The sequence below is a fragment of the Ornithorhynchus anatinus genome, chromosome 10, assembly GCF_004115215.2.
Source record: "Ornithorhynchus anatinus isolate Pmale09 chromosome 10, mOrnAna1.pri.v4, whole genome shotgun sequence".
Taxonomy (NCBI): Eukaryota; Metazoa; Chordata; class Mammalia; order Monotremata; family Ornithorhynchidae; genus Ornithorhynchus; species Ornithorhynchus anatinus.
In genome coordinates this window covers 46,659,374-46,760,818 of record NC_041737.1, presented here as the reverse complement: position 1 = coordinate 46,760,818, position 101,445 = coordinate 46,659,374, and the positions used below count along the sequence as shown (strand labels likewise).

The 101,445-nt window shown below is 49.0% G+C and overlaps 2 protein-coding genes and 1 non-coding gene across 5 annotated transcripts; 1 reads left to right on the top strand and 2 right to left on the bottom strand.

Annotated features, from left to right (window-relative positions):
• Positions 1–4,021: 4,021 nt before the first annotated feature.
• Positions 4,022–4,159, bottom strand: LOC114814823. The gene has a single exon (XR_003762620.1). It is a non-coding gene; the product is annotated as a small nucleolar RNA SNORA7 (small nucleolar RNA).
• An 18,101-nt stretch (positions 4,160–22,260) lies between these two features.
• Positions 22,261–82,278, top strand: TNPO3 (transportin 3). Of its 3 annotated transcripts, XM_029073341.2 has the most exons (24): positions 22,434–22,513; positions 38,505–38,631; positions 40,733–40,933; positions 48,917–48,990; positions 49,976–50,132; positions 54,388–54,531; positions 57,457–57,632; positions 59,214–59,352; positions 60,270–60,416; positions 61,221–61,328; positions 62,598–62,689; positions 64,462–64,601; positions 65,818–66,009; positions 66,965–67,056; positions 68,316–68,392; positions 69,847–69,907; positions 71,150–71,296; positions 72,297–72,413; positions 73,186–73,280; positions 74,666–74,822; positions 75,257–75,424; positions 77,638–77,750; positions 80,908–80,998; positions 81,889–82,278. In XM_029073341.2, exons 2-23 carry the CDS (start codon positions 38,569–38,571, stop codon positions 80,966–80,968), a joined length of 2,721 nt encoding a protein of 906 aa, XP_028929174.1. In that variant the 5' UTR covers positions 22,434–22,513; positions 38,505–38,568; the 3' UTR covers positions 80,969–80,998; positions 81,889–82,278. The 3 variants fall into 3 exon arrangements, with proteins under 3 accessions (XP_028929173.1, XP_028929172.1, XP_028929174.1); XM_029073340.2 differs by lacking the exon at positions 38,505–38,631 and having other exon boundaries at positions 22,261–22,513; positions 71,156–71,296; XM_029073339.2 differs by lacking the exon at positions 38,505–38,631 and having other exon boundaries at positions 22,261–22,513.
• Positions 82,279–83,820: 1,542 nt separating this feature from the next.
• Positions 83,821–89,523, bottom strand: IRF5 (interferon regulatory factor 5). Its single transcript, XM_001509583.6, has 8 exons — positions 88,583–89,523; positions 88,047–88,236; positions 87,100–87,161; positions 86,382–86,415; positions 86,001–86,273; positions 85,217–85,609; positions 84,887–85,005; positions 83,821–84,718 (listed from the first exon to the last, which is right to left on the bottom strand). The coding sequence occupies exons 1-8, from the start codon at positions 88,994–88,996 to the stop codon at positions 84,479–84,481; spliced, it is 1,725 nt and encodes a 574-aa protein (XP_001509633.3). The 5' UTR covers positions 88,997–89,523; the 3' UTR covers positions 83,821–84,478.
• Between the last annotated feature and the right edge of the window lie 11,922 nt (positions 89,524–101,445).

Below are 101,445 nucleotides of genomic sequence, written 5' to 3'. Positions count from 1 at the left end.
ACTCCTTATGTACCTGTCTCCATTGTGGGCTGGGAACTTGTCTAGTAACTCTGTTGACCTGTACTATCCCAAATGCTTAGTACAGTGCTCTGCATACAATAAGTGCTCAATAAATACCACTGACTGATTGATTTCTCCAAGCTCCAGTTTATTTTAATGTCTGTCTTTCCCTTTAAACTGTAAGCTCCAGGTGGGCAGGGATGTCTATCAATTCTGTTGCATTGTATTCTCCCAAGTGCCGAGTACACATTCTGCACACAAAAAGCACTCAATAAAAACCAATGATTGAATAAACTTTTAGATTGTGACCCCCTCAAGGGAAAGGGACAGTGTTTAATGCCCACCTGTGTATTCTCTCCCCCTGTTTAGTACAATATTCTGCACACAGTAAGGACTTAATAAATACTATTATTATTAAACTTGTATCTCCAGACCTCCAGATTCATGTTCTGCCACTAGGCCATGTGGCCTCTCTTAATCTCCTGGCTTTGGGACAGTCCTTCCCTGGCTCTCCATTCATTCATTCATTCATTCATTCTATCGTATTTATTGAGCACTTACTGAGTGCAGAGCACTGCACTAAATGCTTAGAAAGTACAATTCGGCAACAGAGAGACAATCCCTTCCCAACAACAGGCTCATAGTCTAGAAGGGTGGAGACAGACAATAAAACAAAACAAGTTGACAGGCATCAATATAAATATAATTATAGATATATACACATCATTTATAAAATAAATAGAATAATAAATACTCCTTGAGTGCAGCAACCAGTTCTGGATGACTTCTGGAGAATTCCTATCTCATGTGTTTGATCTCCCACCCCTGCTGGAAATTATTAGTGATAATTTATTAAGGATCAATTTCATTTCTCTTTCCCTGCACAAATGCACTGTTGGCAGTAAAACTCAGAGGGTCCTTGTGAAAGAGACTTCAGGAAGAGGATGAATCCTAGTCTAGAAATTGTTTCATTATTGTGCCGAACACTCCATCTTCTGAATTCTAGGACACCCAAACCCTGGAACTGGACTCTGGGAAGGAATAATAGAGGGATATGGACGAGTTGGCACACACTTTCTCAGGGACAGATGTTAATTTGGTGTCATATTTTTTGTCTTAAGTGACATCAGGCCCAGTATGAAGGGTGCAGAATGGTATTATCTGGCTCTAAGAGTGTCTGAAGCAGCTCTGCCCCTGGCATACTATCTAAAAGTTGGGAAGGCTGGCTTGGCATCTGCAGGGTTGGAAGAGATGGGCTTAATCTGTCAGCCATTCATTTCAGTCAAATTTGAAGGTTGATTATCCCTGGACCAATGGCCCCTCTTTCTGAAAGGAAAAATGTTTATCAATTCTGTTATATTGTACTCTCCTAATCACTTAGTACTGTACACAGTAAGCACTCAATAAATAAGATTGATTTTTTTGAAAAATGGGTGGGGAATTTCCTGCACAGGTGAGTCAGTCATACAAATAGAGGGTCTCGAATGTCTTTGCTTCCTGCCCAGCTCCTCTTCATATATATCTCCCTCACACAACCAAACCCACCTGGCCCCAGGGGAAGCAGATGCCAATATTCAATGACTCTCCTTACCGCTTCCCCTCCTCCCTTTGCCCCCTCATCTCCTCACTCCTATCCCTCTTTTTTCCTTTTTCTGCCCTTTTCTTCCCCATTTCATTTGTCCTTCCTCTCTTTTCTTCTTCTCTCCTTCCCTTCCCCTCACCACCCCCTTCTCTGCCTCTCCCGTGTGAGTAAGTCTTGTTCTGCAGCAGCATCTGTCAGGGTCCCTGGGCCTGAGCCACAGGAGTTCCATTAAGCAGATTCGAGCTCTGATTAATAGCAGGAGGTCAGCCAAGCCACACTGGCTGGCGGGAGGATACTGAGCCAAAGGATGTACTGTGCATGGGGGAACCTCTTGCCGCTAGCTGTCTGTCTGGCTCTCAACCAGCTGGTACCTTGGCCTTGGCTCTGGTCCTGGCCTGTAAGTCCCTGATGCTGAAGATCAGTGGGGAGGAAGCAGTTCATAGCAGAGAGAGCAGTGGGTCCTCCACTCTCTAAACCCTGCTCCTGGCCCACCCCCTCAGCCAGCTCTCTTCACCCGCTTTAGATGGAACTGAGGGACACCTTGGATATAGACTGTAATTTAAACTATAGATAGACTGTAAGGTCCTTGTGGGCAGGGAACGTGTCTACCATCTCTGTTACATTGTACTCTCCCAAGTCCTTAGTAGAGTCCCCTGCACACAGTAAGTGCTTAATAAATATTATTGATATAGCTCAACTCCAGGGTGGACCCAGAGTTCCAGTTGTCCCAGCACTGATTAACCTCTGGGCCAGGGATGCCCAGGGCTGACCCTCTGAGTCTATTACCTTCAAGACCCAGTTACCCCAAGGTTAGACTGATCCCTGGGAATGGGTCAAAACTACCATTTAGGCAGCCAGGGTGGCTTACCCCAGAGATTTAGGGGCTTGTCTTTTGTGGAAGAGGGTCATTCCATAGTTCCTGGGGTCTGGATAAAAAAAGTAAAGTAAAACTATGCTGCTTCCCTGTCAATGGTGGGAGCTGCTTGAGCATATATCAACCCCATTCTCTTACCTCTCCCTTACCTCCCACAAGGAGGACTAGATTGAGATGGCAGAGATCCCCAGAAGTGCAGAAACATGAGCTCGTTGTGGTCAAGAATTGTCTCTCTACTACTGCATTGTATTTTCCCAAGCGCTTAGTACAGTGCTTTGCAAACAGTAAGCACTCAGTAAATATGCCTGAACGAATGAATATGCCATCTCCTCTTGCCACCTCCTACTCACAGCTCTTCAAGTCTTGAGAAGCAGGGTGGCCTATTGGAAAGTGCATTGGCCTTGGGGTCAGAGGACCCGGGTTCTAATCCCAGCTCCGCCACTTGTCTGTCTTGGACCTTGAGATAGTCACTTCATGTGTCTGTGCCTCAGTTACCTCATCTGTTAAAGGGGGATACAGACAGTTCCCGATGTGAGACACAGACTGTGTCCAATCCAACTGTCGTGTATCTACCCCAGTGCTTAGTACCGTGCCTGGCACATAGTAAGAGCTTAACAAATACCATAAAAAAGTCTGTAAAGAGTGAATGGATTTTTTGGAGAGGGTTTTTTTCTGGTAGGCACATTCGGTTTTGACCACCATTTGCATTATGTCAAAAGCACTAAGCCACCAGAACCCTAGGGCCAGTCTGTCTGAGTGATTGACAGGCTGCATTTACCCTGCCTTTGGGGCTTAAAGCAGGTTCCACCTTGCAGCCACCAGTTTGGTCGCAGAAATTTTTTGTTCTGTGGATCTTTTTTCTTTCTCTCTCTCTTTTGGCCTTCCTGTGCCAGCGACAGTAGGGCTGGACAAGAATATCGAGCACCTGCATCTGGGTTACTGTGTTTATTCTCACCAGAAAATCTGCATTTCTGATCACCACATCTCAGGAAGAACATAAGCTGGAGTGGATTTAGGGAAGGGCAATTAAGACGGTCAGAGGATCGAGAAACTGATTTTGAAAGTCAGACCAAAAGAGTCTGGTCTGGAAAAATTAAGTCTAAGGGACATGACTGAAGTCTACAAAATCATGATGGCAGTGGATAGAGTGAATTCTGATGCATACTTTCAGAAGGAGGGGACACACACTGAAGATTCAAACCAAACAAAAAGAAACTGCTATTCATATGGAATTAATTACCACAGGAAGTTGTGGCCAAAAAAATATTAGTGGGTCAAGAGGGACTTGAATAAATTTATGAATGAGCAGTCCATAATGCACTACTATCCTGTAATGCCAACTTACTGTTGTCTTGTCTTATGCTGTCGAGTCATCTCTGACCCATAGCGACTCCATGGACACATCTCTCTCACCTCCATTTTCAATCGTGCTGCTAGGGTATCCGTAGAGTTTTCTTGGTAAAAATGCAGAAGTGGTTTACCACTGCCTCCTTCCACGCAGAAAACCTGAGTCTCCACCCTCAACTCTCTCCCATGCCGCTGCTGCCCAGCACAGGTGAGTTTTGACTTGTAGCAGATTGCCTTCCACTTGCTAGCCACTGCCCAAGCTAGGAATGGAATGGGTAGGCCTCTGCTTGACTCTTCCTCCCATAGTCGAGACCGGTAGACTATTGGAAACTCTCCAGGTGCGACATTAAGAGGGGCCAACTTACTGTACCTCAATTTCGCCCATCCCTCTGCTGATTCCTTGCCCACGTCCTCCCACCAGCCTGGAGCTCCATCCCCCTTTTTACCTGACAGACCACCACTCCCCCAACCTTCCAAGCCTTATTAAAAACACATCTCCTCCAAGAAGTTTTCCCTGACTAAGCCCTCATTTCCCCTACTCCTTTTCCCTTCTGCGTCACCTATCTACTTGGATCTGTACTCTTTGCACTTCATATTCACTCCACCCTGAGCCCCACAGCTCTTAGGTACATATTTGTAAATTATTTATATTAAAGTCTGTCTCCCTCTCTAGACTTTGCTCCTTTTGGGCAGGAAACAAGTCTACCAATTCTGTTTTATTGAATGCTCCCAAACACTTAATATAGTGCTCTGTACACAGAAATTACTCAAATGAATACAATTAATTGATTGACTGATCAGATGTTACAAGGTCCATTCCAACACTTAAGATGGAAGTCAAGGTACACAGAATAGAATCAGAATAATAAATCGGATGAACTGTTGGCCTGATTCAGTAAGGGCAATGCACATGGTCATATGTGTTGAACTCCTGTCTCTGAGTGATGAGAGTAAAATATTTTCAAGACAGAATCATAACTTGCCTAGGCAGGTTGCCTTTCTTTTTTGCCTTTAAATAGCTTAAGCCTACTAGATTATAAACTCCTCCCATAGCTTGTAGAATCCTAGAGGGCAGGGACTGTGGGTTTTACTTCCATTGTAAATTCTCTCAAGGTGCCTAACATATAGTAGGTTCTCAATAAATGTAATTAAATTAACTAAACAATGAATTAAATCATAACAATAGTGGTATTTATTAAACACTTACTATGTGCCAAGCTCCGTACTAAACCCTGGGGTAGGTAAAAGATAATCAGCTTAGTCCTGGTACCTGTCCCATATGGTCTACGGTAGAGGAAGAAGGGGCTATTTACTCTCCAATTTACTGATGAGGAAACTGAGGCTCAAAAGACTTAAATGACTTGCCCAAGGCCACAGAGCAGACAAGTGGTAGAGCCAGGAATAGAACCAAGGTCCCCTGTCTCCCAAGCCCTGTATTCCTGCCACTAGGCCACACTACTTCACTCAGACTCACACTTCCTCACCATGCATCCCAAGGGCAGACAGTTGCCCTGCCATCCTCCCCATCCTCCCCACACCCCCTCGGCAATGGCCTCATTAACTTGGGTCTCTCCAGGCAGGATTGATCATATTGGTACTTAATCCTCTCCAGTTTTCCAATTATTTATTCCCTGATGATAGCATGGGAGGCAGAGTGTGCAGCGAAGGCCTGGGCTCCACCTACCTCACCACCTACCCTACATTCTTCCCAGTCAGAGTGAGAAGTGTTTGCCTGCTGTCAGTCACAAAGTATGAACTCCTCATTCAATTCATTCATTCAGTCATATTTATTGAGTACTTACTGTGTGCGAAGCACTGTACTAAGTGCTGGGAGAGTACAATATAACAATAAATGGACACATTCCCTGCCTCCAGTGAGTAGAGTCCCAGACCGTGGCAGGTTCCACGCCACCTCTGACCCCTGGAGTTCTGGTCAGGAAGTGAGCTCCCCTTAAGACTCTGAAAAATGTCATCTGACACTGTCTCCTCGTTCCAGATCATTCTACAGCCAACAGTTCTGTAGGAGAGCCCCTCGTGGTTTGTCCTCCTAAAGAGGTGATTAATTAGCTGTTAACACAGGTGATCAGTGATAATGATAATAGTTATGGCATTTGTTAAGCGCTTACTATATTCCAAGTGCTATACTAAGCACTGGTGTAGGTACAAGATATTCAGGTATAGCACAGTCCCTTTCCCACATGGGACTCAAAGTCTGAGAGGGAGAATAGGTATTGCACCCCCATTTTATAAATTAGGAAACTGAGGAACAGAGAAGTTAGGTGACTTGCCCAAGGTTAGACTAGGGTTGCTGTTCATCCAGTCTTATACCAGAGAGTGCAGTTCTCAGTTGGTCTGGTCCCTGGGTAGTACTTTAAGGATGCAGCTCCCTCCAACTGAAATCCTACAGTCTCCTCACACTGACACTGCACTGACATGCCTATGAAATGCATGAGCTGGTAAAACTCGGCAGCTCAAGCTCATTAAATTGCAAGCTTCTTGAGGGTTTTTTTGGTGTTGTTTTGTTTTTGCTTTTATTGTACTGTCCCAAGACTTAATTCAGCATTCTGATACAGTAGGTGCTCAATCAATACCATTTATTATTCACTCATTCATTCAATCAATTGTATTTATTGAGCCCTTATTGTGCACAAAGCACTGTACTAAGCGCTTGGGAAAGTACTTTAATTAACAACATCAATTAAAGTAGGACTCATTGTTTTAGAACTTCATGGAGGCTTACCAACAAAAGTGAGTGTTCAAGACCAAAGGTTCATGATAGGTATATTTCCATATTAAAACACTTAAGACTAGGGGGCTTTACTAATTAGAAAAGTGCTCAGCGCTTAGAGCAGTGCTTCACTCATAATAAAAACACTCAGTCACCTTGCTCCCCTCCTATCTTACCTCCCTGATTTCCTACTACCACCCAGCACGCACACTTTGCTCCTTTAACGCCCTCCCTCTACATATTCGACAGAATATCACTCTCTCCACCTTCAAAGCCCTACTGAATTACAGTTCCTTCAAGAGGCCTTTCCCGACTAGGCCCTCACTGCCTTTTCTTCCACTCCCTTCTGCGTCATTGCCCTTATATTTGGATTTGCACCCCTTATTCACTCCTCCCTCAGCCCCATAGCATTTATGTACATAGGTGTAATTTATTTATTTATATTAATATCTATCTCCCCCTCTAGATAGGAAGGGCAGGAAACATGTCTATCAACTCCGTTTTATTGTACTCAAGTGCTTAGTACAGTGCTCTGCATAAAGTAAGTGCTCAATAAACATGATTGATCGATGATAAGCACTTAAATATAATAATAAATAACAATAATTTTGCTGCAGTAAGAGAATAAGACTAAGTGAGATGGAGAGGATGGAGGAGAAAGAAGAAAAATGATGAGGGTAGAAAGGTGAGAACTCTTCTTTCCCCCATATCACTCACTACCGGCTCAAGGACTCTTCTTTTTCTTATTCCTCTCCTTCCCTGTGATTCCGTGTCCCTTGGCTCTCCTGGCTGGCATCTCCCAGACTTGCTTTTCCAGATTTTAATCAGAACCAGAGAAGCAGCATGGCCTAGTGAAGAAAGCACAGGCCTAGGAGTCAGAAGGACGTGGGTTCTAATCCCTGCTCCAACACTCGTCAGCTGTGTGACCTTCGGCAAGTCACTTGACTTCTCTGTGCCTCAGCTACCTTATCTGTAAAATGGGGATTAAGACCGTGAGCCCCGTGTGGCTCGGGGACTGTGTCCAACCCAATTAACTTGTAACTCTCTACTCCAGTGCTTAGGGCTGGCACATAGAGAGGCAGCATGGCCTGGAAGTCGGAAGGTCATGGGTTCTCATCCCGGCTCTGCCACTTGTCTGCCGTATGATCTTGGGCAAGTCCTTTCACTTCTCTGCGCCTCATCTGTAAAATGGGGATGGAGACTGTGAGCCCCACGTGGGACAAGGGACTGTGTCCAACACGATTTGCTTGTATCCACTCCAGCGCTTAGTACAGCGCCTGGCACAGAGTGAGCGCGTAACGAATACCGATGATGATTATTATTATTTAAGCGCTGAAGACAGCTCCAGGCCCCCGTCGTCCTAGGCAGTTCTGCTTTTGCCCACTGGAGGGTGTAGGGCACTAGGCTGAGGCCACGGCCGGAGTTGTCGCAGGGTTGGATTTTTCTTGGGCCTTTCAGTTTGGGGTGATGGGGAGGGACCAAACCGCATTAGAGCGCTCTCCAAACACTAACCAGTTAGACCCACAGCTTCGGACTCGTATTCTACAGCGGGGGGGAAAAGGGGGAGCGTATCGATTGGCACAGTGGAAAGAGCCCGCGCTTGGGAGTCAGAGGTCATGGGTTCTAATCCCGCCTCCGCCACTTGTCAGCTGTGTGACTTTGGGCGAGTACTCTCTCTTCTCTGTGCCTCAGTCACCTCATCTGTAAAATGGGGATTAAGTCCGTGAGCCCCATGTGGGACAACCTGATGACCTTGTATCTAACCCAGCGCTTAGAAGAGTGCTTGGCATATAGTAAGCGCTTAGTAAGTACCAACGTTATTATTAGATCGATTGGCATAGTGGAAAGAGCCCGGGCTTGGGAGTCAGAGGTCGTGGGTTCTAAACTCGGTTCCACCACCTGTCAACTGTGTGACTTTGGGCTAGTCACTTCATTTCTCTGTGCTTCAGTCACCTCATCTGTAATATGGGGATTAAGACCGTGAGCCCCATGTGGGCAACCTGATTACCGTGTATCTAATCCAGCACTTAGAACAGTGCTTGGCACATAGCAAGCGCTTAACAAATACCATTATTATTATTATTACCGACCGCAGACCACAACTACCTCTAGTCAGTCAGTCGTATTTATTGAGCACTTTTTGTTGTGCAGAGCTCTGAATTAAGCGCTTGGGTGAGTACAATATAACAGTAGAACAGACACATTCCCTTCCCATGACGAGCTTAAAGTCTAGACAGGGGAGACAGATGTTAATACAGATAAATAAAATTACAGAGATGTACATAAGTGGTGTGGGGCTGAGAGGGAGGATGAATAAAGGAAACAAGTCAGGGTGATGCAGAACGGAGTGGAAGAAGAGGAAAGGAAGGCTTAATCAGGGAAACCGTGGTATTTGTTGGGCACTTACTATGTGCCAGGAAATGTGCTAAGAGCTGGGGTAGATACAAGCAAATCGGATTAGACACAGTCCCTGTCCCACATGGGGCTCACATTCTCGATCCCCATTTTACCAATGAGGTAACTGAAGCCCAAAGAAGTTAAGTGACTTGTTCAAGACCAATCAACAGACAAGTGGATGAGCCGGGTTTAGAACCCATGACCTTCTGACTCTCTGGCCCATGTTCTATCCACTACGATAGAGTGTTTTGCTGCTTCCTGTTTTAACCCTCTCCGTGCTCCACAGCAACCAGTGAACGGTGGACGGACCGACCCTGCTGGAATCGAGCTCTACTGGCCTGTGTTTGCCGGTTGTGGTTTGTATGGTCCACTGCTGCTGGCAACTTCTCATTTGCCTAATAGAGTACAGTGACTGTTACCCTCTTTTAGCCTGTTTTGTAGCCGGTACCCTCCTATTCTCCATCTTGGCTCTCCCCTCTCATTGGTGTTCATGTCACCTTCAGGTTTGGAGAGGAAATGCTTGTCATTTAGGGGAGGCTAAGGGATAATGATGATGAAGATGATGATAATAATAAAAAAAATTTCATAAGCACTTACTATGTGCCAAGCACATAATAAGAAGCCGCACAGCCTAATGGAAAGGAGGGACCTGGGAGTCCGAGGACCTCGGTTCTAATCTCAGCCCTGCCAATTGCTTGCTGGGTGACTTTGGGCAAGTCATTTAACTTTTGGGGGTCTCAGTTTCCTCAACTGTAAAATGGGAATTAAATACCTGTTCTCCTTCAAATTGGATAGACTTAATCCAACCTGATAAACTTGCATCTACCCCAGGGCTTAAAACAGTGCTTGACACTTGAGTCCTTAACAAATACCATTTTTTTAAAAAAACAAACACTGTATCAAGCGCTGTGGTAGACACAAGCTACTCAGGATGGACACATTCCCTGCCCCTCATGGGGCTGGCTTAGGATAGGACCCAGTCTATCCTAGGGCCCTACCAAATGATGAGCCTAGCATAGGAAGGAAGATCCCGTTCTTACACACTATTGCTGTGGAGAGGTAATGTGCCCAGGGAGAGAGGCAAGTTAAGAAAAGCCCCAAGAAATCAGTTGGTGACTAGACCCAGAGGATACCTGTGAAGCTGATCTGGAAACAAGAAACTCTAACACTTCCATGATATACTGGAGAGAGCTTGGTCCTGGGAGTCAGAGGACCTGCATTCTAATCCAGACTCTGTCAATTACTTGCTGTGTAACTTTGGGCAAGTCACTTAATTTCTCTGGCCCTCAGTTTTCCTAACAGTAAAATGGGGATTAAATACTTGTTCTCCCTCCTACTTAGACTGTGAGCCCCATGTGGCAGGGGGAATAGGTCCAAACTCGTTTACTTGTATCTCCCCCTGCAATGTTCAGAACAGTGCTTGACACATAGTAAGCACTTAATCAATACCATAACAAATCCTGTTCCTGAGGGTTGTCTCCAAGCCCTCTAATTTTGCTTGGCCAAACAAACCCTCCTGTGTTCCCAGGTTGACCTCCTCCACGTTTCCCTGGACATAGTGTTGAGAGAGAACAGCCCTGGGAGATCTTCCCCTTCTGTCCCCTAGCTGGGACAGGGGATGTTCTGCTCAGGTCAAATTCACCTTCTCCTCTGACCTTCTTCTCGGCTAAGACATCTCCAAGCTGCGTATATTTCCAAGAATCAAAGCAGACTGGGCCTTTTTAAAAAAAAATGTGCTAAGTGCTTAATATGTGCCAAGCACTCTACTAAGCGCTGGCATAGATCCAAGATAATCGGGTCCTGCATGGGTCTCACAGTCTAAGTAGGAGGGAGAAGAGGTACTGAATCCTCATTTTACAGAGGAGATAACTGAAACACAGAGAAGTTAAGTGACTTGCCCAAGGTCACACAGCAGGCAAGTGGCAGAGCTATGATTAGATCCCAGGTCCTCTGACTCCCATGCCCATGCTCTTTCATCTAGGCCACCCTGCGTCTCTAAGGCCCTTCCTGGTCAAGTTTCCAGGGCTGAATGCTGTCCATCTGCACAGTACTAGAATTCATCAAGTACAGGGATAGTTACAAAATAATTGGGTCAGACACAAACCCTCTCAGGTATCTTATCCCTATTTTACAGATGAGGAAACAGGCACAGAGAGGTTAACTAATTCATCCAAGGCCACACAGCATAGCAGTGGCAGATCGGGGATGTGCATCCAGATCTCCTGACTCAAAGCTCTATGACCTTCCTACTTTGCCACCCTGCCTCCAAGTACTGAGGTGCAGAAAGTTAGGTGGAGAATGTTCATGGCCATTATAAAACGAAAGTAAAATAGGCAAAATGAGGTAGATGATTTTCTCCCTCAAGTTACTTATGAAACCAGTGACAGACCCTTTTAATCCCCAATGGAATCCATAGTGCCGAAGCCCAGATTTAGGGAGTAGATGTGTCAGGGTTTCATCCTCTGGATAGGAAGCAATCAATCAGTGGTATTTATCAACTGCTTACCATGTGCAGAGCACTGCACTAGGTGTTTGGGAGAGTATAATACCACAGAGTTGGTAGACACATTCCTTGCCCACACTGAGTTTATGGACTAAAAGAGAACTTCATATTCCATGTGCAAAGGCTGAGAGACAAATGTAAGCGCTCAATAAATACTATTGAATGAATGAATGTGTATGTGTGTTGGCCTGGATCATCTTTTGAGACCTATTTTCTCCCCATGATTCTGTGATTCTTTTCCCACATCTGCTATCATTGGTTAAATCATGTAAATTGCCTCATCTCAAAGAGTGTAAATTGCTAGCAACCCTCTAGCAGGATGAAAGTCTCTTTCTCTCCTCTCTCTTCCTCTCTCTCCCTCATTAATCCCCAGTCACTGCTTTCCCATCTCCAGGATGTTCTCATAGCCTAACAGCTACATTCTTCCACCAATAGAGACTGGAAACAAAGCAGAATCTGGATTTCGAGTGACTTTATTGGAAAGAGCTCAGGGAAGTTGGAAAATAGTCAGGGCCTGAGAATAGTGACTTCATCACCCTGGAGTCCATGTTTTGGCTTCCCCTGACACCCCTCTTCCCTCCCACAAGGCACCCTGTAGTGTGTTTGGAGAGGTAGGTCTCCTATCTATGAGCCATACAGAACTGGCCCTGCTTAGCTTGCAGGAGGCTGGGACCATGAACCAAGCCAGGAATAAAACCTACCTCAACCGCTGGGCTCCCACGGATGGTCCCAGCTAGCACATTGGAGAGTGAAAGAAAGCTAGCAGCCGGCTGAGTGAGACTGTTTGTTCTAGAGATAGGGTTGTGAGGCTGGCTTCTCTGTGGCCCGACCTGGCAGATTCCATTCAGCTGAGAGGAGAACATCAGTGGGAAACCCAAGCCTTAGCCAGAAGGCTCAGATTTCAACTTCAGCCCAGAGGAGGCCTCAGATGACCAGGTGACCTCTTTCCCCACCCCCTTTCTGACCTAGCCCTTTCCTTCTGACTGGGAAAGCCTCCCATTCCTTATTGGGGCTACTGGGATAAAGCTGTAATCCCCGGGCTGGACTGTCCTTGAGACTAACTGGGCCTCTGTCTGATGGCTAGGAGGCTTGCCTGTACTTTCCTGGAGGAAGGGAAGAGAAAGGTAGGAAGCAGCAAGGCTCAGTGGAAAGAGCCTGGGCTTTGGAGTCAGAGGTCATGGGTTAGACTCCCAGCTCTGCCACTTAGCTGTGTGACTGTGGGCAAGTCACTTCACTTCTCTGTGCCTCAGGTACCTCATCTGTAAAAGGGGGATCAACTGTGAGCCTCACGTGGGACAACCTGATTACCCTATATCTCCCCCAGTGCTTAGAACAGTGCTCTGCTTAACAGTAGGTGCTTAACAAATACCAACATTATTATTATTAAGAAGGAAGGAGAAACTTCATCAGCTTCCTAATCCCACCTCTCTAGCGATATCAGGTGGGGCCACCAATCCTCAGAAATCCTGTTCTGGAAAGCTTCCCAAACAACTTCACATCCCGAATCTGCCCAGTCTCTGGGCTGGAGTTAATCCAACTGGATTTACTTCCTGGTTCAGCTCAGTTTCCGTGGTGATTGAGAGGAAGGAAAATGCTCAGGACTCATACATATGTCTGTGGATCCTTGATGACCTTTCCCAAGCTCTGGCCACTTTCTTAAGAGGTGTTTCTTTACTGGGTTTTCTGCCTATCCCTTTCTTTCTCCTCAATTTTGGGGGGTTTTGACTTAATTTCTATAGAGCACCCACTGCTGGGACTGTCTTGCTTTCTGATTCTCTTGATCTTGACAGAGAGCTAAGGAATTTGGTGGAAATAGTTTTGCTCAGGCCAGCAGCTGAAATACCTCAGGACTGCCCCCTTCCCCTTCACTCTTCCAGACATTAGCTTTGCCCAAAAGCCTCCAAAAGCCTCCTCACCTCATCCTGGACTACTACCTCCTTGCTGGCTTTCCCATCTCCTGTCTCTCCCTTTGCCGGATCCATCTAGGCAGTAAACTCTTTGTGGATAGGGAATGTGTCTACCCACTCTGTTATATTGTACTCTCCCAAGCACTTAGTAAGTGCTTAATAAATAAATAGCATTTATTGATTGATCATTGATTAATAGCAGGACAAATCAACTTTGTAGGACTGACTGCCTCATTTTGTAACTCCTCTTCTCAAAAATTTAAAACAGTGACTCTCAGTTGTGGCTATCATCTGACTTAAGCTCTTTTCCAGGTTCCAGGCATTTTACCAGCTGGCTCTCCCTTGGGTTATTAGAGAGAAAAATTAAAGATATTAGCTGATGGAAGACAGCTAGGTCTGGAGGAAAAAGCATGGGACTGGGAATCAGGAGACTCGAGTTCTAGTCTCAGCTCCACCACTTGTCCATTGTGTGACCTTGGGCAAGTCATTTAACTTTTCTGTGCCTCAGTTTCATCACCTGTAAAACAGAAAAGTAGCATGGCCTAACTGATAAAGCACAGGCCTGGGAGTCAGAGGACCTGAGTTCGAATCCCAGCTCTGCCACTTGTCTGCTGCATGACCTTGGGAAGGTCGCTTAGTTTCTCTGTGCCCCACTTCTCTCATCTGTAAAATAGGGATTAATTGTGAACCTCACATGAGACATGGACTGTGTCCACCCTGATTAGCTCGTAACTGTCTACCCCAGTGCTTAGTACAGTATCCGGAACATAATAAATGCGTAGACTGTAAGCTTCATGTGGGACGGGGACTGTGTCTGATCTGATTACCTTGTATCTACCCCAGCACTTGATACATAGTAAATGCATAATGAAAACTATTATTATTATTATTATTATTATTATCTCCAACAAGAGGAGAGCTGTAAGGAGTAGGGACAGCATTGGGGATAGCACTCTGGGATGAATAGACTAGCGTGGTGCTGATCACACCCTTCTCATGTTAGTATGTGAGGCTGATCCTTCTGCCTGTATATTCCAGTTTACAACATCAGCTTGGCCCAACCTTATTCACTCTCAATTTTCTCTCCAGAATCCATTCGCTTTACCTCAATCCCCACCCCCACCCAGGGACATCATACAGGAAGTCCAAATCACAGAAACTTCATCCCAGAGGAGTTCTCTGTCCCACAAAAGCTCAAAGGACCAAACATCAGGGTCATTTCAGGGTAGGACTGTTTGGTCTGGATTGCAGAGAGCCCTGAACCGAGCAAGTGGATTCTGGAACACTGCCACCATGCAGGATGGCTGAGAGGGAGGAGCAAGAGGACTGGGGACTTTGAATCATGAGTGAGATTGTTCCCGTCCTCCTCCCCCCCCCCCAATCCTGTCACCCCTCTCCCGTTGCCCTACTGATGGCAGGTGCTTGGAGTTCTGGTTCTAGGATATGCAGAGAGGTGAAAGCAGTGCCCACAGTGTTGGCCGGGACAGGGAGAGATTTAAGGCCTGAACTTCTTTTTCGATGGCATTTGTTAAGCATTTAATATGTGCCAGGAACTGTACTGAGCACTAGAGAAGATATAAGATACTTAGGTTGGACACAGTCCCTGTCCCACATGAGGCTCACAGTCTTAATCTCTTTTTTACAGATGAGATAACTGAGGCACAGAGAAGTTAAGTGATTTGCCCAGGGTCAGGCAGCTGACAAGTAGCAGAACTGGGATGAGAACCCAGATTATACTGAATGTCTTCTCTTCAACCTCCGTGATTCCTGGACCCTGTACCCCTTGTGAATGGCTTTTGTGAGCGTAAGTAGAGAACCGCCGTAGGGCCAAACCCCGATAGATGAGACTGTTTCAGCAAGGAGAGAACGTCCTGCCTGCTGCATGTTTCTGGGGCTGAAATGGTCCCCACCAAAGGCCAGTGGAGTCAGAACAGAGGGATATGGGAGAGAGACAGGAGAGCAGAGATTCCAGGATTTAGGACTCAGATCTTGAATTGCTTTCTATCACGCCACTGCAGTCTAGTCTCATTCATCCTTGATTTAACCTCCCCTGTCCAAGGCCTGGGGCTGCAGCCCCCAGCGAGCCCCAAGAGTGGCCACACTAAGAATGCATTACTGTTTGCCCCTGCTGAGGCTCTGGCCCGATGGACGGGCTCCAGCCCAAATATAAACCCACTGGATTTGGGCTGGGGAGCAGTTCGTTGTGAGACTTTTCTAGTGGGAACAAATCAGTCCCCTGCGATCCAGATAGAAAGCTCCCGGGATATTTCAGGTGGAGACGGATGATGGAGTTCTCAGCGGTTTCCAGCTCTTTCACTTCCTCCAGCCTTATGGTATTAGTTAGGTATTCTGCCATTCTTTTTTTCTTTTTCTCAGTATTCCTCAGGCCTCGGAGATCTCAGAGCTGAATAGTGGGTCCTGGAAGTTATTTTACCTAAGAAGATGAGAAAAGTACCATACTTTCCCACACAAAGGTGAGAAGCAGCCTGGCCTAGTGGGAAAAGCCAGGGCCTGGAAGTCAGAAGACCTGGGTTCTAAACCCATCTCTGCCACTTGGTTGCTGTGTGACCTTGGACAAGTCACTTAACTGTTCTGTGTCTGTTTCCTCAACTGTAAACTGGGAATTCAATACCACTTTTCCTACCTATTTAAACTGTGAGCCCCATGTAGAAGAAGAAGCAGCGTGGCTCAGTGGTAAGAGCCCGGGCTTTGGAGTCAGAGATCATGGGTTCAAATCCCGGCTCGGCCACTTGTCAGCTGTGTGACTTTGGCAAGTCACTTCACTTCTCGGTGCCTCAGTTACCTCATCTGTAAAATGGGGATTAAGACTGTGAGCCCCACGTGGGACAACCTGATCCCCCTGTGTCTACCCCAGCGCTTAGAACAGTGCTCGGCACATAGTAAGCGCTTAACAAATACCAGCAATATTATTATTATTATGTAAGGATAGGGACTGTCTCGGACCTGATTGACCTGATTACCCCACCACTTAGAACAGTGTTTGACACATAGTAAGCGCTTAACAAATACTGTTGTTGTTGTTGTTAAAGTTATACCTTCCTGCCGCAGTTTAGGAAACCAAACCTGTTTGGTAGCTCCATCTCCCTTATATGGCCCAGTGACAAGAGCACAGGCTTGGGAGTCAGAGGTCATGGGTTCTAATCCCAGTTTCGCCAGTAGTCTGCTGTGTGACCTTGGGCAAGTCAGATAACTTCTCTGTGCCTCAGTTACCTCATCTGTAAAATGTGGCTTTTTACATGTGGGACAACCTGATTACCTTGTATTTACCCCAGCGCATAGAACAGTGCCTGGCAGGTAGTAAGTGCTTAACAAATACCATAATAATCATTATTATTATTATTATACTTTTACATCTAACATGCTAGGATCACTTTTTAGGCCCCATTAGCACCTAGTCATGCTTTCTAGGTTTCTTCTGCCCAGTGAATCAGATTCAGGGATTCTCTTGTAGAGCATCACTGGATTGGCTTCGCATTTCATTTCCTGCCAATTTTCCAACTCCTTTGGTAGCAACTGGTGCCTTTTTGGTCTTCCCCAGCTGGGCAGCAACGCCTCCAAGTTTGGTTTTCTTAACATGCTGTCAATTCCCTCTTCCAGATTGTTGATCAAATTGTTCCCAGTCTTGATTTAGATAGCCCTAAATCTCTCTCAGTCAGCGTCACTGCTCATTTTTCTCCTGCCTGGTTTCTATCCTGGCAACTTTGCTCATGCCCCAACCCATTAGAATTTGTTTTTCCAAGTGAAAATTGAGGAAAGGTAGATGATTGAAGGCAAGACAAGATTTTTTTTTCAAGGGATGTGAACCCCAAATGGGATGATTTGGTGTTAGATGCAGCCTGTGCAACGTTGTTCTCCTGTGAAACTTTGTGCAGGAAAGAGTTTTTAGACTTTGCTGTTCCTCGATCACCTAAGCCAAGTGGAGTCAAACCAGGACAATGCTGTTCTCTGTTGGTAGGGGCCAGCAGCGGCTTGGTCAAAATGAACTGTATTCCTTTGTGTTGGGGCTGGCTTTTTTCAGATAAGAAACCAGGGCCCAGACTGATTAATTTACTTCTTTGCCAATTGTGGAGATGTGTATTAGGAGTCTGTTTTCCAGTCCAGGTTACATCAGTGGCTCTTTAGTAGCTGGTGCTTGTCTACTACTATAAGCACCATGGTTTGGTGGAAATAATAATAATAATTAAGGTATCTGTTAAGCACTTACTATGGGCCAGACAGTGTTCTAAGCGCTGGTGTAGATATGAGAAAATAAGGTTGGACACAGTCCCTGTTCCACAGAGGGCTCACAGTCTTCACCCCCATTTTACAGATGAGGGAACTGAGGCACAGAGAAGTTAAGCGACTTGCACGAGGTCACACAAAAGACAAGGGGCAGATTCAGGATTAGAATCCACGACCTTCTGACTCGCAGGCCCATGCGTTATCCACTACGCCATGCTGCTTCTCGAAGGGCACAGGCTTGGAAGTCAGGAGACCTGCATTCTAATCCTGGACTCATCACTTGCCTGTTGTGTGACCTTGGGACAAGTCGGTACCTCAGTTTCCTTACTTACAAAATGGTGATTAATTACCTGCTTTCCCTTCCCTTAAAACCGCAAGTCCTATGTAAGATAAGGACTGTGTCTGATCTGATTATCTTGCATCTATCCCGGTGCATAGCACATGGTGAGCGCTTCAATACCATAATTATTATTATTGCAAAACCAGATCTCATCAGGGAGTTGATTAGTTGAAAGAAGAGAAATGCTTCTAGAATTCCTCTCACCTATTTTGTAAGTATGGAGACTCCCTTCATTCTCCTGGGGAGGGGGGTCCAAAAAAAAGTAGGATTAATTCTCACTTCTTTTGAGCTGGATTAATTCTCAATTTCTAATGTTGCTGTGTTCCAAATCAGATGTAATTTCTGTCCAACAGAAGGTAAAGCAATTTCTGTTATCTGCCTACAGTTCTTCTTTAATGAAAGGCAGGAGTGTAAGGCTCCTTGTCACTAAGGGCGAGACTCATCAGAATAAAGGCTCCAGTTTTAGTAATAATGAACTTCACATCCCTCAGAACTGTGCTGCAACTAGTTATAAGGATTTCATTTGAACGAGATATTTGGTCTCCAGAAGTAGAGCGTTGTCAATAATTTTTGGAAATACTATCATTTAGGATGGTCTTGACTCTTTTATATTGAAAATGTTGGTGTTAGCCAGTAATCTTGATTTAAATAAAGCAATTTTAGTTGAAGAATGTAAGGCTATTACTATTTACTGAGATCCAGTCACATTCAGAAGAAAACAAAGACCAAGACACAGTCCCTGTCTAGCCTGCAGCTAAAAATATGGCAATTCAGCCCTGGAGGGACTTTTGTCTGGGCTGCCAGCTTTCAAATAGTGAAGTAGGGACACTCACATGATTGAAATCACACATCCTAGTATTCCTCAGATTAGGCCCAGTCTCCACCACAACTCTCAAACTCCCTCTACTTGGCTCTCCTTTCACCCAAATCTTCTTTCTTGTCAGACTCATAAACTTTTAACAAGTTTTCAGTGTTCCTTTTTGTTGTCTCTGCGGACATAAGACATGAAATTTCCTAGTACGCCGTGTGCTTCTGTCCTCTCATTAAACTCATTTCCTGCATCCACAGCCCACTGGAAGAATCTCTCTCAGATTAGCCTTCTGTAAATGGATCTCAGCAAGGGTCATACACTCAGTTGGGGTGTACACAGTGAAGACGATCAAGAAATTAGAGAAGTAGTGTGGACTAGTAGGGAGAGCACTGGCCTGGGAGTCAGAAGAACCTGGGTTCCAATCCCAGCTGGGCCGCTTTGCCCTTGACCTTGGGCATGTGACCTCCTCTGTGCCTGTTACCTGATCTGTAAAACGAGGATTAAAACCGCGAGCCCCGTGTAGGTCACGGACCGTGCCCGACCTGGTTAGCTTGTGTCTGCTGTGTGACCTTGGGTGAGTCACTTAACTTCTCTGTGCCTCGGTTCCCTCATCTGTAAAATGGGGATTAAGACTGTGAGCCCCATGAGGGACAAGAACTATGTCCAACCTGAGTAGCTTGTATTCACCCCAGTGCTATGTACAGTGCCTGGCACATAGTAAGCGCTTAACAAATACCGTTATTATTAATACTAGAGTGCCTGACATATAGGAAGCACTTAAATACTATTTTTAAAAAGAGAAATCAAGAACCGCTAGCAACTCTATTAAATGATGATGATGGTATTGTTAAGTGCTTACATGACCTAGTAGCAAGAGCATGATCTTGGGAGTTAGAGGTCGTGGGTTCTATTCCGGCCTCTGCCCCATATCTGCTGTGTGACCTTGGACAAGTCACTTCACTTCTCTGTCCCTCTGTTACCTCATCTGCAAAATGGGGATTGAGACTGTGAGGCCTACATGGGACAATCTGATTACTTTGTATCTACCCCAGCGCTTAGAACAGGGCTTGGAACGTAGTAAGTGCTTAACTTCCAAGCGCTTAGTACAGTGCTCTGGACCCAGTAAACTCTCAATAAATACGACTGAATGAGTGAAATACCGTAATTACTATTATGTGCCAAACCCTGTTCTAGGCACTGGGATAGATACAAGGTAATAATAATAATAATTATGATATTTGTTAAGCGCTTACTAGGTGCCAAGCACTGTTCTAAACTCTGGGGTAGATACAAGGTAAGCAGTTTGTCCCACATGGGGCTCACGGTCTTCAGCGTGGCTTAGTGGAAAGAGCCCGGGCTTGGGAATCAGAGGTCATGGGTTCTAATCCCTGCTCAGCCGCTTGTCAGCCGTGTGACCTTGGGCAAGTCATTTGACTTCTTTGGGCCTCAGTTACCTCACGTGGAAACTGGGGATGAAGATTGTGAGCCCTATGTGGGACAACCTGACTACCTTGTACCCAGCACTTAGAACAGTGCTTGGCACATAGTAAGCGCTTAACAAATACCAACATTATTATTATTAAGGAAGAGACGAGGGGAAGCCGTCGGTGGAGAACCGTTGAAAAGCACTGCGGGGTGGCTTAGTGGAAAGAGCCCGGGCTGGGGACTCAGAGGTCATGGGTTCTAATCCCCACTCCGCCCCCTATCAACTGTGTCGCTTGGGCAAATCACTTGACTTCTCTGGGCCTCAGTGACCTCATGTGGAAAAGGGGGAATTCAGACTGTGAACCCCACGAGGGACAACCTGATTACCCCAGTGCTTAGAACAGTGCTCAGCACATAGTAAGCGCTTAACAAATACCAACATTATAGCACTGTGCTCATAAGTATATATTATTTATTACCCTATTTATTTTGTTAATGAGGTGAATATCTCCTTGATTCTATTTATCTTGATGATGTCTTGTTTTTGTTTTGTCCTGTTTTGCTCTGCTGCCTCCCCCGATTAGACTGTGAGCCCGTCATTCTGCAGGGATGGTCTTTATCTGTTGCTGAACTGTATATTCCAAGCGCCTAGTCCAGTGCTCTGCACATAGTAAGCGCTCAATAAATACTATTGAATGAATGAATGAATGAATGTTTTGTCCTGTTTTGCTCTGCTGCCTCCCCCGATTAGACTGTGAGCCCGTCATGGGGCCGGGATGGTCTCTATCTGTTGCCCAATTGTCCATTCCAAGCGCTTAGCCCAGTGCTCTGCACATAGTGAGCGCTTAATAAATACTATTGAATGAATGAATGTTTTGTTCTGTTTTGCTCTCTGCCTCCCCCGTTTAGACTGTGAGCCCCTTATGGGGCCGGGATGGTCTCTATCTGTTGCCCAATTGTCCATTCCAAGCGCTTAGCCCAGTGCTCTGCACATAGTAAGCGCTCAATAAATATTATTGAGCGAATGAATGAATGCATGTTTTGTCCTGTTTTCCTTTCCTGTCTCCCCCGATTAGACCGTGAGCCCGTCATGGGGAAGGGACTGTCTCTCTCTGTTGCCCAGTTGTACAGTCCAAGCGCTTAGTACAGTGCTCTGTACACAGTAAGCGCTCAGTAAATACTATTGAGCGAATGAATGAATGAATGTTTTGTCCTGTTTTCCTTTCCTGTCTCTCCCGATTAGACTGTGAGCCCGTCATGGGGCAGGGGCTGTCTCTCTCTGTTGCCCAATTGTTCATTCTAAGCGCTTAGCACAGTGCTCTGCACACAGTAAGCGCTCAGTAAGTACTATTGAGTGAATGAATGCATGTTTTGTCCTGTTTTCCTTTCCTGTCTCTCCCGATTAGACTGTGAGCCCGTCATGGGGCAGGGACTGTCTCTCTCTGTTGCCCAGTTGTGCAGTCCAAGCGCTTAGCACAGTGCTCTGCACACAGTAAGCGCTCAGTCAATACTATTGAGCGAATGAATGAATGCATGTTTTGTCCTGTTTTCCTTTCCTGTCTCTCCCGATTAGACTGTGAGCCCGTCATGGGGCGGGGGTGGTCTCTCTCTGTTGCCCAATTGTTCACTCTAAGCGCTTAGTACAGTGCTGTGCCCATAGTAAGCGCTCAATAAATAGGATGGAATGGCTGATTATCACTGTGTCCCGGGTGGGGGGTGAAGAGAGAGGCCGAAAGGCCCAAAGCGGCCAAGGCCTGGAGGCGCCTCTTCCTCCTCCTCGTCCCCCCGGCTCGGGGCGGGGCGGGGCGGGGCGGGGCGGGCACTTCCGGTGAGGGGGGAAGGAGTTTGCGGCGACCCCGCCGGAAGTGCGCTGCGGCCCGGGTGTCCCCGCTTCCGGTCCGCCCGGAGCCGCGCTCTGCCGGGGGGCCGGGGAGGGGTGTGGGCGCGCGGGGCCGGGCCCGGTAGAGCAGATCGGCGGGGCGGCGGGCGCAGCGGGAGCCCGAGCCCTCCGTCCGGCCCCGGAGCGGCGGAGGAGAGGGGCGGAACCCGAGGGCCGCGGGGCGGTGTTTCCGGGCGGGGACGGCCTGCCGGCGCACCCCCCTCCCCGCCCCGGTAACGGCCGAGGAGGAGCAGGAGGAGGAGATGGCGCCGGCCGGGGAGCGGCCGCCGCCGCGCCAGTGAAGAGACGGGGCCGCCGAGCGGGAGGACGAGGACGAGCAGCCGCCGGAGCCGCCGCCATGGAAGGGGGGAAGCCGAGCCTGCAGCTGGTGTACCAGGCGGTGCAGGCGCTCTACCACGACCCGGACCCCAGCGGCAAGGAGCGCGCCTCCTTCTGGCTGGGGGAGTTACAGCGCTCGGTAAGATCGGGGGGCAGCGGGGGGCAGCGGGGGGCAGCGGGGGGCACCGCCCGGCACCGCCCGCCCCGACGCCCCACCAACTGCCCCGCCCGGGAGCCCCTTCCCCTCCCCCTTCTCTCCCCCCTCTTCATGACCAGGCTATTTCCCGGGCGCCCGCTAAGTGCCAAGCACTGTCCTAAGCGCTGGGAGACGCACGGGGTGATCAGGTTGTCCCACGTGGGGCTCCCCAGCCTTCACCCCCATTTTACAGCTGAGGTCCCCGAGGCCCAGAAAATTATAATAAGGATGGTATTTAAGGGCTTACGAGGTGCCAAGCACTGTCCTAAGCGCACGGGGTGATCAGGTTGTCCCACGTGGGGCTCCCCAGCCTTCACCCCCATTTTACAGATGAGGTCCCCGAGGCCCAGAAAATTACAATAAGGATGGTATTTAAGGGCTTACGAGGTGCCAAGCACTGTCCTAAGCGCCGGGGGACGCACGGGTGATTAGGTTGTCCCACGTGGGGCTCCCAGCCTTCACCCCCATTTTACAGATGAGGTCACCGAGGCACAGAGAATAATAATGAGGATGGTATTTAAGGGCTTACGAGGTGCCAAGCACTGTCCTAAGCGCCGGGGGACGCACGGGTGATCAGGTTGTCCCACGTGGGGCTCCCAGTCTTCACCCCTATTTTACAGATGAGGTCACTGAGGCACAGAAAATAATAATGGTATTTATTAAGCGCGTACTGTGTGCCAAGCACTGTCCTAAGCGCTGGGGATCACAGGGCGATCAGTTTGTCCCATGGGGGGCTCCCAGTCTTCTCCCCCATTTTACAGATGAGGTCACCGAGGCGTAGAGAATAATAATGATAATGATGGTATTTAAGGGCTTACTAGGTGCCAAGCACCCCCCTAAGCGCTGGGGGACACTCAGGGTAAGCAAACTGTCCCACTTGGGGCTCCCAGTCTTCATCCCCATTTTGCAGATGAGGTCACCGAGGCATAGAGAATAATGCTAATGGTATCTGTTAAGGGCTTAGTAGGTGCCAAACACTGTCCTAAGCGCTGGGGGCCATACAGGGTGATCAGACTGTCCTGCGTGGGGCTCTCAATCTTCAAGAAGGCATAGAGAATAATAATAATGATGGTATTTAAGTGCTTACTAGGTGCCAAACACTATTCTAAGTGCTAGGGTGGATATAAGCAAATCGGGTTGGACACAGTCCCTGTTCCAAGTGGGGCTCACCGCCAGAATCCCCATTTTACAGATGAGGTAACTGAGGCCCAGGAGAAGTGAAGTGACTTGCCCAAGGTCACACAGTAGACAATTAGCGGGGTCGGAATTCGAATCCACATCCTAGAGCCCGGGCCTGGGAGTCAGAAGGTCATGGGTTCAAATCCCGGCTCCGCCATTTGTCTGCTGTGATTTTAGGTAAGTCAGTTGACTTGTCTGTGCCTCGGTTCCCTCATCTGTAAAATGGAGATTGAGATTGAGAGTCCTCTGTGGGATTGGGACTGTGTACAACCCGATTTGCTTGTATCCACCCCAGAGCTTAGTACAGTGCCTGGTAAATAGTAAGCACTTAACAAATACCATAATTATTATTATTATTATTATTATTAAGGTTCCAGCCTTGCTGCTCCCCAGGAAGAACCAGGCCCACCCTCGGCAGCACCCCAAACTCCGCCACGACCCCCGATCTCTACTTCTCTTTAGACCGTAAGCTTGTCTTGGCAGGGAATGTCTGCTTATTGTTACATCGTACTCTCCCAAGTGTTTTGTACTGTGCTCTGCACACAGGAAGCACGATTGAAGGAGTGAATGAATGAATGCTTCCCATTCATAATTCTCCGTTCTGAACCCCAGATGTCCATTATGGACGGGGAACGTGTCTGCCGATTTTGTTATGTTGTGCTTAGAGCAGTGCTGTGCGCTCAATAAGCGCTCAGTAAGCGCTCAGTAAATCCCACTGTTAGATTGACCTTCATTTCCTGCACTTGACTTTGTTTCTTCCCCTCTGCACCCCTCTCCCTGGTCTAGCCCTCATAGGTTTCCCCTTTCTTTTTTCCGACAATCGGTAGTACTTATTAATCACCTAGTGTGTGCCTAGTGTGTAGTAGGCGCTTGGAAGAGAACAGTAGAGACAGCGGTCCAGGCGTTTTCAATCCAACTCCTCGATTGACCCCGACCCCCTTTTCCGATGAGCCGAGTCCCAGAGATCTCGACCCTTGAGCAACTGTTAAACGCCATGAGAAGGACAAACGTTACTCAGGTTGACATAATATTATTAAAATCTGTGCCATTTCCCCGGGTTTTGCTTTTTCTCCTCCCCCCCCCCCCAACATTCCGCCTTCTTAATTTTCCTTTAGTCCCTTTCATTTCTTGGTTCAAAAAGTAAATATTCCAGTCGGCACTGATGAGCTGAGTGTCTTGCTGGTACCCCACTACGGGGACGGAGAAGTGGTAAAAATCGAAACAGTCAAACATCCTTTCGTTAACTCGTATGAAAGCTTGGTGGAGGGGGTGAAGTGTATTTCTCTTGTCTCTAACCTAGGGATTGTTTGACCGTCGCTCATCCGTCCATTATATATCCATTATGCTATATTCAGCCAATGTGTAAGGAGTTTAGAGTCTTAATTTTTTATCAAGAACGTTAATGTTGAAAAGTGGTTATTAGGATGGACAGTGGTTTTTATTGGTGGTTTTTTTTTTCTCCTCCCCACCCTTTTTGGTCATTTTCCAGTACGTTAGCACCTAGAGTGCCGTGGCACGGAGTAAGTAGGAAAAGAACAGACCCTTGCTCGCTTTTGCTCCTTGTTAGCAGCTCTGGTAAAGGCTTGGTGGGGGAAGTGACTTGAACTCGTGATTAAAATAAGGTTTGGGAATTGTCAGTGGATAGGAAGTAAGCACAGTGAGCCAATGGGGAGAGCCTCGGAAGATCTGAATTCTATTTTTAACAGTGGGCACTTCATGTAGCCTCCCTTTTCTCATCTGTGAAAGAATAATAATAGTAGCCCCACCCTATTCCTCAGGAATGTCAGGAGGACAAAAGGAGTTGCTGATTTCTCTAAATAATATGGTGCATTAATTTTTTCCAAGGGGCTTTGATGTCAGTGTGTCTATTGTATTGTACTCTCCCAAGAGCTTAGAACAGTGCTTGGCACATAGTAAGCGCTTAATATCAACATTATTATTATTATTATTATTATTATTATTATTAAGCACCCAATAAATACAATTTGACAGTTATTTAATTTTTACACGCAGTTCCTATCTCCATAATTGTGGCTTAACTAGACCCAGCATTTATGGCATTTTATATTTTCAACTTTTGATGACTTCCTATCTGTTATTCTTGTGAAATAGTTCCTTATTATGCATAGAAAGAGTGAAGGGCTGAGGAATGCAAATGACTTTGCCTATAATGACAGAGTTGGAGTTTGCCCTCAGTTTGTTGATGAGTTCAGTGAACCTCTCAAGCTATGGAAAGGATGAATAAGTTGATAACTGGCAGGCAGTTTTGAAAGGTTTCTGTCAGCACCAAGGCTGTTTTTTCTCCTCTATAGAGGAGAGAGAGCACATGGCTGGCCTCGAGTTTTCTCGGGTCGGCTTCACAAGCAGAAGTTGCTTCAAGAAGAAATTGTCTATCTATCCTTCAGGAAATTATAAAAGAACTTTTTTAAAAAAAGTCAAGTCATGAAGCCCACCAGTTTTATTTCCGTGGACCTGTGACAGGAAGGAAACAAAGCTGCTGCTAATAAGCACTATTTTTGTGGGGGTTGGGAGGAGGCGGTGCTTAACAAGTAGTTAGAAGATGATTAATACAGATAGTCCCTGTCCCACCTGGGGCTCATAGTCTACGTACCCCAAGTGTTTTTTTTGAGGGTAGTAAACAGTGAAGTTGGGAATAACTTAAAGTGTGTGGGGATGGGTTATTTTCTTAGAGAAGCAGCATGATGTAGTGGATAGAGCATGGGCCTGGGAGTTGAAAGGTCATGAGTTCTAATTTCGGCTCTGCCCCTTGTCTGCTGTGTGACCTTGTGCAAGTCACTTCACTTTCTGGGCCTCAGTTGCCTCATCTGTACAATGGGGATTGAGACTGTGAGCCCCAAGTGGGATAGGGACTGTATCCAACCCAATTTGCTTGTTTTCCCCACACCCCCAGCGCTTAGTATAGTGCCTGGCACATAGTAAGTGCTTAACAAATACCATAATTATTATTATTGTTATTTTTTATTATTATTATAAATATAGATCAGTCTTTTCCTAAGTTAAGGTCTGTTCCTTGATCATTTTATTTAAAATACTAGCCATTTACCACCAAAGGGTAATGGGGCTCACTTAGAGTGTGAGCCCCATGTGGACAAGGACTGTGTCCAATCTGATTAACTTGAATCTACCCCGGTGCTTAGAACAGTGCTTGACACATAGTAAGTGCTTAACAAAGGTAATAATAGTGCCATCCAGCATTTCCTGTGCCAGGCCTCTTTGAAGTTTGGTCAATTTTCCTATAACGTGGAGGTTGTGTTTTAGAACCCCGTGTTAAAGAAAATGCATATTTTAGTCCTCGCCCCATGTGTGTTGCCTGTTGGATGGGCACAGTTCCATGTGTTTCCTACCATGTGGCAGTCTAACCAGTCAGTCCATTGTCTTGAGCACGTAATGTGTGCAGAGCACTGTACTGCGTGTTTGCGAGAGTACGTCAGAATTAGTAAGACATGATTTCCGACCTCAAGGACAGACCATGTTGTCAGAAGAGCTTTCCGTAATTGTCCCGCCATGTTACATCCCAAAACTCCTCGTGAAAATATACCTTCCGGTAGAACTTTCTGAATCTCGAAGAAATATTTCTTTGTTCCGATGAAGATTTTTGTTGGCTGTGTACTTATTGGGGCCGGTGCTGGCTGGATGGCCATATCGGTTTGAACAAAGTGGGATGACCTGGCTAATCAAGCCTCCCGGAGATGTAGGAAGCATTGGAGGGTTGGCCACTCTTCCACAAAATATAAACTGTGTAAACTCAGAGTGGACCAGAAACGTCTGTCTAGGGAAGGGAGGGTTAACAGAAAAGATAGGCAGGAAGCTGCTCTTTCACGGGAACAATGAAGCAGCAAATCAAATCAAACCGGGCCCTGGGGACTGATGGACCAAATTACCTTGGCATAGTGTGATTTGGTTTGGCTTCCGTTTCTTGGGGAATTTTCTCCCTCGTATATCAGATTACACAGGTTAGAGGTCATAGTATATCCCCTTCTGGATTCCTCACGTGCTTTTTTAATGGTATTTGTTAAGCGCTTATTATGTGCCAGTCAGTGGTCTGAGCAATGGGATAGATATAAGGTGATCAGATTGGACACAGCCCATGTCCCACATGGGGCTCACAGTCTTAATCCTCATTTTACAGATGAGGTAACTGAGACCCAGAGAAGTGAAGTGACTAGCTCAAGGTCACACAGCCGACTAGCGGTGGAGCCAGGTTTAGAACCGAGGTCCTGACTGCCATCAGGCCACGCTGCTACTTTCTCCCTTTAGAACTCCCGGCGCTTTCTCTTTGGACCTCTCCCTTTATGTGGGGGGGCCTCGGTTTCTTGGTTGGTGTGACTCTGATTTATCTTGAAATCCAGGGGTTTGAACGTACAATCCTGCTCCCCCGAGCCATGTGACCACCAAAACAAGACACACCTTTGAAAGCCAAGCTGCTTTCTCCGGAGAGGAGGAAGTACCCTTTCTTGCCCTCTCTCCCTCTTCCACCTCTCACTTGGGGCAGATTAGGGAGTGCCAGAAAGGCAAGCAGCCTGCGTATACGCGGCCCCAGCGATTGCATTTCTATTGCTATTGTAGTAGAGTCTTGCCTTGGAGCCCTGGTTGCTCAGCCTGGCATTCTTCCTGGCAGCTGGCTGGCTCGAGGCAGCTGGGGTCCTGGGCTAGGGGTGGTGGTCTGAAGATTTAGACTGTGCTGACAAGCTGCCAGGGACCGCCCCCCAGGGCTACTTGGAATTTACATTTCTAATGAGAAATGGGCACATCTGCGCTCTGGATCCGTACCTCTCGCTGTTGTCGGAGACAAGGGAAGAAAAGGTGTGGCAGCTGGTTTAGGCCATTTTGGTCACTTTTGCCTTCACCTTGCATTTATGAGGGGAGAAATTAAGAACTGCTTGGATGAGTAGAGCACTGGAGTAGGAAGGAAATTAGAAACAAATCAAGGGAACCATATGGATCCCAGATCCTTGAAGAAGGCAAAGAACTCTCCAGACTAAATGGTTAGCTCCCAGGGGGCAAGATCAGAGCTGGGCTAGAAGCCTCTGCTGCCCTTCGGCTGTTGGTTTGATGCCAGAGGAGGTTCTTTCTGTTTTTTTGGCAAATAGAAATATTGTCTGGTGTGTGCCAACCTGTTCGTATTTCTCAGAGGTCATAGTGTACTTGCAATACTTGTAGGTATCCTGTGATATCCCCGAGATTCCAAGATGAGGGAGGGTTATGAAGCCCTGTCTTTCATTTGAGTTTTTTTCTCCTGAGGGTTTTTTGGACTTGACCTATGATACTCTGACTTTCATTCATTCATTCAGTAGTATTTATTGAGCGCTTACTATGTGCAGAGCACTGTACTAAGCGCTTGGAATGAACAAGTCGGCAACAGATAGCACGGGGGACCAGAGGAGTTTAGTTGAACTGCCAGAAACCATAGGGGCAGTACCTGGTTTGCATAAGATGTGTCGATTCTGGTTGTTTTCCTATTTTAAAGCGATTGCTCCAGCGAAGTTCAGTCTTTGCCCCCATCCCTAGATGATGGTTTTGCTCTGGCCTGGGCTTGGAGATGCCAGTCTGAACCCTGGGGTTGCAGGAGATCCTGATATGCTGTGTTGTTCAGTTCGTGGCTCATTGCCAAGTTGGACTGCTGTAGGGTCTGACCAGGTATATGATTTGGTCTAGGACTCCGGGGAGCATCACGGACCCACCCGGCAGTAATTTCGGTCCTAACATATGCCCTTCACTGGCTTTTCACCTTAGGTCCTCCTGTACCTGGGAATGGTGACGTGGGATCCTTTTTTTGCCAAGTGTTCTGCCCTGCAACTTTTTGAGCAACGAGGAGACGACCGGTTTCAGAGATTCCAGTCGCCCAACTCTTGATCGTAGGCGACTGGTTCTCTGGGATTGAGGAGGAGCTTTGCAGGCCAGGACCTGAAGTCTTCTGAGCGTAGGTTGAGGTAGTGGCCTTCTTGTTTGTCCCTCCCTGGAATGGTGTCCTATCTGGTATGTCAGTCAGAAGGGTGGAGAATGATCTCTAACTCAGGATGTTTATTTGAAAATAAACTACTCAGAAGTAAGAGGCCAGAATTGGACCCAGATGCTTTTCTCTCAAGAATTCTTTTTTTCCTCCCTAAGGCAAGTATTTTTCCTCCTTTTCATCGTTCCAATTGTTGTGGAGATTGCTGTCAGAATCAGAGGTGGCTTCTGGGCTTCTGGCTCTGGAAACAAGCCTTGGAAGTAGAATTGGTTTGGCTTCCAGCTGCGTTTAGTTTCTCCTGCTGAGAGACTTTATGAGGGGCTGGCAACTTCCTTGTGATTCTTTTCTAAAATTTTTCCTCTCAGAATGGGCTTTTTGACCCTGCATCCCCTCTTTGTCTCGGAGGTGAGGAGGCCAGCCCTGAAAGTTCTTTAGTTTCAGGCCACCTAACAAAATAATGAAATTGAACCAAGAGCCCTTGGCTTAGTAACAGTCATCCGATCCGATTTCTTTTTAATGATACCTCCTCTTTTTTCCTTCACACTCTCCTTCGTCTTCCCACCAAATAAGTATCTGTCATCAACTGACAATCTGTTGTGTCAGACAAGCAGTGTCTGTTTCTGTGGTCTAGGTGGGACTGTTCAGAATTCCTTTTTCATTTCAGTCAAACCAGACCCACTCTGTCCTTATCTGGCTCGGAAGAATTGTATTTCCTGGGCTCAGAAAATTTTATCTTTCTAGCTTCAGGTCTTACGGTGCCACAGGACCCATCTGAGCCTCGAAGGGGTTAGGTGGGATTTTTTTGCTTTTTTTGTTCGGTATTCTCTGACCCCGTGCTCTGGAACCCTGGTTCTTGTATCGGGCATCCTGTGTATGGATTGCTGGGAGGCTCCTGGGGCCTTCCTCCTTGAAGGTCTTACTCAGTGAATGAATCATTGATTGGGTGGCCGGGGAAATTTCAGCCTCGAAGCTACTGCTGTTGGGTTCTTTGCCGTTCCTTGTTGGTTTTGTGAAGTCAGACTTTTCAAGACCGGTTGGCTTATTTATTGCTGAGATTTCTGGATTCCATTTTGCAGTTGAACCAGTGAGCTCCGTCCTAACCCTCAACTAAGTGTTCTAGCTAGTTGGCCTTAGTTTGAGGTATTTGGATAGGATTAATAAACAGCATTCACTCATCCCTTCTCGGTTCCTGGCAGCTAATGAATCTGTCTGCTTTCTGGGTTTATGTGTGTGCGTTTTTAAGGGTGTGTTCAGTGATTTCAGTGGAATTGGCAGTTTGAGCTATCCAGATAGAAATGAGTCATACAGAGCAACAGCGCGTCATTTAAAAAAAAAAAAAAAGCAAGAAGCTCTTTTCGCATGTGTTTGAAAGTGGATAATGAGGGGCTTAGGGGCAGCCAGTGAAAGGCTCGCTGGGCCAGAGCCACTGCACATTCACAGAAGCAGCCGTTTGAAAACCCGTGTAAAGGCTTTGTCAAGTGGACGGCCGGAATTAGATGGTTAAGTGGGAAAGATCCCCTAGTTGCAGTGCCTTTGAAACCCACTGCCATGAGGAGGGCTGTTGACTAGTAGCCACAGGGTTCGAGGGAGATGGCCCCTTGGGAAACGTCCAGGTGGGGAATTGGTGGCCCCCAGCCCAGGTCGGGAGAAAGGACGGCGAAGTGGGAAGGCTGGATGCTTATGGGGCCTCTAACTGGAGCACGTGACTGGGTTCCCCGGACATCTAAATGGAAGAGCAGCAGGCATGAGTACAGGGCAGGGAGCAGCATACAGGGCTCTTGGGTTCTTTCCAGCTGCATCGTTGGTTCCTGCTGGCGAATGGTCACATCTTTTGTGACTCACTTTTCCCTCCTGCAAAACGGGGACCAGCATATTTGAGGTCTAACCATCCCAACAGTCGATAAAGATCAGAGATCCGGGAAGGTGTTGAGCTCTGTCTGGTGAAGTGTGGTGGATAAGCATCAAGAATACAGCAGTGGACGTTATCTAGGGTATTTTCTGGAGATCTGAGATTTTGAAGAAGTTTTATTTGGGAGAGCGTTATTTGGGTCGGAATCAGTGGTTCTAAAACCAGGGGAAATAATTTTGATTTCTTATTTCTCCCATTGGTTCAGCAGGAAAAAATGGCTGACTCCCAGACACAGGTCATGGTAACTTCTTTTTGCCTTAGAGATTAAAGCGAGGTCACCGAGCCACCGGGTCTTGTAGGCATGGAGGCCCCAGGGTTAAGGGTGTTTTGCAAACCTCCACCACTGTTTGCATGTGGACTAGAGAATAGTAAATGGCACCTTGGTCTTTCTCTCACAACAATAAGCACTCTCCAGAGGGATTCTGTTAAAAATGCCAGCTTTGTAGTGATTTCACTTTGGCAAGCTCTAGCTTTCAAGTGGTGGCCTTCTCCTTTCTTCAAAGGTGGCTGTTGTTTCTACTCTTTTTTTTTTCCCACTCCCACCCTAAAAGCGAAGTGTCTCCTGGGCAGCAGGTCAGGCAGCACAAAGGAACAGAAGAGGATTTTTTTGTTTTCTAACATGGTATTTAGCGCTTCCTATGTGTCAAGCACTGTTCTGAGCGCTGGGGTAGATACAAGTTAATCAGGCCACATACAGTTCCTGTCAAATAAGAGGGAGAAGGTATTGAATTCCCAATTTTTGCACTTGAGAAATTGAGGCACAGAGAGGTTAAAGTGAGTTGCCCAAGGTCACACAGAAGACAAGTGGCGGAGCGAGATTAAAACCCAAGTCCTCTGACTCCCAGGCATTATCCACTAGGCCATGCTGCTTCCTAATCTGGGTTTGAACCCGAAGTATGAGCCTCTCTTCCCCTGGCCTGGTTCCAGCCAGCCCGGCTTTCTGGCATAGTTTCAAGATCTCTGCAAATCCGTTTCTCTCAGTCTCGTGGCCAAACAGCCACATTGGGGTCCCCAGAGCTATAAGTCATGCCCCTCTGCTTCTCTACTTTTTGGAAGACTTGGAGTTCTTTACTGATTTTTTTCCCTGCAGCCAGGGGCAAATAAGTGCCTCTGTTTCCCCATTTTGAAAGTAGAGATCGTACTCGCACATGAAGATGGCACAGAAAATGTCCTGTTTCATCTCGGCTAGGACTTTGAGGTTCACCTAGGCAATGCAGCAGTCGTGATGTTTTGCCACCTGTAACCGGTTCATATATCCTCATTAGGACTTTCCAGTTTGGCCCCTTTCAGCAAGTTTCTGTCCTTTGGACAGTGCTAAGTGCTTAGTCCAGTGTTCTGCACACAGTAAGTGCTCAATAAATGCCATCGATTGACTGATTTGCATGGCTACATTGTGATCCACCTCTGAAAAATGCTGTGACTGGAAATGCAGCCAGCTCAGCGAGGCCTCCAGAAAAATGAAATTCCATTTTTTGTGGGTGGGAAAAGTGTGTGGACCAGTGAAGCTCAAGCTATTGAACATTTGTTTGTATTTGTTAATTCAGGGTGAAGCACTTAAAAACAGTGCTTTGCACACAGTCAACCCTCAGTAAATCAGTTCCCTTTTCTGTGCCTCAGGTACCTCATCTATAAAGTAAAGATTAAGACTGTGAGTTCCATGTGGGATAGGGACTGTGCCCAACCTAATTATTTTGTATCTATCCCAGCACTTAGTACAGTGCCTGGTACTCAGTAAGTGCTTAACATCATTTAAAAAATCCCGCTAACTGACTAAAATTAGGTCTTTTTTCTCAACTCCTTCTGTTCCGTATTTGCTTCATATTCTTTTTTTGTTTATGTTTTTAAAGGTATTTGTGACGTGCTTACTATGTGTCAGGCACCGTGCTAAGTGCTGGGGTAGATATAAACTTATCAGGTTGGACACAGTCTTAATCCCCATTTTACAGATGAGGTAACAGGCACAGAGAAGTGAAGCGACTTACCCAAGGTCACAGAGCAGTCAAGTGTCGTAACTGAGATTAAAACTCAGGTCGCTCTGACTCTAAGGTCTGTGCTCTATCCACTAGGCCATGCTGCTTCTCATTTTCCACTCAGATCCTGATTTCAAGCATTTCAGGATCAGATATTTGTCCTGAGGAAAAGACAGCCATACTTTTGTCTCTGACTTGAAGCAGCCGCGAAGCCTGTTTATTCACTTTTGCATACACTGCAAATAATTTCTAATGACTTTTGCTTTAGAAAGAGATTCACATAAGGAATTTGGATTTGCAGATGTTTTATCTTTTTTTCTTTCCATGTTTCTTTGTGCTGGCACACTTGAAAGGGTTTAGTTCTTGAAGACTTGTGATTAAGTTAGCACGAGAGTGAGGATGGGTGATGTAAAAACAGCGGTGTTTGGGTGTGTATGTCTGTAGTATAAAATGGGTCAGATTCTTTTTTTCTTTATCTCAGGTCTAAGAGCCTTTGCATTTTAGAGTCCAACATGTGCAGCAATAGATTTTTGAATGGGACCGGCAACAAACCCAGGCCTAGATGGGCCAACACTGGCCCGAGCTTTACTCTCTGTCTCTGAGAGTTATTTTTTCTCACGCTCTCATCCTGTACCTGATTGTGGCACCACGGCCTTGTCTAAAAACAGTGTCCCCAAAGGTGGGAATGGCCCTTGCTCTGCAGCCCAAGACAGAAATAAAGAAGCAGCATGGCCTAGTGGATAGTGGATACTAGTGAATACAAGCCTGGGAGTCAAGGACCTGGGTTCTAATCCTGGCTTCACCAATCACATTTATTGAGCACTTACCGTGTGTAGAGCTTTGTACTAAGCACTTGGGAGAGTACATTATAACAGAGTTGGTAGACACAAGCGGGCTGAGCCTCTGCCCACAATGAGTTTATAATCTAGAGTATGCTTTGTGACCTTGGGCAAATCATTTCACTTTTGGGCCTGTTACCACATCTGTAAAACGGGGTTTAAGACCGTGAACCCCATGTAGATCAGGGATTGTGTCCAACCTGATGAGCTTGTATCTATTCCAGTACTCAGTACAGTGCCCGGCACATAGGAAAACATTTAACAAATGCCATAAAAAAAAAAGAAACATAGAGAATAACTTCTAAAATCCAGTTAGAATTCTGGCCATCACAAAGGAGACCAGCTTTGGATCTCCATGGCCCAGAGCTTCAGCTTTTATGAAGGAAAACCCATCTCTGAGACCTCTTCTAAACCAGAGAGAGATTAAGGTCTGTCTGTAGTGAGACCAGTGACAGTATTTGATTTGATTGTTTAGTTGCAGGGCTGTTTTGAAGAAGGAGGAAGAAAAGGGAAGAAGTCATTGGTTCATCTTCCAAAGCTGTAATGTTTTTGACAGCCCCAACAAGCTTTGGTCTTCAGAGCAGGATTGGCAGAGAATTAGATTGATTTCCATCCTGGAGCAGCCTCACTTCTGTTTCATTAACTCCCTGGGTATGAGGCATGTTAATTTGATAAAGATGTTAAATGGAGTCCATTAGAGAGTCAGAAAGCAAGTGTTGTGAGGACAGAGGAGGTCAGGAGATGGTTTAGCCGGGTCACACCTGGGGAGTTTTCAGTACTCTACCAGTCTCAACTATGGGAGGGAGAGTCGAGCAGAGGCATATCCATTCCTAGCTTGGGCAGTGGCTAGCGAAAGACAATCTGCTACAAGTCAAAACTCCCCAGTGCTGGGCAGCAGTGGCAGGGGAGAGAGTCGAGGGCAGAGTCTCAAGTTTACCAGGTGGAAGGAGGCAATGGTAAAGCACTTCCCTATTTTTACCAAGAAAACTCTAAGGATCCACTGCCAGACTGGTTGCTGATGGAGGTGGGGCTTCCCGGGAGAGATGCGTCCATGGCATCGTTATGGGTCAGAGACGACCCGATAGCATAAAACAAGAGTAGAAGAAAATCTCAGCCTGGTCCCTTTCAGGCGTGATAGATGCAGCGTGGAGTGGCGGGCGGTGGTGAGATCTCTTTCTTTCTCCATCTTCTCAGTGGTGTATACATATGTTTATATTGCTGTGCAAGTGAGAGTTTTTGTTGCCATAACGTCTAGATAACATCTTGGCTTCTCCCCCCCCACCCTCCCTGAAGATTTCATATGATGTTTTATGATCATTAAATAGGTCTTATTATAGAGCTCTCCATTGTTATTCCCTGGGTGCCTGTCCAGGATAAAGTAACAGAAGGAAAAAACCCAACCTTTTTAAATGTAAGTTGAGGTTTGATCCCCGAGGAAACCTCCAGGTAGAAGAGGCAAGAATTCTATTACTATGACTAGCGCAACCATTATTATACAGTATTTTCAAGGCTGTAGAGTCACAGAAGGGAGAATGTGTCCTGAATGATTACTGGGTACCTTCCTTAGCTTCTCTCTTTTCCCATGGCTCCTTCTTCACCAAAGGCCAGGGTCTCTCTACTTTGCCATCTTTCTGCAATTCCCTGGACCCCCCCCCCCCCCAAATATTAGTCTTCCTTTTCGTCTCCTCCTTCCCGTGTGTCACCTTGAGCTGGCTCTGCTTACTCCATTCACTTCCCCAGTTCACTGTGCTCTTCTCATCTCCTCTACTTCCCCCTCCACCCTGACTCCCTCTGGCTTGCTACCGCTTTGCCCATACTTTCCCAGCTTTCTCTACCATAACTACTGCAGTGGTAAGACCTATTTTTATGTTTTAACCACCACCGTTCCTGCCATCTTTGCTGTCAGACAGCGTGCCTTTGCTATGAAAATGAAGGAGTGTCTGTGCTGCGGGGGAAGGGCAAAGCCAACTTCCCTAACATTTTACTCTGCTGCCTTGTATTAAAGACGGCCTCTTCCCCGGCCACCACCTCATGTGAATCTGCCGTGGCCACCATATGCCTCTCTTCACTTACCTCTCCCTCTTGCTACCACCATGTTGTCTGTCTATTGATCTGAGCAGGCACCATGAAAGAGTTACACATTTTACAGTGGTGTTTATTGGACTCGTTAGACACTCTTCAGCGAAAAGGGGCCCATTTCCCATTGCGAAAAGAGCTTGCTTCCTCAAGACCCTGGCCACGTCACCCTATCAGCCAACTCGGTAGCCATGCCTTTATCTGAAATTTGTCTTTCCGTTTTCAGTTATTTAGGTGTTTTGGGCCTCAGCTTCCTCAGATGCGTAATATAAAGTGGTACAGGATCCCCAAGTCAAAGCCTGAAATATATCTGCTGTTATATCTGGTGTGATTGATTTTAGATACCGAAAGGGGATTTGAGAGGAAGAGTGAAGGAGTGAGCCCTGTGTATTTTTGGGTCAGGATAATTTTCCAGATTTAATTGGACAGTTTAGTTAATTTAATAATGACATTTGTTAAGCGCTTACTATGTGCAAAGCACTGTTCTAAGCGTTGGGGAGGATACAAGGTGATCAGGTTGTCCCACGTGGGGCTCAGAGTCTAAATCCCCATTTTACAAAGAGGTAACTGGGGCACAGAGAAGTTAAGTGACTTGCCCAAAGTCACACAGCTGACAAGCGGGCTGAACTGGGATTTGAGCCCATGATGTCTGACTCCCAAGCCCGTGCTCTTTGCATTTAGCCACGTCTGGACTGGCCATTTTTCAGTCTAGAGGAGTATAGATTTGTTAGCAATCTCCGTGGGCCTACTTGGTAGACTCCCTTGTTGGCTTGATTTCTGAAGATGTGGTACGGTGCCCGACCTCAGCTGTTCTAGCTGCTTGTAACAAACAAAGAGGAGTCAAAAAGTTAAATGGTAGCGTTAGAATTAAAGGGTTCATGGCATTGCTTGGCTAGCCATTCAGTATGGGGAAAGGAGGATGCAGAATGGGATTTGGAATAAAATCAAGGGGAAGATGTAGTCCTGCTCTCTTACAGAGAGGAGCTTGGCGTCAAATCATGAAAATGGGGCAAGTCAAAGCAAAGGCTAAGATCAGATCTATTCTTATCTCTGTTTTGGCCGAATGGAGGGATGTTGCCATTTGCCGAACTGCTGAACAGATCTCAGGCTGTGTTTCCTTTTTAATTGCCATTGTCAGGAGGAGAACCGCAAACCGTTTTAGACCCTCGTGTAAATTCCTGAAGCTGGCATGTCTAAAACAAGTTTGGATTTTTAAAATGCAAGAGATTCCCAAGATAATGCATTTCACAGTAGTGAAGTGACAGTTTCAAAGAATCTCAGAAAAAGTGTACTTTTGCAATTTATCATAAATTTCAAAATAACAAACAGTGAAAATGAAAATACCATCCCTTCCACTTCCCCCAAGTTCCATGTGTGCACAACACTACTCCTCACAGCAAACTTGGGTGGAATATCCAGGATTCCCGAGTTGTGTTCTGCCCGCCTGCCCATGCTTGGAGTCGTGCCCCCTGCGGTGGCAGGCCTCAGGTGAGGGAAGACCCCTGTGAGGCCTTCTTGGACAGCAGAGGCCCAGCCCAGCTTCCTCTCCCCTTGCCTTACTTTCCCTGCGCCTCTCAGCTGGTGGGGCATCGGGTGAAGAGCCTCAGGCAATGTGCAGTAGAAAGAAATTTCAAAAGAATGAACAGGTTAGGGTAGACGCTTGGGGGTGCCTTATGATGTGAGCTTACGGAAACAACTTTGGTGTTGTTATTTTTTTTTTAAAGAGAAATACCTGAAAAATTCCTTGTGGTATTTGCACCCACTTTTCTAAGAAAATCAACATTTTGGATATATTTTGGCTGTGTGACCCTGACTTTGGTGTATTCCGAGTATCTTGGCTCTCATCACTTTTGTGAATATCGCAAACTTGCGTCCAGTTTGGGCCCTCTTGGGTTTGTCCCCACAGAGCCTGATCCGGGTGGTGGGGCTGTCTTACCTTGGTGGTCATAGGAAAGAATGATTTAACAAAGCTGCTGTTTCCTAACCTTAGTGACCCGGTCAACCATTTTCTGGATAGCTCCAAGTGAAACCCAGAGATAGAGAAGCATTACAACATGTCATTTCTCCAAATCTTGATGGAGCGGAATTGGAGGAAAACTCAAACTCAAAGTGAGATGGTAGGTAGAATGAGGTTCCTTCTTAGATAATCAATCATATTTATTGAGCACTTATTATGTGCAGAGCACTGTACTAAGCATTTGGGATAGTACAATGTAGGAGTTGATAGACATGTTCCCTACGTATAATGAATTTACAATCTAGAAGAGTAGAGTGCTTTCTAGTGCATAATTGCAGGGTCCCAGTGGGTGGTGGGCATGGGATTTTGCTGGCCCTGCTCTTCCTAGCTTTTTAAAGGGGTGCAGTGTTCTCTCTGAAGCTATGAGTCCTTGACAGAGGCAGGATTGGAACTTAACTTTTTCCCACCCAGAAGACTCCCCACCTCGTCGAACTTTTCCATTCTGTCTTGTAACTTTGCCTGAGAATGACTCTCCCCGCCACTGTATCAAAGGGGTTGTTTTTCTAGTTGGTCACTATGAAAATCCCAGGTGGAGCAGCCAGTCTGCTCCCCTTTGGTGTTGGGGTACCAAGGAGCAAACTCCCCGAGGCAATGTCGGGATTCCTTACAGATGATGGCCATAAGCAAAACTTGCTTCGGCTCTGAATTCACCTGGTTTTATAAGGGAGATTTGGATTCTGCTGCTTTTTATTTGCCATCGGAAAAGCCCAGCTAGTGTATTATTGAAAGACAGCACTTAAGTCACAGAGCTGCTTTAACCATGGTGTGAAAGGGGGAGCAGACCATGGGGTTCAGGTAGCCTACAGCACCCCCCGCCCCGACATACACACACACACACACACACACACACACACACACACACCCCTCTTCTTTATTCTCCTGCAGTATCAGAGAAGGGAGAGTACGTTCAAGCCGAAATGGATACCTGAGAATGCCGAGGTTTTTCCCGGCTGTCATTCAGAATAAAACAGTGTGGGCTGCCCCCTCCCTCCCCCCGACCCCAGGCAGCTGAATTGCTCACAGGGTGTCTACCTCAGTTAGTTGACAGTCAGACTTTGGCGCTGATTCGGGGCAGGAGGTAATTGCATTTCAAATCGGCAGCCTCAGCAGAATAGCTGTACTTGGATGGAATTTTAAGCTGGAGCCGTAGGCGTACTTGGGTTACCGCAGCATGGCTCAGTGGAAAGAGCCCGGGCTTGAGAGTCAGAGGTCATGGATTCTAGTCCCGGCTTCACTTGCCAGCTGTGTGACTTTGGGCAAGTCGCTTAACTTCTCTGTGTCTCAGTTACCTTATCTGTAAAATGGGGATTAAAACTGAGAGCCCTAAGTGGAACAGGGATTGTGTCCAAAGTGATTAGGTTGCATCTACCTCAGTGCTTAGTAAGCACATAGTTAGCGCTTAACAAATACTGTTAAGAAGGAAAAAAAGAAGCATCATATGGTTGACTTCCAAGATGAGTCCTCAGCTCAAGTCAGATTATGACCAAAACTAGGAATTTAAATGGTCAAATTTGGGGCTTTAGTCATTCCACTATTTTCCAAGATGTAAACTGCAAAAACTATTCAAGAAGCAGGTAGGGTGGTTGTAGCTGTTCTAAAGCATGATATGCTAGGTTCAGTGAAATGTTCACCAAGAACACTGCAGCAGTGTGGAAAATTGAATCTAGGCCCACTGAGGCAGACATGTAGCAGCTTCTCGTGGTTTGAAAATGTTTCACCACAGCTGGAAGGTCATTTCTGACAGCAAAGCCTAGAAATGACAGAGTAGAGGCCGGAGGAGGGGACAGTCAAGGTTAGAAGGTGCTCTCACAGTGGTTTTCTCACATACTCTCCTTTTTCTCACCACTTATATTTGAAATTTCCATCGCTCACAATATTATCAAAGATCTACCTCTTCAGTGTCGAGAAAGAATTGATAAGTTTCCTTAGGTTTCCAACAGTGAGGCTTGGTTGGTCAGCGAAGGAGAGAAGTGGTGCTGTGGTAAGGGAGTTCCTGAAATGGGCCAGCTTGTGGTATACGCCTGTACGACGTGCCATGTTACATTCCATCCTGGGTTCTGTCTTCCCAGTGTTGGATTCAAAATGTTAGAAAGGGAGTTCTGGCTAACCTTTCGCTTTCAAGTCAGCCTTGCAGATGTTGTAATTGGTTAATTAGCTTTTCGCCTCTCCTCCATGACGTCTCTGTTCTAATCTGTTTTCAGGTTCACGCGTGGGAAATCTCTGACCAGTTGTTACAGATCCGGCAGGATGTGGAATCATGCTATTTTGCAGCCCAGACGATGAAGATGAAGATTCAAACCTCATTTTATGAGCTTCCCACAGACTCTCATGCCTCGTTACGGGACTCCTTGCTGTCACACATCCAGAACTTGAAAGACTTATCACCTGTCATTGTTACTCAGGTAAAACCTGGGCTGCAATTTAGGGGAGCACATGGATCAATCTAGGTGACTCCTTAGCCTGAAGTCACCCAAATAGAAACGGCTTGATTGATTGTTAGAAAGTAAAACAGGGGTTGGCCTTGACGCCAGTAGTTATCCATGCCACACTCCCACTGCTATGGAGGTGTGGCAGAAGGGGGAAGTAATAGGGGTGCGAGGAGGAATCATGTGTTTCAAGGAACTTTTGGAAGCCGACAACTAGAACCGAGGTTAAAGTTTATATAAGCGGTGTTCAAAGGAAAGGAGAGTTGGCTGTCATCCCTCGTGTGGGATCATTTGGCAACTTTGGGCAGTGCCCTTACATGCAAGATAGCACAAGCCACCGAGCATCTCGGAGCTCATCCGATTTGGAGAGGGGGAGTAATCTGAATCTGGCTTCCCAAGGAAGTAGCTGGATCTCTTTCTTGGAGGTCTTTAAAAGTCAAACATATATATAGTTTATATATACATTCCCAGAGTGTCCTTCTTACTGAAAGAAGACATCACTGACTGTGAAATTCACCCACGAGTATGAATGTGACTGAAAAAGCCACTGCGGTCACGTGGTGCACATAAAAATGTTGTACCCTGTTTGGCTGTTCTAGTTATTATTACCAGCCCCCGGCACTGTCTTCTGTCTTGCCTCCCTGATGCTCATTCCTTATGAAGCTTTTACTTCTTTCTTGATAGCACCCCTGGAAGGTCAATTCTGGACAGTTAGCACATTTCCAGTGCCCTGACTCAAATAGTTTGGAAGTGAATTGGAAACCCCACCCCCAACCCTAGTCTGAATTAATTTAATGACCTTTGGTGCAATTTTAAATTTTGACCCAGTAGGCAAACCAATCAAACAGTTTTACTCAGGCTTGCCAATGATGGTGATTCCTTCATGGTAGAAAGATGCTGTGAGAAGATGTGGAGGAAGAGTAGCCTTGACCTTATTTCCCCCTGCCATCATCTCGATCATCAGACTACAGTTCCTACCTGCTCCTCCCTCCATCACTTCTACTCCTGAAGTTGTCATTCAAGGCCAGGGCATCTTTCCCCATCAGGATGCCCCCTTCAGAAGCCCTGCAGTAGGTTTCCAGCCCACACTATCACGCTGGGTTCCTCCCTAGCTTGAAGACATGGTCCTTTCTCTGCTCCAGTTATCATCCCCTGTTCCCTTTCTACCCCCTCCCTTTCTCCTGTTTCTCCATGTGTGATTGATAACACCCAAGGAAGGCTCCTAGTCAGAAGTGAAGGCTGGGGAATTTTTACAACGACTAAAGTCTAGAGAATTGTATTTACAGTCTCTTTTAAAGTAGATAAATACAGAGCCTCCGGCTCGCTTCTTCCCAGTTTATTTCAAATATTTCTCCTAGAGCTTTCCCAGTGCCTCAGTATCTTTATTATTAACAATAATCAAATGTTATTAACATTATTATTCTGTATAAATTACAGTTTGACAGTTACAGAGTGTATCTTTGAAAACTAAGGACAGCTCTATATGTGCTATAGTTTGTACCTGAAGTACTCCTTTAAGGTGAGTCCACCTAGGTAGACTTTGATGTGGGCACCTGTAAGAGTCTCCTAATATAAGCTGTGAAGTTTGGCTCAGGAGTGTGATGTAATGCCAAACAGACCGCCCCCAAAACTATCTCATAGTCCCAAGAGAATAGTGTCAAAGTGTTCCTTTTAGGGATCAGAACTGAAACAACAGAAGCTGGCCTCCCGCACTTTGGTTACAATTAGCCTTAATTAATATTTGAGAGTCCTCTTGGTGCAAGGTACTATACGAGGGGTTTGAGGTACAATATTCTGAACTAAGACGTATTGAATTCAAGACCACCGTGCACCAAGACTACCTTCAGATACGTATCCTTTCTGAGACTGGGAAAAATTCACCACATTCATATGTTCTTTTATTAGATTATTGCATTGCGCCGCATATGTATGCGGGGTCCGTATGACATTCTGCCACATCCCGTAGAGATACTGTGTTCTGTATGATGTCACATGCAAATTCAGTTCCCTGAATCGCAAGTGTTTTTTTTGAGCTGTCCTTGGCCTCCTCGCTCCAGACCCATTGTGTTCTCCTTGCAGGCCCCTATTCACCCAGGCAGCACTTTGACATTTTAAACCACTGCCGTCCCTCGATATGCACCGTGACACTGTTTCCTCCCTCTATTACTGTCTGGAGCCCAGCCTGCTCTGTACCTGAGGCACTTCTTTGGCAGTTACTGTACCAACGAGGAAGAGACCCCAGAACCTAGCAACCAGAGCTTGGGCTGGTCACCACGACTATGCTTCCGTAAACCCATGAGTCGAGCCGGGCCTGTTGTTGCCCCTGGGTTTTGAGCCTCTTTTCCTAGGGCTTACCTTAGTTTCCCTTTTTTGCCATAAGGAGATGTTTCTGCCTCTCTGGAGTGTTCGAGGGTGAATGCTAGCATCTGTAGGTGAAGAGTGAGAATCTGCAGAGCACTGTCTTGAGCAGAGTACATTATAACAGAGTTTTTAGGCACGATCCCTGTCCTCAAGGGGCTTCCCCTCCTAGTATTTTCACCGCCCAGTTCGGTTGGTGGATTTTCCCCCGATTGTTTCTTCAAAATGACCCCCAATTATCTTGCAGTTTGGTCAACTTAATACCCTCTTATTGAATTGCAAAGTGACAGTGTTTATGTTCCAAATCCAATGGCCGGTCCCCACCCCAGTTTTCATCCTTCAGACTGCAAGGAGCTGGGCCCTGTCTGATTATCTTGTATCTCCCTCAGTGCTTAGTACATAGTAAGCACTTAACAAGTGCCACCTTTATTCATTATTACCCTAACCCCGCCTCTAAGAGCTGGTGTTGGTGTTTCTTCACTCTCTGCTGATCTAACTGGGTGTTGACACTTAAGGTGATGTTGGATCCAAAGGGCATTATTTTCTGACTCCGTGGTTTTTTTTTGTTTTGTTTTCACCATGTTGACCCACTAAATTAGTTTGCTCTTGGACAGGAAACTACAGATCATCATTTAGCAATCAGGGTCTTTTTTCTTTTTGCTTCTTTTTTTTCCTCTTCTGAATCTCTCCCTCTCTTGCTAACTGGGCAGGATGTGACTTAAGTAGTGAATTCAGGCGGCAAGGAAGTGCTGAGTGAAATTCATGTCAGGAAATTTGTTGTATACTGAAGGATGCCATGCAGTAGAGATTGGCATTGGCCATGAGCCAGAGGTCATGTGAAATATTAGCTGGTGTCTGCATCTATTTAAAAATAATCTTCTGGGTGCCCTCCTGTGTTTGAATGGTTTGAAATGTGACCTGTGAGAAGAGCCTTACTTCTTGGCAGTGGAGGATATTGTGAAATATGAGGAATAAACAAGCCGTAGGGCTTTCTTATAGCCAGAGAAATACTGAGTTTTCAGATAAGGCAGCCAACAAAGACATTGTGCGTTAACGCCTTCCATTCAGTATCAAGGCTTCCACCAAGAGCAATCAATCCATCCTTTAGTGGTATTGAGCACTTGCTGTGTGCTGGGCTGTGCTAAACACTTGAGAGTGTACATTAGCAGTAAGGAAGGAGTGGGGACTTGAGTCAGAGGGCTTGGGTTTTAATTCTGGCTTTGCCATTTGCCTGCTGTGACTTTGGACAAATCACTTCTTTCATTCATTCAATAGTATTTATTGAGCGCTTACTATGTGCAGAGCACTGTACTAAGCGCTTGGAATGGACAATTCGGCAACAGATAGAGACAATCCCTGCCCAATGATGGGCTTACAGTCTGTTCACTTCTGTGCCTCAGTTCCCTCTTCTGTAAAGTTGGAATAAAATACTTGTTCTTCTTCCCACTTAGACTGTGAGCCCCATGTGGAACGGGGACTATGTTTGTTCTGATGATCTTGTATTTACCCCAGTGCTCAGTACAATCCTTGGCATATAGTAAGCATTTGAAAAATAACACTATTATTATTCCAGTTTTCCCTAAATCTAGTAAATTTACAGGATTTAAGGAAACCTGTTATACAGTTTTACAAGTCTTCCTCCCACCAGTAAGGCACCTCTACACTGCAGTTTAAACTCTGTGGCAAAAACTGAAGTTACTTCCGCTCCTAAATGTTCATTGCCTAACTTTACCATCACTATTAGCAGCACCACTGTCTCCCGGATCCAAAAATTTGCAACCTTGTTGCCCTCTTTGCTTACTTTTCACACAATCTCTAAATCTGGTCCATTCTTTATAATATTTTATGGATCCAACCAATAAGATCACCCCACCTTCATCCCTTCCCCAAACAATTACTGCAGCAGCCTTCCAACCTCAAGCATCTTGTTAAAAGATGCCATTGGGCTCTTCAACCCTGCCATGGTCAACTGGTCTTTCAGAAATGAATAAAATGTTATAAAATAAGAGCCAAAGGGTAATTTGACAGAATCAAGATGCTTATTAAGATATTAAATGTGGTCATTGTGTTAAGTGCTGGATAGATACGAGATTAATCTGCTCAGACACAGCCCCTATCTTCTGGTCTTTAAACTTGTGGGCCAGGATCGTGGCTGCCTATTCTTGTAGTATGCCCTCCCAAGCGCTTAGTACAATGCTCTGCATGTAGTAAGTCCTCAGCAGATACCCATGATTGATTGATTTCAACATGGGACTCATAATCCTGGAGGTGGGAAACCAGGAATCATCCCTTTAACGGAGTAGGAAATGGCTTAGCCCTTTATGACTTGTCCTGGGTCCCACAGAAGGCCAGTGCCTGGGACTAGAACCCAAGACTCCCCAGTCCTGTGTTCCTTCCATTAGGCTCACTGCCTCCAGGATGCCAGATCAGAGCAGCATAGACCTGGTCTCACTTGTGTTCTCCTTTCTTTATGGTATTCATTAAGCTCCTACTATGTTCAATTCAGTTGTACTTATTGAGCGCTTTTCTGTATGCAAAGCACTGTACCAAGAGCTTGGGAGATTACAATACAGAGGCAACAGAAAAGCTAAGTGACTTGCCCAAGGTCACACAGCAGACAAGTGGCGGGAAGCGGGATTAGAACCCAGCTCCTCCTGACTCCTGGGCCGGAGTGCTATCTGCTAGGCCATGACCCAAATACTGTTTAAGTTTTGCTGGCTGTTAGCTTAGTTACTGATACAAATTTGTTCAGAAGACAGGGACTAGGACATCTTATTGCAGTTGAAGAAAGAGCAGGAGGAAGTGGATATGTGCAACTTGAATAAAACGGGAAGGATTTAGGTTAGATCATTTTAGAGGCTTCCGAAGGTGGCTGTTGAAATCACCTTCTCTAGAAGTCTTCAAAAGTTGACAGATCTCCATTTGTCTGGAATAGTTTCGATAAGGACCTGATTATTCATTCATTTAATAGTATTTATTGAGCGCTTATTATGTGCAGAACACTTTATTAAGCACTTGGAATGTACAATTCGGCAACAGATAGCGACAGTACCTGCCCAATGACGGGCTCACAGTCTAACTGATTAGATCTAGGCTAGATTACTTTGCCACATTATTCCACGATGTTTCCTTTTTTCAGGCCTTGGAAGCATGGTGAGTTGGTGGCTCTCAAGAGTGATCTTGTTAGAATCAGAAATGAGAAGACCATGGGGTTCTTTTTTCTCCACTTCTGTTTTGGCTCTGAGTATCATCTTTTTTCTTTCATTTCTTTATTTTTCCAGTTTTTGGGGAAAGGTGCGAGTAAATCACATGGTCCACATCATGACAGGTATTGTAAAAGGTTTATGTAGAGAATGGAGAGAGAAGTGGGTAGCTTTAGGAAAAGTGGGAGAGGACAGAAGGATTTCAGAGAGTGGAATCTGATTTGTGTCTCTTGCATTCACTTTCTAGTATTACTGCATTACTCTGAATGTAAGAACTTAGAGGTTTCAAATCTCACCGAACTGGTTTGAAGGCTCTTCCTCAATGTAAGTGTAGATTTAACCGGCGAGGTCTCTGAATTGGGTTTTGATTTAGGTTTGATTCATATTAGGAACTGTCATTTTCTTGGAATAGTTGTTTCTCAGCTCAATAAATACCACTGATTGGAAAACATTTTAGTGACTTTCAGGGGATATACTTGCTGGTTGGATTTGGTTGATAAGGCAGTTTCTCCTAAAGGAGTTAGAATGTTGCTGTGTGCATCAGGACAAAGACCTAATGCATTGCAGGGTTTATAGTCTCTCCCTCTCTCTCTTTTCATTCTCCCCCTCCCCCCCATGGGACATGAAATAAATTGTGGATATTAGTCACCTGCAAAGCAGAGAAGACAAACAGATATTATGGTGGATAGCTTGTAGGCCAGTCGATGTCTCCTATTCTCACAGGTTCTCAGAACATTTTCTAGTGTTTTGAAAATCTCAGGTTTAAGGGTTGAAGTGTTCTAAAGAGAGACTGTATTCTGTTGGTTTTTTTTAGGGGTACAGACCAAGAGGACAACATTACTGCCTTTGGTATTATTATCAGCAGTCTACCCTCTAAATGTTTTCCATAGAATGCCTTAGGTTATTAGTCCCCTAAAGCGGGGTTCTTCAAGAATGTAACCTCCATCTTGTAGGAAAATGGAATGGACATTATAGTTCAAGAACATTTTGAGAATTTTGCAACCAGGAGTCTGTTGGAAGAAAACATCTGGGGACACATTTTCTGTAATGAAGGATCTAATGCCCAATGATGTGAAGTCTTAGGTACGCAGTACTTTAAATCAGAGATAGAACTGCAGAGCAGTTCACTTAATCCCCAGGCTATTTTCTGCCTTGGGCACAAAACCTTATTTAAGTAACCCACTTGAGTCTGGCCTTCTGAAGAGGTAATGGAGAGGCCTTAATACCAATTGGGCACAGGCAGTGGGTTTCAAGAAGCTAAGCAGGGTGGCCCTAGGCATCCAGAAGCTTGAGGGGGGTTTTTGAACCTCTGGATGAATTTTTTTTTTGAGGTGGGTGTCAGGGGTTGGGGGAGAGACAGAGAGAGACTTATCCCTTGTTAGCAGTCTGCCTGTTTCTTAAAATAATTGGGTGGGGGGATTTCTTTCCTCTTCTGTTACTACTTTGGGATTCAAAATGGCTTACAAGTAAAGGTAATTGGTGTGGCAACTTGAAAGGTTGTACCTTAACTACTCAAAATGAGGGCCTGGTGTCATTTTACTGTCCTTGTGTTGCATTCTTGCAGTCACAAACGTTCCTTCATCAATGGTCAGGAATTTAAAAAGGAAGAAAAGAGATTGTCTTTGTCAAAGAACAACATGATTTTATCGTTTTCTGTGTAAATGGAACCACCCTATATTTTGTCAACAGAAGTGTACGTGGAGAGGGTTGGTCAGTCAGTCACCTACCTATACCAACAGATGACTATAAAGGTGTTTTTCTTGGAGGGATTGGATGCCTTCTAGTAGAATATCAGTCTTCAGTGCTAGACTGAATACTGCATAGACCGCTGCGATCTGTATGGGGTTCCTGGAGAAAATTGCCTTAGATGCTGGAAGATAACTTAGAGGTGTCTGGCCTTAACCTTTAGAGGGCAAGAGATGATCAGTCCAACCCCTAAGGAAAAGGGAACACGAGATCTGCTCCCTGCTAGCTGGCTCAGAAAATCTATTAATTTGTATCGTCGAAGGAGGAGGCTCTGAGTGGGAAGTAGAGATCGGGGAAGAGGGAAGGTGAAAGTCCTTAAATCCCTGCCTGATCTATATTGTAGCCAGCCTCCCCAATAGATTCAGCTACAATGACAAAATAAAAGTAATCTATGGTATATTCTTTCCAACGGGGTCATCTTTTCAGTGACTACATGCAATTGGGTCCAGAATAACCTGTTTACACTTGGATCCTAGTGCACATAGTGAAGAACGATAGATTCCCCTGACCCTGAACTAATCTTCCTCTGGTCAGCATTTCTCCTAGAGAAGTGAAGAGTTTGTGTCAGGACCAGTGCTTTCTTATTGTTTAGGATTGGTCGCGATGCCTCCATTTATGTATTTATGTTCTTTATTTCTTTCCTCCCATTCAGCTTGCTTTAGCAATAGCAGATCTTGCCTTGCAAATGCCTTCCTGGAAGGGCTGTGTACAGACACTGGTGGAAAAGTAAGTAACCTCTCCTCACGATGGGCCCCAATTTTGGCAGGCATTTGGTTAATGTACATTGATGGGCAGGTTACAGTATTTCGCCATCTGGGATTTAAATCAATCCCAGCATCCGATGGTCACTGAGATCATTGTGTTTTGAAATTCCAGATAGGAAGGAATTTCCTTCACAGTTTTACTGGCAAAGAAAAAAGGACAGTTATTTCCCAAACTATGGTCTTAATTTTTCTCTACACCTATGAGTGAGCTTTTGGGTGTAATTGCTTTGCATAAAATAAAAATAATAATTATGATAGTGGTATTTAAGCATGTACTATGTGCCAAGCACCGTACTAAGCACTGGGGTAACTAATTGTCAAGTGAAATCTCTGTCCTACATGGGGTCACAGTCACAGTTTAAGTAGGGGGGAGAACAGGGATTGGTTCTCTATTTTACAATAAAGGAAACTGAGGCGTAGAGAAGTCAAACGACTAGCCCAAAGTCATACAGACAAGTGGAATACCTGGGATTAGAGCCCAGGTCCCCTGACTTCCAGACACATGTTCTTTCCACTAGGCATACCCCTACTCACCGTGCCTCAGCTGGGAAAATGGACCAAAGCATCCCTGTGGCAAAACTGAAAAAGCATAACTCCTTATTTCTGTAAAAGGCAGAAATACACAACTGCCCAACTGTTCCCTTCATCGTTTTGTTGATCACTAAATGGCACATGAGCAATTCTGAAACCTTTGTTTTGTGAAGCCCCAGGTACACTGTCTTTTTGGTATTCATTTGGAAAATGTTTGTTTTGAGCCTCAGCCAGTTAGCCCATGTCCTTTTAACACCTTCATGGATAGATGTCAATAATGCATTCACAAATCCCCTTGGTTTGTGAGGTCTTTTTTGTTTGGTTGTTATTTTTTTTGGGGGGTGTTGTTTTTTTTAAATGTGTTCTTTGTACCCTGTGTTCTGTCCTGTGGCTTATTTTCCCTTCCTCTTCTCCAGGTATAGCAATGATGTGACATCACTGCCTTTTCTCCTTGAGATCCTCACAGTCTTGCCTGAGGAAGTGCATAGTCGATCCTTACGCATTGGAGCTAACAGACGCACAGAGATCATTGAAGACCTGGCCTATTACTCTAGCACAGTAGTCTCTCTGCTGGTAAGTAGCTTTAAGGGACTCTCTCTCCGAGGAACTTATCAGTGACAAATAACTTTGAAGAAAGTGGCAGGACTCCTTGTAGGCAGCGACCGTGTCTACCAACTTTGTTGTACTGTACTCTCCCAAGCACTTAGTACCGTGTTCCGCACACAGTAGAGGTCAACAGATACCATTGTTTAAATCAAGGTTGGAAGTCAGTTTTCTGGTGACCATTTTGAGGCATTGTCGTAATAAGTTGCCATGCCGCACATTTGAAGAGAACTTCTCTCCCCCCTCCTAGAAGTCCAAGTGGCTTCTTGGGGCCAGGCAAACGAAAGTGACCAAGCTTGGGGAAATAAGTGTGAACCACAACGGAGGTGTCCTAAGGATCCTTAGAGTCGATGGAAAAGGGGTGATTAGCAGTCTGCTCAGCTCAGAGATGATAAAATAGCTTAGAGTGCAGAAGAAAAATCCACAGAACTAGTATTATAACCTAATGTTCGGGGAAGTTGGTTTTGAGCACAGAAATAGATTTTCCGCAGAACTGGCTTGGTTTGAACGATGCGTTATGAGTAGGGAAGTAGTTTTGTGATGGACCGAAGCCATTTTGTGAAATTGCTTGCACCAAAAACTATCACTTCAATAGTCTGGCACTTTGACAGTTGTCAACAGAAGTGTATGTGGAGAGGGTCGGTCAGTCAGTCAGCTACCTGTATATAGGTCTACTATGTCTACTTTTCACCCAAGTAGTTTTTTTAATGATAATTGTTACGCACTTACTATGTGTCAAGCACCATTCTAAGCACTGGGTTAGATACAGATTAATCCGGTTGGACACAATCCCTCTTACAAATAGGACTGGCCGTCTAAGTAGGAGGGAAAACTGGCATTTAACCCCCATTTTACAGCTGAGGAAATTGGGGCACCGAGAAGTTCAGTGGTTGCCCAAGGTCACACGGCAGCGATGGAGCCAGGATTAGAACCCAAGTCCTTTGATTCCCGGTCCAGTGCTCTTCCTTAGCATGTGGTACAGCACTTTGCACATAGGCTCTTCATATATGCTGTTACTACTAGTCTGCGCTTACACCACCCTCCCGCTTCTGGAGTGCACTTCCTGTTCGTCTTCGCCAAATCACACCCCTCCTCCACTCAGTGATGGAGTCGAAAGCTCCCTCTTGCCTGTAAGCTCACTGTGGGCAGGGAATGTGCCTACCAACTCTCCTCACAGTCAGAGCTCAATAAATATGATTGATTGATAGTAGTAATAGGGTTTATTAAGCACTGTGTGCAGAGCACTCTAATAAGTGCTGGGGTTGAATACAAAGATGGGAATTAAACACTTTCCACATGAAAGCCTCACCCAAATAACCTCCTGTTGTTGCCCTTGTTAGACTGTAGTAATTCCTCTTCAGTGCAGCTCGTTGCACAAAGGAGAAGGGCTAAATAAATCCAACTTGAGCTACCGCTGCTACTTGGACCTAAGATCCCCCCCACCCCAAATACCTTCTAGTGGGTCCCAATTTCTAATTTGAAAGATACATTGTGGTTCGGGGCCACTCGACCATTCCAAAACTCTCCTTGTAGGTGATCAAATTAAGTTGATGATGATAAAGCATTTATATGATTCCCTAAATTGCCCAGGTTTATTTCCAGTCAGGAAGGAGATAGTTTCAGGAATGTGTTGTATTCCAGGATGTTACACCCCCAATTTTTCCGCTTATCCAGTGCTGTGCATCCCGTGGGCATTGAAATATATATAACAGTGTCTTCTCTAAGTCCTCAGGATCCGTTTCATTCTCTCTCTTTACTAATGACTTAATGAATGTAGAATATTTTTGCAAACTGCTTAGTTCTATGGCAAGGGAAGGGGTCTGCGGGTTTGAATCTCTGGTGTCCCACCCTCCAGCTGTCCACATTAGGGTCCGGGGTAAGAGAACAGTCAAGAGTTGTTCCAAATGAAAGAGCTGCTTTGGCAAAGTGATCCTTTTGGGCTGGGAGAGCTGCTTTCTCTATTTCCATTTCATAAAACTTTATTTGAATTGAATACTCAGGAGTGAGTAAAATGATCTTGAATTTGACACAGTAATGAAATTCTGCACCTTACAAATTATCTCTGAGGAAAGTTCTCATTAATTTTTACTGTTTCATGTTCCTCATTTGAATGGGCCATCCAGGATAAGGAATAATGTACCCCTTGCTGTGCATAATAAGTCTGTAATTCTATCAAGTAGTTTGTTAATGTTGCAGAACCTGGAGATGGAAATTACCCCAAAATTGCCACCATAAAGCTATATTTAATTCTAATATCATGTAGCAAAGGACTCTTTAACCACTCGTCATTTATTCTTCTCCCTGTAGCTGCCTCTCATCTCTCTCCTTATGAACCTCTCCATCTCATCTCATCTCCCTCCCAGAGCTCTCCCACTGTTCCTTTTCAATGGATTTCAGGATTTCTCTTCCCATCATCTTCAAGCCAAAGGACTCATAGCCATTGAGACTTCAGCCCCCTGGCCACTGGAGGATTGTTTCTGTCAAACTCTCGCCCCTCATTTAATTAGCCCAATTAATGGGGCTTTCCCAGTCCGTTTTGGGGGCCCAAGTCCTCGGACAATAGTTCAATCTAAATATATTTTATTGTTTTTGAGCCAATTTTTTCCATCCCATTGCATCCAAGCAGATCTGGTCCCCTCATTGGATTGACTTTTCTGTTCTCCCCGTGCCCTTCATTTAAGCAGTTTTTTTTCCAATCTTCATAAGTTGGGCCCCCATAGGTTTGTATTTGTGTGTTCTGATTCTGATTGGTCTAGTAGAAAGGCTCCCATGCATTGGACCCAATAGTTAGTCTAGGGGCTTTCTAGTTTTAACCAGAGCAGGAGCACCCCCACACTTTCATATGCTGTGTGTTTGTTGACCTTTTTTGCTGGCCAAAGTACAGACTCAGATCTGGTGGAGGGGAGAAGGGAGGAAGGGAAGGAGGGATGGCAAGGGGAGGGTAAAGGCGTGTTTGGATCAAAGCAGTTTCTTAATTTTTCCCTTGTGTTCATTCCCTGCTGCAATCTAAGTGATCTGTCTGTCTCTTGTCCTTGTTGACGGTAAAGTTTACCACAGAGCTTCATTTTTCAACGCTACTGCTATCCAGCCGGTCATTTTCCTTAAGGTTAACCAAACCACTTTGGGCCCAATAGCTTTTGAAGCTTTTTTTAATAAATAAAGTTGGGCTGAGAAATCAATTTGTTGCTAATTTAACCTATCCAAGGAGAAATTCAAAGCTGCTCCTTCTCTTGGAACTCTGTGCCAGTGACTTGCTGGGCAGGATTCCTTCCATTTCAAAGACACCCTGGAGAAGGAAAGCAGCTTGTTTTAGCTAGTGCTTGCAATTTGAAAGACAGTAAGCACAAATTTTCCTTTAAGGCAGGTGTTGCGTTCCTAACAGTACCCTTGTTAAGGAAAACTTCATGTGAGAACTCAGTTGCACTCTGCTTTTTAAAATTGGCAAGTAGGAGTAGCAGGAGTAATTGTGTCTGTGTGTGCATTCTTTGAGAAGAGCAGCAGCCTTTTTCAAAACTTAGACTGAAGGTTTGTTTAGGGGTGGCTCCTCCGTTGGCATCCCATTCAACACTGCTGTATTTGCCATTTTCTTTTTTAATTCAGCCTTTACATTCCTGACTCATATTCAGCCAGTGGTTTCTTTCTGCTATTTTGGGGCTTCATCAATCTTACCCATCTTGTGTTTGTGTGGCTTGTTTTGCTTCCCAAATATCCTACCTTGCCCTTTGACGCTACTGCATTTTATTTTTGTTTTGAAGGAACATTTTTCCATGTAACTTTGAACTTTATTCCTGTGCCTTAAGTACTTCACTTAATTTGCTGAAATACTATTGACTGTTTGCGATTAGTTGGTGCAAGAAATGAAATCAAACTTTTCTTTGCGGCAGCCTATTATGTGTTCTAACTAGGTCATCTGATTGTCTGAGATGGACATTTAACTTTCAAAGCCTTTCTCAGAAAGTTTTTGAATTTTAGACCTCAGATTCCCATAATACTGTACCTGACTGCTTGGTAAGTATCATCCTAGAACATGCCTAGTGTTATGAATGTGTGAGGCAGGAGTGACAGCAAATTTATGTATTCCGATACTCATTTTGAAAAATGACTTCCAAGCCTACCCTCTAGGCGTGATGTTAGTGTGGGAAATTGATTAAATTGATTAAATGTGAATATTAGTATCATTAGAAAATATGATTTTTTTGTTTTTTATTTTCTGCCCCCCTCCCAGATGACCTGTGTGGAGAAAGCAGGAACAGATGAGAAGATGCTTATGAAGGCCTTTCGCTGCCTGGGGAGTTGGTTTAACTTGGGTGTACTGGACAGTAACTTCATGGCTAACAATAAGTTACTAGCCCTGCTCTTTGAGGTTTTGGTGAGTATTCACTTGTGTTTTCCCCTCCATATTCACAGATTCCATAAATGGCCTTCAGGAAAACAGCAAAGCCTTTGGAGTTCAGCTCAAGGACCAGGATGGTCTAGTGGAAACAGTGAAGACCTGGGTTCTAGTCCCAGCTCCACCATTTCCTTGCTAGGTGTCTGTGGGCAAGTCACTTCACTCCTCTGCCTCAGTTTCCTCATCTGCAAAATGAGGCATCAATACCTTTTTTCCCCCCTGCATAGACTCTGAGCCCTATGTGGGGCAGGTTCTGGTGTCCAACATGGTTATCTTGAATATACCCCGGGGCTTAGTATTAATTATTAATGATTAATTATAATTCATTCCTTACATTGCTTCCAAATTGGGATTTTGGGATTTTCATTCATAGCCAATAGCAACAGCCAAGGAAGGGGAACACATTCTGCTTGACATAGACATTAATAATGGGAATCAAGCTTATTAGGACTTTGCCCATATCAGGCTCATCTCCAAAGGCAATAACCAATAATTGTAATGAGAAGGTTTTTGCTAAGTAGTCTAGGGTGAGGTAACATCAGCAAGGTTGCTGTATACACATTTAGTGTTCCCACAAGAATTGTTTTCTTTGTTGGTGTTGGAGAAAATAGCTCCTTAGAACCATCTCCTTAAAACTTATCCTCATTTACTTTTTCTGTCCCATGATGGAACAAACTGGCTTTCAGCACTTATAAAGGAGCAGTCACAGGAACAGGGAACTTGAGTGTTTACTGTATGCCAAGCACTGCGCTCTCCAAGTGGAGTTTGGTTGGGGCGTGAAATTTTATTGACACCATCTATGTTCAATCCTGCTGTGGAGTACAGAAATGGGAGGTGTATTTGAGCGACATTATGATGTTATCTGGCACATCTCTTGGTAAAACAAAACCGCCAAATAGAATGCCCCGGCCTAGGCTATTAGTGTGCCGCTGTTTGTTGATGATGAAGGCTTGGCTAAGCATTGTGGCCCAGGAGACAAGGCTGTGGATTAAGGCTCCAGGGAGGAATCCCAGTGATTGTTTTGCCTCGGGTGCCGCTGATTCTGGGCCACTCATCACCTTGTTCAGCGCCTCCATATTTTCTGTAAACTGGGGATTGTGATTCTGACCGTAGTGAGTTGGGAGAAATGACTATTTAAAACAGATGTAGTCCACAGAGTACTTTAGAATTGAGCATTTGAATGTCAGTGGTTTACTGGCCCTGGGTGAAACAAAGAGCAAGCAGTCCCTGGATGAGCCACATCTTGTCAGATAGACCTGTTTGCCAGCCCTTGATAGACTTTCAAGGAGGTGGGGAAGGACTGAGTTAAAGTGATTTGTAGCATAGGACGTCTCTGAACGACTCATCCATCTTAGCCAGATGGCCGGTTTTAATTAAGAAAACCCAGAGGCCCTTTTTTCCTCAGTTTGACTGGGAAGTGGTCCTTCTGGCTGCTTGCTTGCACATCGCCGCCTCCTCTCCCCATTGCTTAGCATGAAAGCCAGCAGGACTTTCTCAAGCAGGGAACCAGCAGGACTTTCTCAAGCAGGGTCCTGTTGATTCAAGGAGAAGAGAGGTGGGTGAGAAGATAGATCTTTTGTTTTGAGTTGGAGGTGCTAGAGAATCCTGTCAGGTTGCAGAGTTAGCTCGATCAATCAATCAAAGGTACTCTGTGTTCAGAGTACCGGTACTAAGCCCTTGGGAGAGTGCAGTATAACAGAATTGGTAGATATGTTCCATGCCCATAAACAACTTACAGTCTATAGAGGGAGACGGACATTATACAAATATGTTCAGTAGTGCTGAGGGTGGGCTGAAGGAAAGGTGCAAATCCAAGTGCTAGGGCAACGCAGAAGGGAGTGGAAGAAGAGGAAATGAGCGTTCAAGCATTCACATTGCTCTGGATTTAACTGCAGTCAGTAGGGTACTTTACTACTAGTTCTGTCCATTACCCATTCTGGGCATATTTGTCTCTATGGAGTACCCACTCTTTTTGAGGCTTTTTCCTCTTAATAGCCTCTGTTGCTGTGTAGAACTAGAAGTATTTTTGCTGTTTTTTTTTTTTTTAATTAGTTAAGCCAGAGGACTGGAGTGGCAGTGAACCGTCCATGTTCGGTGGTCTATTTCAGTGGAGAGGAAAGCCAGTATGGCACCGGATACCTTGGGGATTGTGGGAAATGGGACCGTTTTGGCACGTTGAGGGATGGAACATAGGAAAACAGTCTACTTCGGCCATTCTGTTTTCCTAAAAGCAGAGCCATCACAATGTGCCACATTTCCCATTTAGCAAGCAAAACCCAGAGAATTTCTGGACAAATCTTTGTTTTTCATTGTTCAAATTTAAAGTCTTCAAGGCTTTTATTGAATTTGTGTGCCTGTTAGGTAATTGCACAAGTAGGCAATTTGCAGGGGAATGCTGGGTGACTAATATAAATGAGCAATGTTGTCTTAATTTAGAATTGTCATTTGGGTCTCTGGGTCTTTTTGCTGAACATGTGTATCTCCCCTCCACCCCCCCAACCTCCTTGGTCATCTTAGGTCTCCTGATGCTGTTTAAGGTCCAGTTCCGAAATGAACGTTTACCACCTGAGACCTCGGATTTCATTTGGTCTATTTTTCACCTCTGCGTGTTGCTGAGTAAACCAGTCCTGAGGTGTTTACTCAGACACAGGATAGGGTTTTGTAGCCCAAGCAGTTCACTCGACAGATCCGAGTTGGGGGAAAATTTGACAAAGCCCCAAGCCTAGAGATCCTGAAAGATTTTGACACTGTCCATGTATTTAGTGAGCCTCTGAGCTCTACCCAGGTCTTCAAGCACCAAGATCTGTTTTATTGGTGCATATTGAGCAAGAGAAGCTGCGACAGTTTTGACCAGCATCGAATGACCAGATCTCCCCTTCCCTCTTATCCCATGTTGCCCTCCAGCAACAAGACAAGACGTCGTCCAACCTGCACGAGGCGGCTTCGGACTGTGTCTGCTCGGCGCTTTATGCAATTGAGAATGTGGAGACCAACCTGCCCTTGGCCTTGCAGCTCTTTCAGGGTGTCTTGACTTTGGAAGCCGCTTACCACATGGCAGTGGCTCGGGAAGACCTAGACAAGTAAGTGGATAAAGTGGCTGTTGGGAGGTCAGAGTCCAGAGTTGTTCTGTGTCTGGTCAAGGTCATACTGAGGATCGTACACCTTGGTGACAGCTTGAATCTTCTTAATGTAAATCCTTGTTGCCAAAGATGGAGGCAGAGGATCTCTGGGTTATCCACCTCCCACTGTTGCGGCAGTCAGCCAGTCGTCCGTACTTATTGAGCTCTTATGGTGTGCAGAGCACTTGGGAGAATACAGTAATCACAGTATAACGGACAAATTCTCTGCCCACAATGATCTTACAGTCTAGAGGGAGAGACAGACATTAATATAAATCAGTAAATTACAGATATGTGCACAGATGTTGTGGGTCTGGGAGGGGGAATGAATTAAGGGAGCAAATCGGGGCTACGCAGAAGGGAGTTGAAGAAAAAGAAAAGAGGGTTTATTCAGGGAAGAACTCTTGGAGATGTCACTTCAGTAAAGCTTTGAAGTAGGGGAGATTAATTGTCTGTCGGATATGAGAGGGGAGGGTGTTCAGGCCAGAGCAGTTAGTTGAAGGTTGGGTTGTAGGTGGCCTTTGGGGTGGCTGGGAGACCCATCCATTGTTTGATAGGCCAAATGAGATCTCCCTTCTTTTTTGATAGGACAAACCAGATCTCCCTTCTTCAAGATGGGCATAGGCCTGGGGTGAAGTGTCACCGAGGATTTGTGGTCGTGATTAAAACTGAGTAGGGAGTCCAGTGAATTGCTAGTCTGTGGGCAGCTAGAGAAGGGGAGAATGCACCCTGAGATGAAAGGCATGTTTCAGGGTAGGTTTGTCAGTTACATTGGAATAGTAATGATAGTAGTGATAGTAATTCTTTGGGGTAATAATCAAGATTTTGGATCAAACTTTTTCTTAGCCCATTTTTCTGCCCCAAAAGTGCATCAAACTGGCCTTCTGGGGCCAGTTGTCACAGAGAACGGACTGCAGCCTTGCAAACATGCCGTGGGTGATTAGGAAGCTGCTGATGGGGCTATAGACTCCATGCTCCTTAATAATAATAATAATAATAATAATAATAATAATGTTGGTATTTGTTAAGCGCTTACTATGTGCCGAGCACTGTTCTAAGCGCTGGGGTAGACACAGGGGAAGCAGGTTGTCCAACGTGGGGCTCACAGTCTTAATCCCCATTTTACAGATGAGGGAACTGAGGCACAGAGAAGTTAAGTGACTTGCCCACAGTTACACAGCTGACAGGTGGCAGAGCTGGGATTCGAACTCATGAGCCCTGACTCCAAAGCCGGTGCTCTTTCCACTGCGCCAGGATGTCTACCAACTCCGTTATATTGTTCTCTCCCAAGTGCATAGCGCAGTGCTTGGCATACAGTAAACACTCAATAAATGCCATTAATTGATTGATTGTTTCAGTTGGTTACGTGGTTTGAGCCCTGGCCTGTCTTCTGTGGAACTGGTCTGGGTGTGAGGAGGGAGTTTTGTCTTTGATTGTGTTGGCTCGGGACAGAGAAGCGGTGCTGGCAGGTTGAATGTCACTAAGAGATTTCTAAATCTATGCATTTGAGCCTTGTGATTAAATTTCCCTTTTCTCCCTCAGGGTCCTGAATTACTGCCGGGTTTTCACTGAACTGTGCGAAACATTTCTTGAAAGAATTGTTTGCACACCAGGCCAGGGGCTCGGAGACCTGCGGACCCTGGAGCTGCTCCTTATCTGTGCGGGCCATCCCCAGTATGAGGTAGGACTGGAGGGAAGGTCGCGAAGGTATCCTTGGAGCTCCCTTGCCTGCATTCCAACATTTCCTTCCCGCAGCTTTGCTTTAGTCTTGTACATTTTTCATTGAAGGCATACGTGCTGCTATCGAGGGCACGGTAACTGTGACAGAACTTAAGTGTCTGCCATAGGGGTGACCAAGGGCTATAGCAAAGGAGCTGGGTTATCTCTTCCCCTCCTCCCCCCATTCTGAACCTGCTCTGCTGTCCTTGTGTCAGTACAGAGTTTCTTTGTTGTCTCTTATCCTATAAAGATGTCGCTGTGTGGGGGGGGTCCTGTCTTTCCGTCTGTCTGTCTCCCTCCTTGGGAGATAGCGCATCGTCGAGTTCGAGAAGCAGAGGATTTGTGATTCCATTGGTTATCTAACCCTGACACTGCCATGTTTCGGGCCCTAAACAAGCAACTTCTCAGTTCTAGGGCTGTTTCTTCATTTCATTGCTCCCCTTTCACCAGCACCCCCACCAAAAAAAAAGAAATGAGTCATTGTTATTCTCTGAGCCCTGAGCCCATCAGAGGGAGAGGAACAGACTTCTGCGAGGCACCTGTTTGATTATTATTATTTTTTTTTTTTTTCTGCACAAGGAACTGACCCTTGGACACTGCTGCTTCCAAGGGGCCAGCTCTCCTTTTCCCTTCCTCTTCCCCATGGGAGGGTCTCCGTGATCCCTGCAAAATGTGAGATGGAATTTCTTGCACCAAACCCTTGCTTTCAGTTCAGCTTCAGATGGAAATTGGGCCAATGGGTTGGCTTATATTTAGTGCCCATACCTTGGTGGCAACCGTTCTCTGGACCCCTATTGGGTCATCCATCACCCTCCCGTAGTATATGCTTCTTGTAAAATTTGTAGGGTCCAATTAACCATCCATTTCTTCACTCAACAGGTGGTGGAAATTTCCTTTAATTTCTGGTACCGCCTGGGGGAGCATCTGTATAAAACAGACGACGCAGTTATCCATAGCATCTTCAAAGCCTATATCCAAAGGCTGCTCCATGCCCTGGCCAGACACTGCCAACTGGATCCCGATCACGTAAGGTTCCACCTACACTAGCTTCCCTTTCTTTCCTTGTCCAATCAGTTGTAATTATTGAACTCCTGTGTGCCAAGCACTATCCTAAGCCCTTGGGAAAATACAATACAACAGCATTCCCCAAGAGGTCGAGATTCTTGGGTGGAGACAGAGGATTGGAAACCTAATGGAACCTTGGAGAGTTGTTCCGCCATCCAGCCGTTAAACTCTCTGCTTTGGGTCCCTCGTTTCTTCAGATGCTTCCACAGTTTTGGGGATTGGTTTGGGTTGGTCTGTCAGTCCTCCCACTCTGAATTAGGGATCCCAGTTCTGATTTTCTTCCCTAGAGCTGAATGTTTATTGAAACTGTCCTTGCCCTCCACGTCAGTGAAAGGCCCAAACATGTTTTGTAATTGAAGGCATAAATCTGTCATGATGACCCTATTTCCCCTATCATCCCCCCTTCCACCCCCCTACCTCCCAACTCCTGATTCTTTGAATTTTACAGGGAGACAGACCTACCGTCCTAGGGAAGTTCATGTTCTAAAAATCAGGCACGTTGACTTCCCTGTTAGTGGATACTCAAGAAAGGTGATTATTACTGAAAGACCTTGAGTAAACGACAGGGATTTAAGAAGGAAATTTTTAGGAAACAGCTAGTCTGACAAAAAGGTCCTTAGCATTAGGGCTTTTCTGGTTTTCTCCTGGATGGAACTGGGCTCCCAGTGGCACCTATGTGCTCAGCCCCCCACCAAGTTTCGATTCTGCGGGTTCAGGGAACCGGCCGGTCAGGTTTAACAGCTTCTTATTGCTTTGAAATTTCAGGAGGGCGTCCCTGAGGAGACTGACGACTTTGGGGAGTTCCGGATGAGGGTGTCTGACCTGGTGAAGGACTTGATTTTCTTGGTTGGTTCTATGGAGTGTTTTGCTCAGGTGAGCCCCTTCTCGCCAGCCAGTTATGTGTGTTTGTGTGTCTCCCTCATCCCCAGAAGGTTGCCCCAACCAAAGGGACCCTGCCTGGTTTGATACAACTTTAATACTCCAACCCCTAAGGGCTGGATGAGAGCACCGAATCCTTACTGATCTGGGTCAGTCCAAGGGTCCTAAGCTTGGGTGGGCTGGATCAGGCCAGGCTTGAAGTTGGGTGGGACTGAAACTTTTATCCCTGATGAGGACCAGATTGGACCAGGACCTGGAATTTGGATCCATTCGGGGCTCTAGTTTTGCAGCCCCTCTACCACCATCAGCCACGCCTCTGTTGGGGCAGTGTTTTTGAGCTGAAACTCAAGCTACCTGTGGTTCTACAAGGTGCAGGGCTTTTTCAGGAGAGCTGGCATCTGGCCAGGATAAATGGGGCAACCATTGCCGCTTAGGCAGTTGCATCTGGCCCTCTTGCAACTTCCCTCGGGCACGGTTGGCATTCACTTCCCCTTCCGCCCTGCTGGCCCTTCTTGCCATACAGGGGTGAGCAGTTGTTGTGTTTTGACCCAGGCCCTGCTGTTCCTGTTCCGGAGCCCTCTTTGGTCTTTGCATACCTGCCCGTCACGAGGTTGTATTTTCGACTATGAAATGGTGGTGCCTGGCATTCCCTGGCTCTCCCCTCTTCCATACCCACACCCAGGCCACCGTAGTGAGGGAATCGCAAAGAATGCTCTGTAGAGCTCTGGGTCAGGTGGCGCCTAGGCAACTTGGGGGGCCCAGCCAGCTGCTCTGACTCTGACTAGTTGTTCTCGTGCCTAAAGGCAGGGACTATTTCAGTCCCCTCTCATTGGAGCTCAGCTGCGTCTTGGTTATAACGAAGCTTCCTTCTGTGCCCTTTGGGATGTCCTTGGCTCCCAACTGAATGACTGAGAGGCAGCTCCTGTTTTTTTTCCTTTGTTCTTGCTTTACATAACATCCCAATCTAGTGTCTGGTTTTAGGATTAGTCGAGCTGGGGATTACCTGGTGGGTTCTCATGGCCCCGTAAAACTGTTCCACCTCCAAAGAGGTGGGTGAAAATAAATGAGGGAACATCTATTACCTCATCAGAAGAATGTTCTCATGGTATTTTAGAGAAATAGTTCTGGCCTCTTGATTAGAATGGAATAAGAGCTGAAAATAGCATTCCCCTACCAGCTCTGTCAGCAGGCTTGGGAACAAAACTAAATCGGTTGAGTCTCCTTGAACTTGTACAATTGATCAGTCTCCTTTGTCTTTCCTAGTTGTACTCCACTCTGAAAGAAGGCAACCCTCCCTGGGAAGTGACAGAAGCGGTTCTCTTTATCATGGCCTCCATAGCCAAGAGCGTTGACCCGTGAGTACCAACTCCCTTGTGCGGGGACACCAGTGTCAAGAGAGGGGCTTGGGGCTAATCTGCTTTCCCATTAGTGTCTCTGGGAAGCCTGGAGAATCTCTCTGGTGGTTAGCATCCTAAGTGTGTGCAGTGATGCCTTTGTCCTCCATCATCTACTTTCCTTTTCCTCTGCTCTGCCTTGGATAGCCACACGAGCAGCTACATCATCAGTATTCCTACCTCCTACAGAGTCTAGTGCCGAGGGAGCCGTGCCCACCCATCCGGGGCAAATAGACATTTATGCTAAGCAAATATAGCACCAGATTCTGATTTTATTTCACTGCATGTAGCTTTCTGGAGGGAGAGAAGGAGAGTAAAAGATTCCAGTGTCCGAGGGGGGTACTCTGCTGTGTTTTGTGGTCTGGTGGCTCGTTTACCCAGAGAGTCTGTGGGGAAGTTGGATGTGATGTGGGATTAGATATGGGCAGAGTCATCCCGAGGGCACAGTCAATTATGAGCCCTTCGAGCCAACCACCCAAACCCTTGTTGACACTCCCCACCCCTAACCTCAGTCCCCAAACCTCCCAGGAGATTTGAATGCTGCATCCTTCCCCTTCCCAGTCATTCTGAATTTGCAGTTGTTGCTAGGACTCCCTCTCTCCTCCTCCTGGCGGCCTTGAATTTGAGGTAATTGGAGATACCCAGGCCTCTTGGTCTCAACTGATTGCCAGGACTTGGCCCATGGAACCTGCGGCTTTATATTTAGAGTGTCATCGCCTACATCTGGGGCATCTCTTCAAAGCAGTCTTTCCCAATCGAATTTTAGCATCTCTGCTTTCCACACAGCACATCTCCAGAGTAAAATACCTCATACCCAGCTTCTGCTACCAGTCTAGTGCTGGTTTCAAGGGGAGCGGATGGACTTTCCTTCCAAGAGTGTCCCAAGCCACAGTGTAATTCCAACTTGTATCTTCCTAGGAGTGGCCCCAGTTGGATAAATTCCAAGGATTGCATTTCCATTGAAGTCAGCAGGGGGCTCTCTTGGTCTAATCCAGGATGGAAAAGGGGCCATTGAAAACAATAACTCTCCACTTCCCGGAACCAGAGAACTGCTGCAGAGTCAGCATTCGTGGAAGAGCGGGAATAGGACAACTGGGCGTCATCTAGTTAGATTAATCGTCATGGGAAGCCTCATGTAGAACATCCTCCCCTGGGGGGCCTCAGGAAATAAGGCCGTTCCACCTACAGTTCTGACCTGAACCTAACACGAGGAGGGATAGCCCTTTTCAGGGACGTGCTCCTATAAAAGAGCTACTTGGGGACATCCAGCTCCCCTGTATTGTGGGGGTCATGCTCTTCAAATGCTCCACTTGACAACTCATGCCATAATCCTTGCCCATTAGAATAACGCCACCACGCATCACGGCTGGCGTCGTCGGACACAGAAATTCCCTCATTTCCCAACAGTGTTCCAGCCGGTCACGTGGTGAAAACCCGCACTGTGGCAGCGCCGAACCTTCACTTGTGAAAAGGTCCCCCCCCCCCCCCAGTAAAATCCAGCCTCTCAGATGGCATTCAGCAGCACTTCTGTGTGAGGGAGTGATGTGGTTTTCGGGAATCTTTCATTCGGAACCTTCTTCTTTGGAGGGTGATGGGAAAAGCTGTGAGTGATGGGTGTTTCCAAGGGTTGAGTGATGTGTGAGCCAAGGAGTTCCTTAAAAATGACTTGGGTGCTGGCAGCCCAGAGCTTGAGCAAGACACAGAGTCATGGGCACTTCCCTTTGTTTCCCCAGGGAGAACAACCCAACTCTGGTGGAGGTCTTGGAAGGAGTTGTCCGTCTCCCAGAGACCGTGCACACAGCCGTCCGATACACCAGCATTGAGCTGGTGGGAGAGATGAGCGAAGTGGTTGATCGAAACCCCCAATTCCTCGGTGAGTACAAGTACGAGAGAAGCAGCAAGGCATAGCATGGCTCTGGTCTGGGAGTCCGAAAGTCAAATCCTGGCTCTGCCACTTGTCTACTGTGTGACCTTGGGCAAGTCATTTTACTTCTCTGGGCCTCCATTCCCTCATCTGTAAAATAGGGTTTGAGACTGTGGGCCCCATGTGGGACAGGGACTGCATCCAACCCAGTTTGCTTTTATCCACTCTAGCACTTAAAACAGTGCTTGGCACATAGTAAGTGCTTAATAAATACCACAGTTGTTATTATAATTAGACAGTTTTGGGGTTCATTTATTTTAATGTCTGTTTCTTCTTCTAGACTGTGAGTTCTTTGTGGGCAGGGAGCATGTCTACCAACTCTGTTGCAGTGTACTCGCCCAAGTGCTTAGTTCAGCGCCTTGAACACAATAAGCACTCAGTAAATACCATTGGTTGATGGGGGGGAGGTCCCACAAGTGGCACGGTGACCTCTTCCTCCCTTCCACGCAGCCCCCTGGCATGAAGATCTGACCCAGGGGGTACCAGTAGTGATGGAGGCCAGCCCAGTCGTAACTGGGCTTGGCTTCGTGCCCGCCCAGTCTGACTCTCCCAAGCCATAATTCGCAGGCCCCATTCAGCTTGTGGGGAACAAAGGGAGAGGTTTTTTTTTCCCAAGTGTTGAAGTAATCCTCTGGCTGAGGGTGTAGGTATAGTTGTGACCCAAAGAAATATCAAGTGGCCAAAAACCAGTGACTTTTCACTCCTTGTGAAAAAGGAGGCAAGAGAGATTTGTCAGATCTCATATGGGAGAGGCAGTGGGGAAGTAACTATCTTGAACTAGTCAGGACTGCAGGGATTCTTTCTTCCCCCTGACTCAGCTTGCAGTTGTCCCTTGCCCATCTACAGGAGGTCATAATTTGATCCCAGCCCCAAAGAGCTAAAAAGATCAACTTTGTCTCCAAGAGCCCTCTGCCACTATAAAGTGAGAAATGGCCAAGACCAGAATTTGAAGCTCCCAGATTAACTCCAACTCCAGCCTGCTGAAATGTGCTCTGTCATACCCACCTTCCCGGTGGAGCCAAAACTGGCCATTTCTATACTCCCACTTTCCCCAGTCTCATATTTGCATTGTAAGCGAGCAAACCATAAGAAGTTGGAACAAGCAAGTCAGATCGCCCTTTACCAACTTGAAATCTGTGGTTTCTCATATGTCTTCTGCTCTTAGACCCTGTGCTGGGCTATCTGATGAAAGGCCTGTGCGAGAAGCCCCTGGCCTCCGCCGCTGCCAAAGCCATCCACAACATCTGCTCGGTCTGCCGGGACCACATGGCTCAGCACTTTAATGGACTGCTGGAGATTGCTCGTTCCCTTGATTCCTTCATGCTCTCCCCAGAGGCTGCAGTGGGGCTGCTGAAAGGTACGAATCTACTAATATGGTTAGTGGGTTACTGAGCTGCCGACACGTAGCTACCACCTCCGGGCACGTCTCCTTTGCCGTGGGGATTTTGTGCCGGTGTTGGCGTTGGCACTGGGGTGGGTGGCCCTCTAGTTCCAGGGGTTTTTTTTTTTGCAATCAAAGAGACTGTGACTCTTTCTGACCAGCAATCCAAAGTCGGGGGGCGGGGGGAAGGGTGTGTGTGTGTGTCTTTTTTCGGGGCTGGGGGGGGAATGGATGCCAGCAGAGGGTCCGTGCAACACTTCTGGGCTTGCATTCCGGTGTATTCGTGTGAATTAGTCCAGGCTTCTGCAGCTTTTCCAGTGAGGTGGAAGGCCCATTTGTTTCATTCTGAAAGGGATTATGGAAGCTGAAGAAATCTGTCAGTTCCCAGCTTTGGTTTGTTCTCCTTAATGCTCCACCACTGAGCATAGGGGACAGTGCAGTGATGCAGTTAGCAGGCCGGGCAGGGATCCAGAACTCTATCCAGAGTTTTATTCTCTGCCCCACCTGTGATTTTAGTCCAACTCCGGGCCCCCCCCCCCCTTCCCTCTCCCCCAAGCTGTGGGGGTGAACACCATGGCTTCACCCCCACAGCTGGAAACCCGTGGGGGCAGCGGCCCCCATCGCCCCCATGGAGTTGGCATCTCTGACTGTCAATACCAAGTCTGGGGTAACATGAAAAGAAAAATAAGAAAAGAAGGGATGGTCAAAACTCGGGATCATGACCGTTTGGGGAAAGGACACAAACAGTCCCACCAGGTAAGCCTCACCTTCCTCCACCTCCTCTTCCACCTCCTCATCCTCCTCCCGCCCCGTCAGTTGTTGCTAAGTAGGGTGGTCTATGGAATTCTGGGTATTGAGTGCCCCCCCCCCCCCCCCCCGCCCTGACTCTGCCTCCTCTCCATCCACGTGCTTCTTCCCCTTTGCTTTCCAGGGACGGCACTGGTCCTTGCCAGGTTACCCTTGGAGAAAATTGCCGAATGCCTCAGTGAACTGTGTGCTGTTCAGGTCATGGCATTGAAAAAGGTGAGCCCAGGCCAGAAGACTGGCATCTTTACCCCTGCCCCCACCCCCGGCCAGCCTCTTTGTTGCTGAATGGATGGGGCATGGGACACGGGGATTGGGGTTCCTGTCTTCCCTGGCTTCTACTCCGCTCTTTTCCACTATGACAATAAGCGACCCACTGCCCAGAGCCTCCGGTCCAGCACTTCAATTTCAATCAATAATAATAGGTCAATGATAATTTTTGAACGCTTGCTTTATGTGCAGCACACTCTTCTTAACACTTGGAAGAGTACAGTACAAGAGAATTAATAGTCATATTCCCTGACCATAGTGCGGCTGCAGTCTAGAGGGAGAGACAGGCATTAATATGAGTAAATAAGTAATTTATAATGAATAATTTAAAGATATGGACTTAAGTGCTGTGGGGTTAGGGGTGGGGGGAGTATCACATGTCCAAAGGTCACAGATCCAAGCGCATAGATGACCCAGAAGGGATTGTAAGCCAGGGAAAAAAAGAGTGCTTAATCAGGAAAGCCTTCATGGAGAAGATGTGACCGTAATTGTAGGTGGAGAGGGTGGTGGTGTGGCAGTGTACCCTCTGGTGGTGTACCCTGTAGAGTGTGAGCCCTTCTAGACTGTGAGCTCCTTGTGGGCAGGATATGTCTGTTTGTTGTTACATTATATTCTCCCAAGTGCATAGTATGGTGCTCAGTAAACACAGTATGTGCTCAATAAATAGGATCAAATGAATGAATATGGCATGTGTGAAGAGGGGAGTTCCAGGGTAGGGGGAGGATGTGGAAAAGGGATCAGCAGTGAAATAGACAAGATCGACGCACAGTGAATAAACAGGCTGGGCTGTAGCAGATCACTTAGGTGAGATAGGATGGGGTGAGCTGATTGACTGACTGCTTTAATGCCTATGGTAAGAAGTTTCTATTTGACGAAGGTGGATGGGCAGTCATTGGAGATCCTTGAGGAGTGGAGAGACATGTACTGAACGTTTTTGTTGATAGATAATCCAAGGAGCTGAGTGATGTATGCATTGGAGTGGAGAGAGACAGGAGGCAGGGAGGTCAGCGAAGGTCAGATTGTCATGAAGGTCCCTTCTCCTGTTTTCCCACCTGGGTTTGAATGTGGGGATAAATTATCCGCCAGGTGCCATGGAAGACACCTACGTTAATGCTTCCTGGAAATGGTGGTTGCTAGTGACTCAGAACGAAGAATTTGCGTGCGTGTGTGATTGCTCTCTCTGAACATTAATTTCCTTCTGTTCTCAGTTACTGTCTCAGGAGCCCAGCAATGGCATATCCTCGGACCCCACTGTGTTCTTAGATCGCCTTGCAGTCATATTTAGGTAAGAAGGAATGAGGCTCAAGAGTTTCTCGGCCGAGAGCAGTCGAGGACGGCCATGGAGCCGGCTTCACCTTGGTGAGGCCCTGGGATCCAGGGTGGACTTCTCTTCCCAGACCCGTCTTGCCTTCGACTCAGGTGACTCCATGCAAGTCACCTTCCCTGTCCAGCCTTCGGCCTTCTCCCCTGGAAGACAGGGAGGATGAGGTCTGAAAAGAGCTTTGAGAGCCCAAGATGAAAGGCACAGTGCAAATGCTAAGACTTCATTGCTGTTATAGCATCGTCCATGTCCCCTTGTAAAAGAGTAATTGAGCCCTTGGTCTCTCCTGGGTGGAAAGGGGTGGAAAGCAATAAAGGATCCTGAGGCGGTTTTTCTCAATCAGGCCCGTCTCCTCCTCATCCAAGAGCAAGAAGGGGCCTGATGAATTAAAAAGGCAACTGAGGGGGAGTGGGTTAAAGGGCATCTTTTCCCTGGGAACGATTTCTCAGGAGAGCCTCCTAAATCCCAAACGGTAAAGGATGAGAGCGGAGAGGGGGCCTGCTGAGTGCACAGTCAAAGGCACTGGACCAGCAGCGTGGAGAATTGTCCTGCAGTCACGAACCTTGGTCTGCAAATGGCAGCCTGCTCTCATCCTGTTCACTTAGGAGGAGGACTAGAATGCTTCCTCCCTCCCTTTCCCCTCCACCCATCTTGGGCCACCCCACCTCACTCTATGCCAACTTCTGAGGGTTTGTTGAAGGCAACCCTCATTTCCAGCCAAGTAAAGAAAAATCCATTTGGGGCAGGAATTTATGGCTTGAAGGTAAAGGGAATGTGTGGAGTTGGGTTTGGGGCAACATGGCTAAAGACAGGAGACTGGAGAATGGGGAAAGGGGCTAGAGAGCGCAGTGGTCAGGAAGGGGGTGTGGAACTGGCCAGAGGTGGGCACGCTCTATCTGCCTGACTGTTACTGGTTGCTAGAAAAAGCCTCTCCAGACCGGAGGCCTGAAGCTCTTGGCTTTTCTGGGACGGGAGTGAAGCTGCATTTGTTTTCTCAGGGAAGACTCAGACGCCCAGTTAATATTTCTGACTCACGGCTGAATGTTGAGGGTAAAAGGGGAGGAAAAAGAAAGAAATGATTGCAAAACCCCACTGTTCCCCGAGCTGCTGGGAAGCCTCCTTGGGGATGAGTCGGTCACCATTGTGGGGACGTGTGTGGGTTTGCAGACACTGGGAGGCAAGATTTGGAGAGGGCAGGAATGACTGATCCAACTTCAAAAGGCCAGGCGCCCTCAGGTCCGGCCCCCAGGAGGCTGGGGGCGAGCAGCCTGACTGAGTGTCTGGCTGCAGAGCTGCTGGGCCACCGGGCCGGGGGCCTGGTAGTCATCCTTCAGCGAGTGGGCAGGGGGCGTGGTGGGGTTGCTTCATCTGAGAAACTGCTCGTCCTTCACTGCTTCGGGGCATTGTTTCTTCCCCAGACACACCAACCCCATCGTAGAAAATGGACAGACTCATCCGTGCCAAAAAGTCATACAGGAAGTAAGTGCCGATGGACGCCCCAGGGCTCATAGGTGCCCGAGGCACCAGGGCCTGCCTCCCTCCTTCCACTTGTTGAGATTTGAGTAGCTCATGGGAGTCCGGTTCCCCGTTCCCCCGGCACCCCCCCCCCCCCCTACTTCCTGAAGAGGAAGTCCCTTGCAACTGAGATTTGGAGACCAGAGGTACCAACCGCTCATAAAGTCACATCCACCTCAGCTCTGACCAGAAAGACTGAGTGGAGTCTGCTTGAAGAGTCAAGAGTGAAGGGAAGGGAATAGGCCTAGATTAGCCCTCTGCTCCAGACACTTTCAGTCGTGTGTTAGAAATGGTATCCCTGCATTCTCGTGGTTTCACTTGAAATACCTTTCCAGCCCCGCAGATCTCATACCTCCCCCTCTTGAATCACTCATGTATCTCCCCCAACCCCAGTTACATTTAGGTCTCTCATCCCCAGCCCCCACGCTCCTACCCACCCTGGAGAACGGTAGCATCTGGGGAGGTGAAAAAAGAAAGTTGTTTCCATTTTACCTAAGACCTTGGGTCAACCGCCGCTTTTTGATGGCTCCTCAGACTTCCCAGCAGCGGCCCGCCATCTGCCCTAAGGCTCTGAGAAGATAGCGTGTCAGGAGAACTGGATTCTGATTCCAGTTGTACCACTGACCAGTGATGTGACCTCTTTCACGCTCCAGTAGTAATTTACATATCCACTGTTTCACGGTTGGGGGAGAGGCACTCTAAGCAGCCTGGGAGAAGGACTTCAGGATTATCTGAAGGGGGACATTATATAAATCCCCAATTTCTGAAATGCTGTAGAATCAACTAACGGCGTTAAAAACTCCTTTCCTTTAAAATCCCCACTGAGTCCAAGACCTTTGCACCATCCAACAGCAACTTTTCCTGTTAAAGAACACTAACTGCTTCTGCAGAGCTAGTTTTCCACCGAAGCCGGGAACCCTTCAGTTCTTAAAACATTGCTACTGCTTTACTGTTACTGGGCATTTCTTCACTGGTGGATGATGATTTCTTCTCCCCAGAGCCCTCAACCACCCATCAGTCAGTAGTGTTCACTGGGAGCCAGCTGTGTGCAGAGCACTGTGCTGCTTATTTGGGAGAGTACAATACAAGTAAAGTTCAATCTGTTCCTGACAGCAAAAGTCAGCAAAAGTCATTCCCTACTTCTTTACAATCAAGGTTGTTCTGTTCCTGCCTCTTTATCTTTCCTCCTGTGTTTTCCCCTTTTTGGCTCAGATCTGGCCTGTTCTGTCAGAGACCCTGAACAAGCACCGGGCAGATAACCGCATCGTGGAGCGCTGCTGCCGGTGCCTGCGCTTTGCTGTTCGCTGCGTGGGCAAAGGCTCCGCCGCCCTGCTTCAGCCACTGGTCACCCAGGTAAGCTCCCTGCCTCGAGACTCTCCAGGGCCCGTCGTGGGCACACGAACACATGGACATTTGGGCAGGGCAGGGAAGTCGGGCTAGGGCGGGGTTATGTCCATCCCACTCAGAGAAGAGCGGCACTGGGGCGATTGGAAATCTTGAGCTGGCTGATTTCTGGGCCATTCATCTCTAAATCATTAGCGGTCTCTATTGGAATTGCTTATCGGTTAAACGCTTCGGATCTGTGACCTTCAGTCTCTAAGCCCGCCTGAGTTCCTCAAACTTGTTCGTTTTCAGTGGTTGTCTTTTTCTTTCTTTTTTTTTTTTAATTAGAAGACCATAAGCGTTACCTTCCAGTTTACTTGATCTCCTCACCCTGCCCCCTAGGATTTCCTTTGAAAGTATGCGCTTACGGAGTCATTTTCACAGTGGGGAAGAAAATCAAAAATAGCAGTTCACATTGCTAGTCATTCTCACTTAAATACATGCGTTTTGGCCTCAACGAGCTCCAGCCCGATTCCTCCTCCCCGGTATGTTCTGAGTCTCACGCCTCAGAGACTCATTTGGCTGCCGGTGGATAATTGCACCATTTCCAAACCCAGCCGACGTTCACGGTAGAGCAGCAGATGGACTGTGATGGGAGGAATTTGCACCAAGACCCTCATTGCTTGTCACTCCCAATTAAAGCTCGTGACCAGCAAATAGCAGGGCATGTCATTTTCCTAACTTCACATAACATGCTTGGTTAACTTGGTCAATTGAGAGGACTGAGAACTCATTTTCTCAGGGTCACAGAATCAGCTTACCCTGCTGTACCCCACCTAGGGAGGGAGTCATGCCGAGCAACCAGAGTATTTCGATTGTTGGTTCCTGGAGAAACTGGAGGCCTGCCCTGGCCCTCCCAAGGCCGGGCGAGCCCCTGGGAAGGAAGGGACCTGTCCGGCACAGTGGCTGCTCCCTGGGGAGCCAGACCGCCACCTCTGAACGACCTCATGGTGCTGCTTCCGCTTGGCAGATGGTGAGCGTATACCAGGTGCATCAGCACTCCTGTTTCCTGTATCTCGGCAGCATCCTGGTGGATGAGTACGGGATGGAAGAGGGATGTCGGCAGGGGCTACTAGACATGCTGCAGGTAAGTCTGTGGGAGGAAGGCCATTTCCTCAGCCTCGACTAGATGATAGTGCGTTTGTGTGCGTGCTTGTGTGTGCGTGTGCGCTCCCGCGCATCCTTCCGTCCAATCTGGGCTCAAAACTCCTTTGCCTTTTGAGTGGTGTTTCCCTCCTGTGGGAGGGTTGACTGCTAAAGGCTTTGCACTATGGTAAAGCTAGTTTTTTTCTGGTTAGTAACGACTTTCTATCAGCTTGCGGATTATGGATAAAGGGGATGGTACTGTGTGTTTTTTTTAACGAGTTTAGCAGGCGCTCTGCATGACCTGCGACCTCTCCAGACTTGTTCTTGTGTATGGACTTGCTGCCTGGCACTCAAAAAGTTTCAAACCCCAGACAGTCCTGCCATGAGCTCCTTGTGCTCTACTATTAAGTCGACTTAGCATTTGGGGAAGCTATTTAAGATCCAGGGAGCCGCTCAGCATGGCAGTAAGCACAGTGGAAAAGGTGGCCCTGGAACCACGTCTTCTTGATTTGGTCTCTGCAGTAACGGGCAGGTGGCTGATAGAAATGGTTAAACTACCACACCCTTTCCTGGGGTCCTCAGCCCAAAGCCCTCTTCCCTCCCCTTTTGAACCAGAAGTCCTGGACATGAGTGTTCAGGTGGCAGAGACCACCCCGAGTGCTGCTGCAGTCTGCGCTTTTTCTCTCAACCCCATTCTTTTCCCCTCCATACACCTCCAGACATTTGGAAGAAGGCCAGTGACCATTAAAATAGCTCCTCTCTCCTTCTTATAGGCACTATGCATCCCCACCTTTCAGCTCCTAGAGCAGCAGAACGGCCTCCAGAATCACCCCGACACTGTGGATGACCTCTTCCGGCTAGCCACCAGGTAACCCGACCCCTTTGCTTGCTGCTGAGCCCAGCCAGTATATATGCACACACACACAAAAACACACACCTCCCACCCCATCATTGCGTTTTGAAGAAGGCAATTGTGCTGGCCCCACTTTTATCAGGAGTCTTTGCCCCTTTCTCCTGCATCTTATGAGAAGCAGTGTGGCTTAGTGGAAAGAGCATGGACTTGGGAGTCAGAGGTAGTGGGTTCTAATCCCAGCTCTGCCACTTTGGGCAGGTCTCTTCTCTGTGCCTCAGTTACTCATCTGTAAAATGGGCATTAAGAATGTGAGCCCCGTACAGTAAGACAACCTGATAATCTTGTATTTACTCCAGTGCTTAGAACAGTGCTTGGCACACAGTAAACACTTAACAAATACCGCTGTTGTTATTATTATCATCACCTCTGTCACAGCAGCAGTAGTGGTTGTATTTGAGGGCTCACTGGGTGCAGTGACTGTACCTATTTCCTGCCCACAAGGAGCTTTCATTCTGATGAGGGCGGATAGACCATAAATGTATTTGCAAAGAGAATAATGAAAATAAGTAATTTAATGGAGAGTTGAGTAAGCACATATAATAAGAGATGGGGTACAAATAGATACCCAAGCACATAAGTGCCAGAGGTGGTTCGTGAGAATTAATTTGGAATGGTCTGGTGGAGGAGGTAGGCTTTGAATCTGGGGAGGGCTGTGGTCTGATGGATTTTAGTCAGGGGGTGTTCCAAGCCCTGGGCACAGCGGGAGCGAGGGGGCTGAGGCAGAAGATATGAGAGTGGGAGGTAGGGTTAGGGAGAAACAGGCAAAGAGAGCAGATAGGTAAGATGAGATAATTGGGAATCTGCAGGGGCCCTTCAACTGGGAGTTGCATTATGGATTTTGGGGGAATCTCCTAAGACTTGGGTTTAGCCCAGAATTGATCTACTTTTGAATCATTCTGGAATTCATTCTGAGCCCTGTTGGTTTTTTTCACCCTAATCGGCAATGTCCTCCGCCCCCCATGACCTCTTGGGGGGAGCCTTCCAGGATAGCAGTGTATTCAGAAAGGGGTCATTATGACAGCAGAAACTCCCTCCTACTTCGACTGTGAGCCCCAGTTGGGGCAGGGACTGTGTGTAACCCAATTCTCGCTTCTTCCCTAGCACTTAGAACAGTGCTTGACACATTGTAAGCATTTAAATAACGTAACAAACAAACTGGTCCCTCATCTGAAATGACTTTTGTTACCCAAGGGAGAGCCGAGATTCAAGGCTCTGGGTTGTCCCTATTGGGTTACGTGGACCACGTTCTTTTAAGTTTTCAGGGGTTTTTTGCATCATTGACCCCATTTGTGTCATGCCAAGGCTCTGTACCTAAACCCTCTCTAATTCTTTCCCCCCAGGTTTATCCAGCGCAGCCCGGTCACCCTGCTGAGGAGTCAGGTGGTCATTCCCATCCTGCAGTGGGCCATCGCCTGCACCACCCTCGACCACCGGGATGCCAATTGCAGCGTCATGAAGTTCTTGCGTGATCTCATCCACTCTGGGGTGGCCAATGATGTAAGTACTTCCTTCTCCAACTCCCAAGCCAGGATTCTGTTGAGGAAGAAGGCCTTTCCCAGAAGAGTGGGAAAGGCCTGTACTTTCCTTTCCCGTTCCTCACTATTGGTTCACTCCTGCTTCCTTCTCACCAGACACGCTTACAGATCTTGGCCTCGAGGCTGAATATCCACAGCCCACCTTCTGATCGGGGTTTGGGCCACCTTGGAAGCTCGGGGTTCCTTCCCTTGAAACTGAGTCGTTAGATACCGTGATGGATTAATTAGTTGACCGTTGCCCCTAACCTAAGAGTGTGGCAGGAAGAAGGGAAGAGTTTGGGCAGCAGGGTCCTTGTATCCCTGGATGCAGAGAAATGGGCAGGGAAAGGAAGGAGTGGAGCTCCATCTTTGAGGAGGTTGGAGATTGCTCACCTGGCCACCTTTGGTTCTCTTTAGCACGAAGAGGACTTTGAGTTGCGGAAAGAGCTGATCGGGCAAGTGATGAACCAGCTCGGACAGCAACTTGTGAGCCAGCTGCTGCACACGTGCTGTTTCTGCCTGCCCCCTTACACCCTGCCGGATGTGGCCGAAGTGCTCTGGGAGATCATGCAAGTCGACAGACCGGTAAGACGACCTAACGGGGGTTGGCCTTGGAAGACTTGTGCCCTCTCTCTTTCTCGCTCACTTCCCAGCGGACACTGGCTCGTGGGGACGGAACCCGGCTAGGACACCATGCTGTTGGGTGATCGATGTAGCCCCAGCGGGGCCTTGTAGATTCAGGAGTTGGGTGGAAGCTTGTTAATTCCCTCGACACATCTGTTTCCTGTGAAACCAAAGGGAGGGTGACCTCCCCACTACTTGCCAGAATGAGTCTTTAACTAGCTTTGGTGAGAACTGCCCAAATGTTTTTATCAAGATAATAGCATTGTTCCCCAGCCACCAGGGATGGGCGTGTCCCGAGGGACAGGGCCTGACCTGAAGCGGGGGACGTAGGGCAATGTCCCCAAAGGCCAGGTTGCATTCCCAGGCTTGCAGCTGCTGCGGACAGACTGGCAAGTGTGGACTGTGGTTTATGTCCAGGGAGTTCGCTGCAGATTTCCATCTCCCTCAGGGCCAGCCAGGGTTTGGGGAAGGGCTAGAGGCGTCACGGTGGTAGTGAAAGGGGTGGACGGAGCTGGGAAGGAACACTGGTGGGGCCAGGACTGGTTTCTGGGAAGTGTGGCCTGGTGGAAAGAGCATGGGCCTGGGAGTCGGAGGACCTGTCCCTCAGCGCTGCCACTTGCCTGCTAGGTGATTTTGGTAAAGTCACTTAACTTCTCTGTGCTTCAGCTACCTCATCTATAAAATGGGGATTAAATCCTACTCCCTCCTACTTCGATTCCGAGCCCCATCTGGGACAGGGATTGCGTCCAACCTGATTATCTTGTAGTACGGTATTTGGCAAGTAATAAGTGCTTAACAAGTACTGCTGCTAGTACTATTATTATTGTTATTGTCACCCTAAGATCAGCATTATCAGAAACCCCAAATTACCTCTCGATAGCTCCATTTTCTGTTTTTTCCCTGAACGAGATTGTCTCTTGGCATGGCAGGGTCCTGGGGTGATTCCCATGAGGGCACTGGTTGTCCCTGGAGTAAGCCACACTGTGCAGGGCAGCTCTTCCCTGGTGCCTTTCCTAGCCCTGGTTCTGCTGGAACATCTTGGGCCCTAAGCTTCTCCCTCATGGAGTGCTCCCCAGGCCTAGCAGCCTTTTCTAGGTGGCCTCATTTACAGAGGGCTGCATGTTTGGCATCGATGCCTAACCCTGGCCTATGGGAGATTGCACGCAGTTTGCTTGTGACTGCACATTCACAGGTGGAGCTCCCACTTTAAGACAGTTGGGGGAAATCCGGAGAGGAGCCAGAAGAGCTCAATGAAATGATGAGAGGCCAGGAAAGGAGGGGGTTAAGGGCGGGAGCAGACTCGGAGCCCTGGGCAGAGGGAGGTAGCCAGCTGCTCCCTATCTCCCCTGAGAACTTGATGGGAGGAAATGGGCGGAATAACAGCAAATGAGAGCTCGAGAGATATCAGGGTAGAGATCAAACCTAGGCAGGAAGGAGGGGGAGTTGAGGAGCGGTCCCTTCAGAAGCATGGGCGTGGGGGGATAATAATAATAATGTTGGTATTTGTTTAGCGCTTACCCTGTGCAGAGCACTGTTCTCAGTGCTGGGGTAGACACAGGGGAATCAGGTTGTCCCATGTGGGGCTCACAGTCTTAATCCCCATTTTACAGATAAGGTACTGAGGCACAGAGAAGTTAAGTGACTTGCCCACAGTCACACAGCTGACAAGTGGCAGAGCTGGGATTCGAACCCATAACCTCTGACTCCAAAGCCCATGCTCTTTCCACTGAGCCACGCTGGATGGTTGGGGGGAATTGGATTTCTTCTTGCACTAGGACTCTAGGATTACGGAGTGCCTCTGAGGGTCGCCTGTCCTTTGACCCTTTATGCCTAGAGCTTCTACTTCTATGCCCTTCTGTTGGGGTGGATTTTCAAGACTGGGAAGTGATATGTTGGTGGGCAAAAACTCATGCAGCTCTCCAGGTGGAGCTCCTGCCTGGTGTCAGGGGTGGCGGTTACAGCCCCTTACCTACTTCAGCGGTTATGTCCAGATGGGGAGGGTCCATCTTAAAGCCTCTCCGGGGATGTGTCCAGTGTGGGGAGGTCTCAACGGAAATCCACCAGCCTTTTCTGATTCTCCCAGAGCCCAGTGGGGGAATATACCTTGTTTAGCATCTTCTTCATTTCTCTCCTCTTTTCTCCCTCTCCTTCCTGCCCACCCACTCCCCCCGCAGACGTTTTGCCGATGGCTAGAGAATTCTCTGAAGGGTTTACCAAAGGAAACAACCGGAGGGGCTGTCACGGTGACGCACAAGCAGCTTACTGACTTCCACAAGCAGGTCACAAGGTGAGTGAGTGCGGGCAAGGGGAGATGGGACAGGTGAGGTGGGCTATAGGTGGCTGTGGCCGCACACCGGCACAAGGCTTACTTGTTCCAAGATGCATCAGGGTAGCATGCCCTTTGCCTACCCCCATGGCGTCACCGATTTTGGCTCCTGGCGTGTGGCTGGGCCCTCGGAGGCCCCCGGACTAGCCACAAGGGCCAACTGAGGATGTGTTCTGTGCCGGGGGACCTGGCCAGAGGGATCTTTTATTTCCTGGTTAGCATTGAAGAGCGCCTCTCCCATTTATGTCTTCTGGGATAGTGGGGGGAAAGGGGTTTCTTCTGGTCCACTCTGGTAGGTGCGAACGGGCCAACCGGCTCATGAGGATTTCTCGTTTCTCACCTGAGAACAGGGAGCAGATGTGAGGAGATTAGAGTGGAAAGCTAATTTAATGCTCTTATCCTGCTCGGGGCTTGATGCAGACTCCCAGACCTTATTCCTCTGTGGGCTGGGGTGAAAGTGGCTGGCTGAGAGGCCAGGTTGGAGTCTGCCAACAGTGACTGCCTAATGAGAGGACACCAAAACGGGGGCAACCTAAGGACAAAAGTTAACCCATATCCCCCACGTCCTCTGTCGTCACCTCCTTTTGCCTTTTTTAAACCAAGCATCAAAGAGGCCGGAGCCTGTCTTGGGAGCGGACTCTGGGCAGTTGTTGGGTGGGTTAGAACACTCTCCTCAGAGCCTGCCTCGGGACCTCTCTCAGAAAGGAACCTCCTTCTGGACTAGCTGGGGCAGTCACCCACCCACACACACTCTTTGGTTGAAGTCTCTCCATCCTCCACCTCTTCCTCCTCTTCCCTGCTGTCCCTCCTCCCCCTCCCCCCACCCACCACCTCACTGGCCCTGGCATATGAGGCAAAGAGCTGGTACAGGAGTCACAAAGTGAGAGATCGCCTCATTGACTCAATCCAGGGGATGCGGGCGACACCCCGAGATTGGGGGTTCACCAAAACAAGCCCCTTGGTAAATGGCTTTCTCCTCTCAGTGGCTACAAGATGCCCCGGCTTGCAGCCTGGACTTCCCTTGATCTTTCTTGGCTAAACGAGTTTGGCGGCTCCCGTACGGGGCTGTGACATCATGGCGAGGGAGCGCGGCAGCACCAGGCAAGTCCCAGTGGGGTTCTAGAGCCAGAAAAGGCTCGGGATTCCGGACCTGCCAGAATTAATTGGCTTTCACCAGCCTACTGGCCGCCTTTGAGCCCTTGGCTCTGTGACTCAGTCCCCCCCACTTGGTTTTAAGGTCCTGCCTCAACGTGCCTTGTGTTTGCCACCCTATCAGGGAGGGTGAACTGGTTCAGTTTCATTTCAGCAAGCCCCAACCTGTCTTTCAAGCGGCGGTGGCAAATTCCCCAGTTTTTTTGGCCATCTGGCCGCGGCAGCCCTTTGGGACCTCTTGTCTCCTAGATCACCCTATCCCTTCCCACCAGGACAGAGAGAGGAGAGCTTCCTGTCTCTCTGGCCAGGCAGGGGGTTAAAGGGCCAGGGATTGGGATGGGAAGTGTTGAGGAATGGAGTTGTTGCGAGGGGATATTTATTTGAAGGGCACAGTTGGGCTAGGGGACAACAAGGGGCCTAGAGACTTGGTGAAGATTAAGAACTATTGGGCGTGAAGGTAAATGTGGCATTCAAGACCAGAAAGGAAGTGGCTACCTGAGCGAGTGAAGGAAGTGAATGGGAGTCGGCTACCTGAAGGATCCCTGATGAGAAAACGGGGGGAACCACTGCCCTAGACTTCTCTTTCCAAGAAGGATTTGGTAACTGTTCTCATCACTCGTTTCCCGCCACTGAGCCGAAAGCTGGCAACTACCCATAACAGTGTCTTTTTAGAGACTGGGATAGGGGTGACTGCAGGCAGCTCATCTTTTCCCACATTTAGCTAGGGAATTCTGAGGAGCAGGAGGAGTTTGGCCATTCAGCAAGCAGGGTGGTGGAATTTAATTTGGTGAAGAAATGGCCAGTTTCCAGCCCCGTTTTCTACTCCCCGATCACCCACAGTTTCTCCCTTTCTGTTCCTACGTCTGAAAGGCCAGGAGGTTTTGAAAAGGGGTAGGAGCAGAATCCGCTGGGGAAGGTCGAGGCCCTGACCTGGAAGAGTAGGAACCCCACGCTCAGGCATAACAGGAAGTCCAGGTCTCTCTCCGGCAGAATCTGAGTCAGAGCAGCGCAGCCTTGGAATCCAAGGTTTTGCCGGCCTGAGTTCTTTGTTCTAACCACTAAACCACACAGCCGCTCCCCCAACCCAGCTGGCGGCATGAATCTGTTCTCGGTCAACCCCGATGCCGACCAAACCCTTATTATTATTGATTTGGAAACGGCCCCGAAATTAAATGCTTTTACGGCCGCTTATTAAATCCAGAAAGAGCATATGGCACGAGGCCCATAAAAACGAAAAAGTTTCCTGGTTGGGTTTCCAGGGGAAGGAGAGGCAGGAGGGAGATGACCCTAAATCCCTGTTCGTGACACTGGTTATAATGGTCAGAGGCTCTAAGGCATCCTGGCCCCTTTGTCCCCACTTTCCGGCTCCACTAATAGTGCTCAGCTGTGCTGGTGCCCTGGGATGATATGGGCAGAGCTGGAGGAAGAGCTCACAAGGGGATTCTCCCTTACCCACGTGTGGCTGATGCTAAAATAGTTCTTTGTCACAATGCCCGGGAGAGAGGGAGAACCTTGGCTTGGCTCCAGCGCCCCAGTGGCACTAGTGAGCCCGGGAGTGGTATGAAAGCAGTAGGGCTGAGTTAGAATCATCTCCTGGCCCAGTGTGCTGCTGACATGCTCCACAGGCATCTCAAGTGTTTGCCTGAGAACTGGATCCCACTTCCTCCTCCTCCTCCTCCCCCCCCCCCCCCCATACACACTCACTCTCTCACCCTCCCTGCCCCCCAAATGCAGCTTGTTCAACGAGAAAATCAGGGATTGGTACCGACTCACCTGCTGGATCTTTTCAGCCAGAGTTGGTGCCCAGGTGAGAGAAGCAGAAGGGAAATCCCGACAGGGAGCTTGGAGACAGAAAACTAAGCCCCACACCCACTGTAGCGTGTCTTCTCCATCCAGGGGCGCTGGCCTAGGCCCTTCAACCCCACTGCCCCCTAGATTTGATTGCCATCTATCTTTTCCTTTCCAGTGCTGAGGAATGTAAACAAGTTTGCTGGGCCTTGCGGGACTTCACCAGACTGTTTCGATAGCTTGCGCTCCTGCACCGTGCCGGTCCCCAGGTGAGTCGAGTGGTGCCACCGGCGGTCCCACTGGTGAGAGAACAGTGCCTGGCCTTGTTGGGGGGCTCTCGCGCGTGGGGTGACCTTTCCAGTAGCCACACAGGTGATAGCCACTCCCCCGGTGCAAGTTGCGGGGGCCGGCTGGAGTCCCCAACATTCACATGGAACCTGCTCAGCTCCCTCCCGGGTGCCTTTGGGCGGGAGATGGAAGGGATATGTCTGTCTGTGCTCTAGATCAGTCGGGATGCCCAATCGTTTGAACTTCCTCTGTGGGAACCCGAAACAAGATACAACATAGTTGATCTGCAATTCCAGTTAAAGGACCCCTTGAGTCCCAGCTGCTGCGTTCCCATATGTGCACGGTCTGGATCTAGCTTTCAGCTGTTTGCATGACTAATGGAAAGGATCTAGAGTCGAGGTGCAGGAGGAGGATGGTGGGCATGGGCCTGGGGGTCTGGACGAGGGCTTGGATATCCAGCCAATGCCTGCCTGTGCTCTAGGGCCTGCTGGTAACTTGAGCCTTCCCAGGGCCGCCCACAGCAGGACCTCTGAGGGGGGTGTATGGTCTCTGTCCACCATGACCAGGCAGCCCCTTTCTCCTCTTTTAAGGCCATGCTTTCCTTAATGGAGAAGCAAAACTTCTTGGGGGAACTTGTGCTCCCGCTCCAAGTTAAAGGCCTTTCCCAGCCAAGGGCAATGTATCAAAGGAAACAGAGTGATGGAGAGGATGCCACAAGCCAGTTACCGGACCAGGGGTGACTCTGGAGGCCCCTGGAACGAGGCCGTTTGCCGTAGTGACCGCCTCCTCCCTGTGCTGGCTGGCAGCTTACGTTGGAAAACGCTTCCCACCAACTGCCAGCGGCTGATGCTTGATTGCCCTCTCTCCCCAGGAATGTCTTTTCGCATTAGAAGACAGGAGAAAACCGAAAACAAGAATGTGTCCCCCGCAACCAGAAACCTTCCATCGTGGTGAAGGGGCTTTCACGCGTGCCCACGGAGCCCCGTGGGAAGAGGCCCAGCTCCCTAGGGCAGTCCTGGGGGCAGAGGGCAAATCACAGCGCTCGGACAAGATGGCTGCAGCCAGCGTGGCACCTTGGGAAGCTGGTTTCCTGTCGGACTCGTTTTAAAAAAGGAAAAAAAAAACTTTAAAAAGAAAAAAAAAGGGAAAAACAAATGAAGCGGAACAAGACCGGAAACGTTTGCCTGGCAGCATTTAGAAGAAAAAAAAAGAATGAAAACCAACCACAAAACACGATAAAAGTAATGAACTTTCTGTGAAATGAAATGAAATAAGCAGATTACTTAAAATGTGGGAATTTGAAAGAATTAACCAATTTGCTGCAGTGGAGGGGGGTGGGAAACATCTTTCAGGTGTTTAGTTTTTTTGTTTTTATTATTATTATTATTTTTGAAATACACCGAACGGAATGAGTTTCTCCTGCCTTCCACCTCTTTCCCCTATGGTGATCGGACAAGGGACAAGGATCAAGGAGCTGGGCTACCCCGGCCCTGGCCCCCTCAGACGCCAGGTCCCTGTCAGCCTCATGGAGACAAGAGCTCAAAATCAGGGGAGTATTATATATATATTATATATATATTTTCTCTTTTTAAACTATTTGTTTTTTAATTTGAAAGCTTTTTTTTTCCTTAAATTTTGGCGAGAGAAGGCAGGGTGGGGGAAAACATCATGTGTTTTATGGGGCTGACACTTTTATTCCAAGGTTTGGGGGGGGGGGGGGGGGGGCGGGCGCCAAACCCGATCTTAATCTTTCAAAGCAATGCGAGCCGGCTCCGCTGTCGGCCTAGAGCGTGAGCGCGCACTGTTCCGTCTGGTGTTGTAGCCATCTCGAGAACAAAACAACAAAATCAACTGAAAAAACAACGATGACAAAAAAAAAAATTAAAAAATCTAAACTCTTATCCTCCTGTTTTGACTTCTGGCTTGCCTGTCTGCCCACGGGGCAGGGACTGCCCCGCCTTGTCCCCGGCCGGCGGTTACCACCAGGGCTGCGGGCCCGGAAATGGCCCGTGACAGTTCCTCTGCCCATCCCAGAAGATCAGTGAGGGGGTGGGGGGAAACCCACATCCCAGCTGACCCAACCCCTGGGTAGAGGCAACCATGTCAGGCCACTAGCACTGAGGCAGGCTGGGCTGCAACGAGGAAGCTCCCCCTGCTCTACACTAGATGGTGTTTCTGTTCCCCCTCTGAGGGGAAACGGGGAAATTGGGGCCCAGGGGGACTCATCGCAAGAGCAGTTAGGCCCGCCCCATCCCTCCTTGTGGGGGATGGGCCTCCAACAGTGAAGTATCTGAACTGGAGACTGCCATTTCAGAGGCCGTGTTGCCCTTTGGAGAAAGCTCTCTGCTTTTCTGACTAGAAAAACTGGCTTGAAGTGGCCTCAGCTCTGGGTGGAAAGACAATTCAGCGATAAACATTCAGGCTCCTTTAGTCAGAGTCACATTTTCTTATCCCCTGGCAGGAAGCTCTGCCCTGAGGAGCGAAGGACCAGAGCCACCGCACTATGTTGCTGTCAGGCTGCTTAACACCTTACCTCTAGGTTCTCCACGCTGTCCTGCTCTCCGGCCCCTGGTGCGTGTGGCGATTGGCAGAGAAGCAGCTGTCATGCGCTGCAACCGTTCTCACTTGAGATTGCACAGGGCTTTCCAGAGACATCCCTCAACATCTTCGGGGCGGGGGGCAGGAAGGGGTAACTATGTTTGCTGTGGAGTTGGGGGGTGGAGGGCAGAGGGGTTGAGGAAAGTCTCCACCCAAGGCCCTTACCAACTCAGCAGGCCCCGGGGTAGAGGAAGACACACAGAGGGGCAAGTCTAAGGAAGTTTATTCAACAAAGCAGCTCAGGCCCCACAACCAGTCCCGTGGTCCCCTACCCCTAGGGTAGCTGGCTGTAGCCAGCTGGAGGAACCTGTCCTCAGCTTCCCCTCTGCCTCAGGGAGACCGGGGGTGGCTCAGGGGGGCGTGGGGGGATCTCTGCCCTCTACCAGAAACCATCCCTGCAGTTTGCACCTCTGCTTGGAATGCCCCAGCCACTTGCACCTTCTGCAGCTGTGAGAGGGCAGTGCTACGGCCCCGGAGTCGGGGAGCGGAGGCAATCGGGGCTTCTCTGGACCGACACCACCAGCAATTCCTCCCAGGTGCGAGGCGGCACCCGCCAGGAGGGGAGCTCCCCCAAGCCAGTAGTGGCGGCGGCAGCTCTGAGGCCCTGCCCCATCCACCCTGGCTCTCTCCTGGAGCCTCGATCACCTACCCCAGCAGCAAGAGTGGTGATCCCAGCTGTCGCGCCGGGGCCGGGCCTCCTGTCCTCTCCTCCCCAGGGCAGCTTGCGGGTTCTCGGCCGAAGGACTCCGGAAGGCCAAGGCGGGGAGGGGCCTGCATCGTGTTGGCGCCTCGGCATAAGTTCAGGAGAGGCAGGCCAGTGGGCATGGCAGAGTGAGAAGAGGGAGGCGATGCCCGCAGTTACCTTAGTGCATGCCCGCTGGGTGCATCGGCCAGGGTCCCGTGCCCGGGTCCTGGCTAGAGGGTCCAGGTGGGGCGGGCTGCAACCGCTGCTGCGACTGCCAGAGCTGGTGCAGCTCCTTGAACTGCTCCACCATCCTGTCCTTGAGGTCCGGGTTGGAGATCTGAAGCCGGATGCTGTCCGCCGACCAGGACAGCTCCCCAGAGAACATCTCCAGCAGCAGCCGGGCTGCCACGGGCACCACCTGGGGAGACCAGTGGTGGCTCAGGGGGCAGAATGGGGTGCCCCTGGGGTGGGGGAGAGAGCGGTCGGGGACTTGAATCCAGGAACCCGAGGGCCAGGCTGCAAGATCCAGTGGCAGGAGGATGGGGGTGGCCGAGCAGAGGGGGAGGGGACCACGGGCCCCGCTTACCTGCACGGTGATGAGTTTCTTCTCCCGCGGCTTGAGATCCGGCCACTCCTCGCCAAAGCAGAAGAAGATCTCGAAGGACGGCGGGGTGGGCACCTGGCCCTTCTGGAACAGGATGAGTTCTGGGGAGAAGGACGCAGGGGCCGAGGCCCGGCTCTCAGCCAAGACCCTAACGCCAGTTCCCGGCCCACGCGCAGGGGAGAGGAGAGGGGAGAGCAGAGCTAGAGCGGCAGAGCAGAGCCAGGCCTCGGAGTCAGAGGGGAGGGGAGTGGGCCTTCGGTCAGGGGGCCAGGAAGCGGTAGGGGGGATCCTGGGTGCCGGCTGTGGCCTTACCGTTGAGGAACTGCTCGAGGCTGAAGAGCTTGGTCTTCCTCTCACGCTGGATGGGGTTGGGGCCGGGGTGGTCGGGCGCGGCGCAGGGGCCGCTCCAGAACACCTTGCACTGGCAGAGGCGGACGGCATAGAGGTCCTGGCCCTGCAGCTGCAGGATCAGCCCCCGGTCCAGCACGTCCAGCAGCTGGTGAGTGTAGAAGCGCTGCTTGTCACTGGGGATGTCCTCGGGACCGGGGAAGCGTACCTGCTCCAGGCTCACGGGCCCGAACAGCTCCACCTGCTCCTGTGTGGCCTCCAGCTGGCTGTAGAACAGGCGGCAGCCGTGGGGGTTGCTGATGGTCAGGGCGCGGGGCGGCCGGCCCCGGTACTGGAACTTGATCTCCAGGTCGGTCACTGGGGGAGGGGACAGGCCCCGGGGCCCCGTGAGTGCTTCACTCCTGATCCCCCTGGGAGACCTGGAGGCCCCGGCCCGCTGACCCTGGCCCACTACTCCTGCTTCCCCCATCCCCCAGAGGTCCTGGCCCACTGTCCCATCTCCAGGGAGGCCCTGGTTTTTTGAGTCACCTTGGGCAGGGTGGAGGAAACTCTTAGATGTTATGGGTGGTGAGACAGAACCCGGAATCTCAGTACCACCTTGTCCATTTCAGGACAACTGTTCACATTGGCCCGGGAACCGGGGGGCTCTGCCCGCCACCCTCCCCAGGCCTTGTCACTCATCCCTGGGCCCCACCCACCCCCAGCTCGGCTCCCTCCCCGTCCCATGTCACAGGCCCACTGTCCTTACGTGGGAGCATGTGCGGGCTGACCAGGAGGTCCGGCAGCAACTGTTCCGCGGGAGGAGCGGGGTTGGAGCCCAGGGGTCCGGGCTCCAGGCCGGGCAAGCTCTCTGGAAGCAGCTCCCCGAAGCCAGCAGGGGGTCCGGGGGGGAGGGCCAGGGCCGCCGCCGCAGCGGGGGAGGGGCCCAACCCCAAAGGCGGCTCATAGCCTGGCGGCCATTTCAGCTCCTGCTTCAGCCAGGGGTAGGGTTGCATGGCGGGGACCGGGACCTGACCCTGGTCTGCAGAGAGGGGAAGAGTCAAGGCATCGGTTCCTCTGGCTCAAGGTGGAACTTTCCCATTCCTCTTCCTCCCTCCTCCTCCTCCAGCTCCCACCATCCCTTCCTCACCTGTGATACTCAGAGTTGGTAGCATTCGCTGCAGCTGAGGGAGAAGAGGGACAGAAGGGAGATTATTAAAGTCCAAGTACCGGGACCCGGCCAGAGGCTCCTCCCCACCCTTTTGGTTTAGCCAGGCCCCCGGGTGAAGTCCCAGATCCAGGTGGGAGAGAGGGGGGAGATGTGCGGAGCTGGGAGAGTAATATTGGCCAAAGGGTGGACTGAAAGGTCAGGCTCATGAGGATTATTTAAACCAGAATAAAAGTTCCCAACCACCCTCAATAGAGAAATGGTTAGTATCCAGAGGGGGGTGATAGTCTCCCCCTGAGGACACATAAGAGGAGGTGGACTCCAGCAGGGCAGCTTGTGGTTAGAGCAGGAAAGTGTTGAGTTAATGTCTTTCTTGGGACTCCATAAGCATCAGAGACCACATCCTCTCAGCTCCCACTGCGCAGGGAAAGGCCAGACCCTCCGGGTGGGGGAGGTACCCAGGCAGGCCTGGGATGGACTCAGTGCCAGATTGCCCAGAGCCAGAAGAATGGACATGTTGACTTTGGAAACTTCTCCCAACCCCAAGGTTTGAAGACAGGAAGGGGCAGAGGCTGGAAAGAAAGGACATCTCCGAGCCCCATCCACAGGGTCCCCGAACTCAGGTGGCAGTGGGGAAACTGAGGCTCTGGAAGGGAACTGAGGACCGAACCCTAGGGCAGGGATTCCACCCCATATTCACCTCCTCTTCTTCTTCCTCTTCCTCCCCCGGACCACAGCCGTACTCCTCGCCCATCAGGGACTCTGTGGGGCAGGTCAAGAAACCATCAGACTCCCTGTTCCACTCTGTCCCAGCCCACGCCCTCCCATCCAGTCGAGCCTGTGCTGCCTGGTAGCCCCCGGTCTGTGGTTCACCCTTTCTGGCCCCTCCATATCCCAACCCCGGGGCCACCTCCCCAGGGAAGCCTTCTCTGATGCCCCTCCCGCCACAACCAGTCCAACTCAATCAGTCATCGTAGTTGAACATCCACATTCGTGGCGACCGTCGGTCTGCCTCGTCTGCCCGAGGAGCCTGGCACAGACGTGATCCGCCCCCTCGGTGAGCTCCCAGGGGTGTGACTCACATCTGTCCTCTAACACAGACCCCATATACCTATGACCCTATGCCCTGTATACATGTCCACACCATTATTCCATGACCCTGAGCCAGGTACCCAGGGCCAATGGGAAAAAAACAGCGCTTTGGTTTCATTCTCTTTGCTTCCGTAGGCCCCAAGCAGAGGGCAGGTTCTCTTTCATTCATTCATTCAATTAATTATTGAGCGCTTATTGTGCATAGAACACTGTACTAAGCGCTTGGGAGAGTACAATATAACAATAGACAGACATTCCCGGCCCACAACGAGCTTACAGTCTTCGCCATTCATTCAATCGTCTATTGAGCACTTACTGTGTGCACAGCACTGGACTAAGTGCTTGGGAGAGTACGATCTAACAATAAACAGACACATTCCCTGCTCACGACAAGTTGCGGTCTAGAGCCAGGCCAAGGGGGCAGCCAGGGTGAAAGCAGGCAGCGGTGCCGACGGGCAGGGCCGGACAGCCGCTCCCCTCCGCTGGGCCTTGCGAGAGGCCGTCGGGCTCCCCCGCCCCCAGCGGTGTGGCTGGACCGGCGGCGGGGAGGGTTACCTGGTGGGGTGGGGCCGGCGGCACAGACCTCGTAGATCTTGTAGGGCTGCGGGGGCGTGTCCCGAGGCCCGTCGTACAGCAGGCTGAATTCGCGGCTCTTGTTGAGGGCACAGCGCAAGTTGGCCTTCCACTTGGCCGGATCCGCCTCATCCACCCCTTCCGTATACTTGCCCGTCTCCTTGGCCCAGGCCTGGGGAGAGTGGGAAGGAGGGCATGGGGCCATCAGTCCCCCGAAGAGGGGAAAATGAGGCAGTGGGGGGCAAGGCCCCTTGCCTGCCCATCTGGGCCCGTACTACCGTGAAACGGAGAACAGTGGGAGACGGCACGAGTGGGAAGGGTGTCAGTCGGACAGTCGTATTTAGTGAGCGCTTACAGCGTGCGGAACACTGCACTAAGCGCTTGGGAGAGTAGAGTATAACAATAAACATTCCCTGCCCACAACAAGCTTACAGTCTAGAGGACTGTAGTGGGCATCTAGGAAGCATTCCCCCCTCCCTCGCCTGGGGGTGTCCTCCACCCCCCACCATGTAACTGACCTTGAATATGGTGTTGTCATCGTCCTGCTGGGGCCCGTGGCGGGTGGCGTGGCGCCAGGGGATGCAGAAGAGCCTGCGTTCGGCGTTGACCCACTGCAGTCCCGGGTACTGGCGGCTGTTCACCTGGGCCACCAGCCAAGGCTTCAGCCGTACCCGACGTGGAGGGGGCGGCACCGGCAGGTTCATGGTGCCGGGGGGTGGCCGGAGGGACCTGGGGAGCGGGGCTAGTGAGTGGAGCAGAAACCGGGCCCTCCGCACCCTACCCGAGGGCTGGGGGTCCCCGGAATCGAAGCCCGCCAGGTGCAGGGAGGAGGAGGAGGAGGGACCACACATTGGACCCAACAAAAGCTGGCGGCCAATCCAGCCGGTCTTCTTAGCCGTCCCGCTCCTGGGCACCCATATGTGTTCAAACATTCCCAGTTAAGCTTGTTCTCAGATGGGGGCCAGAGGAGGGGCCCACAGGAAGGGGATCAGGGAAAAGACAACGGAAGCCTAATCTTGCTGGGTGACATGGAGGAGTGGGGAGTCTAGCTTCTGGTTGCTGGTCTTGGACCCAGATTCAAGACTGTGCTGCGGGATGGAGTGAAAGCACCAGTCAGCTGTCAGTGTGGGAGGACCAGGGGGACTCAAAGCGGGGAACGAGGATCTCGAAGTCCCAAAGGTTTTCCTCTTCTCAGACTGGGGAGGATGCTGAATTCTGCCTTCGCAGAGAGAGAAATCAGGAGTTTAGGAGGGGAAGGATACTCCGGAAGCTGAGACAAGATGAGAACCAGGAATCCTTGCTCCCAGCCTAGCAAGCAGAGCTGGGCTAGGCTGACACCACCCAAAGCAGGACCCGTACGGTTCCAGGCCCAGTATCCCCATCTGGACCCACTCTGCCTGGCCTCCCAGGTGGGATGGGGTGGCAGGATTCATCCATGCCCAGCATGCACCAGACACTTACTGGATGCCTGTCTGTGCCCGGCTGGCATTGCTGCCTTGTTGAGGCCCATAGGCACCCACTTGCCCCTTTGGGAGTTCTGGAGAGCCAGTCATAGCATCCAGCCTCCTGGAGGGATAGGACTTGGGGTTCTTGAGGGGAGACGGGGCAGGGGGACGACTGAGAAGCAATGTACAGATACAGAGGTCTCTTCCACTCTGCTCTCCAAAGCCGGATCCCCCTCCCCAGGTCCTAGCCCTTTTGAGCTCTGCCAAGCTGGCTATGCTCAGGTGAGGGGGCCCTGGAATGGCCCTGCCCTTTCCAAGGGAAAAGTACAGAGTCGGGGAAGAGGCTCCTTCCCTGGAGCCTACGTGGCTCAGTTCCCTATTCTGTGTTTCCCCCAATCCCACGCCCCCACCCCAGCAGGGAAATGAAAGGCCTGGGGGCCGTTGTGTCGAAAACCTGACTCATTGTGCTCTTGGGGGTGGGGCCAGGGAAGGAGGGGGCAGCAACGAGGGGGTGGGGGGCTAGAAGAACAGTATCCCATCAGGAAAACGACGGAGGAGAGGGCAACAGGGATTGTGCCAGTAGGAATGGCACTCAGACACAGTCCTCCTCTTCCTCCCATACTCCCCACCCACCTCCTCCACCCATGGTCTTTGGGCAGATGAGGCTGCGCTACAAGACCCCTACCCAGGGTCTCTTAGGGGGGCGGTCCCCTCCCCTCCCCCAGCCCTCGGCGCTGAGGCTGAGCTGCATAGTCATTGCTGGAGGTTTCAACACCACCCTGGGCGTCAGAGATGCCCCCAGCTCCAAATGCCAGCTCTGCAGGCCGGGCCAGGAGGACGCCCTGGCAACTCCGGCAGTGCCCCAACTAGGAGACCCGGCCTCAAAGATCCACGGCCCAGGTTAACCACCCCTTCCCCCACCCCAAATCCAACCGCCCAACCCCCAGCCGGGGTAGACTGGAGCTCAGTGGAGGGACCTCACTGCGGGGACAGGGATGTGGCTGCCCCGAACACCAGGACACGATGGGGAGAACTGGGCCCGGCCCGCCTCCTTCCATCTTTGGGACCTCAGAAGAGTCGGGGGCGCGGGCCCTCGATGGGGAAGACTTGACCCTGCTGGCTCCGTTTGGGCTTGAATGGCAACGACTGATTGACTTGAATTGGTGATACCTGTAGGCCTGGGTCTTCCTCCCCGTCCCTCTCATCCCAAAATACATACATAGTTCCTGAACCTATTCAGCTCCCAACCTCACTCAGGCCCCACTGCTCCAGGCGATAAGGCAACATCTCCCAGGAGCTTAGTACAGTGCTCCGCACACAGTAAGCACTCAATAAATACGATTGAATGAATGAATAAATGAATGAGCATTGTTCCTGAACGCCCCCTCCCTGGTCCCCCCCATCCACGTTTTCAGTCCCCCACCCAACCACCACCCCCCCGCCATCCGTCCTGATTAACAAGCTGTAAAGAGGCAGAAACTCTCCCACCCTCTCTTGTCTCAGTTGAATTCACACCCTATCTCCACCCCCAGCCCCCACCCCCCGGTGAACCACAGTCTGGGAAACCAGGGAGCCCAGAGACCCCCACTCTTTTCCTCTAGTTCCTTTCTTCCCACTAGAAAGAAAGGCCAAACTGAGGCTCTAGTGAGTGGGTCTGGAAACTGAGGCGGAAGGCAACGTCACTGGGCCAGCCCTTGAGTCATAGGAGAAGAAATGGAAACAGGATGCTTCGTCCCTCACAGGGTCTGGCCCTTCGGGGAAGATGAGGGCAAGGAGAGTGAGTCTGGGGCGGCAACTTCCTCCCAAGGAGTCAGGCGCCCAGCTCGGGGAAGGGTGGGCATGGCAGGCAAGGGCATATGGCAGAGGAAGTTGAGGACTCCAGAGTCCCAGTACAGGCCAGGAAGAGGGTAAGGGGCTTTGCTGAAATGCTCCTCTGTCCTGTCCAGGAACCCTGATCATCACCCACTAATAATAATTTGTTAAGCGCTTACTATATGCCAAGCACTGTTCTAAACACTTAGGTAGATATAATGTAATCAGGTTGGACACACTCTCTATCCTACATGAGACTCGCAGTCTTAATCCCCATTTTACAAATAAGGTAATAGGCACAGAGAGGTTAAGTAATAATTATAATTGTAGCATTTAAGTGCTTATTATGTGCCAGGCACTGTAGTAAGCACTGGGGTGGATACAAGCCAATCAAGTTGAACACAGTCCCTGTCCTACATGGGACGCAGAGTCTCAAAGTCCATTTTACAGATGAGATAACTGAGGCACAGAGAATAATAATAGTGGTATTTTGTTAAGCACTTACTATGTGCCCAGCACTATGCAAGCGCTGGGGTAGATATAAGGTAACCAGGTTGTCCCAAGTGGGACTCACAGTCTTAATCTCCATTTTACAGACGAGGTAACTGAGGCACAAAGAAGTTAAGCGGTTTGCCCAAGGTCACACAGCAGACAAGTGGCAAAGTGGAGATTAGAACCCACGTCCTCTGACTCCCAGGCCCTTGCTCTTTCCACTAGACCCTGAAGCTTCCGCTACTAGAATCTGACCTGCCCAACCCCGCTTCCCATTGCCAGCTTTGCCCCAGCTACTTACAGACCTGTTCTGGCTTCTGGGTGCCCCTTTATAAGTTTCTGGCTCTGGAGGCAGGAGAACCTTCTCCTGTGCAGCTTTTGTGGGTCAGCCAGACAGCCGTGTAACTGCCGCTTCTCTGCGGCTCACTTCAGCTCCAGCCTTTCTCCAGGCCCTTCCTGCTCCTTTGCCTGGTGGGTGGGCCAAATCTTCTTCCCTGAAAGGTCTTTCTCTCCCCCGCCTCCCCTGAAAGTGTTCTCTGCCCTCATTAGCTCCGCTTGGTTAGCACCTAATTCTCAGTTCCTTTTCCCAGTCAGGCTCAGAGCAGCCTCTCTAGCTCCCTTGAGAACTCCACTGAGCTACGAAGAGAGAAAGCCCAGAAAGCTATAGGACCCCTGGGTTTGATCCCACTTTGTCACTTGGGTCAAGAGAATGCTTCTACCCGGGACTCTAATCTCTCCAACTGCATAATGGCCATGATTAAGGAGCAGTATGGCCCAGTGGAAAGAGAATGGGCCTGGGAGTTTCATTATTAATCAATCATTCATATTTATTGAGCGTTTACTCTATGCACCGCCCTGTACTAAGCGGTTGGGAGAGCATACTATCATAAAGTTGGAAGACAAGTTCCCTGCCCACGAAGAGTTCAGTCTATTATTATTATTATGATTATTGAATTTGTCAAGTTCTAATCACTAAGTGTCAAATGGGTTGGACACAGACCTTGTCCCATATGGAGCTCACAGTCTAAAACTGGGAGTCTAAAGAACCTGGGTTCTAATCTCAGTTTTGCCACTTGCTTTTTGGGTGACTTTGTGGTGACTGTGCAAGTCACTTTTAATTTTTCTATGCCTCAGTTTCTTTAACTGCAAAATGGGGATTCAATACCTTGTTCTCTCCCTTAAGACTGTGTGAGCCCCATGAGGGACAGCGACTATATCTGATCTGATTAACTTATATCTACCCCAGTGCCTGACACCTAGCAGACGTTTAAATATAATAATAATAATAAGACGGGCCTTGGGAGGGAGGCAACTATTCACTGAGCCCTTCAGGGTCTCCCACTTCCTAAAAACACATGGTTTTATCGGCACCCCTCCCTGTGGTTCCATTTTCCATTTGGAAAGTCCAAGATCTCTCTGCCTCTGACGTCACAGCCCATCTGACATCATCACCACCAACACTGTTTATGGAACGGCTGCCTCATGCAACACACTAAACAGGACCCTGAGGGGAATTACAGTAGAAACCCAACCTACTACCTCATACTGTACTTGAACTTCAAGTGCTTAGTACAGTGCTCTGCACCTTGTAGATGCTCAATAATCACGACCGATCGAAATCTCTGCCTTCCAGTCACAGTGTCTAGACTGTGAGCTTGTTGTGGGCAGGGATTTTCACTGTTTATTATTGCATTGTACTTTCCCAAGCGCTTAATACAGTGCTCTGCACACAGTAAGTGCTTATTAATAATAATAATCATAATTAGGGTATTCGTTAAGCACTTACTATGTGCCAAGCACTGTTCTAAGCCCTGAGGTAGATACAAGATAATCAGGTTGTCCCATGTGGGGCTCACAGTCTTAATCCCCATTTTATAGATGAGGTAACTGAGGCACAGAGAAATTAATCGACTTGCCCAAGGTCAGACAAGTGGTGGAGCTGGGAATAAATTCGATTGAATGAATAAATGAAAAAGTCCAAAGGCCCCAAAGTTTTCAAGCACCCCACCTCCCCACCCCCTTCCGGTACCAGGCAACCCCTCCTTCCCATGCAACTGGCACATCGGCACATAGGTACCAGTCAGTCCTCTGAGTTTGAGGTCAGTCAGAGAAAATCTCAGAGGGGTCATTTGAACATTTTCTCTTCCAACCCAGCTTCTCCCTTCCCCATCGCTGAGGGGGCCAGAAGTCCAGGCTGCCGGGCTGCCTGTGCCAGCCTCCGCTCTGCCCGGGCCACGCTCCAGGGCTCCGCTGGCCCACCAGCCCCAGCCTTCCCTGCCCGCCGAGCAGGGCGGTGTTGTAGAGCCCCAGGCTGAAGGTCCCGGGGCTATAAAGATGCTGTGATTGTGTGTGTGGCCGGGCTGCTCCCCCAGGCGGTCCTCACCGGCTGGCGAGGTCAAACCAGGTAGCAGCTGGCAAGTTGGCCCCCTGCCAGGGCTGGGTGCACCGGCGGCCTTGCCCCAGGGCACGGCCCCCTTGCTCCCTCCAGCCTTTCGCCTCCAGGGAAGCCTGGGCAGCACCCTGGGCCCAGGACTCCCTGGATGGGGCAGGGGTCGCTTCTTCAGCGTGGCTTGGCGGAAAAAGTCCAGGTTTAGGAGTCAGGGGATGTGGGTTCTAATCCCGGCTCTGCCACTTGTCTGCTGTGTGACCCTGGGCAAGCCGATTCACTTCTTTGGGTCTCAGTGACCTCATCGCTAGCAGCGTGGCTCAATGGAAAGAGCACGGGTTTGGGAGTCAGAGGTCACGGGTTCAAATCCCGGCTCCGCCGCTTGTCAGGTGTGTGACTTTGGGCAAGTCACTTCACTTCTCTCTGCCTCAGTTCCCTCAGCCGGGATTAAGACTGTGAGCCCCACGTGGGACAACCTGATCACCTTGTATCCTCCCCACCGCTTAGAACAGTGCTTGGCACATAGTAAGCGCTTAACAGATGCCATCATCATCATCTGCGAAAACGAGGATGAAGCCTGTGAGCCCCACGTGGGACAACCTGATTAGCCCGCAGCTACCCCAGAACTTAGAAGAGTGCTTGGCACATAGTAAGCGCTTAACAAATACCATCATTCTTCTTCTTCTTCTCCAGGTGGGCGAGACCCCAGCCAGTCCGTTTTCCCTGCTCCTAGGGGTTGGAGGGGAGGAGGGGATTCCAGAATGCTCCTCCTGCCAGTGTGCCCCGGCTGGGGGCGGGGGACAGGAGGGTCCGGGATAAGGGGGAGAGGGAACTCAGCACGCCGTAGAGAGGGTCTCTGTGGAATCCGGGCCCTGCTGCCCCGCAACCCCTCGCTCCCCAAAGACATCGCCGGCCCCAGTGGATCAGCGGGAACCCAGGAGTGCTGCCTGTCCCATTGCGGCGCCCTGCCCGGCGCGGTGGGCACCTGGCACAGTCCTGGCTTCGCTCGGAGGTCTAGAGCGTGTGGCTGGAGGGGGTAGGGGAGCTTGGACTGCGATAATGAGTCCCCGGGGCTGCCCCGGGGGCAGGGGCGAGGGGCGGGATGCCCACGGGGAGCCCGCTGCCCGGAGGAGGGGGAGCGCAGGGCCCGAGGAAGAGGAGACCCGAGGGGTCCAAAGGCTGGGGGGGGTGGAGGGAGAGGGGAAAGGGAGGGGGCCAGGCTGCTTCAGAAGATGCCCCGGAGAATGCCCCGGAGTGCCTGGAGCCTGACCCGGAGAATGCCCCGGAGTGCACTGGAGCCTGACCCGGAGAATGCCCCAGAAAATGCCCAGGAGAATGCCCCGGAGTGCACTGGAGCCTGACCCAGAGAATGTCCCGGAGTGCACTGGAGCCTGACCTGGAGAATGCCCCGGACCTGTTCCGGAGACTGTCCCGAAGGCTGCCCCGGAGAACGCCCCGGAGACTGTCTGTTGCCGTATTGTACATTCCAAGCGTTTAGTACAGTGCTCTGCACATAGTAAATACTCAATAAAAGACTATTGAATGAATGACTGTCCCGAACTGTCCCGGAGAATGCCCCGGGGCTGCCCCGAAGCCTGTCCCGCAGAATGCCTCGGAGGCTGTCCCGAAGACTGAACCGGAGCCGCCCCGGAGAATGCCCCGGAGCTGCCCAAGCGCGTAGCACAGTGCTCTGCACACAGTAAGCGCTCAATAAACACGATTGAATGAATGAATGTCCCGGAGCATGCCCAGGAGAGTGCCCAGGAGCCTGTCCCGCAGAATGCCCCGGAGAATGCCCAGGAGCTGCCCCGAAGGCTGTCCCGGAGAATGCCCCTGAGGCTGTCCGGGAGACTGTCCCGGAGAATGGCCCGGAGGCTGCCCGCGGCCGGGCCTTACCTGGAGGCGCCAGGGGCCGGGGGCGGTCCGGGCGGCGGTGCCCGGCTGGCTGGGGCCGGGCCGGGCCGGGCCGGACCGGGCCGGACTCACCTGGAGCTGCAGCCGCCGCCTCCCTGCCTCCTTTCCCTCCCTCCTTCCTTCCCTCCCCGCCTCCCCCGCCCGACACTTCCGCATGGCGCCGCCCCCGCCCCGGTTCCGGGCAGGCAGCCGGGCACGGGGCAGCGGGGGCAGCGGGGGCACGGGGCAGCGCCGGCGTCCCCTGGGGGTTTCCCTCGGGCCGTGCCCCGAGGCTGGGCACCGGGCAGCGCCGGCCGACCCCCCCTTCCCTGCCAGGACGGGCCGCCCCGACCCCGGAGGGGCTCCGCTCAACACCCTGGGGGTGCCCGAGCCTGGGAAAGGGGGGAAATGAAGGGACAGGAGGAACCCCCTCCCTGCCCCCCGACCACCGCCCCTCCTGGTCCACCCCAGCCCCGTGGTGCAAGAGGGGCAAACTGAGTCACGCAGACGGCGGGAAAGATCATGTCCAGATTTAAGCGTTCTAGACTGTAAGCCCACCGTTGGGCAGGAATTGCCTCTATCTGTTGCCGAATTGTACTTTCCAAGCGCTCAGTACAGAGCTCTGCACACGGCAAGCGCTCAATAAGTATGAATTAATCCCAGCTGCCACCCCCGCGGGCTGCCCACTCCCCTCCCGGGAGAGGGGATCCAGAGCCAAAAGGAGCCAGAGGCCTGGAGGTGGGGGTGGCGTCTCCCCCGCTCCCCCTCCGGCCTGTCCTCTCCTCCTTAACCGCCCACCCCAGTCCGGGGCCGGGCTGAGGGTGGGGCTTAGCTCCGAGCCTGCGCCAGCGCTTGCTAAACTCGGGATTTATTTACAGCCGCGCAGCTGTACTTTGTCCAACGCGGTGTTTACCCCTCTTGGGGCAGCCTCGGGCCTGAGGGTCCACTAAGATTGCCAGTGGTCAAAGCAGAGGGCACTAGAGAGAGGGGCTAGAGGGAGTGGGCGGGTCCCATTTCATTCATACATTTAATCCTATTTATTGAGCTCTTGCCGGTGTGCAGAGCACTGGATTAAGCGCTTGGGAAAGTACAATACAGCCATAAGCAGACATTCCCTGCCCACAAGGAGCTCACAGTCTAGAGGGGGTAAACAGACATCAATACAAATCAATAAATTAGTTGTATTCCCATTCCACTTGGGAACGTTTCATCCTACAACAAAGCCTTGTTTACGATGATGCTGGTATTTGTTAAGCGCTTACTATGAGCCAAGCACTGTTCTAAGCGCTGGGGTAGATACAGGGTAATCAGGTTGTCCACGTGGGACTCACAGTCTTGCTCCCCATTTTACAGATGGGATAATTGAGGCACAGACCAATGAAGTGACTAGCCCAAAGTCACACAGCTGATAAATGGCTGAGTCGGGATTAGAAACCACAACCTCTCACTCCCCAAACCGGGCTCTTTCCACTAAGTCACGCTCCTTCTCACGGAAAAGGATGGGGCTTTCTGTGACTGACTGAAAAGCACCGATCCCCCTCCCTTTTTTCCGGTGGGGGGGAAAACAACAAAAAAACTCCAAAGCAGCCTTTACAGAACGGATTTCTGTGTCATAATTGAAGCCCAGATGCAACTTTGGGAGGTCCTCAGTGTGTGGAATTGAGTTAAAGAAATTCTACTGTACTCTCCCAAGTGCTTAGCACATGTTCTGCTAATTTACTAATTTACTTAGCACTCAGTCAATACTATTGAACTAATCAGAATTTGGTTTGGAAGAAGGACTGCTGCAGGGAATGTGTCTGTTTATTACAATGTACTCTCCCAAGTGCTTAGTACAGTGTTCTGCACACAGGAAGCAGCGTGGCTCAGTGGAAAGAGCACAGGCTTTGGAGTCAGGGCTCATGAGTTCGAATCCCAGCTCTGCCACTTGTGGGCTGTGTGACTGTGGGCAAGTCACTTAACTTCTCTGTGCCTCAGTTCCCTCATCTGTAAAATGGGGATTAAGACTGTGAGCCCCACGTGGGACAACCTGATTCCCCTATGTCTACCCCAGCGCTTAGAACAGTGCTCGGCACATAGTAAGCGCTTAACAAATACCAACATTATTAAATAAATATCTAGCTGCAGGGAATCTGTCTGTTTACTGTTCTATTGTACTCTCCCAAGGGCTTAGTATATTGCTCTGCAGACAGGAAGCACTAAATAAATGACTAGCTGCAGGCAGACTGGGGTCTGTTCCCCTGGGTAGGGCCCAGGGTGCAAGGTGTGGGAACAGCTCAGGAATATATCAATCACTAAATAAGTAAATACCATTGATTGATTGATTGATTGATTGAAAAGTCTGACCACAGGGCCAGACCATCTCAGCTCCAGCCCAGGAATCTCAATCCATGTATTCTACTTTCCCAATCGCTTAGTACAGTGCTCTGCACACAGTAAGCGCTCAATCAGTACGATTGAATGAATGAATTAATGGTATTTATCGAGCACTTGACTGTACTACAAGCTGACAGTCTAGAAGAGGAGACAGACATTAATGTAAATAAATAAATTATGGATATATATATATATGAGCGGATATGTACACGAGTGCTGAGGGGCTGAGAGTGGGGCAAATATCAAGTGCCCAAAGGGTACAGATCCAAAGACCTTCCCAGACTAAGCCCCCCTTTTCCTCCGCTCCCCTGCCCCCTTGCCCTGACTCGCTCCCTTTGCTCTACCGCCCTCCCCTTCCCAGCACTTGTGCATATATGTACATATAATTCCACTTTTTATATTAATGATGTATATATATCTATAATTCTATTTCTATTGATGCCTGTTTACTTGTTTCGATGCCAGTCTCCCCCCTTCTAGTCTGCGAGCCCACTGTTGGCGGGGATTGTCTCTGTTGCTGAATTGTACTTTCCAAGCGCTTAGTACAGTGCTCTGCACACAATAAGCACTCAATAAATACGATTGAATGTATGAAATTCTTAGGGGACACAGAAAGGAGAGGGAGTCAGGCCTCTCCAGCTCTCAGAACTGTTCAGCTCTGGATTTGTGTCCTGGGGGTGAGAGGGCATTTCCATTGCCCTGGTTCTGCCCTGCCAGGAGGCAGAAGCTTCAGGAATCGAGGACCGTTTTGGGGAGGGAGGGGAAGAATGGGGGGCTTGGGTCAGGGAGACTCGGTTTGTGGGGCCAAGTGGAAGATTTGAAAATCAGTGGGCATTCTGGAGGCCTCCAGCAGGGGACAACAGACACACTGGTCCTCCACCAGAAATACACCGATGGCTCTTTCGGGAAATCATTTTTACAAAAGAATAGTTCAGGTTTCGCCTGAATCCGCAAAGTCTTTTGCCAGGATTGCTCTATATGCAGTGAACCTCCTGCCTCTTAACCCCCAGCCCTTCCCGGAACCTAGACTTTGAGAAGCAGCATGGCCTAGAGGAAGATCATGGGCCTGGGAATAATAATCAAGGTGTCTGTGAAGCGCTTACTATGTGTCAAGCACTGTTCTAAGCCCTCGGGTAGATATAAGGTAAAAATAGCACGGTCCTGGGATTCGGAGGACCTGGATTCTAATCCCTGCTTCGCCAGTAGTCTATGTGAATTTGAGCATGTCAGTTAACTTCTCTGTGCCTCAGTTATCTCATCTGTAAAATAGGGATTAAGGACGTGAGCCCCATGTGGGAAAGGGACAGTGTCCAACCTGATAAGCTTGTATCTACCTCCCCGCTTAGTAATAATAATAATAATGATTATGGTATTTGTTAAGCGCTTACTCTGTGCCAAGCACTGTTCTAAGCGCTGGGGTAGATACAAGGTAATCGAGTTGTCCCACATGGGGCTCACAATCTTAATCCCCATTTTACGGATGAGATAGCTGAGGCAATTAGAGCCACCCTGTTTAGATCCCAGTTTTTCCCAGCCCTGTGAGAGGTCCTGCTGAGTTCCCCATCTATCCCCAAGCTAGAGGCCGGGGCTGGGAAAGAGGAAGCGAGGCTTTCCTTCCCCATTGCCAACCCAAGGGGCAGCCTGGCACCAGTCTCCAACTTCCCCCTGCTGAGACGAGGTGGAAGGGAAGGGGAATTATGGAAGGAAAGGGGAATTACCTCCTCCAGACAGTGTCTCAGGCCGGACCCTCTGGAATTTCCAGTCCAGAGAGCAGACCCAGGCTCCTTGCTCCCAGCCATTCCTAGGGCAGTTCCCACCTCAGACTCTTCCCTGGGCCCATGGTGACTTGTGAGGGAGTAGTGAGGGAGAGGCCTGCAAGAGGAACTCTCCCTCGAGCTGGATGGAAGCCGGGGAGTAAGAACCAGCGCTTAAAGAGGAAGTGAAAGAAGCAGTGGGAGTCTGGAAACCAGCATGGCAGCAAGAACCTAAAAATAGTCCCCATGGCCATGTTCCAAATCTGACCACTTTGAACTCCACTCTAGGGAGAGGGGACCCCGGCGCCAATTGCTTTCTCCTGCCTTAACCTCTGCTCTGCTCTGGAAGCCTGTGTGGGGAGAGCACGTGGGGTGGTCTGCCCTCCACACTGGCCTTTCACAGGTACAGCCCCTGTTTGACCCAGTCAGGCCTCCCCGCACCTGGGATCCAGGTCCATCTCCATCCTTGGGAGCCTCCAGCTCAGCTTGCCTCCCCCTGAGAGCCTGCCTCACTTCCTGGGCTCTCTCCTCATGCCCCCTGCCCCTGCCATCCCTTACCCATGTCCTTGTTCTCTCCTACCCAACCCCCCTGCCCTGACACTCTGGTAGCTTGGGTGTCTCCTAGGGCTGAAGATGAGGAAATTCTTCCTTTCATTGCCCTTGCTTGCCCACAGTAGAGCTTGGTTCTGGGTCCCCCTGGCAGGTGGCTATTACCTTGTGTTGAGTTTTTCCAGGAAGAGGAATGTTTTTCTCACCAGGGAGCCCCAGTTTGATTCCCATCAAGACAGCCACTGCCCAGGTTTGACTCCCAACACAGAGATTCAATTCCAACAGCTGGGGGTCTCTGGAAGGAAATGACAGTGGAGAATCGGGCACAGGAATGACAGAGGCTGGCTTCTAATCCTGGTTCTGCCACTTGTCTGCTGTGTGACCTTGGGCAAGTCACTTAGCTTCTCTATGCCTCAGTTACCTCATCTTTAAATTGGGGATTAAGACTGTGAGCCCCTTGTGGGACATGGACTCTGTCCAACCTGATTAGCTTGTACTTATCCCAGTGCTCGGAACAGTTACCTGGCACATAGTAAATGCTTAACAAGTACCATTAAAAAAAAAGAGGCTAGAGGCTAGAGATGAGCTGTTCTGGTCAGGAACCAAACTCAAAACTCTGTTCAAGAGTGGGGCTAGTGGAACCCTCCAATCCTAGCAGAAAGAATAGGGAAGAT

Bases quoted from the DNA above. Each gene is read 5' to 3' on its own strand.
- IRF5 (XM_001509583.6), bottom strand. From the start codon at position 88,996: ATGTTTGAACACATATGGGTGCCCAGGAGCGGGACGGCTAAGAAGACC. The intron at 85,610-86,000 runs GTAAGGACAGTG...CCCCTCCCCCAG, and splicing joins CAGCCCGCACATGCTCCCAC to TGACCGACCTGGAGATCAAG. The intron at 84,719-84,886 runs GTAAGCGGGGCC...TGGTCTCCCCAG, and splicing joins AGAAACTCATCACCGTGCAG to GTGGTGCCCGTGGCAGCCCG.
- TNPO3 (XM_029073339.2), top strand. From the start codon at position 22,394: ATGGAAGGGGGGAAGCCGAGCCTGCAGCTGGTGTACCAGGCGGTGCAG. The intron at 48,991-49,975 runs GTAAGTAACCTC...CCTCTTCTCCAG, and splicing joins GTACAGACACTGGTGGAAAA to GTATAGCAATGATGTGACAT. The intron at 71,297-72,296 runs GTAAGCTCCCTG...TCCGCTTGGCAG, and splicing joins TTCAGCCACTGGTCACCCAG to ATGGTGAGCGTATACCAGGT.